General features: G+C 45.7%; 4 protein-coding genes across 6 annotated transcripts; all 4 read right to left on the reverse strand.

Annotated features, from left to right (window-relative positions):
• Window positions 1-17,562: 17,562 nt before the first annotated feature.
• On the reverse strand, window positions 17,563-45,906 carry DHX35 (DEAH-box helicase 35). 2 transcript variants are annotated; one of them, XM_014884007.2, is made up of 22 exons: window positions 45,826-45,906; window positions 44,314-44,447; window positions 43,843-43,935; window positions 43,618-43,695; window positions 41,925-42,029; window positions 40,996-41,057; window positions 40,284-40,353; window positions 39,631-39,690; window positions 37,610-37,722; window positions 37,362-37,458; window positions 36,101-36,259; window positions 34,661-34,871; window positions 32,950-33,074; window positions 32,446-32,500; window positions 27,080-27,175; window positions 26,638-26,732; window positions 25,965-26,042; window positions 24,681-24,810; window positions 23,921-24,002; window positions 23,320-23,391; window positions 21,725-21,836; window positions 17,563-19,312 (listed from the first exon to the last, which is right to left on the reverse strand). In XM_014884007.2, the coding sequence occupies exons 1-22, from the start codon at window positions 45,863-45,865 to the stop codon at window positions 19,268-19,270; spliced, it is 2,112 nt and encodes a 703-aa protein (XP_014739493.2). In that variant the 5' UTR covers window positions 45,866-45,906; the 3' UTR covers window positions 17,563-19,267. The 2 variants fall into 2 exon arrangements, with proteins under 2 accessions (XP_014739493.2, XP_088031202.1); XM_088175076.1 differs by having other exon boundaries at window positions 21,698-21,836.
• Window positions 45,907-47,638: 1,732 nt separating this feature from the next.
• LOC106857762 (protein FAM83D-B-like) lies at window positions 47,639-52,151 on the reverse strand. Its single transcript, XM_014884035.2, has 4 exons — window positions 51,699-52,151; window positions 50,618-50,785; window positions 49,901-50,025; window positions 47,639-49,653 (listed from the first exon to the last, which is right to left on the reverse strand). Exons 1-4 carry the CDS (start codon window positions 52,149-52,151, stop codon window positions 49,263-49,265), a joined length of 1,137 nt encoding a protein of 378 aa, XP_014739521.1. The 3' UTR covers window positions 47,639-49,262.
• Window positions 52,152-53,341: 1,190 nt separating this feature from the next.
• On the reverse strand, window positions 53,342-59,504 carry LOC106857740 (protein FAM83D-A-like). The gene is made up of 4 exons (XM_014884008.2): window positions 59,058-59,504; window positions 56,306-56,473; window positions 55,470-55,594; window positions 53,342-55,106 (listed from the first exon to the last, which is right to left on the reverse strand). Exons 1-4 carry the CDS (start codon window positions 59,502-59,504, stop codon window positions 54,152-54,154), a joined length of 1,695 nt encoding a protein of 564 aa, XP_014739494.1. The 3' UTR covers window positions 53,342-54,151.
• A 697-nt stretch (window positions 59,505-60,201) lies between these two features.
• Window positions 60,202-118,097, reverse strand: PPP1R16B (protein phosphatase 1 regulatory subunit 16B). 2 transcript variants are annotated; one of them, XM_014884034.2, is made up of 11 exons: window positions 118,023-118,097; window positions 100,739-101,141; window positions 74,089-74,159; window positions 72,022-72,167; window positions 70,768-70,871; window positions 70,393-70,517; window positions 68,502-68,627; window positions 68,074-68,149; window positions 67,579-67,708; window positions 66,736-66,904; window positions 60,202-66,158 (listed from the first exon to the last, which is right to left on the reverse strand). In XM_014884034.2, the coding sequence occupies exons 2-11, from the start codon at window positions 100,983-100,985 to the stop codon at window positions 65,637-65,639; spliced, it is 1,716 nt and encodes a 571-aa protein (XP_014739520.1). In that variant the 5' UTR covers window positions 100,986-101,141; window positions 118,023-118,097; the 3' UTR covers window positions 60,202-65,636. The 2 variants fall into 2 exon arrangements, with proteins under 2 accessions (XP_014739520.1, XP_088031206.1); XM_088175080.1 differs by lacking the exon at window positions 118,023-118,097 and adding an exon at window positions 102,693-102,840.
• Window positions 118,098-121,896: the final 3,799 nt, after the last annotated feature.

Genomic DNA, 121,896 nt, shown 5'->3' on the forward strand with positions numbered 1-121,896 from the left:
TGGGTTTATTTACCCAGCTGGCATCTTTTAACTACTGAAAAATGTTACCCCTTTAAATCATGCAGCCCCAGATATATGTGTCTGCTTAAAGCCTGGTAACTCTGCTGACAGAACACGTGGTGACCCTTCCCCAGCACAGCTGATGACTTTCAGATATTAAACAGGATCCATTTTCTTAGGCTTTGTCTGGAATCACTCCCATGGCCAGAAATGGGAATTATCTCTGTCCAAAGAAAGGAAATCTGTGAATTTGCACTGGAGATGAATTTCCTGAAAGACCAGGAATTCTATGCATGTGGACACTGAGATAAGCAAGCCATCCACCTCACTTTCTTACAAAAATGAACTGTGTGTTTTGATCAGCTAATCATTTTTCCCATTCAAACAACTTGATTAATTTAACCTCTTGGCAGCAGCAAGTCTTGCTACTCCACAGATCCCAATTCCACAAGATATGAGGCAGCTTTGTGATTGAACAGGTAAGTGACACACTGGATGTGTCACATCATAAACATTGGCTTTCCTCAAAAACTGTGAACTTAATACTTTGGTTCGCACATGCAAACTATTAGTTTGGGATATGGAATACTGCTGCACACAACTTTAAACTTTATAGAAGAAAAAAAACTTCCATACCAGCAGAGTTTTATAGTCCAAATTTTCATGGGAAGTACTTGACAGAGAGGCGTGAACACAGCTGAAACAAATTCACTTAAGATGTTACACACTTCCCTCAGATTGCACGTGTGTTCAAGGGTTCTGCTGGGCTGTGGACCAAAACTCCAGCTATAGAAACCCTTCTTATTTGCTCTGAAATTTTGTTTTAGTACTTCTGGCCCATCCACACACAGGCTGAAGTTTCTGACAGAGGTCTGCAAAAGCAGAGTTAATGTTCACCACAAAATTCTCCCATTTACATGGTGGGGCAAGGCCAGCTGCTATAGAGCAGATAAAAGGTGGTGGGAAATGAACCATTCCAGCAATACCCCCAAGTTCAGCCTGTTTCTCTTTAGAAATCCAAAACTTTAGAGATCAAAAACTGTTCTGGAGAGATGGCAGGTACCACAGCTTTCTCACCAAGTGAAAGAGCATAACAGCACCTCTGTGAACAGAAACAGTTCACAGAGAAATTTCTGTGAAAAATTAACTGCACCAAATCTGTTTTCCTCACAAGTATTTACAATTCAGCAGGCTACTCTGACACACAGCAAGACTTCAGCTACCTCTGATTTATATAATGATATATAAATATATAGACATGTATTGTGAGTATATTTTCCACCCTCCAAAAAAAAAAAAAGAACATAAGTAGCTCAAAAATTAATTGGGGTTGTTGTGCTTTTTTTAACTTAAGTCTTTATTTTTCTTCTAGTCTTCTGAGTCTTTACAGTGGAGCCACATTTTAAAGCCATTCTCACAAACCACAATTATTAGAAATGCTTAAAACAAAAGCCAAGATTCTCTTGCAGTCCCTTGCCTCCAGGAGCTGAGATAATAAACACAATCCCAAATATCCCAAGACTCAGTAAAAGCACAGGAACAAGTGACACTGCCCCCATTTCAATGTTAAAAGGTATTAAAAACCCTGCTCACTAGAGGGTATACACCAAACACCACAGGATCTGTGACTGGAGATGCTGTTACTCAAATGGGTTTGTGCAGCTCTAATTTTACAGAGAAAGTTATAAAAATAAATATGTCCTGCAGTGAGTCACTGATAATTCACCCAGGGCATCCTCACAGATGGGTAGAGGCAGATGTTCCAGCTGGGTGTGAGCTCCAGAGGCTCAGCTTGGCCTTGGGGTGCAAGATCCAGGCTGGTCCTCTGTTGGACTTCATTAGCCAACTTCAAGAATTCTGTTCTGTTTTCTTCCAATTGCTCAACTTCTCTTGAAAAACAAGAAAAAAAAAAGAGAGGGAAAAATTGGGAGGGGATTTAGAACACGATGGATATCTGGGAAGAATTTAAAAGCCTCAGCTAAATGCAATGGGAGTTGGCACACTCGTGTTTTATTGTTAATTTTACCTTCACATAAAGTTTTACAGCTGCAGATGGCCCAGCCATGTGCCCTGTGCCTCTTGCAGGAGGTGACCTGCCCACTCTGCTCCCACATCTCCTGCCCCTCCACAGGTGATTATTGACCTCACTCAGGGCTGAGCTTAACCCCTTGTGCCAGTTCACTGATAGAGAAGAGCAGGGGGCAGCAGGGATGAGGATTTCTCCATTTGGGATGTGCATTTAGGACTCAATTCTGCACCCTGGTGTGACAGGCACCGGGCCCTGAGCATCACTTCCCACCACAGCCAGGGATGTGCCAGGAGCCAGCCACACGAAGGGACTGTCCCCACTCCTCTCCTGTCATTTGTTACCTGACTCACCTCTGTGTCACCTGGCAGAGCTGGAATCATTGTGAAGAGCTGCCCCAGGCGTGACTGAGATGAGGATTCAAACCAACTGATTGCAGAAGTTTGGGAAAACAGCTAATCCTTTGCAGCACACTGCTCTGCTGCTGTCCTGAGAGCTGGAGCAGAGCAAAGCCATTGCCCAGTAAAACCCTAACAGGCTTTTCCCTGACACTGATGGTGTGCTCAGCAGCATTAATCACCTCCTGATCAATGACTGACTTGAGAGCAGGACAACCCCTTCACTAGGGCACCTCTGCCACCATTAATGCATTCCACAGGATTCTCCACTTCAAAAGGAGCAAACACAAGTTAGGAGGAGGACAATGCTGCAGCACCATTCAAGGGAATGAGCTGAGAAGGAAAGACAAGAGCCCTGGCTCCCAGCTCTGAGCTGCAGGTCAGAGTTTGACTCTCAGCTCGTGGCTTTGGGAATAAACATCCAACCCCTCAGATTGGGTTACCCCCTGAGTATCCTCAAAGTGCTAAAAATAAATCTGAAAAATAAGAGCTCCTGCTGGGCACACCAAAACACAACAGGCATCAAATTGCATTAGAATGTTTATATTGAGGAAAATTGCATCCTGCAAACTTAAATTATCTCTCTCCTCCCTCTCCCCTCCCACCTGCCACAGCCCATTTCCTATTATATTTTTCTAACAAACCAATAGATGCTTGAAATCATGGAAAGCCATAAAGAATTGGAATCAAATTAAGTCTACATTCTAACTGCATTAGGTGCTGTCAAGCATAGTTTACTCACTCTTCACAGTTCTATCTAGAGGCTAAACAATTTTGTACCCTTTCTCTACTAATCAAAACTGATTACTCTGATAATGGAGCCCTGACGCTGAACACTTTATGAAGGTAAATTATGCCATATCGAACAGGAAGGGGAATGGAAAAATCACCCAGAGATAAATAGGCCTCGAGATGCATATATTGATCTCCCACTCATTTCTTCTCTCTCTCTCAGTGTCTCTATGGCTAAAGGTTCAATCAATACTTGCAGTGCTGTAATGCCATCTTTTATAATCCCATCATAATTGGCCATTGCCATCGTGTGCCCTCGGATTGGCTTGAGCTGGAGCCTTTTAGGGCTGAGATCTTTTGTTTCTTTCCTTCCCAGGTCAAGTGACTGAAGGGGGAGGTTAAACCTGGCCCCAGAGGTCTCTGAACCAGGGCAAAGGCAGAGCAGGGATGCTCGGCCACGAGCTGGAATGGCTGGGAAATTCAGCCAACAATCTTCCAATTCCTTCACCAAGGAATGCTCAAGCACGAGCAGATCTTATGCTTGAGCATGTTGATTCTTGATTGTGAGAGACAATAAACCTTCACTCTTCTGGAGCTTCAAAATCCTTCCTGTCTGCAGAGGAAAGGATGGCTTTGTTTTACAAGGCTTAGCAATTAACTGAACAAGCTGCTCAAGGGAAAGAAATGCTGATTTGATGCCTACCCACCATGAATTTCACTAATTCTGGACTATTCTGTCAGAGGACAAAGAACAGAACTGCTTCCCAAGCCCCCAAATTCCCAGCACAGTGCCTCAGTGGCATCCCCTGGGCTGGATTTATGGTTCTCAGAGACCAAGGTGTTACAGAGAGCACAGTGCACACCTCCAGAGGCAGGGGAGGCAGGGAGAGGGCTGTGAGGGGTTTATTTTCACTTGAAAAATCTGTATTTGGTCGACTGGGTTTGGCTGCACTTGTTTCCAAACACCCTCCAAAGCTTCTGCTTGAGATCCCACCAGAACAAATTTGTGTTACCCGGGGTAGGAACCGCTCTGGTTTTGATCCAGGCCCAGCATCTTCCTTCTGATCCAACTATTTATTCACTGTAAGAAGATGAGGTGCTTTCACAGAAACCAAGAGCATCCCAAAGGGTGGCACCTCAACTTCTGGTGTCACTGCTGCTCCCAGAAGGCAGGTACTGCATACACACACACACAAAATAAAGATGCATCAGGGTTTAATTTCCCACCATAATTACACTCAGCCTACACAAGACCATGGAATATCCTAAAAAAACCCATAATTCCTCAAGGGCAGATGTGCTTTACTGCAGCCACCAACATGCTCCACCAATGGAAGGGTGGTTATAGAGCTACTTCTGCTGTTTGGGTAAAGATTTCTGCCCTGAAAAATCCAAAATTATCTTTGCCTCCAAAAAAAGAAATTTACTCTTCCAAACAGTTTGATGTGTTAAACTAACTCTTGGAACAATCAGGAGATTTTCCTCATCAAGGACAAGCACAACAGCTTGGATCACAGTCTCAGAAGTCTTATAACTCCCCTTCAGGTCTCACAGGAAATGGCTCACTTTCAGAATGACTGTGGGCTTGTTGGGGAATATTTAGGAATTAAAACATGAATAACTGGCACGTACAGGTGAAAACAATCTAAAATCCCACCACAGTCCCCACCCAAGCAAACAGCACACACCAGCAGCTGGGGCTGCCCCTGGACACTCAGCAAGGTCAGTGTTCTCCCCTCCAGGATGGGATCCCCATCCCACAAATCAATCCCTGCTCTCTTCCCCCTGCACCATCCCTTCCCTCCAACCCTCCTCCATTACTCATCCACTGGAAGAAAATGCAAAGAGCAATGCTAATGAGACAAGTACAAATAGCAGGGTGGTGCTGGGGACGGTGCCTGCCCCTAAACACCCAGCAGTTTCCATACCAACAGCCCTGGCTGTGCTCACAGACACTCCAGGGACTGCACATCATCCCTCATCCCCCTGCTGGGGCTGGCACTGCCCAGCTCCCCCTGGGAAAGGCTCAGTGTGAGCAGCACATTAGGAGGTGGCTCAGCTTTGGGAGGGCGTGCAGGCACAGAGAAAGAAGTTATGGGATGGAGCCCGGGTCCAGAAGGGGATATGGGACAGCCACACTCCCACCTGCAGACAAGCTGAGTGGGATGTCTAAGCTGCATGGAAGAGTGGGTAAGGAACTACTCTTAAAACAAACAACTTCACCTGAAAGGCAAGGAAAAGTTCTTTGTTTTAAGAGTAGATGTAACAAAGTCCCTTGGGAGTCCTGCTAGCAAAGTTAACAAGTTAATTCAGATATTTAGGGGGAAAAGCCTATTGCAGGGGAGTGATGCTCTTTGGAGGTCTGCAGTACCTTCCTGCACCTGGGCTGCTCCAGGGTCATCTCCTTCATAACTTCCCTGCCTGCCCAAGCATCTCACCTGATTTCCTAAGAAATAAAAATATGAAATTTAACAGATTCAGTAGAATATAAAATTCAACAGGGTGTGCAAGAAATACCTGTGCACACCACAGTCACATCCCCAAGATTACTGAGCTTTTAAAAATCTTGATCATTGCTCTGGACTAAGGTAACAAAATCTGGTTGAAAGAAAACATCTGAAAACAGCAAAAGAAGCACAGCTGTACCTTTCTGAAGGGACAGAGGTGTAAAGGGTTACAGTGGGGTTTTCCTCTATTTCCCACTACATGTTCAAACATGTAAGGCTGGAAGACACAACAGCAGAAGAAAAATCCCAAAGCATGTTACCAGTTTTTCTGCCACATGAAGGGATGGGGAAATGGGGAGAAGAAGAAGTCAATCAATTTCTAAACCTTTGCAAAAGTATTTAATGAACAAACAGTTGTTCCATTTTATGTCCTCCAAATGTAATCAATTTTTCTCTCCAAAGTTCTTATTTAAGATTTTATTATGAGGCTTAGCAATCACATATTGATTTAATTATATTAATCTCTCTTTGCTGGCTGATCTGACCTTGCTGTCTATAAAATGGTCAATGTCCCAGTAAATTTGGCAAACATTTACAACGGTATCCATTAAAACAAACAAACAAAACCAGTCTTTTGGTTTTAGGGTCTTCAGACAGGAATTTAAGGTGCAGTTGTTTCTACTATCACAGAAACCTGATGAATCCAGCAATTCCTTTAACCTCTCTTCCCTACAGCTGAGCTACATAAATCCCTTTTCCTCTGTCAGCTTCCTCTGTGAGCTCTTCTCTTCCCCCAAAAATACCTCCTCTGGGGGAGCTGCCAGTTCCTGTGCTGGAGTTATTCACAGCACAGATGCTTTTAGGGCACTACATCATCACCACTGCAGGGATCTCACGTCCACCTTCAGTTAGCAAGTCAGTATTTATTTCATCTTCCTTTCCTGCTTTGCTCCACAGGGGAGAGGGGTAAAAGCCAGAGGAAAGACAGAAGCCAGGGGAAGTTATCTTTCATAAAAAAACTAACAAAAGGGTGGAGTTTTTCCTTTTCTTTCCCAAGTAGCTCTGTTTTCCCAGTATTCAACCACAATAAAGGCAGGTAAAAGTGCACGAAGATAACAGTTCATGTGAACAGATAATGGTGCAAATGCTGGGATAACTAAAATAGTTCAAGAAAATAACCTAAACAGATCCTCTCTGTTGTTTCTGACTAGTTCTGGGACACTGCCCTTCCTAGACCCACGAAGAACTGGAATAAAAGGGCATTTCAGCATTGAAGAGGTCAGGCAGAACATTTCGTTCCTAACTCACCTATTTCTAAAGTGTGAGAAACAGCAAAGATTTTGCTAAAAGATAAAAATAGTAAACAAAAGGAGCTATTCTAATTTACTGGTTTTTCATGGCAAAGATGAACATATCTAAGAATTATTCACTCAAAATGCACATACCTGCAAGAGACTAGCTGAACCTCTGTTAAACCCTTAAATTAGGTATTTCCCAGCAGAGAATAACCACTCAGAAACCTCACCCATCAAAAACAGGGGAGGTGAAAGGGCTCTCCTGACAAGAAGAGAAGAGAGGAGGATTCTTATTTAACCTGCAACATCAAGAGCCAAAAATGAAATTATTCCATTCCCCCCTGTAGCCAACCACACAGCTTCATTCATCTCTTCTGGTGCTTTATCCAGGCAACACTTTTAAACATACTTGCTCTCTTTACAACTACTTAGCTCTCCTTTCATGCTGTCCTCTCACCATAAAAAAGTCTTTTTGAAGTGTCTTGGAGCTGGAACATTTGGACAGTTCCCAGCACAGAGCAGTGCCCAAACACCCTCTCATCCAGCTGTGGGGCCAGTTGTAGTTCACGAGATGGGCAAGGATAGCTGCAGGTTGTGCCTACACCAACACAAGCTGACCTGAGCCTACTTCAAACAGGGAACAAGAGCATCAAATCCTCCAGGCACAATTTCAGGCATTTCAAGGGGGAGGAGGCAGGGAATAAACTTCTGTTAGTTTAATTATTGTTCCTATTTGAAATGCCTGTGTCCTGCAGTTAGAGAAAACCAAGGAGCACAAATCACCTGAACTTCCCTGTGAGAACTGATGCCAGGCTTGTGCTTTAGGGGTGCTGAGGCAGATGTACACAGGTGTCACCACAGGTGACCAGACTGACCCATTCAAGGCTTGGGCCATGACCCAAAGCTCAGGTGCCTTCTGCAGGTGTCCTGGCAGAGCTGCTGTCCCTCCCCAGCATCACAGGCTCCTTTTTTTTCTCTCTGTGCAAAATCCACTCAGTTTTCAAATAACACAGCAAGCCTCATGCTTCTCCTGTGTGCCTCCCCACAAAGCTGCTTTGTCTCCTTTGCACTTAACAAGACAAAGAAGATGGTTAACAAGAACTTTTGCAGATATGTTTTATTTTTATTTTCAAGACCTTCGAAAGCCAACTCATCTGCTCTCATGGGCTCCTTGCAGATATGTCTCACTTTATTAGTGACTTTGGCCTTGAGTGTCTCAGCTGTTTGATCAATACTGCAGGGGGTCAGTGATATTTTCTCACTTTTAGTGTCTCGCTGCCTTTAACTTTGTCACCTGATGAACAGCACTACCCCTGCAACGCTTATCTCATATCGATTTTCTCCAGGCTCCTGCTGCATTTCCAGCTGTCCCACCATTTCCCTCCCTGTCACCACATGCCCATTTAATGTTAACTTATCCCCTTTCTCCTAGGCTTTTCATTCCTACAGGGTCTTTTACCTCCCCCCCTTGCCCAACAGCAGATTGTCAAAAAAACAATTTCCTTTTTTTCACCTGACTCATTGTTATCCTTCAGCCGTTCATTGTTTGTCAGCGGGTGCCTGTGGCTGGGCTCAGAGAGGGCTGAGTTGAAGCAGATGTTTGAAAGCCCCCTGCCCCCAGCCACACCACCCAGCCTGGGCTGGAGATCACATTTACCACAGAAAGTTTGTCTTCATCACCAACAGAACTTTTCCTCTCAGCTCTGTAGAGTAGAAAGCAAAACGAAATTATTTTTGCACAGCGAGGTAGAACAAACAGCGCTGTTTAATGCCTTCTAAATATAAATTTAAATATAAATAAAGATATCAATTTAAAGACCAAAGCTGGTTTTGGGGAGCACAGGAAAGCAGAGCCCTCCTTAGGGCAGGGAGTGTTTAATTCCACTGTACCTGGCCACACGATGGAGAAGCCTCTCCAGCCACACCTCTGGAAGCAGGGAACTGTTTTCAATACTAGCAAGGGGCTGCCTGAAAAGAATCCACTCATTCCATTCTCAGCATCTGAGAAATTTACCCACAAAGAACCACTCCTGCAAACAGAGTTTCTGCCCTGTGCACTTCACATTTGGTAAGGGCAGAGTACTGTTCACATCTTCAGATGAGACTGAGAGAATCATTTCTAGTGAGATAACCTCCAAAACATACCTCAATTTAGAAATATCTAAACGCAAACCAGAGTAACTTATCTAGAATTAAAAACAAAAAAATGAGTAATAAGATCTAAACCAGTATTCCTGATTTTTCATTCCAACAGAAAAATAGAAAATAAGTTTCACCTGACACTTGATATGTAAAAGTTCAGTTTATGAAGGAAAAAGAAAAAGAAGCAATGATTTACATTGTTCTATTTTCAGTCATATAGGTGGGAGTCCACTGGTTCCAGCAGAGCAGATCTAACAGGTTTCCATGTTGTTTCCCTGCTATCAGCTCTGATCTTTAACCTTTCAAAGTCCTGAGCTCAGGGCTGGAGAGATGGTGAAAGACAATTGATTACTTTATTCTACTTTTAATGCATGTCATTGGCTTGAATTGCCCATTTTTAGGCAAATAGTACAGTAAATCTCAGGGAAACTATTCCACTACCTGAATTAGCATAGGAACTGTCCTCTGCAGTACTTACCCCTTATTTTCCTGATCCATACCTTTTGAAATGTATATTTTCAATGAACACACCACCCTTTAACAGCTGAGTATCCTACCATAGGTTCAGACGCTGCCGAGGAAATCTGGGGCACTGAGCAACGAGTGGGGTTGGATCATTCCCACATCCAAGACTTAACCAGAAGGGAGAATTGATTTGTAGCCCACCCAGGTGAGCCATCACTAAGGCAGCTGGGGGTCGAGGTGAAGGAGGTGATCACCACGTGTAGGTGAAGCAGCAGGACTGCCCAGAACATGCAGGAGAGCCAGGGAACAATTGTTACCCGTGAAGGCTTTTCCAGAAGCTTGTTTCCCCACTGGGACGGCGGGAAAGGAATGACAGGCACTCGGCACGCTGTGCCCGGCAGGACAAGCAGAGTCCCAGGGAGCAGAACAAGAGTGCAATGGTGAGTGCTGCTGCCACCACCTCCCACCAGGGCCAGGATGCTCCACAGATCCTCCCAGCTCCCTTCTGCAGAAGCCACTCAGTCCCAAAGGAAGTTATGGACAGGTCCCACCCTCTCCTTTTCTCCTGTGGTGGGTGAGCACAACAGCCCCGCTCAGGACTGTGGGGCAGTTTGTCCCCGTCCTGCCCATGAGAAGCTCTCAAACCCCCGGGGTCTTCCTGTGCCTCTCTCCGAGCCATCCCAGAGGATGGAGCCGCATGGCTGAAGGGCCACCTGCAGGTCCCTGTCCCAACACTGAGCCCTTCCCTGAGCAGCTTTGCCCCCTGCCCAGCCCTCTCATCCCCTGCCATTAGCCCCTGATTTAACATCCACGTGCTCTTCTATCCATCTAACGAGTTCATTCCTTTGTCAGGTGCAGCCTCACGTCGGAGCGCTGCGCTGGGACAGGCACAGCAGGATTTACGGTGCCAGCAGGTTTATTCCTAGAGCAGCTATTGGTTTATGGAGACTCCCCTGTGGGCGGCTCCCCGTGGGTTGGGGCAGGGGCTCCTGCACACAGCGAGCCTGCATTGCCCTCCTGCGGCCGGCACCCGGCTCCGGAGCCCGCACATTAATCATAGCAGCAGGAGTGTAAAATTCAATTTTACCTCTCCATTCATTCCGAGATGAGTTGAAGGCCAGCCTTGTACATATAAACCACACTTTACTTCATCAGAGCCCTGGTAACAAATGGAGTGTCTTCTTCGGGGAGTTTAACCATCAAAAAACACCGCGCCATTTAATTCCACGCGTGCCGAGGGTCAGAGAAGGAGCTCTTGGCATCAGCAAATGCTTCAGCCCTCAGCTGTGCAGTAAACTATGTTTTAGAGGTTGTTCCTCAATACGAAATGATCAGTCCATTTATCTGCTAAAGCAGCCTGTCTCTTTGTTCAGTCTCCCAATATTTTTTCCGCTGACCTGATCTGGACAATAAACCAAAGTCATCTTAAGATATTCACCGTTCAATTTGTTACTTGAGTGCCTCCGGGCCCGGCTGGCCCTGCTGTCAGCATCCCAGGCTCCCCAGGCTTCCCCATTAACCCCAGTGCCTGTGCCAGGCACCCCTGGCTCTGCACCGTGGGACCAGGCTCTGGTCCCAGCTCCTGCCCTGTCCCAAACCCCCAGCCAGATGTTCTGCCCAGCATCCCTCTCACACCAAACTCACCTCAGCACTTGCAGAAGGATTTGGGGCTCTCTGTGAAGCTGCTTTTGCCCAGCTGCAGCCCCAGGGTGCTGTGATGCTGGCTCCCTGTTACACGGGGAGCTGATCTGGGCTCAGGATGTGCCCAGGTCCCCTCTCTGCACCCTGACCCCTCTCCTGGAGCTGGTGAGTGCTACCACGTGCAACTGAAGAGGGCTTGGAAGTCCCACCATAATTTGAGTGAATGCTTCTGAGCCAACATGCAGGGCAGGAATTTATCTCTTATCTCCTCCTGTAGCTGGAATTCCACCTGTTTTGCAGCAGTGTGCTGCAGGAACTCACCATCCTTACACTTCTTTGCACACTTACTAGCAAAGGCCGATGAAATGGACTGTGTCCCTCTCCCTCAGAAGGGGATGCAGCTTCTGCACAGCCAAATCACTGCTGGCCATCAGCATCTCACTGGTATCTGAGTTCTGGGCTTCCAGTTTTAGAGCTGGATTACCTCTCTCTACATCACTTTTTGGGAGGCTTTTAGAAACTCAGTTCCACAAGAGGTTTCACAGTACCTCAAAGAGCTGAGCTTGCACTGGCACTACCACCTCAAACTCACTTTTCCCTGGCTATCTCAGGTATCTCAGTTAGCAAACTGGGTGCCATGCACCTTATCCTTTGGCATCAGCCCTCCCTTTGCTCTGCATGGAAGATCAGACACCCACACAAGGCTGTGGTGTCCACTGCAGGAGCCAGACCCCAAAGTCAGCCCTCACAGCTCCCTGACTCACTCCCAGAGCCCTTTTATGCACGTAGCTGTAAATAACTAATGCAAGTTTACACTACAGTGATGAGGGATTTAATCTTTAAAGATGTTAAAAGAGCTTCCATACCACCAAACCATCCTGGCTGTGCAGGCAAGACACTGCCTGGAAAAACTGCTCCTCATAATCATTAATTTTGATTCATTTGCCATCTTTCCTGATATGTTTGCCCTGTGTTGCTCCATGAGGAGCTTCATATCATCTGCTCAGCATCACATAACCAGCAAGATTTTAACAGCAGCCTGCTGACTGAAGCTTTCTCAGTGCTTCCCAGCTTGGCTGTGCCACACCAAGCCTTCAGCCAAAACAACACCAGCCTGCAGAAGCAAATGAGATGCTGGAAGTCTCTAGAAGGACATTTTCATTTCACTGCAAAAACCCAGTGAGTTGGATTGTTGTGGGGGTGTGTGTGTGCAAAGCACAGCTTGGAGAGACGAGGTGGCTGGGCAGTGGCAGACAGTGCTATAATCTTGTGGTTTTTTCACTCAAAATTTTCAATAAAGATGTTTTTGTTGTTTTTTCCCCAAGGAAGATTCTAACCCTTTATCCATGTTTTGAAGCTTCACCCTGCTTCTTGCACAGGTTTTTGAACAGAAAGGAGGGGAAACAAGCTTTCTTTGCAGGTCTGCATCTTTCTGTAGTGGAAAAGCACAGCGAGGCGAAGGATGTGGCAAAATACTTTCTGCCACTCAGCCAGAGAGAGTGAAGTGAGGAAAAAAGTGCAACTGAAATCAAGCAAAGCATTTAAAGATCAGTCAGCACTGAGAAATATCAGATGTCAGCAATCTGCTCCTTACAGTTTTAGAAAGAAGAGTTTTCTCTCAAACCATCTCCGCCGGTTTTGGCGACAAAATTCCAAACACGCAAACCCACTTGCCAAAACCATTTTTGCCTTCCAGAAAGCATCGTGTTTGTGGGTGTCAATAAATCTGACAGACACTGCAGTCTCCTACTGCTGTAGGAGATAAAATTTCACCCATATTTACACTTCAGTAAAATGAACTGCAAGTGGATTTACCCAGAGAGATACAAAGTCAACAGCAAAATGCACATGTTCCAGTTCCTTGTTTCCAGCCAGAAAGTTATTCCAGAATGAAATTCTGGAGGGAGGAGGTGAATATACAATGTTTATCTACTAACTTTGGTAAAAATATGCAAAGCAGCCAGCTCCAAAGTGGTCCATAGTGCCTCGGGAGTCCTTGAAGGTGTTTTTCCCTGAAGAGCCCACCTTGGCAAGAGCAGTGATGGTGACAGGCACTGTGCCTCCCTCTGTGGCTGTGCCCTGGGCAAAGCTCTTCAGGCTCTGTCCACTCTCACTGCAGGAATTCTCACTGTCCACCTGATGCAGGAATTCTGGCAAAGCCTAAAACTCCTGTCTTGCCAGAAGTTATTGCTTGCTTAGGTACAAGGGCTCCTGGAAAGTTTCCAAACCCTAATGGGAACTTCACTCAAATGACTGAGTAGCGGGTTCCCACATATTTCAGCCTCCCCAGCCCCTGAGATTTCCTTCTGCAATACATCTTCCCTCTGTATTCCACTCCTCACACTCACAAGACAACCCTTAAATAGACTCAAGAGGACTTTGTGACAAAGGGACAAGAGTTAGGAGGTGTCTGTGAAAAGCTTTTGGTTGGAGAGCAGCAGGAGGATGTGGAGCAGATCCAGAGCAGCAGCTGCTCTTCCCAACATGTACCAACCCCTGCTGCCTTCATTCCCTGTTCAATGATGAGTGCTTCCCACTTGGATCTCCTCACTCATCTTCACAAGCTTTCCTTGTGGTACAGCACATCCTCAGGAGGCCTCCAAATGGTGCTGAAATTGAAAGGTGCAATGATGAATCACACCAAGGGCACAAATACCCACAGAGTACCTTGCACAGAGTGGGTTACACACTGCCCATTCTGAGCAGGGGTTCATGAGGCCTGAATAGGGCCATTTGCCATTTATAGAATTCACATTAGATTAGCCTTTTCCACATATATTTTGGGGTCAGGATGAGAAACAGAACATAACATGAGTCTTGACAGCTGCTTGGAAAATTAGTGCTAGGGGATGTGGACACTTTGCAAGCATCACCATGTGGGGACCTTTGGCCAGACAAAGGGGCAGTGGCAGCCTGGCTCCTGTCAGCACAGCAAGAGAGACGTGCCCTGCTGCCAACGAGAAGCACACACACACACACACACCAGCAGAACTGTCTCCTTCTCTCCATGGTGAGCCCTGCAAGGCAGGCCAGGTGTCCAAAGCCTGCACTGACTCCCTGCCATGATGGTGCCCAGACAGGCGAGTTGTGAGGGCAGGGTTTGTGACAGAGCCAGGAATGACCTCCTCTGGAAATGCTCCAGTGCAGCAAGTCCCCTGCACACAGCTGCAGGAGGAATCACTTTCTGCTTCTCTGTCTAAACCAAGAGGCTTAAAGGCTTCTCTGATCAATCCCTCACCACTTAACACGCTGCTTTCCACCCGTGGGATGCAAAGGGTTAAATCAGCAGCAGCTGCAACTTCCAAAAAGAGAGATTTTGAGTAAGACAAGACTTGTCCAACAAAATGCTGCAGTTCTGACACAGCCCCCCTCCATGTGCCAGGCTGCCCAGCATCCCCAGGGAGCTGCAAAGAGCCTTCCTGGTGTCCTGGCTGCTGTGACAGCTCCTAATGGCCATCACTATTTCACACTGTCCCAGCCTGTATTTACATCCACAGCTGCCTCTGTGATGGATGCCTCCCTCCAGCACTGTCCCAGCCTGTGCCAGCACAGCAGCAGGGCCAGGCAGATCCTGCTCCCTGTGGCAGGACTGAACGTGATCCTGGGTTTTTCCAGCTCCCAGCACATCCCCAAGAGTCCCTTCCCTGCCCTGGCTGCAGCAGGATCTTTGCACAGTTTATGAAACCCTGGTATCTCCCCAGACACCAAAGGGAGAAGCAGCAGGAGTTCCATAAAACCTGGCTCATGGAAGATGATTCCTGACATCAAAACATTCCCTGTCTGATGGGATCCTCTGCCAACAGGCATCTGCAATAAACAATTGATTTCTTGGCTGAAGGGAACCAAGAAGCTGTTGTGATTTGTTGCTCTGTCCTGCTCTCTCTCCTGTAAGTTTTGACTTTTCCAAGCAAAGCAGTATAGGATGGAAAGTCTGGCAGGGTCTGGTGGGTGATCCCTGCTCAGGTGGGAGACCTTGAAGGGACCTTGCAGGCAGAGGCTGAGCAAGCAAAGCAGGACTTACTGCAGGGACCCCCACCCACTTCCAGGCATCAGAAACACCCCAAGAACAGGAAACATCCTCCTCTGACTGCTTCTGCCTCAGCTTTTCACCCCTTCTGCCCCTGCCTGAGGCACCCAGCCTGGGAGGAGAGCACAGGGAGCAACCCTGGACCTGGGAAAGCAAAGGAACAGCAAGGGTGGGATGAGCAGCTGCAGCCATCTCCCAATCCCCCAGTGAACTCAGCACCAGGGATTCCCTTGAGTGGTGCTCCTGATGCTCTGTGCACTCCAGGAACTGTAAGAGGGAGTTCAAATAAATCTGAAAGACAAATTAAATGCATTTAGTTGTTTTAAATTCTAACTATTATTCTAGAAAGGAAAAAAGAGGATTTTTCTTTTCCAGGCAATTTTTGATCCTTTGTAATTGGCAACAGAGCCGAATTCAACCCCTGCATCTCACAGCCTTGCACAGCCACAGCCCTGCAAAAGCCAATTTTGGAACGGAGCAGAAAGATATTCCTGGATCCTCTCAGACAAATCACATTTGCCACAAACAGAACAGGGGGATTTTTTTTTTTGTTTGGTTTGGGGTTTTGGGTTCTTTTTTGCACTAAACTGTTAATTTTGTTTATTACAATAGTGGCTAGAATCCAACACAGCTCAAAGATTCCTTTGCAGTGAATATGAAGTGTGGACAAACTGCCATTTTTTATGACTCAGGGTGTGAGCAAAAGAACCACTACAGAATGTCCTGGTTGGAAATTTTGGGGGTTTTTTAGGGCATTTTATTTGTTTGCTTTTAAACCAGCAGGACATTCATCCCTCTGGGCTTGTCAATAATCTCTGCACCTCAAATATTGCCTTTATCCCACAGCAACCGACAGCTTTTTCCTTTACCCTTTCTCATCCCACTTACCATTAAACTAATTAAATGTTAAAACTGAAGAATAAGGGAAACTTTTGAAGAATTGGCCAATTAGTTTTTTCCCCAAGATACTTCTTGAAACCGGTGCCTGCCATCTACTGGCACTTTTCTCAAAATGCAGCCAGTTTTAAGCCAAAAACTGGATACAAGAACAGTTTTTCCACAAGCTACTTACATTCATCTTGCAGAGTCACTTACTCTAAATGCTGAGTTGTGGTGTCGACTTTCTTTGCCAATTGTTGATTGTATGATCACTTGATAGAGATTAACATTAAGAAATTAGAGTAATAAACCTGTTTCCAAGCTGCTTTCAGTAAAATTGCCTGAGCCCAGTGATGGGCACAGTTTTCCATGACACTGATGCTCCCAAAAGAAGGGATTCTGAAAGGTTCCCTCCTTCCCTGCAACCAAGGCTCCCAACTTTTAACTACTTGCCTCTTTCTTCAGATTAACTAGAAAGGGTTTTTCCATTAGTTTATCAGAATTACTTTTAATCCACAAGATGGGAAATATATTTCAATTAATATTTTCTTGGCTGAATCTTTATTCCAGTTTAACTTCATTTTCTTGTAGAGCTGACAATACTGAAGTCCTGAGTAGAAACACTGACAGCACTTTCTGAGGGGCTTGAGGAGTGCACTGGTTTTTTTTACCCCACAGTCATTTGATGTCAATGGGTATAAATTTACTTTTTAAAAAATCTGTCTTCTTTGCCAGCAGTGGAATGACTTCTGCTCCAAGCAGCATTTTGATTCAACAGGCTGATATTTTAACCTCATTCTCTCATCCTTAAATGTTTCCTAAACTCTTGACAACCATCTTCAAACAGCTCCAACCTCTCCCACAAGAGCCTGTTAATGCAGAAAAGAGCCACCAAGGCAGTGAGCCACCTCCTTACATAAGGTTATTTAAAGCAGAATGCTCTGTACTAATCCAGCAGGGAGCTGGAGGCAAAAGCTTTACAAAATAAAGAGATTTTCAGGTTTTTTTTAAGTTTTCTGTCTTCCAACACCTTCCAAGGGCCCACATCTCTGATGCAGCAGTTTTCTCTCTGAAGGTGACCTTAGTCTGGATCCTAGTAACACTACTCTTAGCCTGCATCTCTAGTGTAAGGTTTGCCTGTTCTGAGTGTGATGATACCTCAATAGTTTGTAAAACTGCTAAAAAGACAAGTCTCAATTTCTTTTTTTTTTTTTTTTGTTTATAAAGACCTACTGCACTCATTCTTACATAGCCATGATGGTTTGGTTTTATGCAGTGTGTGACAAAGCTTGGGTTCTGACCTCAGCAGGAATCACAGTCATTCCCAGAGGAAATCTTGCAGCTGTGCAGCCAGGTGAAAGAGCAGCTGGACAAGACAGGTCTCCAGAGCCACCCAAAACTCTCAGAGCTGGCAAATGCAGAGGCCACCCACTGCCAGGCCAGCCCAACACACCCACCCTGCACCCTGGGAAATCACCCCCTGCTCAGGCCAAAGTGATGCATTCCCAAGTTTCCTCAATTCAACAGTTTTATTTTTCTTAAGAATACTTCCAGAGGACAGAGAAACACAGACAATTGACAAGTCTTCATATTCAGTTCTTTCTCCGATCCTTTAAGAGAAAAAAACCTGCAAATTGAATCTTTTTAGTGAGTTCCAACACTGCTCTCAGCTCTGGCTAGGAGACAGTCCCTGCCCCGAGGAGCTTCCAGTCTAAGAGAATGATACAAAGGTGAGGGTCACAGGGACAACAAGGAGGAAGGTGACACAGTTTTCATGCTGCTGGTGCCATTCCTGGAGACTGGTACATGTGTTTGTGCTGGCAGTCAGTACAGACACACTGAGGAGACCACACAGTGCACATGGCACAACGTGTTCTCTCTGCAGGCATTTGGAAGGGACAAGGTAAAGAAGCTCTCAAGAAAGTTTTCAAGGCAGTCCTGTGATGAGGAAGGCATTTGTTCTATGTAGAAATTTTTGCCTATTTACATCCTTTTTTTTAAAGAAAATAAAACAGTTAATATGCCAAAAAACACATTCATCAAATCAGTTGAATTACAAAAATAAAATTTTCAAGCAATGTCTTTCTAAAATAAATATCAATAGGTAAAAAGGGAAAATGGAAAAAAATAAATACATGTATCCAAGCTGTCTTGTTAAAACACAAACAAGCATAATTCCTTACTGAAAAGTAGCCATGGAATCCTGATTAAAGCAGCAACTGTTCAGAGCATCCTTTTCCTCAGTTACAGAGGAAAACAAGTCCCAAGCAGTAAAGAATAGATTTGTAATGAAAGAAATATAAAGGACTGTGTTCCTTATGGGAAAGAACAGAACATTTCCTTATTTGCTGATTAATAGAGGCTAAAAAACAGAGTTCCATGATATTCCCCACATGAATTTTACTGGTATTTCCAACCAGTGGAAGGTTAACATTTTTTCTCTCATAGGATGAACAAGAAAAGTAAAGCCCTGTCTGTGAACTTGATTGATTGTGAATACACATCTTTAGCCCCCTGATTGAGCAGAAAAATAATCCATCTTAAAAATACTGAGCTGCTCTCTCTCCCCCTCCCCCAAAGAGCAACTCCCACGTGCAGAACCCAGACATTTCAGTACCCAGGGACTGCTCAGCACAGTGAGCTGGGCCAGCTCAGCCTCGGGCACGACACTTGAACTGCTTGGGAGCACAAGCTGCACCAGTTTGGGATGGTCCAACACGAAATCAATGTTTCCATGGCAGCACCTTGCATTTCAAGGGGTAGTTGATTGCCCTGAGCTCCTGCTGGCAGGAGCCAGGCTCAGTTTGGCCGGTGTAAGTCACAGTGCTCTGGGTGACAGGAGGCAGGGTACCCTACTCCCCACACTCATAAGGCAGTACCACTCCAGGAAATCTGTTTCTTTCTTGAAGGTTTCAGTTTTTTTGTGGTCCTGTATGTCCTCTTACATTTTAAGTTGTTTTTCTACCTATTTAAAAGGAGCAACATGCCCAGATTAATGACAGAGGTCAAGTAGGCAAAGATTAAAATGTCCACAATGCAAGCTCTAGGTTTACAATGGACTGGTCATGCATAAACCCCTACAGATCCTGGCAGGCATTTAAACATTTAAGTTGATGGAAGATCAAATTGCTAATGAACTGACTGCTGAATGGACTGTAGCCAGCTTGAAATCACTGGTAGGTTCTGCTTCTGATGTCACAACAACTGAAGTCATGTCAATGGTCATCTACTTTAGCCCTTTTTGCTTTCAAGGAAAGATGCTGCAAGAAAAGAAAAGAAAAGAACAAAAAAAAACTGCTTAGCAGATACATCAAAATTAGAAAAAAAAATCAACTACAATGCTTTCTACCCTTAATCACACTTTAAATGAATTCTAACACAAATATCCACACCCATCCAAGCTCTTCTTGTTACTGACACAACTAAAGTAAACTCATTAAATAAAAACCCACATGTACCCCAAAGTGATATTCTGGCTTGTAATCAAATAACTTCTAGTTCTTCTGTACTAGCTGCAAGCATAGGAACAATTTCCCACTGGAAACAATTGTCCAGGTGTAAAAATGCACAGAAAGATGTACTCCCAACAATACATCTGCAAAAAACACCAGGAGAATCTATGTGAAGGACAAGATTTTAATAACTGTACTAATCCTGAACTTGCATGAGATCTTTGGAACCCCTGTGCCCTTAAAGACCTACAAATGTGGAATGAAATATGAAAAGAGTTCTGTAAAACTTGGAATGAGAAATAACTAACCAAGATCAAGCTGTAGAAGAACATTTTTTAACACACAGTCCTATTCAGTAGTAATTTGTTTTAACTTGACAAAGGAATAAAACCTTTCCTTCCTAGCACAAAGATGTATCCTTCAGCAGAAAAAGGGTTTGAAATATCTATAAATTAACATAAATCTGTGTGATTTACAACAGTTCCGACTTTACATGTATGACTCAAAGTTTTACACAAGAGAAATATTTCTAATTTTCAAACATTTTATAAGGACACCCAAGACTTTTGGCTGATATGGATAACTGATATGGATAACAGGCTGGAAGAGAGAATTTTCCTCAAACCAGCACCATCTTTGAGAGCTACCATTTATTTTAGGATGAAAGCAATGATTGGGTCATACTGCAAACAGACTTCACTTGATCAAATCAAAAGGATGGCAATGGTAAAAATTAGGTTTTGATGTAATTTCATAGAATTTCAGCAGTAGTAGCACTACCCTAAAAAACATGTTCCCTCAGTCAGGTAGGCAGCACAATTCAAAACAAGTGCTCTTTGCTACCACCTACCTAAAGGACAACCTCATCCCAAACTTCAGCCCATGGAGAGATCACAGCAGGATTTTGTGTGGGTGGGCTGCTAAATGTAAATTATGTGACAACTGTAAATATGTGAGTCAAAGGAATAATTATTGCAGGGACAGATTTGATACAACATTGGCACAGCTCCTTTTAAACCATGTCTGCAGATCATCTCCAGCAGCTGAAGGCTCCAGGCTCTGCCCTACAGGGGTCATCACTGCCTTTGTCAAATGTCTTATAGGAAAAAGGCAGAAAATATTCAGCTACTTAGTAAGTCCATTTAGAGATGGGAATTGTCTGGATAATTGAGATGAATTATCCAAGATGAGCATAAAAAAACCCTCTCTCAAGTCAATCACATGAACAGATGCCAAACTGTTGGGAACTGTAACCACAGAGGTGTCCTAAGGTGCTCCATGCACCACAGGATTCTCAATTTTGACAAAACCCGAAGGAAGTGAAAGAAAACAAACATCAGATTCTCCAGGAAGTCAAATAGTGAAGCAGCTGTATAAGTAGAAACAGATCACCTTTTTCATAGGTCTGATATGCAAATGCATTTTTCCACTCAGATTTTGGAAATACTTCATTAATTTAAAATATAAAGCTCAGTAGATACTAATGTCCCATGAGAAATTCAAATACAAGCTCATTTTGGTAAATTGTACAGCTCCAGCTGAACTAACATTTAGATAATATTTCATAGCAATTCAGTTCTCAGAATGACCAGTCAGTAAGTCTGGTTTGACAGATTCACATGGGACAGTCAATAAAGGCTGGTGACAACTATTAAAAGATACTTATAACTAAAAAGTATCTGTATCACACACAGCAATTTGCTATAAGGGTTTGCACAAACAGCAGCTGTTCTTTGCCATTTCACATATGAACAGATCAGAACTGATTTTTCTTCAGTAAACATAAACAATGCTCAAAAAAAAAAAGGCTCAGGATTTTCACAAATGTTTGCAAAGCATGCAAAGGCTTTCCTAAAATTATTATGCAAAGTGTGACCACTGCCTACCTACAGTGCTGCTCAGGGAAGTGCTACCAAGTGCCTATACTGAAGTGTAGAATGGCTGAAGGCTTCATTTCCCAAAGTGATAAGATGGTAAATGTAATTTTACCAGCAAATACATCTCATTTTGTAACTCTGAGATCCACTGGCTGGATAATAGGGAAAAACATTTCATGCATCAACTTATCCTCTTCCTTTATATTAAAACCACTACAATGAACAGAGCCAACTTAATTTCTGTGCCATGAGACCAGAGCAAAACATAAACCCTTAGAAAGTTCAGATACAAGAGCTGCTCGTGCAGCAATGGTACCGTTTGGCCTTTATGCCGATTCCGTACCGTTCCTTGCTGGTAGAAGTGAGGTGCCAGCTCCAACAGCCAGGAGGATTCAACAGCTGTCACATCTCTCATGTAGTATTTAGCAGTCTGTATGACTTCATTGTAGACTACCCTGGGAGAAAGGAGACAAAAATGAATAGTGTTTGCTGTCAAGCAATGAGGGAGAGCCGATTAACAGCATATTTAGACAGTTTCACATACATGCTGTCAGAGGTGGCACTTACAGAGCAACAAGAGAGTCTTCAAGCTGTAATTCAGCCTCTTGCCTCTTTCCCTCTGGTTGGTTGAAGTTCCCCACATTAAGAAAATCTTTAGATTGCCATGAAAACAACCTCACATACTACCAGACCATACGGGTGGAAGGTATATATGAAAGAATGTTTCTTATAATAGGGTCAAGGGGGACTCACAACTGATGCTTTGGAAGACAGAATATGAATTCCTCTGTGCTATCATAAGAGAAGATGTCCAAAGCACCAAAACCCTGCACCCACAACAAGGAGGGCACAAACCCCAGCATGACTATCCCTGGCGCCAGTCTGCAGACAAGTGAGATAAGCATCAGAGGAAGAAATCAGCTTTAACTCCTGCCAGAAGATCTCCAGTGAAGAGATGTAGGAACCATGTGGACTCATCCCCACTGCAGCACAGTCAGGTTGCCAGCCTGGGCAATCTACTGTGCCTTCTACACACAGTAGAGCTACAAACACCTGAGGTTTGTGGTTTCTCCTTAATTGGTATTTAGCTCTCAAAAGCAAAGAGGAAAGAGTCCAAAATTCTCTTTGCCAAATGCGTTCTGAGACACAGCAACTAACAGAACTAAAAATAAATCAGAGGAAAACAAACCAGAATGAAAACACGTTTCCTATACACCTGTAGCAGAGAACTGAAGCCCTCAATAGAGGATGGTTGCCCAGGCTGCATAGCACTGAAATTTAGGTTGCTAAGTTAAACTCCTATGTGAGAGGATGTCATGACACCAGGCCTTCTAAGTCTCAGCAGCAGGCAGGGAAGGATGAAAGTTCAAATACTTCAGGTTGATCATGATGACCTAAGAGCTGGACACACATTTCTGTTTGTTATCTGAGGACCTTTGACCTGCAAACAGAATGATCAAATCCCAGCTAACGGCAAGTACAGCCAGCTCTTCCCTCAATCTGCTGCCACAACTTTTCACATTATGCATTTTATGTGTAAGCCCTTTCCCTGCAATCCATTTGCCATTTCTGCAGCACCTGTTTGACAGGATATTTCCTTAACAGGCTAAATAAAAGTAAATTAACCCTAGCTGTGTTTAGGTACTGAGACTATTGGAGAACAATGTGCAGTGCAAGATGTGGTGCCCACTAAACAGGGTCACCAGGCTCTGCTTTCCAACCCCTGCAGGTTTTTTTGACAGTTAAACATCACTTTATTTCCCTCATTTACTTAGATACTCCCTACAAAATGTTGCAAAGGAAATGCCATTTGGATTTTTCCTGTGGGAACTATGACCTTCTACATCTATTCCTCACTGATGGAGAGAAGCAATTCAATTTGGATGCTGCAAATCCTTTAAAAAAATCCCCAAAGAAGAGAAAGCAGTTCTAACTTACCAGCGTGGAGGTTTCTCTGCATACAGCACTGAGCTGGGGTGGATATGAAGCTCATGGTCATCACGGATAGTCCTTGAAATCAAGACACTATTTCAGACTGTGCCTCTCTTTATTGCTTAACATTTGGTTCCTTTTGACCCCAATATGAATGTTTAATAAAAGCAAGAATGAAAGGGCTGCAGTAAATTAACGACGTTTGCATTTAATGAACGAAGGCTTAAATGCTGGCCAAAGGAACAATGGATAATTTTATGTTCTAAAAGAATTTTATCTATATTAAATGAATAAGTAGCATTTCAGGATTTTACTCAGTGCTCTGGGAGTGCTACAACACTACTGCACTACAACTGTACTTGCTTAACTTAAAGCAATCTAATAACTACTAGCAGCAACTTCCCACTATTAATAATTTTGGTTACATTTGCCAAAGAGAAGAGATAAACACCGAGGCAGTTTGCAAATACAGAACTTTAAATATTTAGTGTATCGACTGCCACACGTTCCTAATTGCAAATTAGGAGAAACTTGATTAAACTTAGTTTTATTCATGAGAGGAGCTTTCCAAGCAAGCATGAGTTGTAGTGAAGCTGTATATAGTCACCTGTAAGCTCCTGTGGAGTGGAATTTAGCTGCGTTAGCAAAGAATCCAGACACTATGCACCTCAAAACAGGATCTGGATCACCTGGAAAGGAGAATTTTTCTGTAAGATGAGTCAATGGAATGGCAAAAATCCCTAAAATACCACTTAATCACCTCAAACAACTTTTCAGAGTGCATCAGGCTTTGATAGCAAAGGCAGGAGAGCAGACAAACCCTGCAATTCCTTTAGACTTCAATTTCACAGCAAAGCAAAAATTGCTGCCTAAAAAAAATCAATGTTTCCACCTGTATGTCCATGAAGAGTGTCACAGTCCCTAAAGCAGCCCAGTGTGACAGCTGAGCATTGAAGGCTGATTTGTCAGGGCAGGTAGAGTCAAGTGCTAAGAACCAGTCCTGTGCACACACAGCACAGCTGGAAATCCCATCCCAAAGCACTTTGAACAAAAATGGCCTTTTTGAAAGAGGGAACATAGTGACCTATTTATGAGTTTTTTGGAAAGTCTGTCCATTAAATGGATAATCAGTGGTTATAACTTTTGCTGGAAATCTCAACTAATGAAGATTGGACTAAAATTTAATCGTACAAATAGGCTAAAGTGGTCTTCTGCAGCCATTTTTAGGACAAAAAATCTGGTCTAAATAAATGTTATTTTGAGGCCAGGATAAAAATACTCCAAAGGTTACAAGAAAAGCAGGAAGCAGACTGACACTTTGGAAGCCACCTTCACTATGCATTGGACAAGAGCTTAAAAAATATCACCTTCACTGGACTTCTTTGGCACTTTAAAACGGACGAGAAGTTTTTTCAGCTGCTCTCTTACAACAGAAGCTCTCACAAGCCCTTTGTAGTTCAGAAAGTGTTCCTGACACCACTGGGAGCTCTTGCTGTGCTGTACAATGAGAAGAGAAAAAAATCTCAATGACATACAGTCAACAAAGCAAACCAAATCTGTTTTGGATAACCTTGTTCTGTTTTAATTCTGATCTTCTACAACAAATTTATTGTGGTTTTTCCTGAAAATTACCTATTTACAGAGCAACTAACAAGACTATGTACCACTAATAACTATAAAGTATGTCTCAAAACAACTCATAAATAGCAGCAGATCAAATGTTATGGAGTATTTTCAAACAGATGTACTTCATTTCTTCATATGTGGTTAAAGAGAAGAGCATCATTCACTCCATTTAATTCTCTCAGATCACAAACTCATCTGTTTTCAACCTCAAAATGTAAACAACCTTTTCAGTGCTGTTTTCATTGGTCTTCTCTCTGCAAAGAGCTGTTTCTCCAGAAACCAGCACTCCCTTCAAGAGCTTTTGCTGTTTCTAAGAGCAACATTCTAAGAGAATTACACAGATACAAAATGTGAAGGAAGGGCAACATTTCAGTTGGTGCCTGCCTGGCTGCTTTGTGGCTGTGGAAAAAAAAAAGTCATGTTTAATAGTTGGGTGGTTATACTGCTTCAACTCAGCACTGCTGCAAGTATTTTACTACAAAAGTGCTTTATACCAGCAAAATATACTTCTCCCAAATAGGTGTAACAACTTCAAAACTATTAAATAAACCTCAGCTTACAGAGCAGTACTAAGGTTGGTGTTAGACCTCGGGGTAAAAACATAAGGTCAATGAAAACCAGGGTATGATGATTAATGAGTTAATTCAACACCAGGAAAAAGACTGCTAGATTTAAATGCAGATCATCATCAGTAAAACATGAGAAAATATTAATTTCATTGGAAATTTGGACATTTGTTTTCCCCAACCCCCAAGATAGAACCTCTGTCTCCTTGAAAACACAGCTGTCTACCCATAAGATTTCCATGCTGTACCCCAACAAAATTCTCTTTTACTCCCTGTTCAGAGGAAATGTGGAAGGTCTGTGGCAAATGGTGACCAGAGAGTCTTTCAATGTAGAATTATTACTTGATAGACTCGAGAAATCCTCAACTTTGAGGACTTTTTGTATCCAGAACTTCCAGACTCAGAACTGAGTGCCTCAAGTTCCTCTCATTCCTGCAAATCCACCTAAAACTGACTTACTTTGACAAAGGCTTCATAAACATTCAGCATGGTCAGATGATCACCTTCCTCCACAGCAAATTTTCTGTGTTGCCTGGCCTGCAGAACAAGAAATATCATTTTATAGGCAGATTGATTTGTGCTGAAATCATGTTTGACATGCTCAGTTCCCTTCAGCCTAATATTTTCTGGGGACTGTTAGAATTTTTACCATCTAGGGCAGCTCCTCTGGGCAACAGCAATACTTTACTAGCCCCCCTATACTCAGGAACACTTCTAAAACTGAAATTAGAAAAATGAACAGATAAAAAAACCTCCATTCATTAAAATTAGGCTCCTAATTCTTGCTGTCTATAAAGAATTTAGTGCATCCTTCCTGTTTTGTTCATCTCAAAAGGAAGTGGTGTGTGGGAAGGTTTTGGGGGATTTTTTTGCAAACCTTTACACTGACCAATATTGGTTTATAACCTTTCATGTTTCTGGCCCTCAGATGAAGGTTTTTAGCACTGCTAAAAGACTCCAAGGTTCCCCTGTTATTTGGTTTCTTCTTTTACCTACAACAAACAGATACCATTCCAGACCTTATTTTATTTTCACACAAAGTTGCAGTATGTAATAGGCACCAGTAAAACACTTTCCAGAAGTCCAGAAATGGGAAACCAACAGACAGAGAAGGAGACACAACTGAACTTACAGCCTGGTTTTTTTGATTTGGAGGGATCACAAAGATGTTTTGAATCTGCATCATGGCAGCAATTGTCAAAATCTCTTGGGAGCAGCCAAAATTTCCTGAAGAGTAAATGGAGAAATTCAATAAAGGAAATCTTCCATTCAACCTATCTCCATAGAAAATAAAATGAAAAATAAGCAGAATATGTTTTTATAGAATTAAAACAAAAATACATAAACTCCTGGAGTTTTTTAGTATAAGAGTGAATGTTTTCAGTGGAAACTTAAGAGGCAAATGTTAGACTTATTAGACTGTGAAATGTCCTAGACTAATTATATAACAGAGATTTTAATTAGCTCTTTTCACTGCAGACCATACCAAGATGAAGTATAGTTTGAGTTTAGCAAATGTCTACCAATACATTACAATTACATGACTGTGAAGAAACTGATCTTTTTCCTCCTACCTGATTCCAGAAGCATCTTTGCAAACATAGGATTCAAAGGAAACTCTGCTATTCTCATTCCAAGAGGCTCTGTTAATCGGCAGTGCATATCCAAACCTGCAGCACATGAAGAAATGTAGCTGGGACACAGGCAAAATAGCACAGCAAAGCTTCTTCTAGACTTAAACTGTACTAAAGAGCAGAAAAACAAGCTAAAATATAGCAACTGCACCTGAGAGTTGCTGAATGTGTATTAGACAAAGCTTAAGGGCAATCCATGATAACCATTTACTCTCCCATGGGTCACCAGAATTTTTTTTTCAAAATACTTGAACACACAAGTTTTTTAAATTTTGACCAAGTTTCATTGTTACTGTCAATAATTTAAAAAACCTGCAGCCCAAATCAATGCCATGGCCAGAGGGGATATTAGCTGTTAGACCTCTGATCTCCATTTTAAACATTTAGTAACATCTTTGTTCATGGGGATGTAAAGCAGAAGAGAATGAAAATGGGGATAAACAAGGCATTATTGTAGAAACAGGAAGCTCTGCAGATGGTGGGATGTCATTTTTCTAAGCACATCTACTTAGGTCGTGGAGAAAAAGAATTGATTCTTATCTAAGCAAGAGATGCACAGCTGATGAAGGTTTTCTACATAATCTGCCTCCTGTATCAACCACTCAACTGCCAGGCATGTTCCAGCTGCAGCCTTTTCCCTGGAGATGGCACAGGAGGGAGGCCTGGCACCTTGACCTGTGATGCCCAGTTCTCCCTGAGCATTCAGCATTTCAGAGCTCTGGCTCCCTCCAGTCAAACCCCTGCAGCAAGGGGTGACCCATGCAAAGCACCAGGTCACAGTCGAACTCTTGAGCTTTATGCTGAGATTTCAGGGAAAGATTTAAATGGAAAAGCCTTTCCTTTGCAAGAGGACATAGAATTTTAAAAATACAATAAACAGGTGTAGGACACATATTGAGAAAGTAAGAAAATTACAGCCTGAATAATATTCTAGGCTGGAGTTTTTTAGCTTTGTTCCCAGCCGATAAGCTGGTCCAGCTCAAGGCTAGGGAGAATTTCTCCCAAAGTAATAATTTGGTTAAAATAAAAAAAAAATTTAATAACAGGATAAAACACCTGTTGTGGTGTGTGACCAGGCCCTGGCAATGGGGTGTCTTCTCTCTGAACCAATCACCTTTTCTCTACTCTTGGAATTGTAAGTCATGCTATAAAACCAAGTGTGTTTCTAAATAAACTTGTCTCTTTCTTCCTGTCATGAAAGACGACCATGTAGCTGTGCATCTTATTTCTGCCACACTTAAAGGATTAAAACCCCTTTCCACGGCTACACACAGGGGACAATAATAAGAAAAAAAAGCTCGCTAAGAAAGGCAGCAATGAGTAAAAACTGATAGAGAAAATTTCAAGAGGCCAAGTTGTATGAGGTATGACAGAGAGATAAAGCACAAGAGAAAGGCTTCTCAAGCAGGAGTGAGTGAGAGCCCAGGAATGGGACTTTGGGGCACTGCAGATTGCATAACCACCCACAGCAAAGCGACCTGAGGAAACACAACCACGGCTCTCCCATTATATAAACACATTGTTTGTCAGACTGCGTGGTGGTAACAAAGCCACAGCTGCACTGCAGCTCTGTTTCACAGAGAAAAGCAAAACCACAAATCAGGTCTAGGAATGAGATCTCCTGTAACTCATGTCAGCATATCTGAATCCACAGATCCCTGCAGCCAGCGTTTATTTTATTATTTGATATGCTATCAGCTCATGACAAAGTAGTAATTCACTCACACACCCCTACACTGTCCAACAAAACCTACCAGCTTTTCATATAATGTCACAGTGTTTTCCTCAGAAACAGGTACCAAAGGCAGCTTTTGTGCAATGGTGAACTAATATATTTAAACACAAAGTCAGAGCACCTGCAAAAATTAAGGTATGATAGATTTCATTTGACTAGTGCCATATGAGAAGTGTAAGTTCTACCACAACTAACAGCTTAAATAGGCTTTCATCTACAGAAAGACAACTGCATTTCTAAGTAGGAAAAAGAAGAAATTTCCATATATTTATGCACCATTTTCTACAGGTGCATCAAGCCGAAATCCTTTGGCTTCTGCTGCATCCTACAAATATCAATACAATTTTGCATGATCTATATATGTGTTGTGCACAGATCTACTTCTAAATAAGCCTGAATATAGCCTGCAATGGATACTACTTTAGAATAGGTGAAAGTTTCCTTCAAATAATCCTGGAAGCAACCACCGAATCCACATATATACAGGAAATTAAAGATCTTAGAAAAAGAGATTACAAAAATTTTAAATGTGCTCAGGAGAGATTATTCAAGTACCACGGCACTAAAATGTTTCACATAACAACCACTAGTGTGTGATAGACTGAGGGATTAAAACTATCCTTTTTAAACTTAGGTAGAGCAGTTATTTCTGATAGGTGACAACTCACAAACAAATCTTGAACAAAGACGTGAAACAACGCTAAAAACACAGCCACTTTTTGCCTGTTTATTTACCTCTTAAATTATGCTTAAAACCAATAAACTCCAACTGACAATTCAGACTCTCAAAAAGGCATCAAAGGAGAAGGCTGAGGAGAGATACTTGTGATGCAATCAGTTTGCACCACTGTAAAAATAATCCTACAAACAGTGAGGTGTTTATTCAACACAGCTATCAGCATTAGGAGCATCTGCCCTGCACAAGCTGGCACCACGCTGGCACAGCAGGGGCCTGACCCCAAACTGCCTTTTTGCATGGGACTGCAATGCCAGTGATGAAATTCATGTTCCTACTTGTGTAAGAGAAATTTAACCCTCACTTAATCTGCAAATGCTTGGGCAGCTTCACCTCTGCACCTTATATAAAATCTTGGTAATAAACCACCTGAAACTTAACTTCACCTTAAACTTCAGCAAAATCTAAAGAGTAAATCCGTGTATCACACACAAGCACAGACATTTCTTTCCATCTGAAACACCAAGATCAGCACTTCTTTGTTCTGCTACAAAGCTGTGCAGCCAAGAGAATAAGAGCTCTTTGAAGCTCGACATGAGCAGAACATTTCTGCCAAAACATCACCCAGCTAATCAGGGAGTTTATTGAACTTTCCTCTCCATTTCCCTAAGGTGGTTTTGGCTGTGAATTCATCCTTGCAAACACGTTCCTGAGCCACTGTGAAGGCCCTCGTTCCAAGCTTGCAGAGGTTGCCAAGAACCAAGTGCCTTAACTGAAACCCTCCTTGTGAGATGGAACCAAACCAGCACAGGGCAAAATCCTGGCCAAGCAGAGTTACAGCTCCACAAGAATAAAAAGAGAGCAGACTGCCACAAGTTACAGCACAGCATCTGTGAGTGGTCTAAAAACAGCCACAAACCTCTGGAAGCTTCTAAAACTTACACAATCTCCTTTGTGCTGCCTCATGTTTATGTTAGGGAGCAAATATTGTCAACTCTGAATTAGCTACAAACAAGGAGCTAAAGTTAAACAGAGCATACTTTTGATTACTTGGCCTCACATCAAGTTTCTGTTTTGTTTAGCTTGTTGCATTCAAAAATATTAAACAGCTGTCAAAAAAACTCAACAAATGTAACAGTTCTTCCTATAAACAAAATTAAGGAGCAGGCATCCCACTCACCACACAAAAAGGAATTGAAAACTGTGTATGACAACATATTACTACAGTGTGATCTGAGTGCTAAAAGTATCCAACAGCAGCATAATGAATAAAACCAGAATGAACACACTTAGAATGAAAGACTACCTCAAGTTGGAAGGGGCCCACCCACAAGGCTCAAGTCCAAGTCCCTGCTCCTCACAGAATCACCTGAAACTAAACCATATGCCAACAGTGTTGTTCAGACTCCAATGAACTGGAGAACAAGCTGTGATTAGTAACACAGAGAACAGAATTTTTAAAAATATACTCTTTTAAGTAGCTAAATAGTAGAAAAGTACTTTGAATTATGCTCTCAAGATCTGTCAGATTAATCTTTTTGTTACCAGTTTGTATGTGTCTGTTGACTTGTCCATAACTGGCAAGTTCAATATGAAAACTAGAGCAGAGTCTTTGCAAGTGGCATGCATTTAAAAGCATGCAAAGCCAGCAAGCTGTGCACTGAAACACACACACTGCCTTGAGAAACAGAGTTCCAGTTCATCCAGGAGAAAATGTGCTGCTTTTAGGGATGATCAGGGGTTTTTATTAGTGGTTGTATCCTGTAATCACAGCTAATAGAATCAGAACAGTTTGACTTGCTGTGTGTTTGAACTTTGCCTCAGCTGCAGGACCAACAGCACAAGCACGAAGAGCATTACACTACAGCAGGTGCAGCCTTTCAGCCACAGCCCACCCAGCATCCACAGCAGAGAACTGACTGGATTTTAAAAATTGTAATTAAATTAGCTCTCAATGACTTTTGTCAGTCAAACCTTCAAAATCATAGCAAGGAGGCAGTTTGAAAACCATCACACTCTCTGTGGGGCTTCATGCACAGCCTCCAGGGACTGACCTCTCCCAAATTCAGGAATCACATTTGACTCAAAAGGCTGAGGCAGAGTTCCAGCACACACACAGCAAAAACAAATAATGACTGCAACATGTTAACAGGAAAATTTACAACAGACACACTAGGTTTTTTCAAGTCCCACTAAGGAACAAAGTTGCAATTCTATCAGCCTTGACAAATTCTGGGTTATTGAAGTAGAACCTTTACTTACAACTTTTTCTGTTTATACCTGCAAGTGTTGCATGTTTCCATCACTGGTACAGTAACATGAAATAAAAGACCACCACACCAAGTCTTAGGTATGTAACAACTTATCTAACTGGATGCAGGTAAAGTTAGTGTCTAATTCCTCTACTGGTCTAATTAGTGTCCAAACTCCATTTTTGTCTTCATACCACTCTGTAAGGACTGAAGGAGCACAAAGAGCATCTGCCAGGGAATAAACACTCCCATCAACTCAGAGTCCTGTTCCTAGCAAGGACAAATAGCTGGTTTCCTCCCATGAAATTCCAAGGAAATACAGATAAGATAGCTATGAAATACTCATTTACCCAACCTAAATAGTTAAATTCTAGTTTAAACTCTATTGCTGCTGTTTGCTTGCTTACCAGTCTGAAATAACCAAAAGAAAAGAAAGTAAATCCAGAAGAGACTGAGGTACTCTTTAAAAACCCACCAACAAAAAGTTTCCACCAGTCACAGCTGTGTTTCTCTTTCTTTCTCAAAGCATAGTTCTTAAATGCAAATTTTATTAATGTCCATCCAACCATCAAATACAGATTACAATTTTTTTTCACAACTCCGGTAATATAGCTACAAATCAAGTAAAGCATTAAAATCTCACCTCCTAAAGCATACAGCAGCTCTAAAGCTTGCACCATGGACTGTGCAGGGGGTGGCTGTGAAGAGAAAACGTGCATTGATTGAAGTTATCAGCATGGATCATGAGTTCAGCATAGAACATGAGTTCACAGATCTTCCACTTTTGCAAAATCCTTAACTACGTGTTCTCTGCTGCAAAATGAAGAAAGAGGTCTCACACTCTTCCTTCTTCATAAATTCAGTGCAAAGGGACTGCAGTTACAATTCCACAGAACCTCAGAGTTTGTCTTTTTAAGACTTTCCTGACTTCTCAACAATTTTAACATCAAACTCTGGAATATAAATGATTGTTTCTAAGTGGTCACAAACATCAGTTGCACTATTGGTTGCCAGGACCACACTTTGCTGCCTGACAGGGGACAAAGCTTTCCACACCAGCAGGACAATGTTGTGGGCTACCACCAAGTCACCTCCTGATGTCTCTTCAGCCCAGGGAAAGGTGACAGCCTTTAGAGCTGGGACTCACCGAGAGGAAGGGGAACCTGAGCACGTTGTCAATGCCCAAAGCCTTGAGCTGCAGGATGACAGGGGCCAGGTTACTGCGCTGCATCTCCGGCACCGTGGACTTGGGCAGCTTCTCAAAGTCCTCCTCTGTGGGGAGAGAAAAACAACGGGAGACTGAGCTTCAACTCCCACTCTGTGCAAGCACCACGAAAAATCATACCCATTTCAACTTTAAATTATCAGATATGGATACTTAACAGGTGTTAAAAGATGATCTGTCTCCAATTACTGTATTTTACGTTACTTTTATTTAAATAGAAATTCAATGGTTTTGGCTACAGTGCTGATTCTGTAGTTCATCCACCCACATTTCAATTTGAAATCTGGAAATGTTTTGTTTCTCTTCTGTTAAACATTTTTGTCAGAAAATAAAAGGCAGGGTGCAATACTACCAAAAAAGCATTTTTTTAAGAGACATGGGAAAGTTCCAAAGCAGCATGCTTTCATTACAAGAACACTATTTTTGTAAAGACTCAAACAAATGGAGTTTTAAGATATGTATTTTAAATAAAGATTAAGGATGGAAAAACAATTTCTTTAACAAGGCCTTTTTAAAATCACGTTCACTATAAAGTCCAAGTCTGGAAAAATACTCCATCTAAGGATAAAATCCCTGTAACCTTCCACTAACAACTGTTCCGCAATAAAAAAAAAGGCACATTCTACATTATTTTCACCCAAACTATTTTCATTTCTACAGAATTCTTTACTATCTCAAACCTTCCCTAGGACAAAGACAGTGCTGTTTCTCTGTTGTTGTTCACTCTTTGCACTGTTGTGCACTTTCTTATTTTCTTTTTTATTTTTTCCTCCTTTAAAACACTTCTTAAAGCACTCCCTAGACCAGCTTTTGAGCACACAAAAATATCTTCAGTGCAGTCATGGTTTCTCCAGTAAAACACTCACAAAGCTACATAAACTTGGGATATTGTGTAGTACATATTGTCTCCTGATTCTTACTGGATAGGTATAAATTCAGAGCATAAATCATGGCTTGGTTTAAGGTGGCAACTGCTGGCAAGGACATACACATTTTAAAGGAAAATGCTTCATTTCCAACATCTCAGAGCTCCAGTAAAACTGGAGGGGACCTCAAGCCCATCAGCAATGGGAGTGTTCAGCTGCAAAGCCTTTTCTCATTAAGCAGCTGAGAACAGACATTTTGATTACAGCTCTCTGGACAGTGTGAGGTGGCCAATAGATTTATTTATAACAGCATTTTTTGTGCACTGCCAGGGTCATTGATTCAAGGGAAGAATTTGGGGTTGGCAGCTATTCCTAGGAAAAAAAGAGACACAAAGTTTTCTCTGAGTTATCAAAAGGATTTCCAGAGCTCTTCTGTATGCAGGGTCTACGAAGACTTCAGTCAGAGAAGAGAGCAAGTAAGTATTATAAACTGAAACTGCTCAGAAACCAAAATCCTTAAAGAACAAACTTCTTAATAAGCTCACCACTTTAAGAGCTGCATTAACAATTCATGTGTGCAGTTGCTGACTCTGCCCAATTTCACAAAAAGATTCCGTTCCTAACACCTAGCACATAAGAACGAGCTATTTCTAAACACGCCAGAGGAGCAACAAAGGGAATTTTTGTTCTTTCTTCCTCCTCAATCTGGCAGCACAATGAACAGCAGTGAGGAGGCAGCAGGAGGCTCCCCGGGCAGCACTGCTGACCTGTGTAGAGCCGGTAGCACTTTCCGGAGCGGCTGCGGCCGGCGCGCCCCGCCCGCTGGTTGGCCGAGGCCTTGGACACCGGCACCACCACCAGGCACTCGATGGCCGTCTTGGGGTTGTAGGCACGCAGCTTCACAAAGCCGCAGTCGATCACAAACGCGATGCCGTGCACCGTGATGGAGGTCTCGGCAATGTTGGTGGCAACGATCACCTGCGGGCACAGGAACAGAGAGAATCCTGTGAGCTGCCCAGCCTCAGTGACCACAAATCAGCCAGTGAGACATCTCGGCCATGGACACACTCAGGAGCACTAAAAGATACCCTACAAGCAGCAGAAGGAGCTGTCAACTTGGTATTTCAAGACCAGTTTGCACAGCAGTTCTCACAGCTTCACTATCACTTTCTTATTCAAATTTATTCTCTCTTCATAAAAGAGCTTGGCATTGTTTGCAGAGAGAATCATTGGCAGTGTTTGCAGAGAAAAAGATTAACTGACTGCAAATCAAGAATATTTTCTTTCTGCTTCTCAGTTACACTGAACTATTCTTCGTACACTGGAATGAGGTGGGGGATAGGAGGGGAACAGAACTGATAAAGAGTTCCACATTCAACACTCCTGCAGGGATTCACTAATCTATGTATGCCCTAAAATATTAAAAAAAATATTTGTTCCCAGACAACAGTGGGACATCTGATGCTTATTTCATCTGAAATTAAAAAGAAAATTTTGAAAGTTAACTGACTACTGTCATATCCTGGAGAGAAGTATCTATATGAAATGTTCTTCAATGCCAGATGAACAATTTTGCTTGTCAAACCCCAGCAGGTACAAGGATAACAAGTCACCTTGGTGTAGTTTTGTCAGCTTATTTCAGCCTCAACACAGGCTCTGCATAAGCAAAAGGCACTAATCACATCCAATTATATACTTCTCTGACATTAAATGTCCAAATAAGACTTGCAGAAGTCAAAACTAAGCTTTTTTTTCCCCCACTAAAATCAATTAAGTTTGAACTTGTTCCTTAGATGAAAATACAGCACTTACCCACTCTGTCAGTCATTTTTCCACTACTGGTGGAAAACAATCATGGACTTTTAGATCACAAAAAGAAAGAAAAGGTAAAAGCAGAGGAGTTCAGAGTGTAAGAAGTTGCAGACAAACGCAAAGTTGCATGGAGACACTTAAAAATTGCAGAGTTGATGAGGCAGACAGGAGAGTTGGAACTGACATGTCTAGGAATGATCAAAGGCTAAAAGGGAAGGCAGGGAACGTGTTCCTGGTTCCCAGTTTGAAAGCTGACAGGCACTGATGGGAGATGCAGAAAGCCTCACTCAAAGCAGCATTTGCAATAGTCCCATAATGTGAACCTGATAAATGCAACCTGTGTGTTGTAGACACCCTTCTGGGGGGTGGGAATTGAGACAGACACAAGAGCTCACCTTCCTGACAGTGTGAGGGACTCTCTCAAACACTTTCAGCTGCTCAGGAGAAGGCAGCCCAGCATACATGGGGAGAACTCGGAGGTGCTTTTTCATCCCGGTGCGAGCGAGGGCCCGAGCCTGTTCTATGAGCATGGAAACAACAGTCTCCACTTCCTCCTGGAGCCAGAGCAGCACAGGGCACACAATGAGAGAGGCTGCACTTCAACAGCACATTTCTGTCACCCAGATACAGAAACTGCACCAAATAATACCACTGCAATTGTCCAAACTCCAGGAGTTTGACTAGCTTGCTCCATGCTGTAATATTCTTAAGATAAATTGCTATAAGTAAAGCTTTATACACATGTTTGTGTTCACTGTTATTTGAGTCAATGTCATACCACAAACACATGAGAAAAATCACAGAAGGACTGAACCAAACTCAGGAGGAAGCAGGTTAATTTTCCTGTCTATCTCAACTGGTGAGAGCAAAATGGGAGGCCAAAATACTTTGGCAGTGCAGAATGCTGTGGGCCTGGATCAGGAATGGCACAGGAACAGCACTGACACCTCTTGCTCAACTTCATGTTTAATCTCAGCTGTGGCATCTCACTCAATGACAGAAAACAAAATGTTCAAACATTGCCTCATGAAATACCAAAATCATTATTCCAAAGTTACATCAATAAAGGAGATGAAGAACTGCTTTTGAAAATATGCAAGATGTTTTTGAAGCTCTTCAAGGTAGCTCCTCACTGGAGAAATGAATTGCCTCCCATTTGCTCTCCCCAGCTGCAAAGTGAGCTGACAAGCATAAATAAACAGAAGAGACCAGTACATTTTGATCTCATGGCAATTTGTTTTTCTGTCAAACACTTCAGATGTTAAGCCTAACAAATGGAAATTCCATTTGCCTTAACTATTAATGATGACTCATTGTCAATTTAACAGCTGAGTATGTGTGACTTGCACCAGCAAACCACACAATATTCCACTCACTAACAAGGCTGAGAAAATACAGAATTAAATGACAAAAACTATCATCCATTACTAGCTTTGATAAATTCAGGCCATATATTGTCTTCACATCTTTGAGGCTGGCCTCATTTTGCTCCCATTAATACAGAAATGTTTGTCATCTTCACTGAAAATAAAGTACACACAACTAAGGGAAGATCCAGGAGACTGAGGCTGTTTTGCTCACAATACAGCACTGGAAAACAAAAAAAAAAAAACAAAAACAAAACAACAACAACAAAAAATTTGCTTATGTCTATACCTGGCCAGTTAAAAATGCCAGTATATCACCATCACTCTCCATCTGGTGAATTTTCATTGTAGTTTCCACAGTTGATTTTAAGTAGTCTGGAACAGGGCTATGAGGAGAGAAAAGAGCAGAGACATGAGCAGAAAAATAGGTACAGGCTTCTCCCCTCCAGCAGCTTTGAGACACCAGAGCTCTAACCTAGACAAAATGACAGCACAGCTGCACAGCCTCACTACTGCCCAGACCTGACAGGAACACACCTCTGCAGGTAAAAGATGTCCACTGGAAACGTCCTCCCCTCGACAGTAAGGATCACACTGGTGTCTTTGCTGGGGTCACCGGTATCATTTTGATTAAAGAAATCTCTGAATTTCTACATTAAAATAAAAACAAACACTTTCAGTTTGACATTTCAAAGAATGCAGAGAAAAACCTAAAGAAATGAAGAAGTTAAATTACTACTACTTGGATGTTTACTTCATCAATTTGACAGTGTCAATTAAAAAATGTGCAAGTTTGATTTTGTTGCCTTCTATTCTGTCTGGGGTTCAGGCATTTAGCACAAATAGTGTTGCATGTTTATTACTTTGAGAAGTAAAGATTAGAAAGGGAAATAAAATTAATTATATCAGCTGATACAGTTGGAAAAAGAAGAGGAAGAAACTTTTAACTGGATCAAAGTCAAAGCTAAGAAAAACTTTGAAATAATTGGTGCAAAAAGGTTTGTGTAGGGCCTGCATATTCTCATCCATTTTTTAACAAGCAAGTAAATTTTACAGCCCTTACTGAACACCAAGATCTCACTTTGTAAAAGCAGAGTTAGGCAAGATTTATGAAAGCTTTTGATTTATGCATTGTGACAAACCTTCATAAATTTAGATTTGTTGTCATGAAGTATTTTCAATAAATAACAGCAAAAGACAGAACTTAAAAACCCATACAATTCATCTCAAGTTTTATGAGCACTGTAGAGATAACCATCAACCCTCTGTATTAAAAAAAATGTTTATATAGTCACACCAATCATTTTGCTCATATTAACTCATTTCAGATTAACTGTCATCTCTTTGAAATGTGGTTTCTGGCAGTTAAAATTTTTGCATTATAATGTACAGAGCGTACAGCAGTGCAAACACTATCAAAGAACAGCACACTATAAACACTCATGGCATATGGCACCTGTCACTAAAGGAAATCCATGTGCCCACATCTTCAGTGCAAGCTCTCACCACCACATCTTATTAAGGATGGAGCAGTCAGGAAAAGTGGAGAAGAGGAATGAACACGATATAGGAGATGGCACAGCTGCCATATTAGCAAAGACTGAAAAGGCTATGCTTGGGGAGCACAAGGTTGAGAAGACACAGCTGAGGTTTACAGAATCAAAGATGACAAAGTAAATGTAAAACTGGTTTTGAAGGTGGTTTTTTTAAAACACAAATCCCCAGTACAAGAACTGGGAGACCCTTGATGAAACTAAAAGGTTTGAAAGAATTAGACCAAGTACTTCATTATATAGCAGGTGGCAAACTCCTGAAAATTACTCATGGTGTCCTGGAGACTTGCACATTCAAAGACAAATTAACAAACAGCAGGTCCATAAACACATCGTAGAGGGAAGCAGCAGGAAGGTGCTGACTAATACCTGTACTACAACTACTGCAGATGCTGAGGCAGCTCAGACAGAACACACCCACAGCAGGTGCACAGGCCCACGTGCTCTCCCTAAACAGCATCTCCTGTTGCTGCTGCTACAAGCAGAACACAGGGCTGGGTGAAACACTGCTTGGCTCTAAGAGAGCCCCTCTGCTGTTCCTACTCAAATCTAAATTAATGATGTTTTTACTAGGTTTGTATAAGTGTCCACAGGCCATGAGTCAATCAGGAATCTAGTAAGATCTCACTGAAATTAAATCTATTCATTTATCACCTATTTTTACTTGTCTATAGTTGCCTCAGATTATTTCTATCAGCAAATTGAGCTAACTCAAAGCCTCTTAATAAATTAAGCCCAGAGAACATATTTTTATAAAGAACACAAATAAAGAGAAAAAAGATATCACTATATAAAAAGCAGATTAATCTTTAAATTCACATCCAAAACAGTTTGCTAATAGAACATGAAAACCAAACAGAGCAACTGAACTACAGCAGATTTTTTCCTGCCACCACTCCAGCAGCAGCAATTCTTCACAAGCAGCACAGAAGAAAGCTGTACATAAATAGCAGTGGAGCTGCCACCTAATGTCACTTTATTTCAACCCAAATCTCTGAGCTGTACCTCTGCATCCAAGGTGGCTGAAGCCACAATCAGGCGAAGATCCCCACGCTTCTTCTGAACCTGGGAAAGAGAGCAACAATATCCAGAGTTAAAACTGTTCTCTGAGGACCAGAACCAAGATTTAGAGAATCCAAATGACCAGAAACCTGTCTGTAAAGCTACTTTAAACTACAAGACAGATGGTGAATGAAGCAGCCATATCACCCCACAGGTGCAAGAACTCAATTGGAGTTTTATGTATTTATTTTAAGGGCATTCAGTCAGTTATCTTAATCTACTCTTAATTTCTGGTGGGAGACAGATCTTTAGTAGATGGAAAGTCAGCAACAAGCCCCTGTTAGATCACTTCACAGGATCAGCAGCAGCAGAATCAACAGCTAAGGAGAGATTTCAGCATCAGGGGGAAGAAGCAGAGGATCCTGAATGTCAAATGACCAAAGTAAATAGCTGGGTATGTACAATGGGCTGCAGGATAAATGAGGAAGCAGCAATCACACTCTCTAAATGAGGAAGCAGCAATCACACTCCCTCAATTACCAGCCATCAGGATCAGAGGTTGAATGAAAAGGATGGAAATTAAAACAGCGACAGAGAACTGTATTAAAATTACCAAATTAAAATTACACAAGTACAGTGAATTAAAAAAGAATTACCTTTTTTAGCAAGCCAATGGCAATATCAGTATAAAGAGTCCTTTCATGAGCTTCATCCAGCATGAGGACACTGTGAAAAAGGCAGAAAGGCAAGGTTTCAGAAATTACTTGACTGACACTAGAATCAGTGTCTCCCTGTCTCCTAGAAACACCATTATTTGAAATCTGCTACTGCATTATTACTGTTCACAGCCTCTTACAGAACCGGGGAAGTTAAAAAAACTTGCAGCAATGGAGCAGGGAGAAAAATGTACCTGATATCACAAGGGATATACACACTGTTCTCTATTCAGGCTAGTTTTTGGAAAGGGGTAGAAGAAAACAAGTCGGTGTTTACAGTACTGCATAGATTTTCTGGATATCAGAAAAGCCTGTTTGTTGTTAATTTTTTTATTCGTATAAGGAATTAAAAATCAGTTAAAATTAGGAAATGAAACAATTCAGACAATCCATAAGGCCCCCTTAGCTTTTGTCTCAAAACTACAGCATCAAACCCTGTTGGTTTTGGTGTTGCAATGATCAACTAACAACAACATGTTGTTGCTAACAACGTTGTTTTTACAACATAAAGAAGTCAGACTTCTACAATAATTCTCACTTTATTAGTATTTAATTTATAATAGCCACTAATAACAACTGCTATCTAATAGCTTGAAAAAAGCAATTTTTACCAAATTGCACTTCAGCAAGCACTCATTCCATGTTTTCTTACCTGTATCTTGTTAATAAAGGATCAGCCATCATTTCCCTCACCAGCATGCCATCAGTTAGAAACTAGAAGTGAATGAAAAAAAAACCAAAGTAAAAACATCCTTATCAAATAATCTCAACTAACTGTGATTTTTAAAGATAATTTTCTAGGCTTTTGCTTGAATGTTTCCTTGCCTTTAATTTTCTAATGATCTATCAAATTAGACTGTGACTGCAACTGTGGTCTTGAAAGAAGCAAGAATTGATGGTAAAACCCTCCAAATTTCCAACTCTAAATGAATAATAATCATTATGTTTAAAAAAATTAAATTCAGCTCTATTTAATGAACAAACATCTCCATTTCTTTCACTGTAAAAGGAATACCAGCCTCTGAAAAAAAAAAAAATCACGAGGCAAATTGTCTCATTCATCATCACTGCTATTCCAGCACAACTAAAGCAAATCCTCTTCTGCAGGAACACAAGTAACACTAACATTGCTCACAGCACTGAAGAGCAGCTGTAATGTTGCTATTTAATCCACCAAATTATGTCTCAGCCTACTCATCTTGGGGTTTATCTGCGCCTTTAATCAAAATCTATCTTTAGGGGAGGATACTTTTAATCTGTGATTCACTGCAGCCTTTCTCTATGACTTTGAGTGACACACAGGTCACACCAGTACTGTACCAACAGCTTGCCATACCTTGAAATTGTCCCTTAGATTGGAAATGGTGCTTGTCAGACTATCAGAATAGAGCAGGTACACATTTTATTAAGGTTTGGATTGCCACAGGCATTTCAAGCACAGTTTTGGGGTACCCACCGGGGAAACTGAAACGTTACCTATTCTCTCGACTGGGCATCACAAGGTTCTTATGAATTTTGCAAAAGCACTTGAAGTGTTTCAACTAATCCCTTCAGAGTAACCACACATTGTTGGTGTTTCACCTTAATTCTTGTAGCCTGTGGGTCTGTGCAGTCATCAAAGCGGATACAATATCCAACCTCATGTCCCAGCACTGCACCTCTTTCATCAGCAACTCGGCCTGCAACCTGAGAAATGAGATCCTCATAAGCAAGAAACAGCTCAGCACACTCCAGCCTTGTGTCATTCCAACTACAAAGACACCTAAAGATACAATAAAACTCCACAACACAAACTAGTCCCTGTAGAATTCCAACAAGTTACTGTCTGTCAGTCATTTGAGTGACACTCTAACCCATACCTACAGGCAGTGAATTCACAATTTCAGTTGGAATCTTATCACCCCACTTTCAGCCCAAGAATTCAGGATAATTGTCAGTCTGGATAATGCAAGCAAAAGTATAGGAATTTCTAAGCTATGCCTTATATCTTTGCAACTACCTATCTTTATTTCTAACAACCCCCATGGTCTAGATGGGAGAGCAGATAAGTCTCATATTAACATAATATATCATTTCCAGTTCAAGACAGAGCAATAAATCATCAGTTATATTTCTCATCTCCTGTAACAGCCACAGTCCAGGCAGTCTACAACAACAGTTTTAAAGAAAAATCCTGCTGTGTCCATGTACTAAGCCTGAATGGAATCATCTTTCTATTTTAGGCCTTAAAATGACGCAGTAAGACATGAAAGGGAAAAGAGAAGTGAGTTTGCTGTGAGAAATCATTGCAGCACTCACAACATCTCCTGTAGAACTTGTGCTCTGTCAGCTGGATGCCCTATGAAGGAGAAAAGGGAGGACACTGCAGGCAGACTGCCCAAAGCACAAGATGCAGAGCACTGCTAGAGACTGTTACCTTAACCAGGCTGGATCTGGTCAAAGAATACTGGATCCTACAGTATTTACTGAGGTAGATGCTGGCATGTTGTACATACCATTTACTACACTATAGAGAACAGGCAAAATGAGGTTTATAAAATGGCACCTCAGTTCTCTGTATAAAAAGAATGCTGCAGCAGAAGCTTCACCCAAGTCAGTGCCTGGCAGCAGTTGTGAAGACAAAGGAGCACTGGATGCTTTCTGTGCATGCTGTTACCAGAGAGGAGAAGTGGCTGCCCTCAGCATCTCCTTTTCCCCCTGACAGCACATCCAGATGATGTTATGCTCTCCGAGATATAATAAGCATATGCAAAAATTTCTCACAATAAAACTGTTTCTTCTTCTGCCTGACATTTTACAAGGGGAAACCAAGAAACCCACACCCCATAACAAGAAAAAGAAAAACACAGAAAAATAAGACTAAAAACCTAGTTATAAATTGCTAGAAAGAGGTACATCGCCTCTTGTTTCTTCCACTGGCTGCATAACTATATGCAGATTTACATCACTGTTTCACCTTGTGAAAGAAGTTGAGGGTCACACAAGCACAATTCTAGTCCTGAGTCAATCACAGCTCAGCCCTAACTTCTCTACACAGTTCTGCTGACATCAGTCAATTTTACTTCAAAGCTTCTACATCTGCAATTCTGGAATGCTGGAATGTTTGGCCAGTCCCACTAATGATGTTGAATTCAGTGTGCAACACCAGCAGCTCTTAGAGAAAGATAAGCAGAAACATGCATTCATTCAGGAGCTCATGCAGATTCCTGCTATTCAGCAAACCCTGCTGATAGACTGGAGGTCATAATGCAAACAGGAAGATGGGGACACTCACTGAAACAGCAGCGACTCGACGAGGCTGTGTCACCCCAACAACTCTTCCTTCAGCTGTCCAGCCAGCTTCTGCCAGGTACTGCAAACAACAGTGGGGGTAAGAGAGACACTGGTCATGCCGTGGTTACATCCTCACACTTTGTATTTTTCCCTAGTTCTGCTCAGTAGTCCATGTAAAATCCCCTGAGGGACGACCTGATTTTACCAACCTAAACAGAACACTTACTTGTGGAATCTGCGTTGATTTCCCACATCCTGTTTCCCCAATAATCACCAGAGTCTGGTAGTTCTCCACTAGGTAAAGTATGTGATTTCTCAGCTGAAAGAGAAGATGGCATTTAAACAGAAAAAGCAGATTATACAAAAATAAGAAAACAATTAAAATTGCAATATTTACATATCTGGCAGACACAGGAAGTTCTTGTTACATGGAGCTCACTGCCAAAAGCTAAACATTTCTTCAAAATCTATAAATGACATGTACAGCTTACAGTAAGTAACATACATCAACAAAGCCCTTAGAATTGTCAGTTACAGCTGTCAAACAGGGCAATAAATTCCAACAAATAGCGAGTAAAGCCATAAAATTATTATTTATGTTGCACAGTGATTTTATACTGCTCTTTCAAAAAAAAAAAAAGCCACAAGAATCAGACATCTTACAACACATTTAATATAACAAAAGTAACTTCTGTACCTTAAAAACAGGCAGCTTTTGCCTTTGCTGTTCAATGGAGAGGGAAGCATAAGGGTTGTAGATGACAGTGACAGCGCTGCTCTCAGCAGGGCTCTGCCTCTCCTCTGAGACACTGACACCAGGACCCTCCGAGCCTACACAACAGGAGTGAATTTTAACTGGGACAGCACACTTCTGCCTGGTGTATCACAATACAGCCAAAATAAATGTGTTTTATACAAATAGGAATCATGGATGGCAGCATATTTTTAAAAAAAACACTTATTTTCTGTGAAAGCAATCAAAATATTACCTAACAATAAACAACATGCCCCTCGCTTCAGCTCTGAACTTACCTTAGGAACTGAAACTTGACTTATTCCTGCTGCAAATTATCACAAAACTACTGACAACTGAAACTGTGCAATCACACAAGTGAACTAGAAACAAAAACTCATCTCAATAACAGAATATGTCATCTCCAGCTGCAGATTCAGCCAGTAAAGTCTGAGAGCAAAGAGGAGAATTCCCTGTTTTGTAGGATTTCCTTGCTTGCACTTCTCCCACTGTTAAAACTAGAACTTCTACCACAAATCAACAATTACTGTGATTGTTTCTAAGGTGCTTCTCCACTGAGCTGCTCTCCCAGGTATTAACCACGGCTATTCCCACCCATGGCCAGGATTTTGCTCCTCCCTCGGAACTCCTTGGGATTCCCCTGCGCACTTCATATCCCCTGGAGACCCCTGCAAAGGGCAACACACCCACCCCACAAACCATCCACTCCATCCCCTCCCCTGCCGTCCCACACTGGGCAGAACCCAGCTGGAGCCACAAACACCCCCTGGGCTTTGGCAGAGAGGGGACAGCCATTTCCCCCTATCCTCATTGAATCATCAAGCTTGGAAAAGATCTTCAAGATCATCCAGTCCAACCATAAACCCTGCACCACCACTGTAATCCCTAAACCACAGCACCCCGCATCAGATCCAAACGCTTCTTGAAAGCCTTCAGAGGTGGTGACTCCACCACCTCTCCGGGCAAATTATTCTAATGCCTGACCACCGGACAGTGAAATAAGAAATTATAATAGCTAATCGGAATCTCCCGTGTCTCAGGTTAAGGCCATTTCCCCCGGTTCTCTCACGGCAGACATCGCAGAAGAGACCGGCTCCCACCTCAGCACTCCCTGTCAGGAATTGTAGGGAGCGACGAGGTCACCCCTAAACCTCCTCTTCTGAGACTAAGCAAACCCAGCTCCCCCCGCCGCTCCTCATAAGATATGTTCTCGAATCCCTTCAGAGCCTTGCTGCCCTTCACTGTAAATGCTCCAGCGACCCCAAAAAGCCGAGGGGGGCAGCGCCGCCGGCTTTCGCCGCATCCCTCACCACGGCCAGGCAAGTCGGAGCTCTGTCCCCCACATCCCTCACCACGGCCGGCAGAGCTTCATTCCCCGCACCCCTCACCGCGGCCAGCCCGCGGAGGGGCTCCATCACCCGCACCCGCACATCCCGCACCCCCCACATCCCTCACCCGGCTTCCAAAACTTCACCGGCCCCACGGGCGCCGCCATCTTGGGGTGAGAGGGCGGCCGGAAGCGGCGCTCGGCACCCACGTGACGCTGCCGCGTTGCCATGGAGACCGCGCCCCCTGGCGGCCCGTCCCCGCGTTGCACAGACAGAATCTTTCCGCGGTAGCAGATCTGCCCTCACAGCTCCGTAACAGCGCCGAATATCACCAAATACTGCAACCAACACTGAGTTACTGCCAGCACTCAGTAACAGATCTGCCCTCACAGCTCCGTAACAGCGCCGAATATCACCAAATACTGCAACCAACACTGAGTTACTGCCAGCACTCAGTAACAGATCTGCCCTCACAGCCCCTAACAGCGCCAGATATCGCCAAATACTGCAACCAACACTGAGTTACTGCCAGCACTCAGTAACAGATCTGCCCTCACAGCCCCTAACAGCGCCAGATATCGCCAAATACTGCAACCAACACTGAGTTACTGCCAGCACTCAGTAACAGATCTGCCCTCACAGCCCCTAACAGCGCCGAATATCGCCAAATACTGCAACCAACACTGAGTTACTGCCAGCACTCAGTAACAGATCTGCCCTCACAGCCCCTAACAGCGCCGAATATCGCCAAATACTGCAACCAACACTGAGTTACTGCCAGCACTCAGTAACAGATCTGCCCTCACAGCCCCTAACAGCGCCGAATATCGCTAAATACTGCAACCAACACTGAGTTACTGCCAGCACTCAGTAACAGATCTGCCCTCACAGCCCCTAACAGCGCCGAATATCGCCAAATACTGCAACCAACACACAGCGGAGTTATCGCCAGCACTCAGTAACAGATCTGCCTTTCTTCCTTCACAGCCCCACGGGCTGAGTTTTGTCAAATACTGCAACTAGGACACTACGGAGTTACTGTCAGCACTTAATAACATCCAGTGTCTGGTAACCTGCCTTGTAGGTGTGTGGGTAGGCAGCGTTACAGAGGTTGTCCGAGGAACAGTGGACTGTAAGGGAATGAGGGATGAATTTGGACCAGGGGAGGCCCTGATCAGAGAAGCTGTGGCTGCTCCATCCCTGGCAGTGTCCAAGGCCAGGCTGGACAGGGCTTGGGGCACTCTGGAATAGTGGAAGGTGTCCCTGCCCATGGCAGGATGAGATCAGCTTTAAGGCCTTTTCCAACCCCAACCCATTCTGTGGTTACCTGGGGGAGCACATAGGATTTAATGGGACCAAAAGATCACTGCCCAAAAGTCCCTGCTCATTAATTAATTAGCGCTGATTCCTTCTCCAGTGAAGGATGACTCCACACCACAGCTGTAGCCCTTTACACCGGGCAGCTGAAGGATAAGAAAGAAAATTATCACACTAAAAGGAAAAGATGTAGTTGTGCCCCACCACACGCTACTTACAGGCTGTTTAAACCACAAATACGCCCATGGAAGTTACTATTGAATCAAACTTAATGTAGGCTTTGAGTTAATTAAGTAGAAGTTAAAGGAAATCTAAAAAATAGAAAGCCCAAACTGCTTCTACTAAGTTTAGTAATACTGTCACATATTCATGCTTATGGGAAAATAAAAATCTACTCACATCTTATATTCTTATAACTTCCCACACTAGCAGTGCAGTTATGGTGATTTACACAAACTACACCTCACAACACTCTACTTCCATGGTCACTTGTTATGCTGAGTAACCACATGTAAAAGAGGTAATTAAGTTATAATTATGATGTTCTTAAAGTTCTAAGTATATTTTTCAATGTACTTTGGATGTTAAGTCCCCACTACCAGAAATAAACACAACTCACAGTATTTTGTATCATCAATATATTAGTAATTGTTGAGAAAAAAATCCAACATGGAAAGAGCTGCCTATTAAAGTAATGAGATCAATAACGAAATGGAAAAGTTAAACTTGAGAAAATATATACAGATAATTATTATGAAAATAAGATTGCAGAGCAAATATATACAGACAATTATTATGAAAATAAGATTGCACAAACAGTATTTTGCATAGAGTTCAACACTGTATGGGGTTTGCCTTTATGGAAAATATAGCTAAGAATAAAAATACATATTTCAAACTTCTTTACATCTGGGTGGAAGTTAATAGTACAAAGCTATAAACTATTGAATATTTACAGATTAGGAAAGCCAGAATGATTACATTTCCATGATTGTAAGTGCAGAAGAAAGAGGAGCCAGATGAGTTGCATACTAATCAGTAGTCCATTTTTGCAATGTCCATTTTTGTAAGATCCATCTGTCCAGTTTAATGTTACCTTGCTGCTGCTTAGCTGAAACCCACGTGAAATTCCCCTGCCAAGTTTTAACCTTCTCCTTTGAAGCCCAGAACCCACAAAACACGCACACAAGCACATAGTCAAGTATTTTGCAATAGAAGAGCCCAAGAACAATTGAGAAATGGTAAATCTTTGTTTTGACTAATGGGTATCTGCAATGGCAGGCTACTGGAACTTCAGTACCTCAATGTGCAGCTGTTCAGGAGGATAGCTTATTCATTTGAGGGGTTTTTCTTTTTTCCCCCTCCAGAAATGAATGGATTAAAAAATAATCATTCAAAAAATGAGCTTCCAAGAGACCTTAAATATGGTTCTGTGGCTGCCTTCTGTGTCATTGCATTTCTGGTGGAATTAGGACTTCTGTGAAGAGGCAGCAGCTTCATAGATTTCAGATCTACTCAGCTTTTCCCACAAGATCAGACAGCAGCAACAGCCACAAAGAAAACAAAAAGTCTGCCTGGTAATGCCAAGGAATTGGTCTCATATGGCTCTCCTACAAACATAGTGGGTCCTTTAGAATATTATCACTTGCATACATTTATTGCATGATGACCAACAATCCAAACAGTCTAATATAAAGGCCATTTGAAATTCAGTCACTGCTAAAGCCTTGTTTGCTGACACATTAGCTTGTTCTGCCTGCCAGCATAGCTTTACATGAAGAAAATGTAACATTAGAGGAGTAGTAGTGTGGTACTGACCTACTGGTTTCTAGATTAGGGTTACTCCTGCTATGTCATGAACTAGTTGATGGAGAGTTTGTACAACACAACACCAAGACTGATTTCAGAGCCTGCTTTCACCTTGGAACAGAATTTCAAGCTATATGAATTTCAATACCTAGATTTCTTTAAAATAAAAAGGGTTGAGCTACTGAGATATGACACTGCCAACCTGTCAGCTTAAAGCATGCATGAAGAGGTTGAGAAATGAAGATGTAACAGAATAGTAAAAGTCATTAATGGCTTTATAGTATTTTTCAAACAAAGCCACAATGCCAGTTTCACTTTCTCTCAGTCTGAGGTTTCTTTCCCAGCTGCCCTCACAAACACACTGCAAGACAGTGCTGGACAGGAATGGATGGACGTGGTTCCTGAGGTTCTGCTTCTTGCTCTGCATGGACATGCAGTTCATCTCTCTATGATCCAGTGTGGCCTCATAACCAGGGAGCCATTCCTCTTAGTCAGCGGGGGAGAGGTGTGCATCGTGTTATTTGGGGAGTACACGGCCTCCCTGGAGGCATGCAGCCAGCTCCTCTTCCTCTTCAGATCTCCTACAAATGCTCTCAGATACAAAAATTCCATTCTCAGGAAATGTTCCCTGGTCACGTCTCTGGAAGCCACTGTTATCCTGAACAGCTGGTCCCACACCCTGTTCTTCTTGCAGCTGGAAAACTCTTTGAGGTTGATAGGCTTTGACCGTGAATGAAGAATCCGAAATTCCAGGTCAAAGTGTGCAACTGTGGGGCCTGACAGGATCAAAATGTTACTGCTGTTCAGCTTCCCATCTGTCCATGTAAAACTAGAAAAGGAAGAGTGAGAAAATTATGAGTTAATTCAAACTAATCACTAATGAAAGTATTCACTGAAAATTCTCCTTCATCACATTTAGTTATGTTGTTCTTACAACCCAACCGATGAGCAGTGGGCTCTTTTAAGGATAAATGTCATTCACAAAATCTGATAAGGAAAGCAATTCTGCAGTATTGCTGGTTTGCATTTCCATGGAGAGAAATAATGTAAAGCAAGAGAAAGAAATTGGTACTTGCCTGTAGGAGCCTGTTGTCACTCTAATGCCATCAATTAACATGAACTTTTCACGGACTTTTCCAATGATTTTGGTGCCCGACCTGGTGCAGTATGTGCTCCCCATGATAATCCGAACCCTCATCAACTGTTAAAGACATGGCAAGAGTCAGGTGGACTGCAAAGTTCAGTGACTGCATTTAAAGGAGTAACACAGCAATAACCATCCCTGATGGACTGCACACTGGCACAAGAGTCACCCACTAGGAACCAAGTGAGGATTTTGTCTGATTTTTGTAGGCAAAGAGGTAACATTAAGGGGCATACCCATGAACTGACAGTGCAGAATGTGACTGTGAAAATTCCTGTCGCCTAATAATCAGGATCCAAATTCCACAGAATCCTGAGAACCTGCTTCTCCCTCAGCCTTCAAAGTCTCGGCAAGCCCAAGCAACTCCAGTCATGCTTTAGAAACTGGACATTCCTCCTACATTTCCTTGAACTTTCAATTAGTATTTGTGCTCAGAAAGTAGCTGTAACATCCAATTACAAAGGTTTCAGATTTTCTATTAATTGCTGTCTTATGTAAGAACAGTTAAACCTTCCAGGATAGAGCTGGAGCTACGTAACACCCATTTTAAGTCATGGCAGCAGGTGTAATAATTTCTTCTTTTGACAGCTCAAAGGTTATATTCATAAGAGGATCAGTTCCCTACCCCTGTAAATAAGACAAGGCTCACCTTTTCCTGCTCAAGGTCAACTCCCAGATCCTTGCACATTTTTAGAAAGTGGGAAAATGAAGAGTGATCTAGAAGGATATACACTTTAACTTGCCGTTGGCTACAGGCTTCCAAGAGGTCTGTGAAGATATCAGTATCTGTGAAGGAATCCATAACCAGGGCAATCATCTGAAACGAGTTTCAGAAGAAACCATTAGGCTGTTTGCACAGCATCACAAGGGAGATAGTACATGAGAAATTTGACTTTCAAATTCAATATTCCCCCTGCCTTTAATTAAATATTCTCCCTGCCTTTTTCAGGTGGTTATGGAATATGGCACAGTCTTCTATGATTCAGAGTATTCTTCCTCACCCTGAGATAGAACTAGACCCCTGGTTTTGCCCTATGTTAGGCAAATTTGATCTCTTCCTAAGCAAGAGGGTTTTTCCTTCTTGAGAACAGATATCTTTTCCTCAAAAGCATGGCCAGAAGAAAAAGGTGAGCTTACTTCCAATGCTACAGTTTTCCAGTCTTTCAACTTTCAAATATGAAAATAAACAGTAAGAAAACCCAAAACCACTAGTGTCTGACTGCTCTTTACATCTCACCTCTCTGTTTAAAATAAAGTCAGGTTCGTTTTCGCCTTAATATTCAGATTCTCATATTTCAAGTCAAGATCTGCGTAAAACATCCCTTGAGAGCCAGATCGTACCCTCACAGATCTTCCCATGGGCTGAACCCCAGGGTTTTGCCGTGGATCCTCCGCAGAATGGGGAAGCAATGGCTTTGTCAAAGAGCCGGGAATGGGCGAGCTCGGGATGTATCGCTCACGGGTGCCAGGTCCCCGAGGGAACTTAGCAGCACCCGGAGAGCGCGAACTCGGTTTTCAGCAGTATGGGGGGGGGGGGGGGGGGGAAGCTGGCAAATAATGAACCTGCTTTAAAAATAACTACAAAAGATGACGGAAAAGACATAAAGGATACGGAACAGCAGAGTAATTAGAAACGGAAAGTTGTGTAAAGTCAGCGAAGCGGGGCAGGACGAGGTGGCCTCGGGAAGCCGCGCAGGCGGGAGCGGGGCGCTCCGCGGGCACTCACTCACCTGCCGGGCGGAGCGGATCTGCCGCCGCACCGCCTCCTTGCAGCCGTAGATGCTGTCCCCGCAGCCCGGCTGGAAATGCGCCTCCACCCGCGTCAGCCCGCGGAAGGCACCGCTGGCGAAGCCCGGCCAGCCCAGCTCCAGCGCCGGCGGCTCCAGGTCCGAGCGCTCGGGGAAGTAGGTGAGCGACGAGGCGTCGAGCGACGAGGCCCCGGCCGAGGGTTCGGCCGCCGGCTCCGGGCCCGCGGCGGGCGGCAGCGCGGCCCGAGCGATGTCCTGCACCTCGGGCTCCGACAGGAAAGGCGGCAGCTGCTCCCGCCGCAGGAAAGCGCGCAGCGCCTCGGGGCCGCCCGCCACCAGCTCCTCCAGCGCCAGGCGCTGCGCCTCGCTGTACGGCCCGGCCGGCGGCGGCCAGCGCCCCGAGCCCTCCTCCAGACACTGCGACGCGTTGGCCATGGCCGGAGCGCCCGGGCGCTGCCCCGGCTCTTTATAGCGCTCCCCGCTCTCCTCCGCGCCTCCCGCCCGGCTCCGCTCCTCCCGGCCGCTCGCCCACGGGACAGTCACGGGTGGCACAGCCCGCAGCCTTCCCCACGCCCAGGGAAGGGCCCGCAGGAGCGCCAACCGCTAAGGAGGAAGGATCAGTCCCAGCCCCGTCCCTGCAGCCCAGCCCGGATCAAAAGGCTGCTCCTAAGGTTGGAGAGGGCAAATGGCCCCAGCAGGAAAGCACCAAGCGCCGACGCTTAGTCACTTAGTCACCCCGAATTAAAATGCCAGATAAACATAAAACAAAGCTTAGCGATGATTAGGTGAAAACCCCATCGCAAAATGCAGTTTATTTGTAAACTGTTTCTTGTTCCTCTTAAAGTACCTTAACAGCTGGACGGTATAATAAAGTTAAAAAGCACATGGAACAAACAAGGTAATTTTACATATATTCAAGAACTGCAGGACTTGAGCTCTTAAAAATATAACACGATATTGGCATTGAAGGTGCAATCTCGGCTCCCTCCCTGCAACTTGGTTTGCTGCCAGTGTTCCAGATCTACGAATCAAGCAATAAACTACCTTATCATTTTCAACAAGTGCAGACAGAACTTTTTTCCCCACCTCCAGCTTTAGTGAAGGAGTGGCTGCTTTGAAATCCAAGTAATAGAAGTAGCTAAGCCTCTTTGTCCATAGAGATTTCAGACAGAAATGCCAAAGTTAGTTGCTCTCAACACTTGCAGCCTTTTTGACTTATAGCTATTTTAATTCATTCATTTAATACTCAAGCCAACAGCTGAAATGTGCCATCTACCGGACACACAAGCCCCGAAATAAAAAAATAGATAATCCAGACTCTGATTTGATTTGGCAGAATTCAGTGTAGTTGGCGACTGAAGTACTGAGATGCAGGTCTAAAGAAAAACAGTACAGGTCAGATCTCAGAGAGAGACTGCACACACTGCTCAAGCAGGAGAACCAGCAAGCACAGACATGCACAGAAATCTGAAAACAGTCAGATAAAGGCTTTGCAAAGCAACCAGACCTCAGGTCCACTCAATATTGGAAGTATCTTCAAAAACTAGAGTGGCACTTTAGCTCCTCAAATCAAGTTGGTAGTGGAAACATGATAAGAGCAGGAAAGAGTATTTCAGACACCACAGTTAAAGAGAAAAATGTTTATTTAATTCCTACAGTTACTTGGAAATTAACATTACCCAAGATAATCCATAACATTCTGTAGTGCATTTGTCAGCTTACTTTTGAACAGGGGCTTTGTCACATGCCCTCAGTGATTGTCTCACCTTGGAGATCATTGCAAAGAAGGAAGCACACATATACACACATATATTTTCACATCTCTAAATACAGGCACAAGAGCATGATCAAACTAAAGGGTTACTTAGCTCATTCTGTTTCAGAAGGCTTAAACAATGGAAAAGTGATACAGTTGAAGATAACCTGCAACTGTTTCAACAGATTCTTTGCAACTTTAGTGGAAGAGTAACATATATATCACAGAAGTTAGAATAAAATCAGCTTTATGGCTATTTGTAAAAGCTGATTCCTCTCCTGTCAAAGTAGAAATAAAAGTCAATATTGGAAAGAAAGATGAGAATTCCTTGATATAAGACAGATCTCCAAAGCCACTCTGAGCAAGTTCAGTGCGTCTCAGATTTTTCCAAGCTCATATAAATTAAAACTATTAAAACAATCCTGGAAAGCAAGTTCAGTTTTGAGGTTAAATACCTAGAATTAAAATGATCATCACCACCAATGCATACAAGAGGAACCTCCAAGTATTTACTACATAATACCTCTTTTTCATCACTTACATTGCATAGTATAAAACAAAGTGCTGGAGAGTGGTGTGCATACATATTAAAAAAGTAAAAGTGCTGGACGGAAGGGGAAGGTACGAAGTGACAGCAACTTGAGCCTGGCGTTTGTGTGTTGTGTGGTCAAGGCAGGAATCATTTATTCAGGGAAAAGAGCGAGGCGTCACGGAGGCTGCGCAGGCTGGCGCTGATGTCCCGCCTCTGCTTCAGGCTGCACCTGCCAGGGTACTGTGACATGTAGCTCTCAGGGACACGGCCCCGCCGGGACAGGATCTCCACCATGTGGCTCAGCTTCGACCTGATGGTGGAGTAGTGGCATTGCCTCTCTTTGTGCAGTTTTTGGAAATACTGTGCCCTGTGACTACTGGAATATTCAAAGGACCGGAGAGAGGATATGGAGCCTGTAGAGCTTGCAAGAGAGCACTGGGATGATGATGAAGACAATGATCGCAGACTAGAGCTGGATACAGCCTTTCCAGACAGAAAATATTCTTCTCTTGACAACTTTCTGGGAAGGAGGGGTGTTTCTGTACCCTCCTCTTCCTTTGTCTGTGTCACTGCAGTCTTCAGCAAAATTGATGTCTGAGTGCCTGTCACTCTGGCTGTGACAGAAGCCTGAGTGCTAGTGTCTGCTGTGGCAATGCTGGCCTGAGTGGCTGCATTACATTTGGTCACAGCTGCCATCTCTTCCCACGGGCCAGTTTGAGTTGATGCATTTTTCTTCTCCACTGTGGCCACTCGATTGCTGAACGACTCCTCCTCACACAGGCAAGAATGCCCCAGGTTACAAAGCTTTCCTGCAGGAGTATATTCAATCTGATCTGGTTTTTCCAGCAATTTCTTTGGAGTGCTAGACAGTCTGGCAAATTCTGCTCTCAAGTTGCCTTCCACAGTATATTCTTTAGAGGATTCTGTTCTGGTCAGCAGGTGATCAAACATGCCACTGTTTCTGCAGCTGGACGGTCGCTTTGGGCTGATGGGCAGTGACTGGGCATAAAGAATCCTGAACTGGAGGTCAAAGTGTTCAACCACTTGACCTGACAACACCAGCAAGTTGCTGCTGTTCAGCTTCCCATCAGACCATGTGAAACTGTTGAAAACAAACCAAGACTCACAGTTAATCTCCAGTGCATTTCAACAATACAGCTACAGACAGCAAGACCCAGCTTAAAAATTAAAGCAAGGTAAGGTAAGAAGGTAAGAAGTCAAGAGACTATTAATTTCTTCAGGAAGAACTCTATTTAGCCACGGCCAAGCTCTCTGCTAGCAGCAGGTTGGGTAAACCAGTTTTCCAAAGGTGTTTTCAGATTTGTGTCAGCCCCACTTCGACTCAGCTAGTCCATGTGCCATTGGCACTCACTAACACAGGGCAAACAGCAAAATTAATACATCTTTTTGCAGCAAATCTCCGTTTCCACAGCTTCACTGGGCACCAGCAGACACCAATACTTGCCTGTAGGAACCTGTTGCCACTCTAATGCCATCAATTAACATGAACTTCTCCTTGGCTTTCCCGACAATTTTGGCACCTGACCTCATGTAGTACGTGCTCCCTGTGAGAGTTCGAACTCTCATCATCTGGTTCAGAAAAGAAAGGAAAAAAGTAACATCAAATTTAAGTTAATCTCCAAAAACTTTTGATAAGCAACTTTACTTAAAAGTAGCTATGCACAATATAGACGATAGGAATGAAATTAACTTTTTTATACAGTCTGTATGAGTGTTTTTAGTCACACAGTGCTAAATTGCTGTTGGATTAGGTGAGAACAGTCAGTTCCAATTAATTACTGCCCAGGAAAGCAGGAGTGTTTTTCCCTCTCCAGAGAAGCTATAACTGAAGTGAACATAAGCCTATCCAAGCCAAACCATAACACAGCCATGTCCATTTATATTCACAGCAACTAAGCAAATCACCTGGTTCACATCATCCAAACCCTTTTAAAAGAAAGTATTGGGAAAGAAAGCAAATGATACCAGAGCTGTACCACCCTTTAGCTTCCCACGTTTCTGTTTTCCTTAGCAAGCAGTTCCTTGAGCCAAAGAATAAAGCTATTTAAATATTGCAAAATTAAATCTCTGGAAATTGCTGCACCCTCAGGACAGGGATCTCAGTTCACACTGCACACGAGGCTGGTGCACATCATGGTGTAGCTCCTACATATGGGCAACAGACAAGTTGCTTTAGCCTTTCAAGGCAGTCTGATGCTTTATTAGAAAGGTTTCTTTGATATGCATAAACTGTACCACAAAAATAAAAACAAACCACACTGACCCCAATTTAGTACTTACACTTTCCTGCTCGGGACAAACTCCCAAATTGTTGCACATTTCCAAGAAATGGGGTACAAAGTCCTGGTCAAGGAGGATGTAGACAGGGACTTGGCGGTTATTATAGGCATCCTGAAGGTCACTGAAGATCTCAATGTCTGTGAAGGAATCCATCACAATGGCAATCACCTGCAAGGAAAGTCACACTACTTACTCAAGGGATTTATTTTACACCAAGCCACTGCCTCCCCCAGCCATTTTCTCCTGCTGCTATCATCAGGGCCTCATGCACATTTCCTTGCCCTGCTGCACAGGCCCTGGCAAATTCTAAAAGATTTCTATATTCCCATCACACTCCTGTAAATTCACTGTGCCCCAGCATGCAAAGCATAGGCCTGAAGAGGTTTTTCCTCTGTCTGCTGTGTTTGTACACTTTCACACTCTCCTTTCCTACACAATCCCCTGTATGGGATTCTTCCCTGGGGAAGCTATCATAGCAGAATCTGGGCTCCAGACAAACCATCTCCACACTTGTTCTCTCAGTTTCAACCAGTGACAGGAGAATTAGCTCGAATGGCCTCCTTGTTGTCAGATCTCACAAACCCCAGCTGATTGCCAGACTCTTCCTGGTTTCTATATTCTTCCTGAGTTTCTATCTCTTACCTGCAGAGGAGATGCTTCCACTCACCCAACAGTTCTTTCAATAAGGCAAATCCTAAGATGGGAATATCACTTTTAGGAACCATCTCCCTAGCTAATTCAGAGCCACCCCACACACTGATTTGGTGTTAGTTTTCACCCTTCCAAACCACTTCTGTGTAGGGACACAAAGGCATAAAGGATTCAGCTTTATGACTGAATTTTCCACTTTTCTGTTAAACCAGCATAAAGAACAATGACAATACAACCACTGTGGGTACCTGGCACCTGCCCTTATGAGATGGAGGCTGCTGCAGCACACCCAAGGTTTGTAAGTATGTGACACAGCTGCTCTGTGTGTGGCATGGCCTGTACTCACAGGAAACCTTTCCCACAGGAACAGGCTGAGCTTTGCATTCCCACCTCTGTCCTGCTCCCTAAGGGATGGTTCTGTTTCGCTGAGTTCTGGCATATAACATGTACAAGCACGTGGGTATTTCTAGATAAAGTTACTTTATGTTGGTGCTTCTTGCTTGTGTCCTGAGCTTCTTGCCACCCAATCACTTGTCTAAGTGTTGAAGAAGATTAAAAAACAGTAAGATGCTTTTGACAAGACCAGACAAGTAAGAAAACCACCCCTGAAAAGAAAACATTTCACACTAAATCCTTAGGAACACTGATGCCTTCATATGACAGTTCAATTCACAGCACGTTTAAATTCTAGTCCCAGAATTAGCAGCCGAAAAAGAAATACAGTTTTGTCCAAAATATTTAGAGGAAAGAGAGAAAACCCTTTTCTCTACTCATCCATTCAGGATAAGCAAGGACAAGATTGCAGCAGTCATTTGAACTAACTGCATCTGAGTGCATTAATTAGAGAAGAAATTATGCAGCATCTGAAGTTTTCTCAGTCTTCACATTAACTTGAAGAACTCAGAAATGACTGAGAAGTATCACACAGAATCTGACATTCAGTAAATTTTAGGGTGTCAAAAATGTCCATTTATGTCCACAAAAATGCTCCTTGGATCAGGCACAGCCACAGATGAGGCAGGAACAGCTTGCCTTGCTCTTGGCTCAGTGTGAAGGAAGGTGTTTGTCAGGATGCTGCAAGGAACAATATTACAAACAAGTACAGCTTTTAGGGGAATAAATGTCTTTATGGTGTTTATTCGAGTTACCAGACTGCTCTGATATACCTGCGGGAATTGTTTGAGAACAGAGCTTCCTCTGTGACCGTTTCTGGGCAGGAGCCCGTGGTTCATGCCATCCTCACACACTCCCTAAGCTTCTGCCCTGGGAAGGCAATAGAGACTAAGCACGGTTGCTGATTCAGGGTGTGCTGTTACACAAAGACACAGGGGTTGCTTCATCTGGCCACCCAAAAAGGAAGCTGCACATTTAAATTTTAGGTGAGCCAATGGAATGGTTGCTAAGGAGAAGGGTGGTTCCCGGCTGGGGATTGCAGTTGGAGGCTATAAACTCCGGGAATGCAATGAGTTACAGGGAACAGTTACAAGTTACCACGCACGTGATTTTCAAGCCATACTGTGCATCAGAACAAAAGCGTACGCTCCTGTAGGAGGAAAGTCCTGTCAAAAGCAGTTCGGTACGTCACTTGGGGGCAACTAGTGAGTTAAGGAAGGAAAATACAATCATAGAGTTATATCTGTAGGTAACCTGCTTTTAGAGAAGAGGCTTTTTTTGTGTCACACCTTTTAAAGGATAGTAGGTTTCTGCAAGCGAACCTGTCTGGCAGAGAACATCAGTGGGGAATCTTGAATGGGAAACCTTTTGTTCAGCGTGAAAGCAGCAGCAGCTGGATACAGCGGCTGTGCTGGCCACGGCAGCAGCGCTGCGGGCCGGGGAGCTCTTAGAGCATCAGCTCCAGAGCAGCGGGAACGGAAGGGCTCGCAGGTGCAGCAAACAGAGAGCCACTTTTTCTGCATTTTCGAGGTTGTCCTCCTTAATGAAACACTGTCTGGTCGACAAGGGCTTTAAAGCCACGTGGCTTTGCTCGGTGTCCCATGGCGATGCTTAGGGGTGCCGGTGCCCATTTTTGATGGGTTCGCAGACCCAGGGGAGAGGGGCCCCGGGCAGGGCAGGGCAGGGCGCTCCGCGGGCACTCACTCACCTGCCGGGCAGAGCGGATCTGCCGCCGCACCGCCTCCTTGCAGCCGTAGATGCTGTCCCCGCAGCCCGGCTGGAAATGCGCCTCCACCCGCGTCAGCCCGCGGAAGGCGCCGCTGGCGAAGCCCGGCCAGCCCAGCTCCAGCGCCGGCGGCTCCAGGTCCGAGCGCTCGGGGAAGTAGGTGAGCGACGAGGCGTCGAGCGACGAGGCCCCGGCCGAGGGTTCGGCCTCCGGGCCCGCGGCGGGCGGCAGCGCGGCCCGAGCGATGTCCTGCACCTCGGGCTCCGACAGGAAAGGCGGCAGCTGCTCCCGCCGCAGGAAAGCGCGCAGCGCCTCGGGGCCGCCCGCCACCAGCTCCTCCAGCGCCAGGCGCTGCGCCTCGCTGTACGGCCCGGCCGGCGGCGGCCAGCGCCCCGAGCCCTCCTCCAGACACTGCGACGCGTTGGCCATGGCCGGAGCGTGGGACCGGGCCCGACGGGCGCTTTATGGCGAGTTTGAATCCAAACAGCGCGGCCGCCGCTGGAGCCTTCCCCGCCCCGCGCCGCCGTTGGCTCCGGCAGGGCCGCACCGCCTCCGCCGGGCGGGACCGGGATGGAGCTCCCGGGCCGGGGACAGCCCTGCCCCGAGCCCTGCCCGCCTTCAATGGAGCTCCCCGGCCGGGCTCAGCCCTGCCCCGAGCCCTTCAAGGGGCGGGCAAGGATCGCGGAGCTTTTATCCTGAACAGAATCAACCCCCTCTGAGAAGGGCGCTCGTAGTGATGCGTGCTAACAAATGCTGGAGCTAAAGCCTCGAACACTCCCACGGACACAGGCACAGCTTTGGCTTTCCAGCTTGGCTCCAGCTCCAGCTGCCGCCACTTCACAGAACCACGGAATATTCTTTGGTGGAAGGGATCCCCAAGCCTCATCAAAGTCCAATTTCCGGCCATGCACAGGGCAGCACCTAGAGTCCCTGACAGCATTGTCCAAACGCTTCCTGAGCTCTGCATTTGAAACAAAAGGTTACACCCACCCAATGCCTAGATTTCCTCTTCTAGACAGCCCTTGGCTGTAGACAGTTGGAAGGCAGAGATATTTAATAGAGTGCCAAAACTTAAACCAATTAAAAAAAAAAAAAAAAAAAAAAAAGAAAAACAAAAAAAAATCAGTGGCATTTCTGTATTATTAAAAGAAATTTAATATAATTTTTAAATTAAAAAATTCAATCTCTCTATTAAAGACACTGAGTCAGGTGCTAATACTGTCAAACACGCTTTTGGCATGAGTTTTACATAAAGTTTAAGATTTTATGCATTGCTTCAACATGTTAAGAAACCATCTTCATACTTACAATAGCAATAAAGTCAATTCCATACAATATCAAATATCCTTTTTTAAAAAAAAGTTTTAAATATATTAGACTCTGATTGCCAAAATGCCATTTTATACACAAAGCTGCTAATACAATATACAGTTCTTACATTATTTCTTTTTCTTCACATAAAATACATTTCATCAAGTTTTATTTGTACATCGTTTACTACTGATCAATGGAATTACAAGTTATTGCAGAAGGCTTGCCATCATCTCTTACTGTCCTGTACACACAGCAGTCCTGCCTCTGCCAGGGTTATCCACACTCCTGCAACCTCACATTGCAATCTCAAGGCTGAAGACATAGTGGTGGCAATGCTAAGGCTGCATCTGCACTGTTTAAAAACCCGTATCTCCCCTCCAGCTGTGGGTGGAGATCATTGCATTGGTGTAGCTTTGGGAACAGGGATCTCGAGCAGAGTCTCCTCTACTACAGCTTCCATGGTTGAAATACAGCAAAATATTCTAGGTCATAATTGTGCCATGGCAGACGTTGCCTGGAGAGCCCAGTGGTACTCGAACTGTGTGAGGGAACTGAGAAGTCCATTAGCAGTTTGGCCAACATGAAAACAGAATAAAGGTGAAGAACAACCAGAGAGAACTGTTCTGTCACACAGCCACAGGCAAAAGAAAACAGAAAATGTAAATGTGTTCTGGTGTAAGAGGTGAGACCTTGCTGCTGGATTCTGCCTGTAGAAAACTGACACAGTAAAGCAGTCAACATGATTTGTTAAAATACAGTGAAACCCCTGTGCATTTCCTTTCTGCGGACTTAGGAAGAGAGAAGTGGTGATCATGAGGGAAATCGAAAGAGCAAATAATAATGTCAAAATCTGGCATGCTCTGAACTGTTATCCCCTTGCAAAAGTCTCCAAGTTAAAGATCAGCAAGAACTGTATAGTGACCACAAACCTTCCAGAGACGAGTTACCTTTAGCACGTATAAGGCACAGAAATAGCCCAGGTGTAGGGAGAAACCTTCCAGCATACAGACAACACTTCATCCATGGCTCACTGGAGACCAGTGCTATTGCTTTCTCAGGATATTCCCTTCTCCATGGTAACTGATTTCGTTTCAGCAGGGATGATGTGGGTAATCAGAGCTCCAAGACTGAAGAAAAAAGGATACTAGACAGAAGTTGTAATGCCATTTCAGAGCTTTTAAGGGATTTCAACCCCATGAAGGAAGACCCTGCTCAATAAACTCGAGAATTCACTGCCTCCACTGAGTATTGCACTGAGTCATTATTGCTATTGCCCTGCCATGCTCTTCTCCTTCCCTACCAGGAGTTCCTCATCCAGGTGGTTCTTCAACCACACCTCCAAGATGGCACAAAATCACACCAGCTAGAGTCAGTTCTTCCCAAAACTGGGAGGGTTTTAAGATTCAGGAGCACCAAAGAAGTGAAATTATGTAGGCTGAAATTGAATCATGTGGTGTGTGAAACACAGATCCAGGTCTGACTTGAAACAGATCCCAGCAATGGGACTTAGGCCCTTATCTAACATTTCAGCACTGGGGCTTCTTTGGCTGAGCTCACTAAAGTAGAGACATTGTTTTGAAAGACACTTTTTTCTCCATCTAACGAATTTCTTTCAACGTGGAATGTAAAGCTGCTCTCATCAACCACTTAGATTGCTAGAAACAGTACAAATTCAGCACACAGGAAAATATTGTGAGAAGGAAGGGTTATTTTCGTGCAGCTATGCCTGCAACAGAGCTGTCAGTTCATTCACATTCTCAGATCTTTTCACAGTCTCTATGAACAGCTACAACCTTTGGCTCACTGGTAACTGAACTGATACTCTAATCTGGCCTTGAATCTGTAATTAGATATTTATTGATCTTAAAACCATTCAGTATATCATAAAAACTTCAAATGCTCCTCTAATAAATGAAGATATGCCAGTCTCAACATGATTTCTAGTTTCTACAGCTTTTAAACCATATTAAGATCCAATTAAACAGCCAAGTGCCCTCTGCTCTGTACCCCAGAGCTTTCCTCTGTGATTGCCTTTAAAACACACAGGTATCAAACCCCCACTATTGTTGTAACACTGCTAAATTTTACAGTGAAAAGTGTTATTCCTAGAGGTAGGGTGCTACAATGCCCGTGTAAGAGAATCTATGTGGTTTTTATCCCCTCAAAAGCCCGTTTTTCTCCACAAAATAGTTCACCAGAAGCAGGTTAATTATCCACCTTAAAGAATTCGTCATCCCAGACCTACAACCCACAGCTCTGCCAGTGCTCCACAGGCAGTGACTGTTACATCCCAAATGTCACCACACAGGAGCATGAATCCATTCCAGGCCATTCTTCAACAGCCTCAGCCCAAAGCCAGTGGTAGGTAAATACTTGGCAGGGCTGTGAAACATATCCTGCAAGATTTATCCATTACTGCCTCTTACCATTAATAACTTTCCTGTCTGATTAAGAATGGATTACATTTGATCAGACACCACTAGACTTCACAGCTAGGATGATGAGTTCCCAGAGTTTTACTTATGTGAAATACCAATGGAAGCCAAAAAGCTGCTTGTCTAAAATGGACTGGTTTCCTGCAGTTTTGATGTATTAACAGCTCTCAGTGAAAGCAAGCCTCAAACTACTTCACACTACTGCATTCAGTGATCTCCTTTTCATTTCCTTGGAATTAGGCAGAGTTCAATACACTTGCTAGCACAAAGTTGCTCTGAGAAGGAAAAGGGCCCTACTCCTCCTTTGCTGGGAGGGAAGGCAACATCTGGGCCCGAATTTTGCACCATGTACAACCTAGTAGATAGCGGCACCAAAATTTGTTAGAGTGAGTTCAGAAAACTCATTAGGATGGATGTGAAGAGACAAACCTCACCATCATGGGAGAAGAGAGGCACCTGAAAGAACATCTCCCCTGTTCTGTAATAGCCAGGCCACACTTGGTGTTATCACAGAATAATTTACTCAAGGTAATCAGAAGATCCACTGTTAACCACATACAGATGCAGTAAAGTCTTTCCAGTTACCAAATCATCCTCTTACTACTGGAGAATGACTTTAAAAATCCCTTAAGATCAAGCACAAGAAATATTTTCTAGTCCTCTAATTCTCTAATTGTTTCAACAATGGAGGGGGCTCAACTCCTCTGAATGCTTCAAACTCTGCCTTTAGCAGAACTGGGGTTTTAAGTGAACCAGATCAACTGCTACCACTTTCTGGCTTGCACCTAAAATTGGTGAGGAAAGAGAATTCTATCTTCATACAATTCAAACCACTAAATTGTCAGCCTGATACCTCACAGGTCCAAAAGTGTTTCCTACAGAACGTGGCAGTGGTGGTGACACAGAGCCACCTCTGCTGCCCCGAGGAGCCCAGAGCCCTGTGTGGGAATGTATCCAGCCCCAGCCATGGGTGGATTTGATGGGGACAGAGGGTAGCACTTAACAGTCACTGGCAGCCTCAGCCAACTTTTTATAGCCTAGAAAAGAGTTAAGGCTGTGAGGATCTCCACAGAGGAAGAGTACACGTGAAGAGCAATATTGATGTCTAACAGGCGCCAGGTAAAAGGAAGATGGGTGGAAGCTGCATTTGCTGTAGCTTGGCTGAAGCACAACTACGTGAGCTGGATTTAATCCATTGATGGCTTACAGAGACCCAAACAGGTTTATGTCTTCAGAGTTTGGAATTTAAGCTGCCCAAGAAGACACATATTCATGCAGGCAAACAATTACGTGTGTGACAGCCCCTCTGTGCAGAGGAGTTAAAGTTTACAGTTACTTCTTAGATACAACTGAAGCGTGGCCAGTTCCTCAGAGCTGCCCCACACTCTCCTTTCACCTTCCCCAGGTACACAAAGCCTGAACTTGCTGCAAAGCCAGTGCCAACCCCCCAGGCTACCTTCAGGTTACAGAGTTTGCCAGGTGGGCTGTCAGAGCCCACATGAACTACACCAAGACACAGCATTGGTACTGCAGCTGCTCCACAGCAGAGAGGCTTTGTTAAGTCCTGATGGTGTCAGGCAACTCCCACAGACACACAGGCATTTAAATCTTCCTCTGCCAGCTGCTACCCACTGCTGACAGCTTCAGCAAGGGAGCTGGAAAACAGAACAAAGCATCTCCTGTCCTGCTGCAGTGTTCAACTACCACAGCAATGGTTAAAGTTATTTCTTAGCCAAAGACTGCAAGTTAATGCAAGTGTCATCACATCTATGGGATTAGAAATGCTTTCATGGTGCTTCTAGTTAGTGTTGGCAAGCCTTTCCTTCCCATCCCTCCTGAGCCCTGTGGTTCTGGAAATCCAGAAAAAATCAGAACACAAAGCATATTGTCCCTAGTATCTGTGTTGAGTGTACAGAGTAAACAAACAGAATCAATAGGAAAGTGAGATCAACAAAAGTCTTTTCAGTTTTAACAAATTAGGAGTCTAAATAGTACAAATAAGTTTTTTAAATTACTTATCCCAATATAGACCTTTGTCAGTATTTTATTGCAGTAAAATTCTATTGCCAGGGCCCCTTTATTGCAACATCAGTTTTAAAGCCTGTTGAGTGAAGTCTGTTCCAGGAAAAGTTCTGCTTCAAACCTGATGGCAGTCTGCAGCAACGAGGTGACACGAGCAGAACAGGACCCAGCCAGTGCACAGTTTGTGATGGTGAGCTGTCACTGCAAGGAGGTAACACCTTGCAAACTTCTTAAGTGCAGCATCTGTGCTTGCTTGTTGCTCCTAGCCCAGGAAGCGCTGGATCCAGCCGTGTGGAAAATAACTCTGTCCACTCCTGCAAACCTCCTGTGGGGGCTGACCTCCCCTCCAGGATGTGTGCATCACCTAGGAGTGAAAACACAGGTCTGAACTGTCACCTTCCAGCTGCTCGGTGACTTACAGCAAGAGGATCAGACACAAAGATTTGAATTCAGATCCTTTCTTTGTTCCAAGGCATCTCACGACTTCCCAAGGATGGGGAGGCAGCACACCATACCTTCTTCCCCAGGGAGCAAGACTAAGGAGACTCTTTGGACATCATGTTGATGTGCATCCCTTCCTCTCCTAAGAGCCTTGCTCCACCAGCATTACTCATCCAGCTGCAATGGAAGTAATTGGCAGGGTAAAGTACAGTTCGAGATGAACAAGGCTGCCACAGTCAGGATGTCCATAACCAAATTCTCCCTTTGGAATGCAAACAACCTGGCCACTGTGATAGATCCAACCAGCCCACCCACGTCTTGTGTCCTCTGGGGTGAGACACAGACCAGATTAGGAAATCCTGCAGCACCCGTGCACCTTCTCTTCCATTTCCTCCATGGGAGCTTTGAATTTCAAGAGGGGTGGATCACCACTGGACACTGTGTAATACACTGAGGTCCCATTGGAGCTGTAGGGAGAAGTCCTGGATTCGATTAAGTGTGACTTGGCCTCGCCCACGTTCTCAGCAACCCCTGCCATGCCAGTGCTGAAGTGGGTGCTGAGGAAGGGGTGCTGCAGCAGTTTGGCTGCAGCTCGCTGCCGCTTCAGTTCCGACAGCGTTTGGTGGCTGTGCTCCTTGTAGGTGCCCCAGAACTGCGGGGCCTCGGGCAGCCCGGGGCTGCTGTAGGGCAGAACGTGCCCGGGGTTACTGTCAGGGTCAGCGTGCATGCTCCAAACGTCCCCGTTGGAAAAGCTGTACTGGTAAGGGCTGGCAGATGCCATCAGTCCGTTCTGCAGAGGGATCTCGGTGTCACACTGGGTGCTTTTGTTCGCTAGCTCCGGGAGGAGGGAGGAGTTCTCCAGCACTGAATTCTGTAACAACAAGACATGAAAGAGCATTTCCTCCCATTCCCCATAGCAGGGTTCATCCCTGTGACCACCTCCTAAGTCTGCTCACACCCAGCCTTTCTACCAGACAGATGCTGCAGCACAAACATTGAATTCCCCCACTAAAGATGCAAGTCCCAGCCAGGAACTGTTTCCCAAACAGGACATGAAACCTTAACTTGGAAGGCCTCATATAGGCATAAAAAATAATATGCTTATCTATATAACATGACAATAATTTAATTAAAAACAAGTAACTGCAAAGCAAGTTTGCAATTCTTTTGTGCTTACCAGTTTGTGAGCTTTAGAATGAAAGACACACATTAGTTTTTTTTGAGCATCCTGGTTCATTTTTATCTCAAAACTGTGTATGCAGCTGTAAATCCAGCACAGGCTTTCCACTTGAGTGGGACATCCCAGTTTATACCAAACGAGAATTTGTTCTTTGCTTACATCTGGTGGATAAGGTCTACAAATTTTCAGCCTCCTTCCACCTATAGCTACTGAATCCACACCACCAGCCCTCCTCAGTGACTCCCATGAAAGAGAAGAGATTCCTTACAGGGTCTGTATTCTCCTGTTCAGACCGAGTGTCCCCAATTTCTCCAATGAGACCCGAGTTTCTCCCTTCTTCTGCTGCCCCCAGCTGCTGCCACACCATGGCCTCCTTCTCGCACTCCTTCCTGTAAAGGTTTGTCCTGTCCGAAAGGCTGGCCCTCCTCACCACCTTCCTGTGGGACAGGGACAAGGGCATCAAAGCTGTGAGCAGGACATGACATTTCCTCTTAGCCTGGAGCTCTTCTCACCTCCTCCTCCTCCTCACACTTCACAGCCTCTCCCTCTGGAATGGAACGTGGATTCAGCTTCCTGACACCCACGAGGGCACTGGCGTGGATACTGAAGGTGGGAGGAATTTTAAGAAGCTCATGCAGGTCACCTTATGGACCTATTCTGCAACCAGTGGAACAAATGTAGAAGGAAATGGCCCAGGGGCTGTTTAGGGAGCTTTGCGAGGTGCAGGGCTGCTTTAGTGTCCAGTAAACATCTTGTAAAGACCTCTGCAAACTGTGTCTCAGCACTGCATCTTGGCCATGTGACATACTACTGAAAAGCTCAAGTTACTCCACTTGAGCACTGATTTTCCAACACCAGTTTCAGTGGCTTAACAGGGTAAATTCTCATCATTTGGTCCTGTGCTCAGGGCAGTTCTTAAACCACACCAGCACAAAACTATTTCCCCCCCAAGGATTAGCACCTCTTCCTAATGTAAAAGCCACTCTTCAAAGGAGCTTTGCTTTCAGAAAGGACAGATGGGTTGTTCTCATCTACCTCAGGGTGCTCTGCAACCACACCTGGGTGGCCAGGCCAGTGCCCCAAGTGACCTGCAGAGAACAGCACAACTCACCCCCGGCTGCCCGTGCTGGAGGTCCTGCGGCTCAGGGAGGATTTGTGCCTCATCTGAGACTTCATGATCACATCGTGTTTGTGTTTCAGCTCCAGAAGCAGCACTTTGAATTCCTCCTCTTCACACAGATCTATGGCACACACAGACCAAACTCTTTGTCAGACAGTTCTCATTAACACCACGTTACTAATTGTGCCTTCCTAGTTAGACACCCAGGTCTTAGGGCTGCACACAGCAGCAGGGAAGCTCCCAAGCACAAGGGATAACAGGAAACACACAGCAGGAAGATTTGGTCCTTGGGAAATGCCTTCTTCCTTCTTTCTATGAGCACGAAGAAGCATTTTCTGTACTAAACTAGGTGCTTCAAAACTTCAGTCTCAGTTAAAGAAAGTTCAACTTTAATTCTAAAAAGACACCTAAAAAATTATGTTAATGCTTCTGAAAGCACCATGTGAAGACTCCAGCCATTTCTTTCTTTAAGCTTCATAAACTCACCTATTGGCATTTCATCCAAAGATGTCCTGGCACTCAAACTAGCCCCATGGGACACAAGCAATTCAGCCATCTGCATCTAAAGAATGGAAAGAATGCCAAGTTGATCGAGGTATTTTAGGCAATTTAGGCTTTCCTCCCTAAAGCTGAAAGCTTGGAGTAAGATGAGAGGCAATGGCACAAAGGCTCAACTCGCCTCAAATAACTCTGGTATGTGTGTGATGTTAAACACTGTTCCCACCATCCACCTGCACAGGCATGCTCTGCCTGAAATTTCTCAGCCACCAGTTCTTTTTGGAGCCCGTGGAATCTCCTCTGATGCTGTCCAGAGAGCCCAGCCCCAATACAGGTTTATTCCATTTGCAGAGTACTCCAGTTTGTCCAGGCAGAAACCTCACCCTCACACCCAACACTTAGAGTGAAATCCTTACCTGTCCCCAGAAAGCAGCAGCATGCAGAGGTTCCCAGCCATCCCAGTCCTTAACATCCAGGCTTGCCCCCTGGTCAAGAAGCACTTCAGCTGCATGCAGATAACCATTGGCTGCAGCTATATGCAGCTAGGAGACAAGGAACAGAGCATGAGACACCTGCAAGGACCACCAATGGCTTTATACACCGAGTTTCAGAGGATTTTCTTGGATAACGTTTGAGCCCAGAGCTGGACAGGCAGCACATTTCACACTGGGCAGATGGCACCAGGACAAAAGCAGGTCGTTCCTGTTACTAAAGCTCAGTATTGCCTGCATGTAATTCTGTTTGGAGAGGAAACTGCTTAACAGGTCTTAGAATAATTTAGATATATGGATGAGAAAAATAATGTATTCACATTTTAAATCAAGGGCTTTTAAGTGCTTCCCAGTCTGCAGGGAAAGCACCATCAAAACATGAGCCTGCAATGCAGAACATCATCCACTGTAAGTTCTGCATTCCTCATGCCAGAAGAACATCTCCTCTTCCCCACTAAAGTGCTGTGGATGTGATTTTTTGAATCAAATTTACAGCCTGCTTTAGTCAGGACTCTCTCCGTGCAATTGCACTTCCAATCACACTATAATTATTTTCACCATTTGAAAATCAAAAACATTTTAAACCCTGGCTACTTAAACCTAAAGGAGTATGATTTTTCAGATATTGGCTTCCAACTACAGCCAACACTTTGGAGACAATCAATAATAATCTCTTTTAGTCCCCCAGCTTCATGTCTCTGAAGATTTTCATAATTGCAGTCTGCTGTTGCATCTCTGAGCAAAACACTGACCCATGCACTGCTCTGTAGGGATTAACTCCACTCAGAGCTCCTCCTACTTCAGTTGTGCTAAAGGGGAGAATTAATGCTTCTTTTCCAAAAATCTTCATGAGGATGCCACCACACAGAGTTACGATTTCATCTGGAAATAAATTCTGATGCTTTCTGGCAACTCAGTTAATTTCTACATAAATTTTATGCCACTTTCTAGAGGCCACATGAATTAATAAGGAATTAGTTGGGGGTGGTACAAAAGGGGGAGCCAAGAGGTCTGCTTAAATGTACATAATCTTTGTTAAAGGGAAAAATGTGTTAAAAAATAAGCTGCAATAAAAACTTCAATCATCCAAGCTTACATAAGGGAGGGAGCCTGCCCTCCCCTTACACTTCTGGTATATATTAAAGATAGCATTTAGATTAAGAAATTGGAATGCACTGTCCTGGCCCTCAAACACATGAACCAAGTGCCTGTATATCAGTTATGCCTGGACCCAAGCATTAAATGACCGTGGTTTTATGAAATGCCCAGCACAGCACATATGACCTCATTACCAAACTTTCCCTAAGCTGGGACTGCTCTAAGACATGATTTAGGAGACATATTTGTGGGGTAAAAAGAGCTGGGATTGTTCAGCCTTCTCAGTCCCTGTCCAGACAGATCAGATGCCAGTTTGCTTTGTGCTGCACACTTGTCCTGGGTGCCCAGGGGCAGGTGCCACCCAGTGAGAACAAATACAGTGGCCACTGACTCTGTGTGAGCCAGATCCCACACAAAGCAGAAAGGAGGCAAGAAATCTCCAGGGTTCTCAGCACTGGATCCTGCTCCCACGAAAACCAGAGGGCTCTCACAATCTCCTCCACAGGAGTCCAGTCAATCCACGAGAAGTAAGAGGTTACTGGGAGGTCTCCCAGGCCCAGTTCCCTGCAGCTCAGCAGATGTTTTATGTTATGTCCTGTGGGACTTCTCCTCTCAGTGACATGAACCTGTTGATTTTGTGTAACTCCTGCTCCAGGGCAGGTTTCATAACCTCTGGGCTGAAGGAAAGCAAAACTGAAGCCGCTGCAGTTTCACTCACCAGCGTAGCACCTTGGGCATCAGTCCTGTTCAGGTCTTGTCCAGTTGCAAGTATGTCATGAATGTCACAGATCATGACCTGCTCTGGAGCAGCTCGCATCTCATTGATCCTTTCCTGGGTAATCCCTGTGAAAATTCCAGTTAGAAAGAAGACAGTTGGAAAGGTTGAGTAAAACGAGACTTATGATCCTTGGTTGATATGACCTTCACCCTCATGATCTTTAGGAATCAGAATAACTAGAGCCAGGTCCCAAGAAATTATGCCAGAAGAAGCTCTCTGCTTTTCTCCAGAGGCAAATCAAGAGCTGAGAAACAGGGTAATTTTTAGTACCACATTGACCCATTTCTGTATTTTACATAAACTCAATCTCCTTACCTTGATAGGCCATGCAAGTCTCAATGACATCCAGGGTTGGCTCATCTTCACAGAGGTCATATGGCATGTTGCCATCTGCATTGACTGCCAACAGGTCTGCTCCACTGCAAGGGGAAAACTGAGTTACACAGGAAGGACCTCAAACAGCCTAGAGCAGATGGTACCAAACACTGGCATAAATGCTCAGGAAAAATTAACTGGGATTTGATAGTTGCCCAAATGCCACTAAGGTATGTATGAGATAAAGATTTGAAGCAAAGCTGTGGAGCTATGAATGGAGAAGATTAATTCCAGAACTGGATGAAAGGCAACACACTACACCTCCTTCCTGAGTCAGTAATGCCCTGTATTCCACATCCGCTCCATTTTCGTAACCCTCATCCAAAAACTTCCTAACCCCAGTGGGAACATCCTCCAAGGGATGCTTGACTGCATCCTCTTCTCTCCTTCATTATACAGTCAAAGAAGAGCCAAATTTTCAATGCTCATCTCCCAGATGACAGCACCACAGGGAGAAGTCTCCCTCCCTGAGGAAGAAGGCAGCAGGTCAACACTCCCAAAGCACCAGCACTCTGGGAAAGGGAGGAGAGGGCTCCGTACACAGGCACCACTCTGTGCTCCAGGCAGGATGCACCACAGTGCTCACAAAACAGCTCAAAACACACCTGGCTTCCTCCTCCTCGCTGGCAAGTCTAGAAAGACTTGAACTGTAGGGACTTAGTCAAGCACCCTGTGTCACCTCTGGGGATCAAACACTGCAGGAAGTTTACTGATCACTAATTAAGACCCAGTGAGACAGGTCACAAAGTTCACCCGGGTGTCTGAGTTGCACAAACACACTGCTGCCCTCCTGCACCACTGTCTGCTTGACTGGGGCTGGAAGATCTGAAGTGGTGTTTAGGAGTCTGAGGGTAGATCCTGCTGGCTGCTCCTGTTTCTACTCCTCCTCCCAGTGACCACAGTTCCACAGGTACACACAGACACACCAGAACACAGGCAAAAGGGGGCAAATTTTGGCCCAGTCTCCAGAAGTTTCATGAAACTGAGCCTAGTGAACTAGGGTTTTATAGTCTCCTCAGCTTTTCTGCTCTTCCTCCTTCACCCCCTTCTCCCCCAAGCAGGAAGGACCCCCACGAGCAGCCCGAAAACAGGGAATAATCACCTCTGCTGCAATCTCCCCAGGTACTAAGCAGTCTCAGTTTCCTGTGGGTAGAATCAGACCAACAGAAAGGACAGACACAAAAAGCCACCTACTGCTGGATGAGGATCTTCACCAGGTTGATGTGACCACACGTGGCTGCTGCATGCAGAGGAGTCCACAGCTCATTGTCCTTGGCATTGACATTGGCCCCATGGTTGAGGAGGAGCTTGACTATGTCCTCATAGTTGTCTATGCAGCACTGGGGAGGAAGAAATGCAGACAAATTGGTTTTTGTTTTTTTTTTAAACTTCAGGAAAATGAGGGTTCATACCTGCTCAGCTGTAAAATAATAAAGGGCACCTGGACATGGAGACCTACTTTACCCTGCACTGCTTGGCAAGGAGCATCTTCAGCAGAGTTAAACACCAAATTGAGCACCAGCAGGTCAAAAAGGCAGAACACCTACATGGGACAGACCAAAGGGTCACTGGTGATCTCCAGGGCCTTCTAGTGTGGGGGCAGAACCAGCAGGGAATAACAGCAAACACGCTCACAGCTTCTATTCCACTGGATCTTCCATATTCAAGAGCAAGCATAGCAGAAATTCAATATAACCAGTATAACCACATACCAAGGGATGAGCTGACAAGCTGACATTCCCTTTTCTTAGGGAAAATCCCACACACTGGCATGTGATGAGCAAAAGTCTTCTCAGGAGCTGACGCTACCCACCACAGTTATCTGGAGAGGCACAAATTGCATTCCCAGAATTATGAGGTACCTTGCAGAGCACTTTTCACTTCCTGAAAAAAACAGCTTCCTTCCTGCATTTAGAGTATAGCCCAGCACCTCTTTCCTTTGGTGAAGGTGGAATTTGCTCTTTGATCCACCTCTTGTTCACTTTTACAAATGAACGTGCATATGATAAAGACACTAAAACAAGATTTATTCTTGTGCAAGAGGCCTGTTTGTGGTCTGGGCATTGTTGCAGACTTACACAGCTCAGCACACAGTATGGGCTGTTAATGGGGCTGAGTTCCAACACACAATAAGCATTTCAGCAGCTGAGTGACAAGGAGCTTTCAGGTGTTTCTATTTTGTTCACTATTTGTACACGGAAGTGGGGTTAAAGTCATGCCTGTCACACAGCCAAGTTATCACAGAAGTGGAAGGAAGTCCCATTCACTGGAAGGAATGCTAATGTGCCCACTGAGGGGCTTCTCTGTGCTCAGGGATCCAATCAATTCCAGTGGATACAAAGCTCCCATCAAAACTCCCAAATGCACCTTTACAACCTCTCAGTGGGCAAGGTGGATTCTCCAGATTTTAGAGCCTGGCTGGGAAAGCAAGGAGCCTGTCAGTGTTTCTCTGAGTGCAGGATAACATCTCTTTGGAGAGGTGATGGTGGTGGGGGCCTTTTGTTCTTCCAGGAGCCAGTTTGCATTTTTAAACAAACATTCATCCAGCTTTGAAGAGAGCAGGCGACTGGCAAAAGAATCCAAAATCCCAAGTCAATGGGAGCATTCACAGCAGGGAGTTATGGCCAGAAACCCCTGAGTGCTCGTGTGACAACCATGCCACTGTTGTTTGAGGCAGTGGAGGCGGCAGCTGCCAGGCACTGCCAGTCCCACGTGCCTGAGAGAGAATAGAAAAACTCTTATGGAAACAGCACAGAGGCTCCAAGGAAGGCCACAGACCTACACACCACTATAGCAAGTCTGTATTTCACTGGTGATCAGCTACTGCCATCTCATACAGACTTTGGAAGACCCTGAGCCTACAACGAGCAGCAGCAGATTCTTCAAGCATCTTGTGCATCATTTATTTAAATCACTTCCAAAACTCACGGATTGCCAAGGTCTCTAAATTTGAGTTAATCTGCTATAAGAAATTAGAGCCCAGTCCTACAAAAATTGAAGGGTGGGGAAAATGCTGTTCACTTGTGAAGACCAGCCCTGACTCCTGAGCTCTTATTGTCACTGAATAAAGTCTGGGATACAGCAAGAAAAGGATCTGCTCTCAGTTTGCTCCCCAAGAAACCAGATCGCCAACATGGTGAAGTTTCACTGCTTTCACTGAGAAAATAAAAGCAATCTAAGAGGGGTCCCTGTTGAAGGTGGACAGGTTGGCTCAGCGGGCAGCAGAAGGCACAGGGAGGTGTGAGCTCCTGCCAGCCTCACCTGATGCAGCGCAGTCAATCCATCCTCATTGCACAGGTCGGGGCTGATGTTGCTCTTCAGCAGGTAACACACTGCAAGGCAAGGACACAGCAGAGTCAGAGCGGCCACCCTGCCACACTCGTGCTCTCGGCCAGCCCTGCACAGTCCAGGGCAAGGAAATTCACACCATCAGTGTGGGCAGAGCTGCGGGAGCCACAAGCCCAGCACGGTCACCGCAGTGAGAGCAGAGCCTTCCTGGGTTTATCCAGCAGAGAGCACCAGCACACAAAATTCTCCCCCAGCCTCCTTCCAAAGGAGACTGTTCATACAGTCAACATTTTCATTCACTTGTGCTGGAACAGTCTCCATTTTTGCCGTGTGCTTCACAATGCCTGAGTGCACCCTCGGTGCTCCTGTGGCCCAGGAGAGCCCCAAGGGGATTTTGGGGTCTCGAGTTACAACCATGAGAGAGATCCCTGCCACCACGAGAGGGATGAGGCATTGCCTCAAGAAGTAATCAATCCATGATGAGAAACCAAATACATTCAGGGCCCTGCCATATCTAAACACACCAGGGTTGCTTTGCACAGTTCACTTGAGTTGCTGGGTGTTTGGAGAAAGCTTCTCAGAGGTTTTAGTTTTTAATCACAGCTTTGGGGGAAAGGGTAACGTTTATTCCATTAAAATGCATATTTCTGAAACACGTGAAAAGCCATTAGCCCCTAGGTGAAAAACCTGCACAGGGCAATAGCAACAAGGTTGGCAGAGGGCATAAATTAATAGCAACACCAGAAACTCTTTAAATTCAACACTGCTGACAGACCTTGATGATCCATGCCCATTTTTCTGTTGTTTTCTTGCTCATTCCCTGTTTTTCTCCAGAGATTTCACTACCTAATGCTTTTCCTACCTCAAATGTCACTGACAGCACAAGCACAAGCCAGAGGTTCATAATCATCTCCCCAGGGCCAGAGCAGCAACAGATATTCACGTCACATCTTATTTGATGGCAGGCATGCAAGCACTGAGTGAAACCAGAGCTGCACAATAAGGAACATTGACAGAGCTAAAAGGGCAATAACCATCCTCAGAGCTGGCAATCAAAAACACCGCAGGGCTGCTCACTCCAAAGCATCCTGCAGCCTCTGATCCCTGTCCTGCTGTCAGAGGGAGCTCTTTCCCCAGCACATCCACAGGGAAAAACATCTGCAGGGCTGTCCCTGGGGACAGAGCTCTTCTGGCACGCAAAACAGAACATGGAAAACACACCCACCATGACATCAGTGATGATTGATGAGGCTTTGTTTAAAAGATCTGGAAAACACACTTGCAAGAAAGGCAAAACGAAAGCGGAGTGAAATTTTGATTGGAAGCCATTGCTCTGACGTTATCACAAAGGAAGGCAAAACCAGACAGAAGTGAAATAAAACACATCACAGAGTTGTTTCACCCAACTCAAAATAAATGCTTGGATTTACTTTCGCTGGAAATAATTTCAAGGCATTGACATCTGCTCGATGAAAACTGCTGCAAAAAAAGCAGAATACAGCAAAGACAAAGCTCATCCAGCACCATAGTGAATCCAAAGCCTCTGGCTTTTTTCCAGCTCGAGGGCCAGTGCAGGAAGCCCACGCCTACACTGGACTCACAGCCCCAACACTTGCATGCTTAACAGTAATAAGAGCACTGAACCTCAGCCAGTATATCCAATTTAATGACTCTGCTTCTACTGTTTCTGGCCAGCCCTGAGCTCTTGCTCTCCTAATCCAAGCTGAGTGATAGACGAGCCATTCACCACTGGGTCTGCTTGTCTCTTATTTACGTTGGATGCTCTGCCATTAGGGTTTTAATTCAATCTCAGTCAGTTAAGTGCCATTGTGTACTAATGACACACAGTTCCATAATCATGTTTTGCCTGATTATGGAGATTTGGACAAGTAGATGCTGGCAAATTAACCTTGTAAGTGCTGTCTCTCCATGGGAAGAAGCTGCAGCATAAATCCCAGCTTGTTACAGGGTTTTGTGTCAAAGGCACTGTGATCACAGCTTGACAGAGTTTGTAAGAGGCCCTGAAGGGTTAGATTCAGAGAAGTTTTTAATCTTACCCTAAAGAAGCTTTGAATTCTTCACTAACCCCTGGAGCAGCCCTCATGCTCTTAGTGCACCTCCCCTTGGCTCCCTTCTGCCCTCAGGACAAGCTCACCTTACTTCCCAGTATCTCCCAACACTGAAAATTGACAGCCACAAGACACCAGAAAAGGGCTCAGAAAAGTCAGATCATGAAGCTAAGTGTGGATGTGGTACCATGAGTCCAGGCAAACAAGGCACAAAGAAGAGATCAGACTGCTTTCTGTCCAGTCCTAAACTGAAGATTGCATTTCAGGGTTTGGCAGGGGAGCACAGGGTCAGGCAGCAAGGAGCCCTCATTCCTGCCACCAGCCCATGTTCAGAGCAGAACACAGCCCCATCCATCCTGCCCTCTAACTCAAACTCACAGCAGAACACAGCCCCATCCATCCTGCCCACCAGCAGGGCACGGGGTGGCAAAGAGCAGCTTCGTCACCCCCTCTCCCTGTGAGCAGCAGAGGCACATGGAGGGAGGAGATGGACACCTTCTCCATGCCCACTACCCAGGAACAGCTCTTCCCAAAGAGGCAGGAAGAACAAGTCCTCCCTTCTGATAAACTTCAGGAGAAAAATGTGCATTTGTGGGTCATCCAGTGCCCTAGGAACAGGAAAGGGGGGCACATCTGTGATGCTTTGCAGTGCTGGAAGCTGGACCCTCCCCTGTGGCAGTGCCACCGACCTGCTCTGCTGCTTCACACACAACATAGTTACAGGCACCTGAGCATGCAAAATGCTTCTCTCTTCAAGCCCTGCCTGTGTCACACGCTTCTCTGCAGAGCCCAGCACCTTCTCCCCCCTCTCCAGGCATGGCTGATGCTGCACAGGTATGAAGCAAAGCCTTCAGCTCCCAAGGACACAAATTAATCACCCAGCACCAGCTGATCGCCTTCTGTCGGCTCAAACCTCAGCCTCCACCCATGGAAGGACAATGCCCCCCATGCTCATGGAACAGAGCAGGAATGAGCCTTCTGCAAGCCCCTGAGCCCAACAGAAGGGGCTCTTTGGGGTCACATCATCAGCACCAGGCTGGACACTAACACCACGATTAAGTTCTTAGAGAGCTCAGTGCCGAAAATGCTGAGCTCTGTCAGATCTGTGCTCTGCACGTAGGCAGAGGCAGGTGGGGAGCAGGGGCTGGGTGCGTGGAGATTCTTTATTACGTGTCGAGCACAAGTTGTGGGAAGCAGTTCCAAACGCATAGCAAATGAAGGATCACAATAAGAGCTGGGTGAACAAATTGTTGTGAATAATTCATTGCAAATTATATTAACTGAGCGATCACTCAAATGTATTTTTCATTATTCTCCTTGCTCTGCCTATAATTGAACCTCTCACACACCAAGATGGTGTACATTAATCTTCAATTTATATTTTATCATTCACATCTGTGCTATTTTAAATAGAAAAAGCTCCCACAACAGCTGTGAAAATACAGTCTCAGTTTTAAGCCGCCCTCCATCAGATATCCCAGGGCAGCCTTAGAAAAATTCTCCTGCCCAAACATAGCAAACCACTTCTTAGAAGCTCCTTTTCCTCCCAGCCTCACTTATTCTCCCCAAAAACTATAAAGCAGGGGAAAGGCAAAAGCAACACTGCAGAGGTGCTAAGGAAAATTCAACACGGGGCAATCGACTCTCCCACCTGAAGAGATGTTACAGTGCTATCGTTTTTTATTGCTGTTATTTCCCACTGAGTTTACACTAGAAACAGCTTTTCCAGAAAAGTTCCTAAACCAGATGAAGAAAAAAAAGAAAGCCTTTGTTAGTGCAGTTTCCCCTAAGTCAATAAGCTACACCATAAAATCCTGGATACTGTTACACTCCCATCTATACCAAGCACTTGCATACCTCAAGCATTAATAACTCTTAAGAGAAAAAGCCAACTGGAACTGATATGGATACCATGGAGGGATAAAAAAAACCCAAAAACCTAACAGACACCTTCCTGATAGGAGGTCCTGAGTCCTCCCAAAAATATATAATGGCAAATTGCCTCTACTGGCAAGCAGGCTTACCTGTGTGCTCCAAGTTTACCTACACGCACAGGCCATTACTTATTAAAAATCCAGAATTTTCTCAATCTTTTCTACTCAATTTCTCTTTGAAATCATCCAAATTCTTCAAGTTCACCTTTTGGTGAACCAAGCACTTCCAGGCCACCTTTAAGAGGTGGGGTCTCTATGACAGTACAATAATTTCTGTATGTTCACAGATGATTTCACTGCATAAAATGAAGTTGCACTTGGGTTAATAAAACATTTTTACACATTGCTCCAAGCTCCTTCCACCCAAATGCAGCTTTAGTCAGAGACCCAGTGTAGCAGAAGAAGCTCCTTCCATTATTTGTAGTGACATACACGCAGGGGTGTTGGCAAATGTCTGCAGACACTGATCCCAGCCTGCCAGGCATGGGACTATGGATGGGCTCAGCTACTTCAAAGCTGCATGTTTACTGCTGTGGTTTTGCAGGGATATTTATTACACAGGAGAAACAATGCCAGGAAAACTGCACTGAAGCTGTGAGAGCTCTGCCAGCTTCCTAGCCCCGGCATACAATGTTAAATTCACATTGAACAGCATATCTAAACTCTGAGCAATAACAGGATGAACTCACTCAGCCTTATCCTCCACTCCCTGCAATGTACAACTGATAGCCCATGCTGGTCCATTGATAAACTCCACAGCTCCCTAAAGCTTTTTGAAGGACAGAAAAACCCCACAGAAAGTGAAATGCCACGCTCAGACAGCTTCAAACACATCATACACCTAAAAATAAATATGGCCCAGTTTGCCTGCTGAGCCAGCGACAGAGACATCCCATCCTGATTGAGCACTGAGCTTTCTCAGGAAGGTTCAAAGCCTGTTAAACACTTCCCACCCAGTTTATAGCCAGGCACACTCATTGCTTCTAATATACCCACAAAACCTGGGAAGTCTGGAGAGAGTCCAGCAGAGCCCCATCTGCTTCGTGCCACATTCACCGTGCAGGGACACTGCACACAGCCACACTCAGTCCAGGCGCTGCTTCTCTCAAGGAAAATCTATTTCTGACTTTGATGCTTCTTACTTAAGAGGACACAGCCCTCCTCAGCCCGGAGGAGCTTGTTTTTCACAGAAGGCTCCTCCTGCAGGGTTAGGGGCCTGGCTTATACAAGTTTTATTCTAACAGCAAGTCAATTAATTTATTTATTTAATGCATTGAGTCCAATTATTTCTCCCTATTTGTGCATATTTCAATCCATTTTTGCTTTATCCATCACTGCAGCACCACAGCAACAAGAGCAGTACTACAAAGGGACAACCTCCTACAGCTGCTTGTTGGATGGATGGGCCACAGCCTGGCCCCCACACCCTTCTGCATCCCACATTTTCCTTGTTCTGCATGCAGGACTTCAAGCTCTGATAATCCACTTAGTGCTAGTGATGATAAAGCATCTTTCTTTAATGGCTGCCATCCACCTGGGATTACTGGGAAAAGGAATGGGCAAGGTACCCATCTGCAGCCACAGTGCTTGAAGGGCATAGCAGAAACAAAGCCAAATTTATTTCAGTTGAGAAAATAAAAATGAGAGGGTGCTGCCCTGTGACACACCTTTTTAAGGATGTAGTGTCACGCTCAAAAGTATCCTGATCCTCTTCTCATGTCAGACTAACAGTGAAATTGGTCCACACTGGAAATGTTAAATACATAAAGCAAAATTAAAGTCAAAGGTTACTTCCCTGGTTTCCCATTTGTCACCCGGTATTGGAAGAATAAATAAATCATTTGGGGATGGTTTTTAAACAGATGATGGGATTTGAAAGGGATGAGTGTTTTATATAACCTTCAGGCTCAGCTGTCTTCAGCAGGATTGCTGTGGGCAGGGAGCCAGGAAAGCAGATTCCCCAATATCACTGTGACAGAAACACCTGGGCTGCCACAGAGCCTCTTCTCTCTTTACGAGGCATTTCAGAGTAGTTATTTGAGCTCTCCTGATTTAAAGAGTACTAAAAAAAATATATTAACTCAGACTTTGGGAGGCATGGACCAAGCAACCCAAGGCCAAGTTTCCCAAGGATGACTCAGGAGTTTGGCACCAGCAGAGCAGCGCTGGCTTTTAGGGTGTGAGAGTTCACAAAGGGAATGGTCCTGCTGTGGTGAAAGCCACACGAGTCAGTGGCCTGAGCAGGGAACAACACCACAAAGTGAGGGATGAGGGACAGCCACATTCTCCAGCAGCAGCTCCAGGGGCACCTACATGCCCCATCTTCTGAGAACACACCTGAATTTTTGGGTTTGGTGGGCCCAAGCAGGTGAGCAACACATTTCATTTTTCTTCGAGTTTCAGGCAGAGCAAGACAAAGGGCACCTACAGAGTCAGTAACTCAACCAGGACCTCCTGTTCTAACTCCTCTGGCTACTTCCAGCTTTCTTCCTACAAAAAGCATTTATTGGAAGTTATGACAGCACAAGCAAATCCATTCAGACAACACAAAATCAACACAACATGTGCCTTTTATCTGAGCAGCACAGAGGATCTCACTTGTATACGTGTTCAGAAACAACTTTTGATGTGTTGGACCAAAATCCACCTACCAAGACATGGAGCAATCAGCACCTGTTTGTACTAAGCTTATTAAAAAATTAAGTCTTTCAGGGTACCAAAAAGGAAATGCACCATAAAAATTTATTGGCATTAATAGAAATGACAGTTAGAGAAGTGTTTAGATAAAAGAGAGCAGTGGTGTCAGGAGGGAAACTTCTGCAGCTGTCTGAGTCCATGAAGAGCCTCCCCAGCTACATGAACACAATAACCTAACAGGTGATCAGAGGAGCAGAATTGCAAAGGCCCCCTCCAACCTCCACACAGAGCCAGACTGGCAGGATTTGCAAGAGGATCCTCTGATGTGCTCTGTGTAGCAGGAAATAGTTCCTATTGCCATTTGAAAGAGCTTTTAGGTTCCAGAGCCAACAGCCTCTGCCCCAGCTCGTGTTTCAGGCATCCTATGGCCTCAGCTAAGCAGCTGTATGGTGACCTGAACCACATGAATGTTTTTAAGAGTTTCAATTATAAAACAGGAAACTTTCTACTTAGAGTAACGGAAGAGAGGTTGTGGTGGAGGGTGGGGAAATACAGATCTGCCTTTCAAGCCGCCCTGAGCTCACACTGAATGATTCCCTGCAGTGGCAGCCTGCTCACCACATCCCAGCAGCTCGTGGCAGGCTGGGCTCTCTTCCTCTGCCCCACTTCACAGATTCTTGTTCTGTGTCCTGCTTCTCTAACCACACCCTGGTCTTCAGAGAGCCCTGCTGTGTTCTCTCCATCTGCCCTGGCTGTTTCAGTACCTTCTCCACTCTGACCTCAATCAACACTGCTTATTGCATTTTTTTTCTCCCCACCTCCAAATTTGTCTCTCTTTGGTTTAGGATGAGTAGAGTGGGGATGGGAGATCTGTCAGAGCTCCAGATCCACATCACACCCTTAGGTGTGCTCCCATGGATGGCTGCATTCCTGACCCAGGTGCCACGAGGCCATGGTGTGAACACCTGCAAGGGCACCTAGGGCAGCCCAGCTGTGTGTGACAGTGCCACAGCAGGAGCTGTGCCAGCCCAGGTGTGTCTCACACCATCACCCACCTGGGAGAGCACAAGGGACATGCCAGCAGTTAAAGAGTAATCTGCTGAAACCTCACGCCCTGCTCCTCAGCACTAACTGGAAATGCTGTGCTGCCACACAGGGCAGGAAGGGAAATGTCTATAGAGCAGAAAATCACCCTCCCACCTCCTTTTTTAATATCAGATAAAGACAGAATCTAGTTTCATTTTTTAAGAAAACATTACAGAAAAAAAAAAACTTTCATGCAAGTTTAGCAGAAAACTAAACTTTACCAGAGAAGCACTGGCAATCCTTAGCAACCCTTTTGCAACCTGTAATTATTCAAGAGGAAATTTTACACATTTCTGAGATTTGAATTTCAACAGCACCTTCCATCCAGAGATCTCCCAAAGTGCAGCTGCCTTAGTGGAGTGAGCTCCAGGCTATCTCCTGGGATTTTACAAGCAGTTCTTGCCTTGTTTCACAGCTGTGACATCTCAGCCCAAGTTAAACTGAGGCTCTGGAGGCTCAGGGACCTTTCTTTGCCAAGGTCACAGTGACAGTCCATGGCACAGCTGTGACACTGCCCTTGAGCCCAGGTCCCAGCTCTGCCCTTTAAGCACAATAAAACTCTCTCCCACCCTTTCTGTGGTTCAGCCAAGAGCAATTGGACAAAGCAGCTGAAGCCTCAGTGCTAACAGCAATTTTTTATCCCTACTCTCACATGCCCAAGTCCCAGAAGTTTGCAATTTTTAAGGGCTGATCAAATCTCACTATTCCCCCAGACTTTCCAACCACTGCTCTTTCAATCTTCATTTCAGCACCTGTCACACAGACAAATCACACAGCCCACAGTTTATTCTTTGTATTAATAAAGCAGTGCATTCAAATTTGCTCTCCAGGTCATACACCTCCAATCCCAAAATAATGCCCAAAGTCCAGCGTGCCTTGGTTACCAACAAACTCTTGTCAGAGAAGTCAACTTTATCTGTGAACATCATCACCAGAGGTATTCAGCACTGCATGGAAGCCAGCTCATACATGTGAGACTGGAATCCAAAGTTAGCACCTGAGCTTGGCAGAAATGCAGGTTTTTTCACAGCTACATTGGTGCTTACAATAAATGAGACATAAACTGCATAAAGGCCTTCAAATTTGGTTAAAACAAGCAGGCACAGAGTCATACCTGGCTTGGTCTATAAGCTGACTGTGAGGGCTGTGCACACAGATCACCTTGTATTAATAATTATCTCATCTGTTCCATAGCACAAAGTTGAAAATTCTCTCAAACAACTTCTGCCCCAAGCTCCCTGTGATTTCTGCTTGCCACCACTTCAAGGAGTAAAAGATGAGCATTCCCAGGCAGGGTGATGCAATACAGCTCTGTGCCTGCTGGGAGGCCCACGGGGAGGCAGCTCCAGAGCTTGACAGGTCATTTAGACCTTAGAAAGGCAAAAAAAAAGCCCAACAGGCTGTCTTCACCCATCCCTGCCCTGTGCACAGACACCAAAGTGCAGCCTCATGTGAACTCAGGACAGCTTTTGCTGCCAGCTCTGCTCTGCTGAGCTTCCTGCACTTTGATGCAGAAAAGAAAGGAACTGAGCTTGGGGCTTGGCAGCATTTTCCTTTTTCACGTCATTTTCAAAAGCCATCTCCATCAGCTTCAATCTTTCATCTGCACAATACAGGCTGAACTCGGCAAACCCCTTCAGCTGAGTGATGGGCAGGAGAGAAAAGCTCTCCCTTTGCTGGCAGGGCAGCAAGGATGCTCCCTCGAGGAAGGACAGGTCTGGGGTCCAAATCCACAGCAGCTCAGACTGGAGCTCTACCAGCCTTTGGGGCAGCCTGAGAACGTTTTACTTAACATAAAGAGGAAAAGAACTGAAAGTGTCCTCCAGAAAGTGCTTTGCCTTGGTGCTTCAGGCCAGGTCACTGATGTGAGACGAGCACTTCAATCTCTATGCATACACTTATTTATTTTTAATTCATTACTTTGTGTTTACACACTGGGATTGTATGTATTATGTGCTACATTAATATATTATTGTAATATATATTAACAAAATACATAGTTCAAACCACCACATTTAAAAATACATCATTCCTGCAGCTCTTACATAGGTTTAAAGCACCCCACTTATCAGAGCAGTATCTCTGAACATTGAAACCACAGCTTCTTGATGCTGGGAACAAGGAGTTACAGGCAACAGCAGGGAGTAGACAGAGCACAATATATCCCACTTGGAATCATAGAATTGCTACGGTTGGAAAAGACTTTTAAGATCACCAAGTCCAACCATCTGTTGACTTCTCTCCCTTCATCCCTGCGACAGAACTCTTATCCTGGGATAAAAGACCAAGTCTCCACGTCAGACTTGCAAGTGAAATGCCTCCCCAGCCTCTGCAGCAAGAGGCAGCTAAGAGGAGTTCTAGTTTTCCTTTCTGCACCACTGGAGAACAGCTTCAGTTTGCCAAAGTATATCACAATTCCCAATAAAATGGCAGTTTGCAAAATAATTAACAGCCATTAAAATTCCCCATTAAGTTTTGCCACTAGCAACAGCAGGACCATTCTCCTCCCAGCAGCAGTGAAAACTCTGCTTATTTCTGTAGTAAACCCAGTGTTGTTAATGAGCCATTTTATCCCATCCTGTTTGTTTCTGAAAGCTCCCTCAGCAGCAGAACCCTCTTATCAGGAGTTTTTCATTATATATTTAACACTACAAGAGCCTGAGTGCCATGGACCACCTTTGAGCTGTCACACTGCAGGAATGGTGACATCCATCTTCTGGGCTTGAATGGCAGACTGCTCTGCACTCACTGCAGCCCTTACACCGAGGAGTAAATGGGGAGAGAGCTTCCCTACCCTCTCCTGCCATGCTGCTTGAGGAGAACAGACTACATGACCAAATTAACTGAAATAACCCCGATTTTGAGCATTAAAACAAGAGGAAAGCCAGGCTCCAGCTTTGCATCATCTCCCATCAATTCCATAGCCTTATATTTTGACTTGAATATTTACAGGAACAACAAAATGCTTTAGTAGCTCAACCCACCTTGGTAAGTTCATTAAAGTAATTAATGCTGAAGTGGCTGCTTACACTGCTCTGCTGACAGCACTAATTACAGGCTGCAGAGGTGGATTGCAGTGACAGCAAAGGGGACCAGGAGAATGGCATTTCTGGCATGGAAATGGGCAGATGTGCAGCCCTGTGCCATCCCTGGGATGGGATCCAGTACTCTCCTGGTTCCTCCTGCTCCTAACCCCAAAATTCAGCATCTCCAGCACAGAGTGTAACTGAGCAACTCTGGCAGCTTCTGCTGCTTTTCTGCAGACCAACACCAAGCAGAAGAGACCTGGAGCATCCTCCTAAGCACCTGTCTGAGGGCAAGCCCTTCACTAACAGGAGTAGGGTTGGCTAGCCAGGGTGACCAGGCCCTTACAGACCTATGAGGAAAGCAATCCAAGTGTTCTGGTTCCTGGAGACATCATGGACCATTTAATCTCCTGTGAAATGAAGTGGGAGGGCTGTACTCTCCCTCCTAAACCAAGAATAGAACCTTCCTCACACAAGAAGTCCTGTCCTGAAGGCATGGGCAGACCCCCACCTGCTCAGTGTGACCTGTGCCAAGAGCCCCTGTGTCTGTGTTGGGAGATGCAGGAGATCTGACCCTCATTGCCACATCTGTGATCAAGCACAAGATCCCTCTCCAGCTGTTTTTGGTTCACCTTTGTCTGGGAAAAACACAGGCTTAAAGAAAATTATTATTATTTTTCCAGTCAGTTATTTGTAAAAAATGCTTTTGATACATTTCCAACATTTCACAGGTTGAGGCAATCCCACTCCAACCCTCCATCAGCACCCAATCAATGCTACAACAGAGAAATCCTGTTTCTTTCTGTTCATCTGATCACAAGGAATCATTCCCAGGGAAAGGAGCCCACCCCACCAGGAGCATCCAACGAGGTCTGGATCTCACACAACCAACACAGTTGTATAATGGAAACCTGACCTACAAACCCTGAACCAAATTCTAGTTGTTCCCCTTTGAGAAGTGAGCACGTGAAGGCTGCACACACCTTCTGCCCTGGCTGCTGCCACCTCCCACAGCTTAATTCTGGCCTGGCTCCACATCCCAACAGGACTGGTACCTCTCCTCTCCTCCATCCAGCATGGCTGGGAGGAAGAGGACCACCAGTAAAAAAGTGAGTTAAAATGAGCCCTGGTTGCATAAATTGTATCATCTGTGCCACCTACAACTCAGAGATGGACACGTTTTGGTGGTTAAGCTCTCCACAAATGTTTGGGTTGAAGGACACACAAAGGACCAGCTGGTGCTGCCTCTCCCAGCACCAGGGACCATTCCCAGCACACACATCCCCCGTGGAGCTAACAGCCTGCTCTGGGGACACAACAGCTGAGTGGGCTCAAAGGACCGAGGTGACAGCCAGGGGACACAGAGAGCTTTTGGAACAGACAGCATTAACCTCTTTGCTGCTGGAGCCTTGCTCTCCAGTGTGACCCCCAGCTCCTCGGGAGGGCTCTTTCTCTACCCAGACCCAACAAACCAGATTTGAAGTGTTTTGTGCCTGTGATGCACGGCAGCATCAAAGACATTAAAAAGAAGAATATATTGCACCAGAGAGTCGAACAAATAACGTGCCCATAAAAGCAGACATGAAAGCTCAGCACATGCAGGCAAATCCCAGCAGCTGGGAACTGCAGAGTCACTCTGGGAGCAGGACAAGAGGCAAAGCAAAGCCATCTCCTCCTCCACTCCAGCACCAACCAGGACAGCCCCAGTCAGAGGGGAATTCGGAGAGACCTGAGCCCCAGAGCAGCTCAGCAAGATACACAAACCTTCCCTTGGGTTTTTATTCTGCAGTAAAATTCCAGAAAGCATTAAAAGGAGGTTCTTCAAAGGACTGTGAAATGAACAGAAGCTCTCATAAGAAGGTCCTTACACTGTCAGCAGTTTTGAGATGCTTTGCAACCATCTGATCCCTCCTTCCCCATGCAGCGTATTTAAATCCAGGAGTTTCTTCAGAGAGTGGACTAGATTTGAATGACAAGGTTTCCCAGCTCCCTGGCTAGAAATCCCTTCTTTTCCTACAGTCTTGCTGAAAATAAGGAGAAATTTGCTGTTGATGGAGCACATTCCCAGCAGTGATGGACAGGGGCCAGGCTGTGCTGACCCACTGACCAGTCCTACTTGGCCACACTCCTGGGCCAGCTCCCACGTGTCCACACCACACAGCATCTCCCCTCACAGATAACACTGCCCACTCACAAAAATACAGCTGGATAAAAGCTGCCCTGGTGGACTTATCCCAAGAGAAAAACCAGGCAAGTCTGCATTTGGGAAGGGGCTACATGAGCCAGCTGGGAAGATGCTCCTTCACCCCCACCTGCCTTCCCCACTGGGCAGTTTTACAGACACCAGGAGCACAGTGAGAGAGGTTTAAGCCATCACATGTAACCACAGTGGATAATAACTCACTAAACACCTGATTTACTTAATGACTGTAGCAGCAGCTTCACAAAACATGGGTGATTCCAGAGGCACTTGCTGCTTTGCTGCTGCTCCCTGTCACAGCAAGGCAGGAACACTGAGATTTCCCCCAGCTGTTCTTATCTTGTCTCACAGCATTGAAAACTGGGACCTATTGAGAGCAAACAAACAAGCCACGGCATTCACTGAACTCTGCTGTAAATCACGTGCAGGGACAGGCTCTTCATGCAGAAGTGACAAGGAAGATGCATCTGCAATGGTTTTATGGCACATCAGCACAGAAAATGGTTTTATGTCCCTAAAAGTAGGTGATTAAAATTCCAAGATGTCACAGATTTTAATCCTGAGCTAATTTTTTCCTCTCTTCTATGCTGTGTCATACATCACCGCTATCAAGAGAGCAGAACTCTCAAAAATCAGATGTCCTGAAGCTAGAGTACAAGAAAATTATGTTTTCTACAGCAAATCAGTTCAACAGAGGCTCAATAAAACATGATTGATAATTAGTGTTTTCTTTTTGGCAGCTAGTAGCAATTGTCTTCTCCTTAACTCTAGTGCATTTGCCAATTTAAAACTAATCTGTCCAAAAATGAAACAAAACATCTGCCAAAAATATTCCCAGTGAATATTGGTTAAGATTTACAAAGTTCTACAGCAGAGTGTCACCTGCTACAGCATCAGACAACTCAACAGTAATTAGGGTAGAGCTGAGACAGCCTTGTGGAAAGAGCCATCAGGCAAATGGAAAATGGATGGGAATAGCTAAATCAGTTTAGATTTCCTTAACAGAGGTAGATCAAAAGAGAAGTAACCCGATTAGGAGGGAGAGAGACACTGATCCAGATTCATGGAGCAAAGCAGAACAGCTATAAAGTGATATTTATGCCTGTTTTCCTTTCCAGGGCTGCATAAAGCATCAGCACGTACCAGTAGATCTGGCCCAGATTTATGGGCTAAGGGTAGACCCTTTTAAACAAGGACAGCTTCTCCAGTTTACTTTCCCAGTTAAGCAACTGTCCAAAAAAAAAAAAAAATTAAAATAGGCCATAAAAAAAAAATCCTCCCAAATTCAATTAAATAGAGTAAGTGACAGTCAGTGCCTGCTGGCAGTGCCATTCTCCCTGCTCAGGGCACCTTGTCCTGGTTGCAGCAGGGCAGGCATGCATTGCCAGAGCCCAGCTTTTGGCACAGCCCATTTCAGACAGCACAGATCTGGTGGCAGCACTGCCTGTGGCCACGCACAGGTCTCTGAGCATCCTGCTCTGAGGATGCAGGCCAGTGTGGCTCCATGGCCCCTGACACCAGGCAGGGCACCTCAGTGCTGCTGCTGGGATGCTGCAGCACTGAATATTGCAGGAATACAACACACACACCCCCCAGGAGCACCGTGCCTGCCTTCCCAAGGAAAGACTGAAAAAGACACTGGTCCCTGCACCAAACCCTCCTGCTGCCTGAGATGAGCCCACTGCTGCACAGAGCTGCCACCATTGCTGCCCAGGGGCTCATTTCAGCTGAATGCAGCTGCTCAGTGACTTTCTGGGTGCCCAGGCTCCTCATTAGCCACCCCCCAGCACCCTGAGCCATGCCCAGCACAGCCACAGCCTCCTCCTCAGCCCCAGGGCAATGTCTTTGCAGCAGCACCCACCCACTGCCAGGGTGAAAAGCTCCATGAAGCCACTGCTGCTGTCCCCAAACCCCACGGGAACGACTCACTGCCCAGAGATAATGACAGCACAAAAGCTGCCTGCCACCAGCAGTCTCAGAGAAAGCCACCGTAGCTGTGTCCCCACTTGCTCTTGGCAGCCCTGCTGCTTTCCAGAGCTGCATGTGTCCCAGGGGATGTGTGAGCACAGGTACACACCTTTTTTCCAAAGCAAATACACTCCCACGCCCGTGACACTTTTGTTCAGGTAAACACCTATGTCCCCAAGGCACTGTTTTACACCATCACTGTACACCACAAGTTGTGCCCAATCTAAAGAGGTTTTTGTTGCTGCTGAGGCTGTCCCAGAGCCAGGGCAGGCTGCACCACTCACTCTGCTCCTGCAGCGTCCTGCTCGGACAGTGACACCTCCCTTTCACCTACTCCATCAGCATTTCCACCAGCAAACCCTTTCACAGCTCCATGCCTCACCCTCCTGGCTTCCACCCCAGAGAATTCACACATCCCAACAAGAGCAAAGGGATGCCCATAATGAAAGAGCCCGAAGTCCTCTCATATTGAGTGAGAGACAATCCGAGACTTTGCACGAGTCCCACCAAACCTCCACATTCCTGCATGTGTCAGATAGCACCTGACACCTCCCAAGGAGCTGATACTGCATTGGATGTCATTAGTATCTAACACAGAAGCTGTTTTGGGACAGGGCAAAACCACCTTTGCCCACTGCAGTGCCAATAAACAGCCTTCTTGTGCCCTCCAGTCCCAGGATCGCTGGGTGACCAAGCTGTTTCATGTCCCAGTCACACAGGAGCCAGAGCCCACGACTCAGCCTGCTGGGTTTTTGATGGCCTGTCCAGCTGTGGCAGCTCAGGAGCTCCCCACACGATGCCCCATGAAGAGCTGGTGGCAGAGGGGGCAGCAGAGCCAGGACACAGAGGAACGAGGCCACAGGCACGGGCAGCATGGGACAAGGAGGAGCTTTGAACAGGGGGTAGGTAAACAGGATCCCCACTTCTTTCCTGTTCCATGGCTGGAAAACCCACAGGCCCTTCCTGCAGGAAGGAAAGGAGGAGGGTGGGGAGCCCACAGCACTGGGGTCAGCTTCCAAAACTGTCCAGAGAACCACTCCTCCCTATGGCACACACAAGATGTTTCCACTGCTGCTGGGAACTCCTGGCTCTGACCAGGGTGATCCCTGAGGGACTCAAAATGCCTCAAAATTATATTTTAATACCATGGGGCAGTGATTAGTGGGATGGTTTGTACAGAAGCATCCAGCAGGAGGGAGATGAGTGTTCTCCACATGGACTCTATCCTATGAAGCACAGTGCTCTAGGTGACCAAACCAAACTGACTGCAAGAAAGGCAAAACACCCAAATATATCTTTAGAGGTCTCTGCCAAAATGCTCAGGGATACACAGGAAGCCCCCAGTAGCTGAAGGTGCTCCTGTCAGAGCTTGGCCCAGGACAGCTGAGTGAGCAATGTGTTTGTGGAAGCTTTGAACCCCATGAGAATGACACGAGGATCAAGCAAAGCCAGATGGTCACACCTCTGGCTCAGCTTCTTCCACCTCTACCTGCAATCCAAGTTGTCAATCCCACCTCACAGGAGAAAAATCACTCAACAAATATTGTCCTTGAGCTACAAGACAAGTCTCTGGATGAAAGCCAAGCAAGAAATATCTCCTGTTCTCTTGTTCCCCATAGGGTAACTGTCAGAGCCATGCAAACATTGCCATCAGTGAACACATGGCAGATCCTAGAGCACTGACTGAGACAATGCATTGATGACCCAAAGTCCTGAATTAATGCTACAGATCCAGTGCTGACCTGCACACAGATGATAGCTTTCCTGGCTCTGAAGAGTGATAGAAAATTGTCACAAATGAGAGTAATTTGGGTCAAGGGACAGAGTAGCAGCTTTTTTGTGGCTATTTCATAATTGCATGATTGAAGTTATAAGAAATAAATTTCCTATGAAAGTACAAGAAATTATGCCTGGTTGCCCTTTCAAATGAAATTTTAAGCTCACTTGCCCTTCTAATAAAACCAAAATGGACTTCCAGCACCTCTCCACGACCCACTGTCACCTCCCAAACCAGACAGGCTGTGGTTTTGGCACAGCATCCAGCAGCAGGTTGGCAGCTGGCTGGTTACAGCCTAGACTGGAACTTCATATCACATTCAGGCCTTGCATCACTGTTGTGACAGCATCAGCTTTAGAAGGAAAGAAACCCCTGTGATAATTTCCTGACAGGCAGGAGATGTCACTGCAGATCCACGGGGACTGTCCTCCTTCACTGGAGCTCTGGCTCTTTCTAACACCTGCTATTTCAGGCTGTTACACCAAAATTTTAATTAAAACAAGAGGCCCATTTAAGCTCCCACGGAGCCCTGCTCTAGCCTTGCTAATTAAAGACAAACTGACAGGATCTGAAACTATAAAATAAACCAGGTCTGGAAAGTTTGAGAGGCCTAGGACAAGTCTGAGGTCTAAGTAGGTTGAAACTTGCTCTCCATGGGAGCTCTGTGTGCTGTCCAGCCCAGGTTCCTGAGTGAGGTCCTGGTCTCTGGAGCTCTCCAGAGGGTTCATCACAGCACCCCAGGTCAGATCTCACCTGGCTCCTCTGACAGCACATCAGATCTGAACCCAGTGTTGGCAGACAGACACAGAAGTTCTCTCCACGTCCCTAAGCCAGGGAAATGGCTGTTCTTTGCTGCAGGGGCACTGCTCCTTTCCAGTCCCAAGAGCCTGAGAGCTGGGATGGATTTCCAGGTGAATTCCTTGTCCCAAGTCATTGGGCAAATCCCAAACACCCTGCAGCAATGAAACCTTGGTGCAGCAGAGCTGCTCCATTCCTGTGCACTTTGTACTTTTCATTCAACATTATTGAATAGGGCAAAAAAATTGCTGTTATTGATGAGGATGGGTTTGACACAGAGAATCCTTCAGATCAGATAATTTAAAAGACCATGGATACACCAAGCCATTGTGTCTCAGTCCTTATCATTGCAACCAGAACCATGGAAGTGGCAGCACCTCACCTCTAACCCTTGCTTCTCCAAATGGAAATACTTTGAAGGTGCCACAATCTTCCCCACCCACTCAAAACATCTGTATGTGTGCACACAGATGCAGGTGTAACACAGGACAAAACAGAAGCTGAGTGCAGGTAACTCTGCCACGGACACCATCAGCTGCCAACCAGGCTAAAACAGGGCTGGTGTAAGCCAGGGGAACAGTGTGACAGTGCCTCAGAGGTTCATTCCTGCTCCAGTCTCCCTTTTTTAGAGGTGAACTCTATAGCAGTAGCCCTCAGGACAAAAAAATGTGAGTGTTGTTTTGTTTGGTGGGTGGGTTGCTTGGGGTTTTATTATGGAGGAGGATTGTGGTTTTTTTAACTAATGGGATTTCTCTTGCCAGCCCAGAGAAAGGCAGACAAAGATAAATGAGACTTTGGAAGTTTCTCACTACATTTCAAAGCTTGGTGCTCTTACATTCAAGGCAGGGACCTTTTTGCCACCTTGAAAGCAAAGCACAGCACAGCACACAAGATCACCAGGGAAATGTGAATTAAGGCTTAGCTTTAAAACCTTGGCCAAACTGAGAAATGCTGCAAACTGTTATAAAAACATATTCAGGGCAGGGAAAACCCCCTAGAGTAACTAAAGCCCATTTCCCACATGAGTGCCATTTGCAGCAGCCAGCCTACTTCATGCTATCCAGGGAACCCAGAGGCCAAATCCAGCAACAAACAATTGCAATTTGCAGGGACCTCAGTGGAAACTGCATCCTCTCACTCGGAGCTGCACATGGGCTCTTGTTCCCTGAATTAAAAGGAAGTGCAAGGTGCTTGATTGCATCTTGGCTCTTGATTACAAATGCACCAGCAGCCAGGATTAAACAGTTGGCTTCCTGGCCTATTTAGCATCCTTTAGTGCTGGGTTTGAGGGTGGGCAAGGCTTGGGGGATGTTTTTATATACCAGCATCTGATTTTTTTAATTTTTTTTTTTTTCTCAAGACATTTGCAGCAAATGATAACATTTCCCAAAGATCTGGCCAAGCTCCAGAGGAAAAAAACAAGCAGTAGAAGTGTCTGTAGAAGCAGCTCTGCACTAGGCTATAAGGCACTGCCTGAACCAGCTGCCATAGCAACTGCTATTAAAGAAAGAATTAGAGCATTCTTCACGGAAGTAGGAAAACTCCCAGTCAATAAGTGTAAGGATGAGATGCAAAGAAAGAAAAAAAAAAAAAAAAAAGGAGGATAAATATAAGCAAGTAAGAAAAATATACACAACTGAATGAGAAGCAAGGCTACTTGCACAGGTAGATGTGCTCTGGTGTTGTGGAGATGCCTATAAATACACTAAGATACCTAACTCCACCCTCATTAGCAAGCATTTTAGATACAGTTGATCCTGCCTTGGGGCAGTAGGTGGATTACATGACCTCCTGAGGCCCTCTCAACCTCTATTTTCCATTATTCTAGGAGGGAGAAATCTACACCGGCTGAGCTGGCCTCACTCCAGAAGGGCAGGAATGTAAATCTGGAAAAAAAATAGATTTAATCCACTTTTCAAGTTCTCCTTGAGCAAGAGAAAGGGTAGAAAGCAGAGCCTGCAACAACTTACAGGCAAGTTCTTCCTGGCTGGAAACACATTTTCAACTGTACCAGGGGTAAGGAAGTAACATCAGGTTTCACCCTGCAAGAAGGATTCACCCACCAAAAGTATTCATATCCCCATCAACATTAATTTAAAAAGAACAATCAGACACGTGGCTGCAGACCTCGGTTTTGGTTGTGGGTTGTTTTGCAGGGGCTTGTTTTACAAAATACACCTGAAAACAGAATGATGCTGCAAAAAGCCACCAAGCTCTCAGCAGCAATCAGGCTCGTGTCCTACATCCCTTGGTAGAACTGGATTAGACCCCACAACACAGCCCCACAGCAGGGCAGAGCCTTGGCTCTCAGAGCTCACAGCCAGGGAGAGAAAGCAGAGGAAATTTCACTCTGGGTTGTGCTGCTTATTGTGCAGAAGACACCAAGGTCCCCTTTGGAGCTGCTGGTGACACTGATTCCTCACTACTCACAGGGTGAATAGGAGCACAGGAAACAACACTCACCTGGAGGCAGCCAGGCAGGCAAGAAACACTGCCTGCAAGAAAAAACCCCATGTCCCAACTGCTAGGGCAAGGATCTGACTGGGCTGTAGCACCAGCCCTCCCTGCTCTTATCCCACTGAGCAGCAGCCAGGTGTGCAGCTCCCAGTGTCCCATCCCACCACAGCCATGGCCCTGGTGCTGCTCCCAGTGCCCCATCCCATCCATAATCATGCCCCTGGTGCTGCTCCCAGTGCCCCATCCCATCACAGCCATGGCCCTGGTGCACAGTGGTCCCCTTGGGAAAACACGAGGATAACCAAGCTGGGAAGCTACAGGCTAGAAAGAGCCACTGACATATCAGCAAGTAGCACCAGACTTGGACGTCCTGACTGACATTTGGCAGCTCTGGGGACACCAGGAAACAAGCAGGCATGCAAGGCTGCCTCCACATCAGAAGCAGAGCAGCCAGGCCAGGCAAAGGTTAAATGCCACTGATTTAGTACCTTTAGACATCTCCAGGTACCTGGTTGAGTTAAGGTCCCATTGATAATCTGCCTTGGGCTCACAAAAGTCTGACGTTCCCAGCAAAGGCGGCTGCTGCATCCTGAGCCCTCCCTGCCGTGATTTGGCCGGGCAGGGATTGAGAGCAGATGGTGACCTTACAAATCCTACCTAGTGCACCTTGCAGGCACAGCCTGAGGAGTTCCAGCCTCTCCTCCCTATTGCCCAGATCGCCTTTGGAGGCACGAACACTCCTCACACACAGCCACATTAACACAATTCAAAGCACCAAGGAAATGTCCAGTTCGTATTTAGTGCACATACAACTAAGGAGACACTGAGTTTCTTCTCCAAAACACACAGTAGCCAAATGTTGGAAGATGATTAAGTGATTTAAGCTACCTCTTGTAAGAAAGAAAATCTTGACAACAGTGAACTGGCAAATCCCCATTTGATTAAAAACACCTTAACCCAAACAGATCATTCTTACTGGCAGGACAAGCAGTTTGAATCCAATGTTTATTCATTGCCCTGTAATCCTATTACAAAATACACCAGAAATATTTCAGTGGTATCAGAAATGGTAGGAGGCAACACACATGTAAAAGCCAGAAAATTAAATGATGTGGAAATTACCGACTTTTGAGAAATAAAATAAGTATTTCTGATCAAACTTTTTTTTTGTTTAAAGAAAAATTGTCAAATTAATTGTAGGAGTTGATGCCAGATTTGGGGAGGGAGAGGGCCTCATCCCAGGAAAACCTTAGGTGGACTTTGTGTTAATTTCGACACAAGAAAATTGTCATTTGAAGCTCTTATGGATATAACTTCCCACTTGATTGAATTTCAGTGAGTGTGGGGGGGAAATTTTAAAAATATTTACTTGTTATGACAACAGAGAAAGCTGCTGATTCAATATTGCTTATGCTCCCAGATGCCTCTAGTTAGCTGCCATATGCAAATCACCCCACGCTGGCATCACATCCAAACTGCATGAAAAAGCCAAGTTAAAATGTGGCCAAATACGTGAATCTGCTTTTGGAAGACATACCAACCACCATTAACAAAATTAACAAAATTCATCATTGCCAAGGATTCCCACACAAGCTTCAGAAAGAGGACAGCTCTCATTTCCACATCCAGTGAGAGTTTAAAACTCGAAAAATGCCTTTGCTATTTGAAAAGAAACTTCTAATTTCTGACTCAAAGCATTCCCAAATACCCAGATATACATTCAGAATGATGGTGATAAGAGATCTTTTCTTTTCAGAGTTCTTCAAGGGACACAAAAACCAAGGGAAAAACCTTCTCAGACAGATAAATGACTTACTCACAGACCTGGACACAGGAACCCCACGAAACAAAGCTTCGGGAGATTAATGTGGAAAATTAAGGCACCTCATAAAAGGTTTGAAGTAACAAGGGAACAGATCACATCAGCTTAGAAAGGTTAAAGAAAGCAATTTATAGACACTAATTAGGGCCTCTTTAAAGTGCCTTTGCAAATGACAAGGTTGGGTTTATTCCAGAGAGGTGCAAAGGGAGCTTGGTCAGAGCTGCTTGGGGATACTCCTGGAAGGGTGCATGAACCATGCTGGGCATCACAGCACAGGAACAGGAGATCTGAGAATGGATGGCACAAAGGCAAGCAGGGAGGATGTGTTCATAGGAATAAGTTCCTTTCTCCCCAGGGAAATCCTCCCCATCCAGTGACCTCCAAGCTTCTGCCCTCTGCTCTGTCACTGGGAGCTGATTTGCAGAATGCCGAGTCCAAGTTCACCAAACCTGAGTTTTCCTTCACTTTCAGGCTCACCAGCCATAAGGATCTGCACAGTTCAACTCCTGCAGAAGCACGGCTTAAAGAACACTTTAAGAAGTGCTGCTCTATGCAGCACTCTGGCTCTGATGAAGTTTTGCCTGCAGGATGCAGTGCCAGGAGGTGGGAGCTGAAGGACTCGCAGCGATGCCATCGCCGGGGGTGGCAGCGGGTGCCTGTGGGAGGCAGCTCTCATCCCAGAGCAACAGAAACCAGGGCACCTCTGGCACTGCTGGAAGGTGAATCAGTCCTTGGGGTCTCTGCTTCTCTGCTGGATCCTTCAAGGAGCCCAGCTCACCCTGAAGCCAATGCCAACCTGCAGCTTGTGTCATTCAAGCAGGAGCCCCCACTGCAAACAGCCCAGGTGTGCAAAGGGACTTCCAGACAGCAAATGCCACATGTCTGTACAAGCAGACACTTTACCCACCTCTGGGATCTGTCTTCTCAGTTTACAGAACACCAGCTCATCTCCCCACGCTCCGGGGCTACTTTTAGAAAAGCTCAGTGATGTAGAAAGACCTGGACATGACAGCCCTGGCTGCTTTTGGGGACAAGGTGCTGCCCTGGGAATGGCAGGACCAACCTCCTCTCCATGGTTTCAATTCATCACCTCGCAGAACAGCCTCAAAGGGCCACAGCCCTCAGCAATTTCTTATCTTCTGAAATCCTCTGCAATCAGTAGCTCATAAAGCATTCCTTTATTGCACTATAAAGCAACTCCTTCGCAGCCATCAGAACAGCCCAGAGGCTGCATCCAGCACCACACTCCCTGTAAACTCTGTGTGGGCTGAGGGGCCTCCCTTTTGCACCATCCCTTTGAAACCAGCTCGGATTGAGGCCAGAGCTGGGTGAGGTTTGAGCATATTTCCACTTAAAGTGGTGATGGTGTGTGCTGCCCTCCCCATCATTCCCACAGAGGAGCACGCCCCAGCTCCAGTCTGGCTCTCTCAGCTCAGAGCTCACCCATGAGCTGTCCGGAGCTATCCCAGCTTGCCAAACTGAAGGTCCAGGCAGCACCCAGGGGCACTGCTGCCCTCAGTCTGGGGTCACTGCCCATCACCCCACTGTCCCCAGCGTGACTGCCTGCTCACATCTGCCACCAGCATGTCTGCAGCGTGCTCCCTACCCTGTTCTGTCAGCAGAGATCCAAAGGAGCTTTTAATAGCAGCTTGTTTGTAAAACCTGGGATGTTTTGACAGATCTGTTGCAGAAGATGTGAGGAACAAGCAGACAGGAGCCATCACCCCTTCACAGCTCCTGCCCACGCTGGGGCTGATGGTCTCCAGGAGCCCCTGCCTTCAGTCCTGCTTGGCCACCACACTGAGACCATGGAACCACAGAACACCTAAGGCTGGAAAAGCCCTCCAGGATCATCAAGTCCAGCCATTCTCCCAGCACTGCCAAGGCCACCACAAACCTATGTCCCCAGATCCACATTGATGCATCTTTTAAATCCCTCCAGGGATGGTTGCTCAACCACTGCACTGGGCAGCCTCTGCCAAGGCCAGAAAACCCTTTTGGTGAAGAAATTTTTCCTAATAACTACTCTAAACCTACCCTGAGGTGCAACTTGAGGCCATTTCCTCTTGCCTGTCACATCACCTGGCACACAGTAGCTCTCTCAATCACACCTGGGCAAGAGGCAGGCAAAGGACAGTGAAAGCAGCATATCCAGGACCTCAGGACCCCTGAAGGTCAGGGCTGGGTTCTGCACCCACCAGCTCCATCCTACAGCACTCAACTACCATGTCAGGAGGTGGTCATACACACCAGAGCCTCAGACATCATCTGGACGAGGAGCCAACTCTTTACCCAACTGCACTTTCCCCTCCCTGATTTCATTGCACAGCAGCTCCCACCATCCCCTCTCCCCCCTTTGGGGGTGAGAATGATAAAAATAAACAGAAAAGTCACAAGGAATGGAAATGGCACAGCCAGAGGCAGCTCAGAGGTGACACGTGCCAGCTGCTCCCCCAGCTCCAACCTTCCTCACACTGACTTATCAACTTCTTAATCATTTATATTTCACCTCCCCCTCCACATCCCACATGGAAACAAAAGATGATTCATATATCAAAATAATCACCTGGGACCTCCAAAAGCCCACGAGTTCCCACACTTCCTTGATAAGGAATTTTGCCAGTTTGGCACCTGGGTTTGACTCTGTCCCCTCCTCCCTTTATACTGGTCCCACATCACAGAGGGGGCAGAGCAGGCACAGAACCTGCCCACACGCTGCTTTTAGGACTTAAATTAATTGAGCACAAAACAAATTCACTGTGAAAACTTGAAGCACTTGAAAAATCAGCTACTTGGGAAGCACCTGTGCCCTGGGAATACCGTCCCTTGTCCTCTCCAGAGAGTGGAGAGATTGATTTTCTGTCAGCAAGGAAGTGGCTTTGTACCATTTGGGTTTTATCACCAGCATCACACTGGAAAGAGCAGCTGCTGGTTCAAGCCCACAGCCTGGGCTTGCCCACAGAAAGAGGTCAACAGGATTATGGTGCCAAAAGAGACCTGCGGGGATTAATTTTTCCCTAATAGGAGGAAAAGAGTGAAGCTGGGAGCTGAAAGCTCAACTCTGCAGCTTCAGCAATGAAGCATCCATGTCCACACGTGGTGCAAGATCACTGTGCAGAGGACCCTGCCCCCAGAACAATGGTGTCACAGCCTGAACACAGCCAGCCCTGCCCACTCACTGCCCTGGGGGAGCACAGCCATCCTTCACCAGGACCCTGATCACAAACACCTCCACATTCCTGCATCCCTCACAAAATGAGGGAGCACCTGTAGGCCAGACAGAGAGGAGCTTTCCTCCTCCCAAACGGCCCAGATCCCCAAGCAGAAAGAGCTGAAAGCAAAACTCCAAGGTTGGGCCCCTTGCAGACCCATCACACCCCCAGCCTCAGCGCTGAGCAGAGGCACCAGCACCACACAAAAGGAAGATGAGGAAACTCTCATCATCTGTCCCAACGCTGAACAGCTGGGTATGAAACCCAAACCACAGCCTGCCAATACCTGCCTGCACAGGCACAGGTGACACAAGTCACAGACCTGTCCACTCAGGCAAGGCCAGCAGCCACAGCTGGCTTCACTGCTGGAGCCCTCCTAGAAAACCACAGCACTCAGAGCAAGAAACACAGGGCCACTGAAGCAGAGAGCTGGAAAGAGCTAGGAAACCTCTAAAGCAAGAAAGGAATGGATAAAAGCCTGCAGCTCCTGGGCATTATCAGGTCTGCTGTCCCAGGGAGGTCACAAATGCACAAAGAACCAGAGCCACAGCAGGGCTTGGCAAATGCAGTGACACTGCCCAGGCAGGGTTACCACTGTCCTGTTTCCAAACAGGAGCAAAACACACACACAAGGACAAGTTACAGGGCAGGAAAGGCTTGCTCAGAAACAGGGACAGGACTTTGGGGAGATTCTTCATGAGACAAGAAGAGCTCCTTGCCTTCCACCCACATACCAGGCAAGGATACACTGCCTCTTGCAGAGGGTGCTGGAAACTAGAGCAACATTCTCTAGCAGAGATGCTCAGAGATGCTCAACTGGCCAGGTTTCCTAAGCACCCTCCTCTGCCATGCCAAGGGATCAGGAAGATCACACCAAATTCACTGCCTTGCAGAGCACCAACCCCAAAGGCTGCTCCAGCTCTCCTGCAAAAGATATTTTTACTCCTCTGCACAGAAGCACTCTCCAGCTCCCCAGAGCTCACAGGTTTTCCCCCATGCTGTGCCGAGGCTAATGGTTATTGACTTTTAGAAATATTTTTTCTCCTCCCTTCAGATTTTGTAGCAGAAGCAAAGCACTTTCATCCACTTTGAAATGGTGCAATTAAACCAATTTTGGAACGATTTGCAGCTCTGTTCTTCAGGAAGAACTAAGCAAAGCTGTGCTTCCCAGTATTTTGGGAAAAAATTCATACATCCACATAGCTCTGAATCCATGCCCTCAAGCAGAGAAGCTGAAGAGATTTACACTGACATGTAAATCCCTGCGACAGACTTCTATAAAACCACTGAGAGGCACACCCAGAAGGCAAGGAAGTGTTTCACACCTCCTGTAAGTAGGAAGTGTGAGAAGGAAAGAGATGAAAACTGCCTTCCTTCACCCAAACCTCAGTCACAACTCCTGCCCTATCCTGGCACTCCTGCACCCACTCCTGATGCCATCCAAGGTAACGCTGGTGTCACCCGGGGCTTTGAGGACCTCGGAGCTGAACCAGAGATGGCAACGCTTGAAAGCCCAACACTACAGCAAGGGCAGCCCATGGATGACAGCACAGATGCCTCTGCACACCACAGAGGGCTTCACACCACTTGGAGCTCACAGGCAGCCAGACAAAACCCGCCAGGCACCAGTGCCATACCTTCCTCCACATCATTCCTCAGAGAAGCCTCCAGCAGAGCAACGCTGGCTTCAAAAGACACTTTCTTTCTGTTCACGGCATTTCTCTTCTTTTCATGCTTCCTCTTCTTGTGCTGCATCTCCTTCTCATACTGGGCCCATTTCTTCAGCTGCTGAGCCCTCCTTTTCTGGGCTGCCCGCAGCCTCTCCAGCGTGGGCACCTTGTCCAGCAGCTGCAGCTCGGTCAGCAGGTCCACGTGGGCATCCATGGCTTCTGCCCAGAGTGGGGAGCAGGAGGGTGTCCCAGTGGGCAGGGATGTCCCACCACAGCTCCTCTGGATGGCAGCCACCTGGTGTTATACCAGCATCCTGAGACTGAGCTGGGGAGGGCCCATGGCAGAGTCCAATGGGAATGTGGTGGGAACCTGAAATGAGGAGAAGAGCAGGAGAGATCAGGTATCATCAAGCACATGACTTCAGCCTGCTGGAAAACACAATGGGTAACATTTGCCACCCCAAAAGGCAGCCAGTTAACTGTGCTTTAATTGCTCTAATTGCTTTAATTGTTCTCACTGGCCTTGGTGATTTTCCCCCTTCCCCCACTCCAAACATCTCAGCAAAACCCTCTTGATTAAGCACAAGTTCACTGTGAAACTCGTTCCTGTCTATTGCTCACATTAACCCTCTCCTACAGGCAGAATAAAGCCTTAACGAGCAAAGACCTCCCACGTGTTTGATAGCAGTTGTCAGACAATTTGGGAACAGTTTCAGTATTGAAACTTCCATCCTTCCCTGGGCTGGTGCTCTCCACCACCCCGGGTTCCAGGTGTCCCCACCCTGCAGTCCTGCTTGGACCAGCAGCCACCTCCCTGAGGCATTTCAGTCTGAGCAGCAAAGCACAGGTCAGAGGGGAGACCAAGGCTGCAGTGCCCAGGGCAGTCACAGACACCAGACCAGGCCATTCTAGCACAAATAACCCAGAAGTCAGAGGCTGGAGATATTTGGGGCTACCTGAGGCCAGGCAGGTTTCCCAGAGGAATTTTACTCACCAGGAGCATCCTCTGTGCTGCTCTGCCTCATCCCTCCAGCCCCAGCTGAGGACAGCTGGATAGACCCAGCTCCCAGGTATTAAAAACCCCCAAACCACCTCAGCTCTGAAACACACAGGGGTTGTTTTCACTTCTCTCTTCCTTCAGGGCTTTCTCTTCACCACACACTAAATCACGGTGGTTTTGCTGTTCAGGGTCCACAAGCAGAGCAGTGAGAGCAGTCAGTTCACAGCTCTTGACCCTTGGTGTGACCACAACAGCAACTTCTGAGCAGGGCTACACAGAGTGACCAACCAGGGACCCATGGGCAGCTGCTCAGGAGGAGGAAACATCCCAGATTTCAGGAGATGTCCAAGAGGTGTATTTGAAATAAAGCCGACATCACAAGCAAATTGAATTAATCCTTTCCAAACAGACCTGAGCAAAGCACATTGAATGGCTCATGCAAAATCCAGGCAAGCAGCAAATAACCAGGTATGAGATGAGAGCTCCTGTGGTTCAGCCAGCTTGGAGGGGACAAAGGAAAAAGAAAAGGTGTTGGTGGGAAAGGAGACTGAAAAACTTAAGTATTCACAAGCACCTGAGAAAGCCCCAATAACACAGCTGAAACTCAACTCTGCTGCTGCTAAAGAGGAAGCAACAGCCTTGTAAACACTGGATGCAGAGAATCGATGGGAAAAGCAGCAGAAGGGAGGCAGCCAGACCCAGCTGAGAGCCATGGTGAGGATACCAAACCCTGCCCCATCCAGGTGAGCCAGGAAAAGCCACGGCTCATCCCTGTCAGAGGGTGAAGCAGCCCATCGAGGAGACTCTGAGAGGCTGCAGGGCAGTGTCCACACCACACAGCACATCCAGGGAATCCCACAAGGCTGAGGCATCCACACTACTAAACACTGCTACAGACCTTCCACGGGGCTTTGACCTTACCTATAAATATCTGGGCAGACTGAGAGCGAGACACATTTCCTCCAACAGATAATTGGTTTGGGAACTGAAAACAAACAAACTCAGCCAGAGCACACAGGCAGGTCCAGGAAGCTGCTTTATCCAGCAAACAGCCAAGGACAGCTTCAGCAGCACCTGCAAACCTTATTTTGAGGACTTCAGGACAGACCTGAACAGATAAAAAGAAAGCCCTGTTTAATCCCATATGAATTTAAGAATGCCAAATAATGCTTTAGTTCCACACAGGAACAAACACAAAGCCTTGCAAAGTTTTTCAGAAGGAAGCTACTAATTCAAAATTCAAATTCAATTCACTTGCTCGAGATGGAAAATACCAACTTGTGGCTTTAGCATGGCACTGGAAAGCAAGGGAAGGGTACCACAGCTCCTCCACAGCACAAGAGCCACTCACAGCTCTCCCTGACCCCTGCCCACAGCCCCCACGGGCTGGGACTCACCACAGCCCCCAGAAACCCCGCAGAAAATGCATGAAAGCACTTCCCAAAGAGCTTTTATTTTGGGACAGACGTATTTCCCGAGCGCAGGCGCTGGGCTGGAAAGCTCTTCAGCACCTCTGGTGAACTCAGCTCCTGCCCCTGGCAAGCATTCCCGGGAAGTATCTTTGTTGGCAATCTCAGCCTCTGCTGCAGCAGCACAAACTGCAGATCTGAAGCCCCAGTTACAATACCTCGAAGGAGGGGAGATAAGGGCAGGAAATGCCTCTTGGAATACTATACAGGCACTCCCACCTTGCTCCTTTTCCAGGCCACTTCTGCCATTGTTTGCTCAAAGATGAGCAAATATTTTCCAAAACACACCTGGAGTAGAAATGAGAACCGAATTCTGCAGGATTATTAAAGCAGGGAACTTTATTTCAGCAATTCACAAGATAAACTGGAAGTTTTCTTGTGGGTTTAGGACTGCACCCTGGAAAGAGCAACAGGACATTGATTTATAAGTAGAGGACAAGTGTGGCTGGGCTTGCCCATGTTTCAGCTTTCCTGCATGCACCTCGTCCTCCAGCAGCTCCTCTGCTCTCACAACAGAAGAAATGGGAAATTCAGGTGGTGTGTAAAGGGGAGATCCACGGACATCAAGACATGTCTGGAAGTACCAAACACCAGCATGTCCTCAATCCAACCAGAAAATGAACCCCTAAAGGAGCTAAAAGGTCACGCTGAGAGCTCTTCCTGAAACACACACAGCTCAACTTCTCCCAGCCATAATTCCCTGTCACTCTCACAGACCCCAGAAAGACTTTGGCCCCATCACTCTGCCTGTTTTCCAGTGACCTGGTTCCTTCCCTGTACCTAAAGAAATGGCACATTGACTTCAGGCACAAACAGGTCAGGCTAACCATAACACAGGTTGAGGCCCAGCATTTGTTTACCTGCAAAGTGACACAGAAGTGGCTGTGTGGGTGTTTGTGGCTTGCAAGGCATCACATTTTGGTTTCCGTGTTATTTAAAGAAGTAGAGGGGGCAGAAAAAAAAGCCCCATTGCTCATGTTGGACCGAGCTGAGCAGTTTCCATGAGCTCAGCAGATGTGATGCTACCACGCTGAGCACATCCTGCCACACACACACAGCCCCTGGCCCTGCAGGGACAATGGGGGCTGTTTCAGGGGCCAAAGGGAAGGCAAGGCACTCGTGCCATCCCCTCCTCCCAGCACTGCAGCAGGGAAAGGCTCACTGACCAGACCAAGACTGGCTCCTGAGAAGGGCACACGGGTGTTGGCCAACACCATCGTGGGGGTTTTTTTGTAAATTTGCATTTCCTGTATGTTTTATCTCACCTGACTAAGCCCAAAAGGACTTTCAAGGCAAGGTTACTCACTGATTATACAAGAAGAGACAGCAGTTCTGTGAAATGAGAGTTCACTGAGTCAGGGGTTGCAGCTTGTGCCACCAACACTGTCTGAAGGCATCTCACACACACTTCTTCCCATTCACACTTGGAGGTTGGTACCTCCATCCCTCAAAGGTGAAAACCAAAGGTACTCCTTTTCCTCCACCAGCACACACTCAGAGCTGCCTCCCTGGCCTTCCTACAAAGCATTCAACCTGCAGACAGTTTGCCATGACACTGCCAAGGCTGGAGCTGGATCTGTTAAAGCAGCTGTGCAGCTGAGTGAGGCTGGAGAGTCTCCTCATCTCCCCATCTGATGATGAAGCTGGAGCTGAGACCTGCAAATCCTCTGTCACATCTTCCCAAGGCAGCAGTTAAAGCACAGCATGATACTGATGCAGAACACAAACACTCACAGAAGTCCTTCACTTAAGTGTCATCAACTGATTTCAGTTTTATTCCACTTTAAAAAAAACAACAAACACAAACCATAGAAGAACAACCCTTGAATGGGACACCTTGAAGTGAAAGACTGGAGATTTCATAAAGCTTTCAAGCAAAGGGAAAACAGGAAGGCCCAGAGTAGCCACTTCTGAAGCTAAAGAGATTGCTTCCAGCCACTGGATTGCTCGTGCTGAGATACCTGCAGGACTGGGGCTGGATGATTAGGTGAGGTGTCTGCAGCAAAAAGTCAAGTCAGTGGCATGAAGAGACAGAAATAACCCTGTCCTCCCCACGCCAAGCTAATCTCTCCACTGGAATTGGAAACCAAGCACAAAAGCCTGCAAGGATCTGAGTGCATAAGCAGGCAGCAGAGGAGGTGGTGCCTGATTTATTTCATTAACATCAGCTCCTGCACCATGGCAAGGTGAGGAGTTGCCAAATTCACCTCTTCTGCTCCCTGCAAGGCCAAGGCCAATCTGTGTGTCCCTGTCCCATGAACTGCAAGGTGACCAGCTCACTGCAGCCCTTCTGCTGAACTCATTCTCTGGTAACAGGCACCAATGAAGAATTCACAGGCTGTTCCTTTGGGCATCACCTTCAGTACTGTCCCTGCTAAGGGATACAGACCAGCCAAAGATGTGTGTTCTGCATGGGTGCTCCTGCTGCTGGCCAGGATCACCCCAGGGTCTGCAGGAAGCAGCAGAGCAGCTCTTCATCACTTGGTCCCCAATGAAGCAAGAGCTCACTGGAGCCCAAAAGCCAAACACCATCCATAGCCAGCAAGAAAGCCACTGAGAGGAGGAGGTGACAGCCCAAGGGTCAGGCAGAAGCAGCAGGAAAAGGCAGGCACAGGAATTCAACCATCCCCGGGAGAGGACAAGGGCGGGACTCAGGGGATGTATCCCAGGGCTGAGCACACACAAGGGGCTGAGCTCCTTTCCTTCCCTCCCACAGCCCAGACTGGGTGGGAAGGGCAGCAGTGTCCCCCTCCCACCCTTCCCAGAGGAACACACTCCCCAAATCATTTCCTAAGCTGTGTCCCCACAGAGCACCCACGAGCAGCTCTGCCAAGGCACTCCCAGCCCAGCACTGACACCTGAGCTGCTCTCATCTGCAGCACCTGCAGGAAGATGGGAAACAAACCCTTCTCCTGTCCTGCTGATGGGAACAGGGAGCCCTGTGCTGGACAGGAGCTCTTGTGGGGTTTATTTTTACCATTAGTAGAAAGTGGTTCAAATCAAGAGGGTCCATGCTCAGACCACCACAGTCTAAAACCGTTTTTTATAAAACTGCCTCTGTCACTTCCTGCCTTTTGGGAAAACATTTTATTGGAGCACTATCAATAAGGACACTGCACTGAGCCCCACTGGGTTTTCAAACAAAGACACACAGAGGGGTGGACACCAACAGTGACCACATGGCAAACTGGGAAGGGGACTTCAAATCACAAAAACTATCCCTCCATGGAATCACAGCCCCAAAACACTCATTTTCACCTGCAATGCCACAGGACACAGTCCCATTTCCTACAGAGCAGCATTTCCAGCCTCCTGAAGGGTTTTACTTGTTTCTGAAGCCTAAATTTTTATTTCTGCAATATTGCCCTGCCAGACAGGTTGTACCATCTCCCTCGTCTGGGTCTCTGTGCATGGACTGTGACAAAGGTGGGCACTGACCAGGTGGGCATCTCCTCTGGACATCAGGGCTGGTGGCAAGGCTGAAGGCAAAAACCTGACCACAGCCCAAGGCAGCACATCAAACATCAGCTGGACACACACCTCAGCCACTGCCCTCACAATAATGTGCAACAAACCCTTCTCCAGAGCTCAAGAGCATCCACAGGTGAGCAGATGAGCACAGGTCAAGGTCACTGGCATTTCTCTGGGCAGCAAACTCACTGCCAGAGCCACACCACCACCTCAGGATTGTTATTTCTACTCCTGTGCTCCTGTCACAAGGTGCTGGTGGAACCTACTGGTCCCTCAGTGCTCCTCTGAGAGCTCTGGCCATTGCTGCTGGTGACAGATTCTTCTTGCACACACCATGTGATTCTCTGTGTGCTGTGAGCCCCACAGCACCCACAGGTTAACCACACAGAGGAGTGAAAATTATGAAAATTGTTGCTGCCTGATTTAATTTCACTGGTATCTCAGAGGTAAACAGCTCCTTTCTTCACTCGAGGATTCAGCTACACTTTAAGCAGCTGATGCTCAGCACTACCAGAAGAATGGTTCCTCCTGAAGGAATGACAGGGAAAGTGGCAGGAAACATCACTTAAAAAAAAAAAAGAAAAAAAAATATATCTATTAGGGAACACAACTCCTACATCTGCCCTGAAATGCTGGTGGGGAAGAGCAGGTACAGAAATATTCTGGGTGAGAGATCTCATAAGAAATTGGGAGTTTCAGGAGAGATTCTTGGCTTTCCCACAGGTTTCTTGTATGCAAAGTAAGTAACTTAATCTGTGCCCCAATTACCTTCTTAAAGTGAAGATACTGTTTTACCATCTGCAGCAAAGGAACTTTCACTGCTGCCTGTTGCAAAGGTGGTGAAGGTGCATCATGGTAAATTATTTTTCTAGCTTGATGGAAAGCTCAAAATTTCAAGCTAAATTCTTCTCCAGAAATTTAGAAACATTTTGGTTTGGCTGCTTGATCTCTAATTCCAGATAATCTCTCTGTCTTCAATGAGCTTCCCAGCAGAGGGAATAAAATACAAGCAAAAAGAAAAAAAGTGAAGCAGAAAGTAAAAAAAAAAAATATCTCTTTGGAGCCAACACTGGTAATAGAAAATTTTAAGTGCCTCTTTCTTTTCTCCTTCCAACTGTTCCACTCCTAACAATACTGGCAGTTGTTTGAGGAAAGCCCCTCACTATTTTCACTATATATTTCCTGTAAACACCCAACACAGCACAATATACATTCTTTTTCCTATCAATATTTCAACGTGGGCTTCCGTCAAAAAAATAAAAGACATTTAAAAACCCTTCTGTGCCAAGCAATCCTCCCCCACATCAGTGCACAGTGAGGAGTAACACAAACCTGGTGGTGGTCCCCAGACATAAAGGGCTGGAGAGCTCAGTCTGGGGGCTCAGCAGACACAGCAGGGAAGGGCTTTGAGCACAGTTCACACACACGATTTAGGAGCAAGCCAGAGCATTAAAGCTAAACCAGCTCAGATCTCACTTCCCTCCACGTGGCTCCTGTGCAAAGCTGCTCCTGGAGCCCCGTTCCCAGCACAAGGCAGCAGGACCTGGAGGCGTTTTTAAAAACCTTCCTCTAACAGCTCTGCAGAGCAAATGCACCTTCCTGCTCCTGCTCCAGCACAGCCCTTCAGAGCTGCCACCTTTCTGCATTAAACTGCCCCTGCCTGGGGAAGTTTTCAAATCTAGAACTTCCATGTGATTGGTTTTCCCACTCACTGGTAGTTGGGGGTTTCTTCTCTGCTCTCTATTTTTATTCCCTATTGTCTTCCTCACTAGCCAAGCTCCACTCTCACTGGTTCTTCCTCCACATCCATGGGCAGATTGGGCTGTTCCAGCTCCAGCCCAAGCACTGGGAACAACCTGAAGGATGCATTGGAGCTGTAAAAACCGCTCAGCCCCCTCGTACTTCCCAAGGGGGATGCCTTGGGTTCCCCTCTGTTGTCAGACCCATCAGTGAATCAGTAAAAACAAACACCCTGGGCTCTTGGCCATGAATTTCCACAGGGAGAAGGGAGAGGGGCATTTCTGCCAGCTTAAACTTGGAAATCTGAACAGCGATTTCGAGTCGAGTTAAAAAAAAATCAGAAACTTCAGGGCTCAATTTCAAACTACACCAGAACAAGGCACTCCCCTTTACCCCAGTGCCACAGAGAAACCTTAACAGCGTGTAAAGCTGCAGACAGCCCTCGCTAATTGTCCTGATTGCTTCTCTCCCCGAGCTGAGGGCTGAGCACAGGTACCCAGGAGCAGAGCTCCCCCCTGCTCCCCTCTCACTGTGCCCCAGACAGGCTCCAGGGAAGATGATGCTTGAAGACAAGGAAATTTTATTCCTTCAAAAATCCAGCACACACCACTCCCCTTTGCTCCCCTTAGCAGAAAAGTGTCTGCTAACAAAATTTATCTCTGGCATCAGAGGAGCAGCAGGATCCCTGCCCTTAGGCAAAGAAAGAAGGATCAGAATGGGATTTCTGTGCAAACATGAAGCGAATCCCAACTTCCCTCGCACGAGAGCAGCCCCATCCTCTGAGTCAGGCAGTTAAATATTGAAGGAAAGGCATGCAGCAGCTCCCATTATGTGGAACAAAAATTAATTGAGGGCATAAGTCTCCGATTGGGCTCTCCATTTATTTTTTCCACAGCACATTATACGGGAGTGGGGATTGCAGTGCAGACACCTGCAGGGAAAGCAGACCCATCTGTGACAGCGATATTACCTCTTTTTATTTGTTTTTCTGGTTAGAGCTTCCATTTTTTATCAACCCTGCCACAGACAGATGTGTGGAGGCTTCCAAAACTGCATCCCTCTTCCTGACATTTTCAGCTACACATTGAGAGATCTGTAATTTGCAAAACAACAATTTTCCCTCAAAACAGGCTTTAAAATAAGACGTGGGGAAAAAAAAAAAAAAAAAGGCAAACCCCAAGCTAATTTCCAACAGAATCTCGAAAACACCACTGGAAGAGCCCACACCCTTCCCTCAAGATATAAATTAAAGCCCTATTCACGCCCGCACCCCACTCTTTTTAACAGAAATCCTTCCATTGTTTAAAGCCATTTACACATATTTTGGCCCACAGAAAAAAAAAAATAATCCTGGGAACAGCCCTATTCTGGCAGAGCAACGAGCTAAGATAAGTGCCTGGATTTTCCATCTGCAGCTCCTGGGCACCTCAGGCCGTGGCAGCACGGGATGTGTCAGGGGCTGGGCTCCTGCAGGCTCCCAGCTGGGGACAGGGATGTGCCTTTCCCTGGGAACAGCCACACGGGCCATGCCACCTGCCCCCATGCACAAGTGCAGCCCCAGGGCTGTGCCTTCTTACAGGGAGTTACCATCCAGTGGGACTGCATTCCTCAGTTTTTATTGATTTCCTGGGGTTTTTGCCACCAAAAGAAAGTCCTGCCTTGCTCATGTCTTTCCCATAGGTGTGATTCTGCCAGCTTTATGGCACCACGGTGACAAAGCCGGTGATTGGCAGAATTTAAAAGCGTTTGCTACACACCTGACAGGAGGAATATTGATTTTGTGGGAGATTTATGAGAGGATTCTCTTCCCAACCATCTGATCCATCCATTTTAAATAGCGGTTGCATTTAATTACTGCTAACAAAATGCTTTCAACTCCAAAGCTTATGGACATTATTGAGCATATCTATAACAATTCCAATCATCCTCAGAAGGTCTTAACAAAATAACATAAAAAGACGCCCTCTGACCCATCCTGCATCCATCAGGGAGCCTGTAGAGTTACTCAGGATAGTGTTTCCCTCCTGCCTCTGCTGTGCAGGGACCAGCCAGGTGCCCACAGGCTCTGCTGGGAGAGTAAAGAGGTGAGACTTCGGGGAAAATTAATTATCCATGCGACAATGTGGGATGCTTTGGTCCAGACAGCTCAAACAACTGGATTTCTTGTCCAGGGTTTACCCCTTATACCTCGGTGAACCCCATGATGACTTATTGACCTGCTAAACCATGCACATGTCCCCAAAAAATTCATCCTCCAGTTCCCTCAGATTGTGCAGGTCAAGGTTAGCCCCAAGCATGCAAGCAGGGGGCTGCAGATCAAACACTCAGAGAGCAGGTCAGGTCTGTAAATCACCCTAGAGCTGCTCTAGGGTACCAGGGCCAGCCCATCCAGAGCAGCACACCCAGATCAGGCAATCCAGGCTGCTTTCCCTGGAAGCCTGCAGGAATATTACAAGAGCATCTTCTAGAAAGTGAAACCACAATAGTTGAAGAGGACAACGGCTCCTTAAGATGCAAATGAGCAGGAATCCTGCAGGGGAAAAGCAGCACCGCCTCTCTCTTCCACCTCTGCCTGTCCTGCTCCAGAGGAACTCGCCTTATCTCAGATGCAAGCCATGAGATTGAAACGAAATGTTTTATTAGCAGAATGCTAACAAAACCTCAGCACAGCTCTCTGCCGTGCCAACATAGCCAGTTTCAGTCTGAAATCAGACTCTGGGAGCAGCTTGCCACTGCCTTGCTTGCGAGGCAGATTTTCTGTTTCTGAAGAACCTTATTTTTAGGCGCAGCTATCAACCCGCACGTCACCATACATGCCCTACTTTCTGGGTTTTCTGCATCTCCTCTTGGCCACAGTCAGGGTGGTTGTTGGCTTGACTTGCTGCTTTGACAATACAATTGCTCTGACATGCAGCTTAATCAAATATTTACCACTTAGTAGTTTGAAAATAGGATTTTGGATACTTTAGATTAAACTTGACTTACGAGCATGGAACCAGAATTGCTGGCACAGCTCTCCTCCTCACCAGTCCAGTTCTTACTTTGCTTCTGCCATTTCTGGGGTTACCAGCACAAAGGCTCTGCTGCTACAGGCCAAGGAAAACCTCAGCCAAACTCATGAGCCCAATGTTCAGCCATTCTTCTTTGCAGTCCCAATATGCAAATAGTCAGACCTGTCCAGGAGAGACTCTTCCCAAAGATATCAAGATTTAAGGGCTAGAACTCAGCTGGGAAGAATGGCTGCTCTTAGGAAAGACTTTCTGGAGGGCTTCCTGGGCAGAGATGCCAGCCCTGCCCTTCAGTAGGTACTTCACTTGAATGTTTGTTCTGAGAAAAGGTGTTATTTGGATGGCAGAAAAACCAGTGTAGAAGTCAAATTCAGATAGCAGGGGTAACTTAAAGCCTGAAATCTGATTGATCCAGCAGATGGTGGGGACGGCCCTTCTGCATCCCACTGACAGCCCTACAGCACTGCTCCCACCCACTGCTTTGGGGAGTTGAGGAAGGCAGCAAGCAAAGCCCACCCAGTACAAAACCCACTTCACATAGCAGCTGAACTCTTGCTCAAGACCTCACTAATAAAAAGCCAAGTCTTACACAAATCCCTAAATTTCAGTTTAGCCCCACCCAGGAGAGAAAATGAAGGTATTACTGGACATCTCACAGCCAGCACAGGGCTCTCCTGCCTTCCTTGGTCTTTCTCCTTGGAAGGGTTTTCGACCTTTGAGCTGCTGTGCCAGTCATCAAGCTGAATGTGTGCCCTTGAAATGCTGCCAAGCTCCAACATCAACAGATGGAGCCACCTAAGAGCAGCACCTCAGACTTGAGGTTTTTCCACACGGATCATTAAGGATGCCATGGCTATGCTATAACATCATACGGAATAATTGGGACAAAATTAAGGCAACTGGTCCTGATGAGTGAAGCTGTCCATCTCCATCCTTCCCTCCTAGGCTGTCCTCTCTCCTCTCTTCCAGAAATACCCAACCTGCAACTCCTGCTCCTGCCAGCTCAAGGGCAGACCATCAAGACATAGCAGACCCTCACCTACAAAGCATGGACAAGAGCAAACTCACAAGGAAGGTCGCTTGGCAACTCAGGGTGAGAGAAAAGGAGGGGGGAATTTCTGCCAACTTGTTTGTGTGCACTTAGGGTGGCATTTGCAACCCTGTAATTGTTGCATAATGAATCTAGCAATGGAGTTCAAGAGCTATGAATCATTCAGGCCAAGAAAGCATGAGTCAGCCCCCAAAGAATCAGGAGATGTTAAAATTACATACATTTAACTGGAGCTTGACAAATCCACAGGAGCAACGTCCCAGCACAACTCAAACCATCATGCCAACATCCCCACTGCTCCTCCCGATGGACACAAGACCAGAGCAGAACCTCTGACCACTGCAAATAATTTACACCTGCAACTCTTGCCCAGCCAAGTTATCAGTTCCAAAAAACCACCTGATGCTCACACTGACTCACTGAGAAAGGTGGTGAGGCTCCAGCCAGCCTGAGAAAAGCTCATTGTGCAATCCTGACATGGACAGAGCACTCGGGATGCTCATTTCACAGTGTGTGACCTGCTCAGCAGCTGGATGGGCACAGGGGAGGACAGCAGAGGTGATGTGGGAGCAAAGCACAGAGCTAGGGGTGGGAAAGGAGCACAGCTCTCTGCAGGGGATTGAGCATGAAACGGGGCAGATTCATGGCAGAGAAGGATGTCTGAGTTAAGGAGTGTGTGTAGATGCAGAGAAGACCTCAGAAAAAAAAAAAAAAAAGGTGTTTTCCTGGCTCTGTTAGGGATCCTTAAGCCATGTCCTGTATTTTGCATTTACAAGGCCTGCATGTATGGAAGGAAAGTTATTTTGAAGTGACATAGGGTGCGAATTCAAAGCAGAACAACTATTCTGGGTTAACTCCCCAGGTGGCTTCTTATTCTAGAGTGGCAGTACCTTTTTCTAGTTTAATTCACTGTAAAAATAGATTAGGCCAATGGTTCTCATCTGCAAGGCCATGGTAGCTGGCCTGCTGCTTTTAGAGCATCCTTAATTGGAGCCTGGCTATGGGGACACAGGGGGCTCTGGGATGCAGATGTGGTAGTTTCAATTTGGGAACATCATATTAACTTAAACCAGGAAAGAAGCAACCACCTGCAGAGCCACAGGGCTGTCCCTCAGCAGGGACACACACGGGCAGGGCACAGAGCCTGCAGTGCTCTCTGCCCACCATTACCAAACTGAACTACAGAGACCCACAGTCTGCCCTTTACACGCACCCCAAGGCCTCCTTGTAAAGCCATTTTTGTTTGAGGTTCCTTTCAATTTACCATTTATCAAGCTTCCATTTAGCCCCGTTAATCACAGCCTATCAAGCTCTTTCAAATGCAAACACGGAAATGTACCCAGCAACTGCACTTCTCCCGTTTATCCTTCTCCTGCTGGAATTACGGAGGGCTACAAAGCAGGAATGCCAACCCACCTGTCTCATGCTTTTCAATCACTTCCCATGGGATGAAATCAGCTGACTATTCTGGAAAAAAAACAGACCGATCTCTTTCCCTGCCTGCTAGCAACATTCAAGGAGAGCAAACAATGTGTTGTGCAGGAGAAAGAGCATCCCTGTGAAAGTCAAGGGGAGAGGCAGATGGGCGGCTCCAGCACCTGCATCAGCACATGGGCGCTGTCTCTGGAAGCAGGGACAGCCAAGCCACCTTTGTCAAAGGCTGTGTACTTCCTAGCTGGGCCTCTAGAGCCAGAGATCTCACAGCTCATTTAATCCTCGTCAAACGATACACCATTTTTTTTTTGCTTTGTTTGGGTATTAAGGCTTAGCCTTCCTCAAGCTATTCATTCTTTTTCCTCAGTGCCTACGTGGCTGTTAATCCCAGTCTGACATGCTTCTGAGAGCTGCAAGGAAAAGCTCTGTCGGAAGAGTCACATCACTGTGCAGGTGTCATTTGTCCCAGACAGCAGAGCCGAGTTCTCACTCGGTCCCATCAGCAGCTTCACTGACAAACCCCTTCCCACTTTGCTGTGAGACCCGGGGTGCTGCACTCATTCCTCTCACCTCCCAAAGTCTGACAGCTTTTCTGCTGCTCTTTGCTCAAGCCAAGTCCAGCACTGCCCAGCAAAGTGGGAGCTACCCCAATTTCAGGGGCAAGGTGCAGGTAATTCCCACCCACCATTACCATTGCCAAGCACCCCGTGCTCCACGCTGAGCCTGCAGCTGAGTAGGACCTGACACAGGAGCAGGCTTTGCCTTAACCACAGCTCCACTCAGCTTCTGCTGGGACCACCCTGCACCTCCACCCAGCCAGCAAAGCACCCAGGCTCCACTGTCCTTTCAGGAGTGTCACCTTCAAAGAAAACCTTTCAAAATATAGTATCTCTCTATATATAAAGAAAAAACATGTTGGACAGTAAAAAGTGACAGTCCACGACTGTGCATGCCCTACACAAGGCTTTGGGAAGCAGCAGAGATGGTGTGGGCCAGCAGCAGAGCAGATGAATGTGCAGGGGAGCGCTCGGGAAGGAGACAAGGAGAGACAAGCAGATTAATAGAAGACGACAGATTTCTAGTAAGATTGTGATAAGCCTCTTGAAACTTCCCTAAAGGATGAGCCAGCTGGCAAGACCATCCTAGGAGGTGGTGTAAGTCGACTAACAGCCTTGCAAAAGCCACCAGCTGACCCCTTTCACACATCCCAGCTCACTCCTGCAGCTCCTTAGGCAAGGAAAGCTGAACAGGCCACACCTGGATGCTTCTGCCCTGGCACTCATCCTCAATTCCAGCTCTCCTTGCAGAGAACTGGCCCTGAACTGTTTTGAGCAGGCAGAGAGGTCGGGCTGACCGCAGCACTGGCAGAGCTCGCCAGTGCTGTCCCCAAGCAGCCACCCAGCACCTTCCACTGCCCACGAGGGGCTAACCCTGACCCCTGTCCCCAACATCTGCCAGGCATCTTTGGGAAGTGGCACATGGCTCCTGGAAAGGGCTTTGCCAAAGCAAGAATGGGAATGACAAGGTGATGAGTGCAGCCCCTGCATTATGCTTTCCCTTCCTTTCTAAATTCACCTCTGCTGGCATCCCCCAAAGCCAAACCCTCCAAAAACACCACACCCCACTGAGCAGTTTTACCCTCTGAGGAGGAAGAGGAGAGGGGAAGGCAAGGTTGAAGTGTCAAGATTTTTATCCTTCAAAGGACAATACCCTCAAAACCTGCTGGAGGTGGAGTGGACACCACACTGAGGTATGGCCAAAGGAAGGAGCTCACTGTGTCCCTTTGCCAGTGCCACAACAAAACCCTGTCACTGTTTCAAACTGGAGGTTTCACCTGGAGCATCTTCTTCAGGATAATAAACAGCAGCAGCCAGTTTATTTGATATCAGGCAAGTTTTTCTTCTTAGGCCAATTAGCTGCTGATATAATTTGCCCACTGAGGTCACTGAATCATCATTTAGCAGTTTCAAAGGAGATGAGATGAACTGCAGGCCAATTTCCCCCCTCCAGCTCTATGAGTGATTCAAAATGCAGTTAATGATAGTGGCTCATAAGTATCTGGCAGAGGATTTGAGAGAGCAATTTATTGCCCAAAAAGAGGCTGATCTCTTTCAGCCAAAGCAGCTCAGCTGGTGAAGATGTTGGATCTGATTTTGCCATCTTACTTAGCAGTTGTTAAATACTCAAGAGCTGCTAAACTTAAATCAGACATAGGTAAAGAGAAAATGAGAAGACCCAAAATCAGGTAAGGAAGGTCACAGCTAAAATCCACTTTGTCACCAGCGGGCAAGAGACCTTTTAAAGGATAGGGAAAATAACTGAGTAATAAGCAACAAGACTCTCAACACAAATCCTGCATTTTTGTGAGTTTATATAAGATAAAAATGAGACACCCCCTCATCCACAAAAGCTTCATTATTTGTAAACCTCAGGCTCCGTTACCAGTAAACACTGGTTGATGTTTTTCTTCTTGCTGGATGAAATGTGCCTAGAGGCAACAGGCATTTTATAAATTATTAAACCAAGGGAAAATAAGGTTCCAACAAAGTGACTGCAGAAGCAATGCAGAAACACCAAGGAGCTGGTACAATTGGTACCAGCACATTTACATAGAGTCATTTTTCCTGCAACAACTGACTCAACAACAAGACATTGTTAGAAATGCACATCCTGGACACGTGGTCTTGATGGCAAAAAGAAGATGTGATATCTCAGCATTTCATCACATCCATCACATATATCTAAAGTTCAACACTTTAAACCTTATTTTTCTTATGAAACAGTCACTTCTGTTTTCCAGTCAGAGGGGAAAATAACCTTTTTTTTAAAATTCCAACCTCATGAGAGATCTCAGGACATGAAGCAAAACCTAAGAAAATACTGCAATAAGAGTATTTTAACATCATCTGCAGTTTTTGATCCAACCCATAGCATTGAGAAGGAAAGAAAGAATAAAACATATATTAAAAAGTATTCTTCACTTTCAAGATTTAATACCTTACATCTTTCACAACAAACACAATCCACCTCCAGAATAAGTTCTGCTCCAGCCAGAAAAAACCCTTCTGCTTTCTGCCATAACAGCACTTGGCCCTTCCACCTGTGAAAAACCACTTAGCAGTAATGGCAGGGCTCAGGACAGCGGGTCCAGGGAGGCTGGGTCAAGGTGAGAGCGAGGGCAGCCCCGGCAGCCGCTGCTCCCGAGCTTCCCTGAGGGTTTGTTAGGGAACAGGAGGGCTCAGAGATGGGTTTGGGTTTTGGGTTTTTTCCCCCAGGTTTGTGAACACTCTCCTTTCCCTGACAATTTGTGAAAAGACACTTTTCCTGCTACTACTCTACTGCAGCTTGAAGCATCTTCCTCCTCTTCGAGAGCTTTTCACCGTGCAGAAGAGATCTATCTATTCAGGACAAGCAAGCGGAGAGATAAACCAGAATTTGGTGGCTTGTCAGTCAACCAAAAGCATCTCTGCCATCACCGCCACCTCAGGCCCTGGAGCTGGAGAAGGGACTGAAGTTCAGAGCGAAGTTCCCCGGGTCTGCCGGTGTCTGAAGGAGACTGTCCCCAGGAGCCCCGCACCTCTCACACAAACCGGCTCTCACAACCCCGATGCCATTTCGGGAATTACGGCTGCTTGTATTTGCACTACCTCGAGTAAATTTCTTCCACACCCCTTCCGCGCCAGAAAGGAGAGGAATTCTACAGGCACGGAGCAAAACCCACCCACGAACAGCCCAAAACACGCACATTTACATCGCGCAGGATGACCCGCGCTACGAACGGCACAGCACGGGCGACAAAAGCTCCGCGGAGCCAGAACCGCTTCGAGAGGCGGAACCGCGTCCCCATCCATGTGCCACGGTGAGGTCGCCGGGCTGAGCCGGTGCCGGAGGAGGGCAGGGGCTCCACAGCCCGCCCCGGGGCTGGAGTTACCCAAACTCCGCGGTGACTGCGGCGGGCACCGCGGCACGGCAGGAGCCGGCACCCCCGCAGCATCCCCGGGCCGAACCGAGCCGAGCTCAGCCGGGCCAGCCCCAACCCCGCTGCTTGCCCCCCGCACGGCCCCAGCCCCGCACTCACCGCGGCCGCTCGGCACAGCGGGCCCGGCTCCCGCAGCAGCAGCCGGAGGGAAGCGCAGCGAGGCAGCGGCGCCGCGCACACCCGGAGCCGCTCCCCGCCCGCCTCCGGCCCCGGCTGCGGCCGCAGCTCCGCCCCGAGGAGGGGCAGGGGCCGGGGGCGGGCGGGGAGCGGCGCCCGCCCCGCAGGTGAAGCGCGGAGCATCCCCGGGGATGCTGCGGGAGCGGCCGCTGCGGGCTCCGGGCGGCGAGGGCTCGCCCGCAATGGGGCGGGCGGGGCTGTTTCTGTCGCCGAGAGGGGTAATTAAAGTAAATAAATAAATATTTTTTTTTAAAAAAAAAAACCTCTTTGAATTTCGGTGGAAGGTCGCACCCCTGCCTGCCCGGCTACCTGTGGATAAGGTTTACCCCGACTTCTGGTTAGGCACAAGGTGAGGGACGCTGCTGCCCCTACTGAGGTTGAAAGGTGGATATGTGGTTTAGAAACTGTTTTACCAGGGGTTTTGGCATAAATATCTGAGCCCGGCAGCAGGTTCCTATTTGCCACAGAGTGATTTGGTGTGAGGGATGGGATCCCAGAGAATTTTTTAGGAGGAACTAAAAACCCCCTCAAAGCAGTGTAACATCACATCAGGCTTTTAATCACAGTGACTGATACCAAAACCAAATGCTGTTCCTGAAGTGTGCCTTATGCCAATTTTATAGGCAGATAAGAACCCTTGCCAGGAGTCAAACCAGTCACTGGAGATGGGAGGGAAGCCAAGAAGCCTCCTGGGCCTGGGAGTGGCACTGGGGAGCCCACACTCACCCACTGGGAGCCGAGCAGATTCCTCATGCTGCTGTCAGATATTGTGTCTGGGACCAGTTGCCTTTTCCGGGGTGAAATAGGTTTCAGAAAGTTTGGAGGATTAATCACCATGGACTCCATTTCTCCTTGGGAAAGAGCTTCTTCCCAGGCTGAACAGATCCACTGGAGCAGCTCTGACACTGAGCTGTGGGTTTTCACTGAAACCCTTCTAGGTCAAAACAGGCCTTTGGGTTCAAAATGTGAGTCACTCCTTGCAACAAGACAAGATGTAGGTAAGTGTTCACAGGTGATAAATGTGAATCTTTGCAACTGTACAGGAGTGTGAGAGACCATCCACATCCCATCTGACTAAGGTGGAAGCTTACTCTGACATGTGATTGAGAGCTCTGTCCAGAATTCATTTATTACTACTGCAACATGGCAGAACCACAGTTTAAGAGTCAGCAAGTGACCCATGGAGACATGGCTTAACTGCAAAACTTGTCTTATTGCTGCTTCTATATATGCAAAAATCTGAAAACAAAGCTGATGAGAAGAAAGCACATCTGTGTTCTCCTCCTCACTGGATCCACAGAGGTCTAGGTGCAGGATGGATGGAATGGGAAGAGCTTTAGCCACGTTAGAGGTTAATTACAGCTCTGGGACTAGACTTAGATCAGCAGCCAGGACCTTGGCAGCCCTGGGCTGTGCAGGGTGGAGGTGGCTTTCCAAAGCCCGAGTCTGGCAGCAGGAGCCTTAGCCCAGGGCACTGGAGAGCTCAGCAACTTTGCATCAGTCTCTGAAGTCCATAATTCAGTTGTCTGTCTATTAAAATTGTGTTGTAAGCACAGCTGCTTTCTGAGGCACGTATGGAAATGAAGGGGGAGTCTCATAAATACCCTGGCTCTGTGCCAGACCAGTGAGTCAGCGTAAAGAGCTGAAATGCAGCTTAACAGCTTCAAGATAAAAAAAAACCCTAAAATATCCCCAAAAATGCTCCCCTAGCCGCCTCCCTTCCTTTTCTGTTCAAATTTTGTTATCAGCATTGTGATTGGGAAGATAAGGACAGTTGAAGCCTCAGCAGGATCTTGCAGTGCCCAGGGCCTGGGACAGGAGAAGGTGGAGACCTTCAGGGCAGAGGGAGGGCTGAGCTCATCTGAGAGCCCGCAGGCATCTGCATCATCCTCGTTTTTGCTGGCAAATCAAAGCCTTTGCTTCAGTTGCCAACGCAAAGATTTGGAACTAGAAGAGAAATACAATGTTTGTTTACTAATACAGTCAAAATTCACCGCATCAAGTTTTCTTTATTTTTTTCCAGTACAAATAAAATTTTGCAGAGACCGAAGTTAGGAAAAAGAAGACATTTCAAAGGTGAACTTGCATGAAAAAGCACCACTAAATCTTCCAGCAGTTTCAAAGACCCGTTCATAGATTTGTCTTCCTCATCCAGCTTTCAATCCCATTTCACAGGTAGTTTTGGTCGCTCGAGTTTCCTTTCTTCAGGAAGCCCACTATTTACTGGAAAGATTTCACCCAGGCCTAAGAAGGGGATTTTTTTCTTGTGTTTTTATAATCCATAAGTTGCTCAGTAGTCAGATGAGTGTCCTGGATCAAACAAACAGGCAAAGCTGCAGTGGCTGAAGGACTCTGGGCAGTCCCCTGGCTCAGACGCACAGAAGGAGCTGCCATGGGCCGTGCTGGGAGTTTAAAGTGAACAAGTGAGGTGACAGCAAAGCTCCTGTCCTGCTCTGCAGGCATGCAGGACACGTGTGGTTGTGGTCTCTGTGCAGCATGCAGTGCTGCTGTCAGCTTGTCAAACACACAGCTGAGTGCAGGTGGGCTGCACACGACACAGGGCTGAGGGTGCTGCTGTGTTTTCCTCTCCCCTCTTCAATTTATGCTTCCAATCTCTGCAGTTTTAGTGCCCTGGCAAAGTTCTCCTTTCACGGTGTTTCAAGGTCTCCTGGTGTATTTATTTGACTCCAGCTCAGAGCTGCTGTCTGATGGCAAGCGAGCAGACCATGTCCTTACTTAAACCTGCTGCAAAGGAGCAAGAGCCTCTGCAGAGCAGAGGAACACATCCTCTCCCTGCCTGCACATCCACACACCTCTGGGAATGCCCACGGGCAGTCTGACAGCACACTGAGGGCTGAGGAGGAAAAACAAGTCATGAGACAACAAACGAAGGCAGAAGTTGGCCACGAGTGGTGGACATGGGCTGCTCTGAGCCCTGGGGCTCGCCCAGTGCAGGAGGTGAAGCCAGCTGGGCACGGGAGGCTCAGAAAGCACCGGGAGGGTGCTGGAAAGGAAGGTGGGTAAAATGGAGATGAGGAAACAGAAGGAAATGGGCAAACTTGCAGGTGAGGGCAGGTTTTGAACAGAAATAGTGTGAGAAAATCAGTGGTGCAGCACAGGGGGAACCGCGGGGTGGTGGGAGGGGAGGAATGATCCAGCTGTGGGTGGGTTCTCTAAAAGGCAACAGCAAGGGACAAGAAAAGGAAATGATGTTCAGACCTTGCGGTTGTCAGTGGGGAAACAATATCTTAGAGAAACAAGCATGAGTAAGAACACTGACACTGATTATTCTTTGTAAAACAAACAAGCAAACAACAGATTCAAGGGCTTGGAAAGTGCTGATGTCATGGGAAGGCTCTCAAATGTCTTACACGTGGAATAATGAGAGTCTGACTTAAAAAGGAAAATTAGATGAAGGAAATCAGTAAGAGAAGAGAGGACACAGGAGGACACCAAGGGAAAGGTTAGAATAGCAGCAGAATTGAGGGACTAAAAGGGACAGAGGAGTGGATCTGGGATATTCATGCTGATTTCAGTAGATCAGGAGAGGATATCAGAGATTAGTTGAAGAATAAACCAGGATGCAAAAACGAGGTGCATACATCCGATACAGCTGAATTAAAAAGTACTGCAGCAAGAAAAGTCAAAAGTAACTGATATGTCATGCTCCAGCTTCAGATCAGTAAAAGATTTTACTGGTGGGAGGGGCTGTGACCTTGAGGACATCACTCCACCTGCACCAGGAAAGTCCACACCAAACTGGGCAGTGGACTGGCACAAGGAATTCCCAACAGAC

Source organism: Sturnus vulgaris, chromosome 17 (assembly GCF_052056855.1).
Source record: "Sturnus vulgaris isolate bStuVul1 chromosome 17, bStuVul1.hap1, whole genome shotgun sequence".
In the NCBI taxonomy this organism is placed as follows: Eukaryota; Metazoa; Chordata; class Aves; order Passeriformes; family Sturnidae; genus Sturnus; species Sturnus vulgaris.

Coding starts and splice junctions, on each gene's coding strand:
- LOC106857762 (XM_014884035.2), bottom strand. CDS start 52,151: ATGGCCAACGCGTCGCAGTGTCTGGAGGAGGGCTCGGGGCGCTGGCCG. Junction 50,786..51,698: donor AGATCCGCTCCGCCCGGCAG/GTGAGTGAGTGC, acceptor AACTCGTTTCAG/ATGATTGCCCTGGTTATGGA. Junction 50,026..50,617: donor TTGACCTTGAGCAGGAAAAG/GTGAGCCTTGTC, acceptor TGTCTTTAACAG/TTGATGAGGGTTCGGATTAT.
- DHX35 (XM_088175076.1), bottom strand. CDS start 45,865: ATGGCGGCGCCCGTGGGGCCGGTGAAGTTTTGGAAGCCGG. Junction 43,696..43,842: donor AATCAACGCAGATTCCACAA/GTAAGTGTTCTG, acceptor TGTTGTTTGCAG/TACCTGGCAGAAGCTGGCTG. Junction 42,030..43,617: donor GTCGAGTCGCTGCTGTTTCA/GTGAGTGTCCCC, acceptor CTCATTTCTCAG/GTTGCAGGCCGAGTTGCTGA.
- LOC106857740 (XM_014884008.2), bottom strand. CDS start 59,504: ATGGCCAACGCGTCGCAGTGTCTGGAGGAGGGCTCGGGGCGCTGGCCG. Junction 56,474..59,057: donor AGATCCGCTCTGCCCGGCAG/GTGAGTGAGTGC, acceptor CTTTCCTTGCAG/GTGATTGCCATTGTGATGGA. Junction 55,595..56,305: donor TTTGTCCCGAGCAGGAAAGT/GTAAGTACTAAA, acceptor TTTCTGAACCAG/ATGATGAGAGTTCGAACTCT.
- PPP1R16B (XM_014884034.2), bottom strand. CDS start 100,985: ATGGATGCCCACGTGGACCTGCTGACCGAGCTGCAGCTGCTGGACAAG. Junction 68,150..68,501: donor CTGCTGCTTTCTGGGGACAG/GTAAGGATTTCA, acceptor TCCATTCTTTAG/ATGCAGATGGCTGAATTGCT. Junction 67,709..68,073: donor TTTGGATGAAATGCCAATAG/GTGAGTTTATGA, acceptor TGTGTGCCATAG/ATCTGTGTGAAGAGGAGGAA.